The sequence below is a fragment of the Moschus berezovskii genome, chromosome 15 (assembly GCF_049115385.1).
Source record: "Moschus berezovskii isolate FMDL1 chromosome 15, NW_MosBer_1.0, whole genome shotgun sequence".
NCBI lineage: Eukaryota > Metazoa > Chordata > Mammalia > Artiodactyla > Moschidae > Moschus > Moschus berezovskii.
In genome coordinates, this window is record NC_142474.1 from 5,321,771 (window position 1) to 5,464,394 (window position 142,624).

Sequence of the window (142,624 nt, forward strand, 5' to 3'; positions counted from 1 at the left end):
TGTCCTGGGTGAAGCTTCCCTGGTGGCTCAGAGGGTAATGAATCTGTCTGCAGGGCAGGAGACCTGGGTTTGATCCCTGGGTCAGGGAGATCCCCTGGAGAAGGAAATGGCAACCCACTCCTGTATTCTTGCCTGGAGAATTCGGTGGACTCAAGGAGCCTGGCGGGTCACAGTCCATGGGGTCGGACATGACTGAGTGACCAACACACTTTCAGGGGTATTCGAAGGTGATAAGGATCTTGGAGAAAAACTCAGTGGAGAGGGACCCTGTGGTGGGGAGGGTCACCAGCGGCATCACACTTTAAAGGTGAGGACTGTCATGATCCTCATTTTGCGGATGAGAAAACGGACACAGAGAGGCTGCGTGACTTGCCCAAGGTCACACAGCTCCTAAGTGTCAGGGACAGGATTTGAACCCAAGCCCGGTGGCTCCAGAGTCCTGGTTCCTGAGACGATGAAGATGCCTAGTCCCCTGTCTCTAGCACAGGCACCCTCATAGCTGTGGGACAGGAAGGGACTCGGGGAGGAAAGGCCACCAAGGAAGGGGAGATGAGAATTAGCTCTGGCACTGGACCAGCTCCCAGATGTGCAGCTTCAGAAGGCATTTCTCCTGCATGGGCTTCAGTTTCCACTTCTGCAAAACGGGGAGCTGCAATTCTTTTTTTTTTTTTTTCCCCTTTACAAAAAAAAAAATTTGTTTTATTGAAGGATCATAGCTTTACAGAATTTTGCTGTTTTCTGTCAAACCTCAGCATGAATCAGCCATAGGTGTACATGTGTCCCCTCCCTTTTGAACCTCCCTCCCATCTCCCTCCCCATCCTGCCCCTGTAGGTTGGTCCAGAGCCCCTGTTAGAGTTTCCTGAGACCTACAGCAAATTCCCGTTGGCTATTTATTTCACATATGGCAACGTGAGTCTCCACGTTCCTCTTTGCGTACATCACGCCCTCCCTCCCCCCTCCACGTCTGTTTCCCCACTGCTGCCCTGTAAGTAAATTCTTCAGTTCCACTGGAGCTGCAACTCTTGCCTAGAATGGGGGAGCCCCAGGGTGACCCCCAGCAGCTTTCATACTTGCCCTACAATCTATCCTCACCCGGATGGCTCCACCGCACTGGGAACGAAGTTCCGGCTCCAATGCCTGCTGGGGTGCTCTCCGCTCGCTCCCCCTGCTGCGCTGCCCTGGCCGCCAGCTGCTTCCACCCATCCCCTGGCTCGGGCCTGCCTCCAGCTGTTCGCCTGCACCCGCTTTGCCTGGAACCCCTTTCCGCACAGACAGGCAACAAGCGGGACTCGGCCCTCACCCGAAAGCCAGAGCTCTGCTGTCCCCCTGGCGTCGAGATGCCAGAGACGCCCAGACGGAGACACTGACGGGGGAGGGCAGCCCCTCTCGACACCCTGGGACACACACCAGGGGCTCGGCACCAGAGACGCGTCTGGAGGAGATGTCCACCCCGAAGGCACGCGGGGACGCGGTAGACGCGGGAGCCACAGCCTGCGCAGACACAGCGCCCCAGCGTGCGAGGCGTGCGTGTGCACACTCAGCGACGCTGTCAGACACACGCGCCCCTCTGTGCACACACTCACACCCCCGCAGCGCGCACACACACAGGTGCGGGCACACACCGCCCTCAGGTGCCCGGAACAGCCCTGTGCCAAGTGTCCCGGCCGGGGCCGCCCGCAGCCAGCCCTGGCGGGAAGGTGTCCCGGAGAACATCGGCGCCCCTCCCTCGCCGCGCAGGCACAAGGAGCCATTGTCAGGCCGCCGCACGCGACGGGGCAGACTCTCCACAGCCTCCCGCGGCTGCGCTCGAGTGTGGGGGGAGTGTGGGGGCGGAAGGCTGGCGGCTCCCCAGGCCCACCCGCTCCCATCCGCCCACCCCGGACCCGCCCCCTCCAGGGCCTCCTGCCTGGTCCTCAGACCCCGAGGGGCCTAACCCTCCAGCCCACCTCCCCTGTGGGCCTCATTAACCCTCCTCAGGGGGTAGTCAGCATTACCAGGGGCAGAGCTTTGCGGTCCAAAGTGTCGAACATAGACCGAACACCCGTGCTGTGTGACCCTGGGCTAGTCACTCCACCTCTCTGAGCTCCGCTGCCTCATCCATAAGATGGGATAATGCCACCAGCTACCTCACAGGGTTGGGAGGATAGCAAATGGAGTCAGACCATACAAGATGCCAAGGCAAGGGGCTCAGCCTCAGATCTGGGAGACCTGAGCCCCAGGGCCAGCCCTGCAGCTTCCCGGCTACAAGGCCTTGGGCAATCGGTGTCCCCTCCAGACCTCAGCCTTCTCACGGTGGAGTGGGGATGATCATTGTCCCTTCTGCCAAGCTGGTGTCCACTCCACCTGGGGGTGGGTCTGGCACACAGTAGGCTCCCAATCAATGCTGCCCATGATCCATTATCTTACATGGACAGGGGCGCCTTTATTCATTGGTACCTTCCTTTCGTTTGTTTGACAATATTTCCTGTGGACCTACTATGTGCCGTGACTGGTGCTGAGCACAGCCTGAGGTTGCTCCTGAGCTTGCTGGGCCACAGTGGGCTTTGTAGATGTTTATTGACTACCTGAATGAAAACTGTGGTGTTGGAGAAGACTCTTGAGAGTCTCTTGGACTGCAAGGAGATCCAACCAGTCCATCCTAAAGGAAATCAGTCCTGAGTGTTCATTGTAAGGACTGATGCTGAAGCTGAAAGTCCAATACTTTGGCCACCTTATGCGACGAGTTGACTCACTGGAAAAGACTCTGATGCTGGGAGGGATTGGGGGCGGGAGGAGACGGAGACGACAGAGGATGAGATGGTTGGATGGCATCACCGACTCAATGGACAGGAGTTTGAGTGAGCTCCAGGAGTTGGTGATGGACAGGGAGGCCTGGCGTGCTGCAGTCCATGGAGTCGCAAAGAGTCGGACACGACTGAGTGACTGAACTGACTGACTGAATGAAGGCAATTCAGTGCCCATCATGCCCTCCAGGCACCCCAAGGACACCAGCTCAGAGTGATCGGGTGGCCTGGGTCAGCCTCGTAGAGGCTTGTGACATCCAGCTAGGGTCCTTTATTGGTAGAGTGGCAATTGAACCACTGATCCCAGCCCCAGAAATGAGGCTGAGGTGACAAGCAGTGTGGAAAGGGGAGGTGCTGCCACTCAGTGAGCAACTACCACCTGGGGTCATCCTGCCGGGGTCACCACAATCTTTTCAGGACCTGCTCCTTCTCATCCTTAGGTCTCTGTGCAAACAGAACCTCCCTTAGGCAGCCGTATACCCACCTCCTGATCCCCACTGCCACACTCTGATCAGTTTCATCAGAAAACTTTCAGCACCACCTGACTTCAGGAGATGTGTTCCTTGGCTTGTTTAGTTTACCATCTCCTGCTAAACCAGGGTTTCTCAGTCTTGGCACTCTGGACATTGGAGGTCAACTCATTCTTTGCTGTGAAGCAGTGTCCTGGGCACGCCACGATTGGTTTAGCAGCACCCCTGGCCTCTCCCCACTGATGCCAGTGGCATTCCCTCCCCACACCCACATTATGACACCACAGATGCCTCAAACATTGCCAAGTGTCCCTGGGCCACATAACAGTACCCAGCTGAGAGCTGCTGTCTACAATAATGAGCTCAAGGTGGGCAGGGATCCTTATCTATTTGGTTTCCTGCTCTATGCCCCAGGGTGTACAGTAAGCATTCAATGCATTCTTATTGGATGAATCTTAGAGAGATATATCACAAAGACATATGCTCTTCTTTTTCTCAGAATGCCTTTCCACGCCTTCATCTGGTGAACTCCTACTCATACTTCAAGACCCTAGTAGGCAATGTGTATGAGAAAAATGGGCTGCGCAGGGACTGGGAGGGAGAAGAGAATATCTGCTGTGCTGCTCTGAAAGGGGAAACATGACCCACTCTGGCTTCCCCACGCCCTGCAGGAAAGTGGACCCCACACAGCCTGAGATTTCTGTTTTTTACGAGAAGCCAGAGAAATGGATTTTATGTCAACTCTCCTGGTATCTTGAATGTTGCTAACTGATTCACATTTAAAAAAATTACATCAAGGGCCAAACTAAACATATTCCTGGGCTGGATAGGGCCTGTGGGTGGCAGCAAGGTTCGCCCTGAGGGGTCTGGGGGTATGGCAGAAGGCGGTTCTTGCTCGTGTCTCCCTCACATCTGCCTTGCTGCATTAGTGTGGAAGGGGGTCCTCATAGGGCAAGGCAGCTCTGATGGGAGAGCTGAAACCGCCAGCAGAAGACGGGTTCACAGGCAATTGCTCAGCCCACCCTAGGCCAGTTACAGGCCCAGTTCAACCCAGAGCCCGGGGTGGAGGTCCAGGTCGGGGCGGGGGGTGGGGGGGTGGGGTCACATCCTGGGGCCTGTGCAAGCCAGTCTGTGGCTCTGAAATCTCCACAGGGTGGGCCTAGTGTTGGGGCTGTTCACCCCAGATTCCTTGGCCTCTCTAAGAAATAAAAACAGGGAAACAAAGGCGGGGGCAGGGCCTCGCCAAGAGCTTGGCCTGTAGTCTCGTGGGCAGGCACAGGGGGAGCAGGAGGCGGACTTCTCTGGAAAGTCCCTCTGCTTTGGGAACTGGCTGGGTGCCAGGGAGAGAGGACACCCAGAGTCTCCGAGTCTCTGAGGCTCCAGCCGTATCCAACAGCTCCTCTGACATCTGCCCTTCCTGGGACAGAACTTTCCAGAAACAGAAAATTGAAAAAGCCCCTCTCTGAGCCCCCTTGATGGGAACTAGGGGGCTATAGGGCAAGGGCATGAATCCCAGGCCCAGAGCCTGATGTCCCTTGAAGCCACAGCCAGCTTCTCCTGTGCCCACAGCCCTTTCAAGGGTCTAAAGAGCCCCCCAGCCATTTCCCTCAGCCCCAAGCCCTAAACCAGCCAGGCCCAGGTCACAGCAGACCCTGTCACCATCGTCCGGGAGACTGTGGCCCCTGGACCGCACCTCAGAGTCCTCCCGAGGGAGTGGGCCTGGGTTCTGCAGTGTGGGTTCTGCATCTACAACAGGCATCCTTTTGTGATGGGAAGTCAAGCATGTGGCACGTGATTGATGCTGGGAAGGGAGAAAAGGAAGTAATGCTTTACTGAGCAAGGACTCTGCTGGTCGGAACCGTCTATACACTCAGCCTCACCACATAACCCTGCCTGGGTGCAGTCAACAAACATTTGGTGAGCAACTGCTGTGAGCCGGGCCCTGAGGGTTTAAAACAGAATAACACAGAACTGAGCTCTGCCCCCTTGGAGCATGTAGTCTGGAGGACAGTGATTAATAAAGCCCCCAAATCATGTCAAGCAGTGGAGGGATAGTAACACAGGGCAAAGGGGGACCCTGATGGCTCAGACGGTAAAGAATCTGCCTATAATCCAGGAGACCGGCTTCGATGCCTGGGTCGGGAAGATCCCCTGCAAATGGCACCCTACTCCAGTACTCCTGCTGGAGAATTCCACGGACAGAGGAGCCTGGTGGCCCACAGGGTCGCAAAGAGTTGAACACGACTAAGCAACTAAGACTTTCGCAGGGTTAGAGACTAATGGGGAGCAACTTAAAGGTCAGAGCTGCCTCCTGAGGGCATTTCAATAGAGACCCCAGTAGGGTAAGGAGGGGCATCTGGAGGAAGGATCTGGCAGGCGAGGAAACAGTGAGTACAAAGGCCCTGAGGCAGGAGTGTATTTAGCCGGTCGGCAGAACACAAGTTGCCCAGTGTGGTTGGAGGGGAGGGAAGGAGGGAAAATGGAAGAAGATGAGCTTGTTAGGGGGAGCAGAGGGGCAGTTATGCAAGCCCTGGGGGCCACAGGAAGACTTTGGCTTTTCTGCCAAGTGAGGTGGGAGCCGCGTGAGGATTCCGAGCAGAGGAGGGTCATGACCCGACTTCCTATTATTCTCCCCATGTTAGAGATGAGGGAGCTGAGTGAGGTTCAGAGTGGTGAAATCACTGGCCCAAGGTCACACAGCCGGTGAGCGTCCCTGGTGGAAGCTGAGCTCGCATCCGTGGGGCTCTCCGTCTTCCCATTTCCTGACGGTTCCTGGTTTGGGGGGACTGTCCGAGGTGGTGCAGTGGTAGAGAACCCGCCTGCAGTTCAGGAGACATGGGTTCAATCCCTGGGTCTGGAAGATCCTCTGGAGGTTGCATGGCAACCCACACCAGTCTTCTTGCCTGGAGAAGCCCATGGACACAGGAGCCTGGCGGGGTACAGTCGGTGGGGTCGCAAAGCATTGGACACAGCTGAGCATGCTTCTGTGCGTCCGGTTCTGGCGCGAGTCAGGAGGCCAGATCCGGGCGGAGAAGGGACTTAGAGCTGCTGCTCACAACTCCTGCCTCTGCCCAGGGCCACACCTCCTCACTCAGGCCCTCTCCCTCATCCCTGCCATCCTCCAACTGCCTGGGCCGTGGATGAGCTCCTAACCTTTCAGACCATCCCCTCCCAGGTACAGACCAGCTTTCCAGTAATAGACCAAAGGGCCGTTCAAAGGACCCAGCACGCGCGGCGGGGTGGCAGGTGAGGACCTGGGGCGCCTGGGGCCGCTGTAGCTCTGCCTCTACCACGCAGAGTGGCCAGGGCAAGTCCCCAGGCTCCAAAGTCAGGCTTGTTTCGAGGACAATCACTTTCTTTTTCTTGTAAAAAGAAGAGAAATGGTCAGCCCTTCAGTTTCACTCTGAGCTTGTCAAGGTCTTTCCAGTAACTGCAGGGCAGGGGGCTGGGCCACTGCCTGGAGGCGGCCTGCGGACGCCTGGGGCGCTGTGGTTGATGCCACCTGGCCCCCCTTGCATCACCCCGCTCTCCACACCCCTCCCACCTCCTCCAATAATTGCGGTCTTCGGTTTCCCTTTAACACCAAATACAAAACTCTGCTGGAGGTAAGGCAGAAGGGAATCTGTGTGAATCTCTGAACTGTGGTTGAATAGAGATATTCTTAGGCGCCTGCTTGCAAGGGTGGTGAACTTTTGGTGCTAAAAGCAGAATTGCTTTTCAGTAAATGTTATTACTCAAAAGGAAGTTGTCACCACCACCGCCACCCCAAGCCTATTCCAACTGCCACACTGTCTGTCAGGCCCAAGGCGGGGGGGGGGGTGGGGTGTGTCTCTGCATAGCTCCCCAGGACCCCACCAAGCCCCCACGGGAAGCTCTGGCCATCTCAACTGACCCTGACCAGCTAAAACTGACATTCAAACGCCCACAGGCTGCCCTGGCATCATACCTTAAGGTACCAACTCTTTGCTTATTCAGCATTTACATCCCTGAGCTTGAGTCTCAGAGGAACTGAACCAGAGCTGAAGGCAGGGTTGAAGGAGGAGCTGTCAGCTGACTGTTTCTTCAAGAACTGTAGTCCATCTTGGCAACTCACCCTTCTTAATCTTTGTTTCCTCTTCTCTAAAATGGGGAGGGGATGATGATGCCCCAAAACAAAGAGTTAAGCATCCCAACTGGTTATGGTAGATGTTTAATAAATAAGGTTATTATTAATAGTCAAAATGACACTAAATTGAAATCAGACTAGGGCTCAGCTCCACCACAACCTTGGACAAGTCCATTCCTCTCTCAGCCTCAGCTTTCTCCTGCATAAAGTAGAAATAGTAATAACACCTATTGTGCAAGATTGTTGGGAGACTTTGATGAGCTAGAGCGTCTAAGTCACGAGGCACACAGTAGGCAGGCAGTTAGCATTCCTTCCATCCCTTCTCTTTGCTGCCTCAGAGAGGCTAACCCCTGGGCTTATGGTCCCCTGGAGCTGCTCAGCCCACAGGAACCACCTGTGTTCTTCCTTCACTGAGAAAGGTCCTTGAGAGTGTGATCCAGAGCCCCGAGGGCAGACAAGAACCAATCAGACCAACCTCAGGGCAGCCGTTTAGCACACAGCCGTTAGTGAGAAAGGAGTCAAAACAAACCTCGGATGGCAGGTCACCATCCCAACCTAGGGAGCAAGCCGAGGATGCCCTAAGATCCGATTGTCTGCCTGTCACAGCCCTGAAGTGACGAGAAATTTACAGAGCAGCAGGTGCTCTGGAGCACTGGGCCCTGTGTGATTCTCGAGTCACCTCTTGGAGTCTCTGTACCAAGCCCTCGAGGCAGGGCCTCCCGCTGCTCAGCCACTTGCAGGGGTGGAAGCCAAGGCTCAGGTCGGTGAGAGGTCTGCTCGACTGAGATTTGAACCCAGTTGGTGCCGTTGGCAAGCCACACACTTAACCACTGTAAGACATCCGCTGTTTGAGATTCTGATAGTGTCTCCATGTTACCAAAGATACAATTATGTTCAGAAGTGGCTAGGTAGAAAAAAGTTGTATTTGTATTCTCTATCAAATTTCTTACTTTGAGATTGGTGTAGATTCAGGGGCAGTCATAGCAAACAGAGATTCCTACTTACCCTCTCCTCCATTTACCCCATGACAACATCTTTTAAACAACGGCACAACCAGTTTGCTGACACCAATCCAGCCAAGATGCAGAACGTCTCCATCCCCGTAAAGATCCTTCCCGCTCTTCTTCCATAGCCCCAGCCATCTCCCACCCCCAACTCTGTCCTTTCTCCTGGCCACCACTAGTCTCGTTTCCATTTCTACAACTGTATGAGTGTAAGAATACTATATAAACGGATTTCCCTAGTGGTACCATGGATAAGAATCTGCCTGCCAAGGCAGGAGACACCAGTTCAATCCCTGGTCCGGGAAGATTCCACATGGTGTGGAGTAACTAAGCCTGCACTACAGCTGCTGTGCCCACATTCTGCAGCTATTGAAGCCCCTGAGCCTAGAGCCTGCGCTCTGCAACAGGAGGGACTCCCGCAGTGAGACACCTGCCTCATGCAACTGGAGAGGAACCTCCACTCACCACAACTAGAGAAAGCCCAAGCACAAGGGAGACCCAGCATAACCAAAATAAATACATAATTTTAAAAAAGAATACGATATAAATATTCCTAAAGAAAATCAATCCTGAATACTCATTGGAAGGACTGATGCTGAAGCTGAAGCTCCAATACTTTGGCCACCTGATGTGACGAGCTGACTCGTTGGAAAAGACCCTGATGCTGGGAAAGGTTGAAGGCAGGAGGGGAGGGGGATGACTGAGGACAAGACGGTTGGATGGCATCACCGACTCGATTGACATGAGTTTGAGCAAGCTCCGGGAGTAAGCCTGGCGTGTTGTAGTCCATGGGGTCTCAAAGAGTTGGACATGACTAAGCAACTGAGCAATAACAATGTAAATGAAACCATATGGTTTGTAACCCTTTGGGACTGACTTCTAATTTTTTTTTTGCTCACATAATTCCCTAAAGATTCATCCAAACTGTTGCACATGTCAATAATTTGTTCCTTTTATGCTGAGTAGAATTCCAAGGTATGGTTGCACCAGTTTCTTTAACTATTCACTATTGCAGGGCATCTGGGTTGCTTCCATGCTTTGCCTGTTATAAATCAAACTGCTATGAACGTGTGTGTGCAGGTCTCTGTGTGAATCTAAGTTTTCATTTCTTTATTCAGGAGCACAATTGCTCGATCATCTGGTAGTTTTTAAGACATTGCCTAACTGTCTTCCTGAATACTGTGCCATTTTACATTCCCACTAGGAAAGCATGAATGATCCAGTTTCTCCAGTCCTCGCCAGCATTTAGTGTTCTCATCATTTTTCATTTTAGTCATTTGGATGGGTGTGTAGTAATACCTCACTGTGGTCTTAATTTGCATGTCCCTAATGGCCAGTGACGTTAAACATCTTTTCATGTGTTTATTTGCATCTGTGAATCCTATTCCATAAAATGCCTGTTCCTGTCTTTCATCATTTTCTAATTGGATTTCTTTTTCATTGCTGAGTTTTGAGAGTTCTTGATATATTCTCAATACTAGTCCTTTGCTAGATACATGGTTTTCAAATATTTCCTCCTGGTCTGTAGCTTGTCTTTTCATCCTTTTGACAGAGCAAAAAAAAATTTAATTTTGAGGACAATTTATCAAGTTTTTCATCTTGTGAATCGTGCTTTTGCTGTTCAGGAGTAACAGTTCTTTGCCTGGCCCTAGATCCTGAAAATCAGTTTTCTCCTACTTTAAAAGAAATAAACGTTTTATAGTTTCATGTTTTAGTTTAAGTCCATGATCCGTCTAAGCTTTGTTATAAGGTGTGAGATTCGGGTCAAAGTCAAGGGTCTTTTCTTTTTGCCTATGGATGTCCAGTTGCTCCCGCACTATTTACAGTAAGTCCCCTGCATACGAACCTTCAAGCTGTGACCTTTCAAAGACGCGAACGTGCGTTTCATCAGTATCAGCTGTGAGCGTCGCTGCAGCTTGCCCTCCATCTCCTGCTGCTGACGGCCCTTCATCTCGGCCATCCCCCTCCTCCCCTTCCTCCTCCACAGTAACTCCTCTTGCCCTTGAGACCAGCCCCTGTATGCCAGCTGTGGTACTCTGCTGCTGCTGCTAAGTTGCTTCAGTCGTGTCCGACTCTGTGCAGCCCCGTAGACGGCAGCCCACCAGGCTCCCCCGTCCCTGGGATTCTCCAGGCAAGAACACTGGAGTGGGTTGCCATGTCCTTCTCCAACGCATGAAAGTGAAATGTGAAAGTGAAGTCGCTCAGTCGTGTCCGACTCTTAGCAACCCCATGAACTGCAGCCTGCCAGGCTCCTCCGTCCATGGGATTTTCCAGGCAAGAGTACTGGAGTGCGCTGCCATTGCCTTCTCCGACTACTGTACTTTTTAAGGTACTACACTGTAAGATTAAAAATGTTCTCTGTATTTTTTGTGTTTTTAAAAATTTATTATTAAAAAATGGCGTGCTGTAGTCCATGGGGTTGCAAAAAGTTGGACTCGACTGAGCGACTGAACTGAATTGATGATCTGTGTAAAAAGAATGATAACCCTATTAAGTATAGTACTGCAGGAACAATTGTGTTAGTTGGGTACCTAGGCTAACTTTGTTGGACTTGACAAACTCGATTTACAAACACGTTCTCGGAACGGAACTCAGTCATAGGTAGGGGACTGACTGTATTAGAAGGGTTATCCTACTGAGTTGCTTTTACAGCTTGATCACAAATCAGCTGGAAATGTTTGTGTGGGTCTAGGTCCTTTCTTCTACCCCACTGACGGTATGTCTCTTCCTAATCTGTGTAGTAAACTTTAATATGGGGTGGAATGACTCCTCCCACTTTGTAGAAATTGCATCTGGTGTTTTAGCTCTTTGATAAATGGGGTAGCCAAGCTCTGTTCCTCAATTTACTTTTTTAAAAATAGACTATTGAAGCGGATATGGCTAAGGGTCCACAGAGACGTGTGCGCCTCCTCTGAAGTGTGCAGCTGTAGATAAGGAGCTGCCCAGCCAGGGGACTACATTTCCCATTTGCCTTCGTGTCTGGGTGGAACCGTGTGACTCTTTCTAGACAGAGGAGCGTGGCAGGGCAGGGCAGGGTTGGTGGGGAGGGTACACATGTACATCTCTCTGGGCTGACGGTTCCTTCTCCACCATCTCCTCTCTTGCTGGATCTTGATCCCCAGGGTGACTTTGAACATGGCAGAGCCTCCAGCAGTTGGGATACCTAAGTGACTGTGTGAATCAGGGGTCCTCCTCCCTGTGACCATTCCAACGAACAAAAACAGCAGCATTTATAAATGAAACACTGCAGCACTGTTAAATTTTTAAAGTTAAAGTGAAACAATACCACTTGTAAAATGTCCATCCATGTACAATTTACAACCGTTTCCCACACCTCCGGCATATTCACAGTTTGGGAGATATATATCCTAACCCTGTTTTAGAAGTCAGTCCACATTCCTTCTACAACTAGGAAAACAGAGGCCCAGAGAGGGAAGGAGTTTGCCTAAGGTCACAGAGCAAATCCAGGGCTGAGCCCAAGTAATCCCACTTGTTATACATAACTGATTTCCATGAACCTTTGATTCCTTCTCTTAAAGGGTGGACAAGTCTGAGCATGTGTCATCTGAGGCTCCAAGTGGACGATTATAAAAACAAATCATAATTAATAATTCCTTAGGAGGCAGGTCAGAGAGTTTCCGGGGCAGGGTGGCGCCTCTGAGGGCTGATTCGGAGGAGAAGTAATTTTAAGACTTCCCGCCTTTCATCGGGGGATGGGGAAGCAATTTAAAATAAGCCTAATAAACATGGCCCACGCAGTTTTGACCCGTGGAATGACGCTCTGGCCTCCAGAAGCCGCTTCGGCCTTTGTGATGTGGGATTTGTCTGTGTGCTGAGGTTAAAGAAGAAGGGAGGGTAAAAAGGCCACGAGGGATTTATTGGGAAAAACAACAGTGACAACAATAATTTCTTGCAGAACTGAGTGGGTCAATGCCTGTGGGTTACTGAACTGGTGGGTCAAAGGGCATCAGAAAGAGCAACTTTGGAGGACGCAGGAGGGGAGAGGGCAAGGGCTCTGGGGTCAGGTTCGCAGACCCCCGTTCAAGCCTGATCTGCCGCTGAACAGCCATGAATCCTCAGCCCCTGACTTCACCACCCTGTGCCTCAGTTTTCCCATCTACGAAATGGGGGATACAACAGTACCTACCACCAACGGCTATCCGGGACTAAAGTGAGGCAATGCGTGTGAAGCTGCCAGCACAGTGTCTCTCACACAGTAGGCCCTCAACTCGTGCACACCCACCTTCCATCATTGCTGGGTAAGTCAGTCCTGATGTCAGTTCAGGACATCGAACTGAGACACTTGTCCTCTGGTGTTCCACGGTTCTCCACCCGGGCTGTGCATTCCTGAAATATCGGTTCCTGGAACCCACTCCCGAGATCCTGCTGCAGTGGCTCCTAGGGGCAGGTTGGAGAACCCCACCGTGGGAAGCACGGTCTCCTGGGGATCTGAGCAGACGCACACCGTGCAGAGATCAACCGTCAGTCGGCTGTTTTTCCCTCTCCACCCGGCACTGTGCTCGTCCTTCAGCTCTAACCACACGGCTGTGTGTGGACCTAGTTCGCTGCTGCTCATTCCTGATTTCTGCATCCTCACTACTTCTTGGGTCCCTTCTTCTCGCACAGGCTCCAGGTTGCTCCTCCCTTACCCTCTCCACGTTCATGTCTGACATCGTGATGAACTTTCTCCATGAGCGCCCCTGAAGTGGGGGAAATGTCTCTGAGGCTCCCTATTATCATTGAGGTTTAACCTAGTAGCTTCAGTGACTGAATCTGAATCTCCAGGGTGGAGCCTCAGACCCTGAAGTTTTCTAAATGCTCTCCAGGAGTGATTCTGAGAAGGAATAACACAGATGGAGACTCATTTGCTTACCAAAATCTTCAAAATACCAAACATCCCGGAAAGAAGAAATGTCAGTGAGTTAAAATTGGAATTTCAATTCCTTTGTCAGTATGTTTACAGAGGGCCCATAACAGCCAGGTCCTGGGGACACAGAGTTGGTGACCAGAGTTAGCTTCAGAGTGGCCAAGAGACTGGAACTCAGGACCTCGCAACACCAAACAGCATGTTCTACATCCCAAGATGTGGTCCCTGCCCTCAAGTTGTTCACTCCCTAGTGGGACAAGCAGAGGTTTTAAAGGGTAATTACAACCCTCTGTGATAAAGGCTAATATTAGACGTACATACAAGGAATGGGGTGAAGTAATGATTGATTTAAGAGGGTTAGGGAAATCTCCCTTGGGAGAGTGAAGGATGGGTTTTAAAGGATGAATAGGAGTCTGCTAGAAAAAGATCAGGAACTAATAAACACTTGTAGCAAATGCTGTTGGTGCCCACTCAAATCTCCTATATGAACACTCCTGCTTGCTGCAAATACCTATGTTTACTCTCTCTACTTGAGAACTTTGGCCTGGCTGTGGGCATGTGCATAGCCAGAAGTTCCAGAAAGTCGATGCCCTGGAATGAGCCCTTAGCTGACCACTGACGGGGAGTTGGCAGATACACAGCTGGTTTCCTCTCCCCTTGGCTGGAAAAAGTCTGGGGTCCAAGTTTTACACTGGCTCCCGGAGTGGGTTTGAGATCCACCCGGACGTTGCTGGCCTGATAACCATGTGTTTTATTTGCTTCCTTCCCTGTCTTGCTCATCCACCCTACTATGGGGACTTCCCTGCATCACTTTCCAAATATATTCCTTGAACTTGAATCCTGTCTCAGGGTCTGTTTCTGGAAGAACTCAGACCAGGACAGCATCCTCGGTGGAGGAGACAGCACAGGCAAAGGCAGAGGCCGGAAAGCATGTGGTTCTTATGGACGATTCCCAACACCCACTGCACAGGGTGCCATATGGGGAGGAGGTCGAGCAGTCACGTGGATGGACCTCAACGGCCACGCCAGGATCCCGACTTCTTCCCACTTTTTCTGCTCAGGAAGTGGCCCCGCTCCAGAGCAGGCAGGGACGTGAGCTGTTTATTCAGATTCCTGAAGGGTGTGCTGGTGAGGCTGGCGGGCTAAGGGTGCCAGGTTCTCCAGTCACTGCGTCCCCGATCCCCTGGCTTTGGGGTTCATTTGAACAAGATTCAAGTCTGACCTGGACAAAGGCAGGAAGAAACTGGCCAAAGGCCACTGTCTTTGGTTGGCAGAGACAGCCCAGCTGGGTAATGACTGCCCATCCCGTTTGGCTTTCAGCAGGGCACTAGCTGTCTCTCTGGGCCCGAGTTTCCTCCTCCATGCAATGGGTACTCTGAGGGCACCACCCTCACGGGACCGCTACAGCACCACCTGAGGCTCCCTCCTCTTGCCCCTCTGCCCTGTGGGGGCAACTCTGAGGGACAAGAGGAAACACTGCCCTGAGTGGTCTGTAGCGAGCCCAGGGCCCGCTTCACCTTGTAACTCCCCCACCCACCTCCAAAAAATCAGTCTCCAGAAGCCTCTGGGGCCCACCCAAGCAGGAATCATCTCTGGGCTGTGGCCTCAGTGCCCCCATCACCCCCCCGTTATGCCCAGTGCCAGTATGGACCACAGGACCCCCTGGGCCCAGCTTGACAGGTTAAGCCTCAAAATTTAGTTGTGGCAAAGTTGAGTCGCTGACTTGCCAGCAACTTCCCACCCTGGGCTGTAGGGGGGCCAGGCCGGGGAGGGAGAACAAAGGCTTTTGTTTGCCCAGCCGCAGAGGAAGATGAGAAACAGCAACTCCTGCCTGATCCTGTGGAAGCCCCCACAGCTGCCGGCTCAGGCCTGGAGCCAAGGGAGACAAGTCAGAACAGCCAAGTGGGAGACCCGGAGCCCAGGGTTGGGAAATCGTGTTGGAGGAACTGTCCACCCATCCCCCCATCCATTCATCCATCCACCACCTATGTCTATCAATCTGTCTGTCTGTCCGTTATCTACCAAAGCCTCCGTCTGTTACCCATCCATCCATCCTTCTGTCATCCATCCATCTACCTGCCCATCCTTTCCACAAGCACATATTGAGTGCTATGGAGGCCCAGGCCCTGGGTTGGGTACTGGGAAAATAGCCGTGAATAAAGTCCCTACCCTTAAGGGACTGATATTCTAGGAAGGGAGATGAATCATAAGTAATATATTTAATAAAATGACTGAGGGTAAAACAAAAAAGCTAGGACGAAAGATAAATCAAAATAGGAAGAGTGAGTGCAGGGCTATTGTCAGTGGAGTAGAAAAGAAAGGCCAAAAAGAAATGATGGGCCAGATCTGGTAGGGGAAGCGCAAACGCAAAGGCCCTGAGGCAGGATTGAGATCAGAATACTAGAAGAACAGCCTAGAGGCCAGTCTGCATGCTAAGTCACTTCAGTCGAGTCCGACTCTTTGCAAACCCATGAACTGTAGCCCGCCAGGCTCCTCTGTCCGTGGGATTCTTCAGGCAAGAATACTGGAGTGGGTTGCCATGCCCTCCTCTAGGGGATCTTCCTAACCCAGGGATCAAACCTGGGTCTCCTGCAATGTAGGCAGATTCTTTACCATCTGAGCCACTAGGCAAGCCCTGGAGACCAGTCTAACCATCAGTGAAAGAAGGAAAGTAGAGGGAAATAAGGGGGTAAAACTGCAAGGGCTCTGCAGGCAGAGAGACCCAGCTCCCGCTCTGGCTCTGAATAGTCAGGGAATGGTTCCTTTTTCTCCCCAGACCTTGGAATTTCCATCTATATAAAGAGAGCCTAGATGGAATTGTCCTTCCCATCTAGGGCTCTGTCATTAAAAAAAAAAAAAAAAAAAAAGATGGCCTTGCTCTTGCCTGAGAGCCAGAAGAGCCAGGTTCTAGACTGCAAGAGTGAAGAATGCAGACCCTGGGGTCAGGGATTTTAATCTCTCTGTGCTTTGGTGTTCAGGGCCATAAAAGGGGAATAATAATAATAGCTTCCACCCCTTGGGGCTCTTACCAGGAGCCATAGGGATGGTGCAGGGAAAGCATCTTTTGGGTTACCTTCCTCGTCCCTGTTACACTATAATTCAGTGAGACAGTGATGGTGGATCTTGCCGACCCTCCCGTTCAGAGGCAGAGAGGGTGAAGCCCTGGGATGTCCCTATGAATACTGCCTACCTGGGCTGGCTTGGTGAGGCCTGGGGGCGGGATCTCCAGAGCTAGGGTCTAATCCTACAGGGATTGCCGGAGCGGCGTGGGGATAAGGCCCTGCGAGCAGCTCAGAGGCCTCCCCCTCACCCAAACAGGCAGTTCGGCATTGGCACAGAGCTCATCTTGGGACAGGCAGCAGAGCCTCCCGCAGGGCTCCACCATGTCCACCACTGGGCGCTCTCCCAGCCTCCCTTTCCAAATGCACTGCTCGGGTTCTCGTGCTTTGTCTGATCCATCCTTGCCTTAGAACCGTCACGCTTGCTGGGCTGGCCACCTGCACTGCTCCTTCCCCTCCTGCAGGACTCAAAGGTCACCTTAGAGAGGGCTTCTCTGACCATCAGGGCAACACAGCCCCACACCCCGCCCCCCATTCATTCTTCCTCTCTACGCTGCTTTCCTGTCTGCAGAGTCTTCCTAAACACTCTCTGAAGTTCCTCGCTAAGTTCTTTGTTTCTCTGCTGCCTGATTCCAACGCTCTGATGTCAGCACAAGAGGACAGAGGCTGCCCATCTCACCCTCTGTATCGCCAGCCATGGGCCCACAGCAGGCACTCGGTCCGTTTTTGCTGAATGAATAATGGGAACGTAATGATTCCTTTATTTTTTGAAAAATGTTTTCCCGCTTAAAAATTAACTTTAATTTCATAATGGACACTATTATACTCTTTAAATTTTTTCTTTACTGTTACTGTTTCTGGTTAAACTTCCCTTCGACCTTCAATCCGGACACTCCCTGAGGTGGTCATGTAACAGGTTTGGCCGTGTCCTCCCAGACTTACTCTTGTACACGTACACGCATAGAAATGCAGAACGTTGCCGTTGATATTGTGTGTGTGCAAGCATGCGTGCATGCGTGTGTGTGTTTATGTAAATGGCGGACTAGATTGGGCTCCCAAGTTGCAAACAGCGTAAACAACTCTGAGTAATTGGATGTTTAAATTTTATGTGTCGACTTAGCTAGGTTATCGTGCCAGTTCTTCGGTCAAACTGTAGTTTCACTGTTGCTGGGAAGGTATTCTGTAGGTGTGGTTAGCATTACACTCAGTTGATTTTAAGTAAAGGCAAGCATCCTCCATAATGTGGGTGGGCCAACCAGTTAAAGGCCTTGAGAGTGAAAACTGAGGTGTCCTGGAGAAGAAGGAATTCTGTCTCTGGATTATAATATAGAAATCCTCCCTGAGTTTGTGGCCTGCCAGCCTGCCTACAAATTTCAGACTTGCCATCCTCTATAACTGCATTCCTAAAGCTCAATGATAGACAGACAGACAGATCGATGATAGATGCATCATCTCCTATTGATTTTTCTTTTCCTGCAAAACCCTGCCTGTTACAGTAATTTAAAGAGACACAGGGGACTTTCCTGGTGGTCCAGTGGCTAAAACTCCACACTCCCAATGCAGGGGGCCTAGGTTCAATCTCTGGCCAGGGAACTAGATCCCACACACCTCAACTAAGAGTTAGCAGGCTGCAACTAAGAGTTCAGATGCCGCAACTAAAGATCATGCATGCCACAACTAACACTAGGCATAGCCATATAAATAAATAAATATCTTTAAAAAAACTAAACAGAGACACAGTCTCTTACAAGTACTTTAGGTGGAAAAAAAAAGAACAATCAATCAAACAGAAGCGAAAGACAAAGAGTCAAGCAGACATTTCACAAAGGAGATGCAAAACGACCAATAAACACACAAAGGGGCTTAACATCATTGATTGTCAGGGAAATTCAATTTAAAACCACAGTGGGATGCCACTCAAGATGGTTAAAATGAAAAATACAGAAAATACCAAGAGTTGATGAGGAGGTGGAACATCCAGAAGAAACTCACACATGACTGGTAGGAACCCAAAATGGTGCAGACACTTTGGAAAGCTGGTGATTTCTAATCAGATGAGACATGCCCTCACCACATGACCTAGCAAGAGGTCTATTACTCAACAGCAATGTAGACAGATGTTCGCCGAAAGATGTACACAAGACTGTTCATAGCAGCCTTATTCACAAACAGCCTCCCCCTAGAAAATACCCACATGCCCATCTGTAGGATAGGGAATGAATGAACTGAGCCACATCCAGACCGTGGCCTCTTGCCCAGCAATAAGGATGAATGACCTGCAACCGCATGCAACAACAGACATTGATCTCAAAGACATCAACGTTAAGAGACGGAGCCAGACATGAAAACATATCATTTAATTCTATTTAAGTAAAGGACTAGAAACAGACACACTAACCTTGGTTACCTTTGGGGAAGTCATCACTGGCAGAGGGAATAGGGGAGCTTCTGGGGAATAGGAACACTCTGTTTCTCAATGTGGGCTTGATGAGCTCACTCAGGAAGATTCATCACATTGTCACTTATGACCTGTGCATTTTTCTGTATGTATTCTACATTTGAGGAAAAAGTTCACATCAGGGAGGGGACATATGTATACCTATGGCTGATTCATGTTGATGTTTGGCAGAAACCAACACAATTCTGTCAAGCAATTATCCTTCAATTAAAAAATAAATTGTTAAAAAAGCTCAAATTAAAATTTGGGGTTGGGAGAGTCTAAGAGAGTTGAAGAACCAGATTTCAAAGTTAGCAGGGATAGTGCCCCAACCATAGGACTAGATCAGGTAAGACCTCTCTGCTGCCTCTGGACTACCCCTCATTCCGAGTTTGGGTAGGTGAGTCTGATTGGTTGAGCCCAGGTCATGTGACCACCCTATAGCTGCAAAGGAGACTGGGAAGTGTGCACATCTATCAGGTTCACCATCAATGGCGGAAGTGGGTAGGGTCTGCCTCAAAAGATGGGGAGTCCTTAGACCACTGCAAGGTGCTTAACTCTTCCCCCACCAACAGCTATTTAGGTTGTTTCCAGTAACCATTTTGGCATATATCCCTTGTGCCTGACGTTTCTCTAAAGGAGACGCCAAACAACGGAATTCCTGGGTTCTAAAAAAGATGAACTTACAGTTTTACTGTATACTGTAAAGTTATCTTTCTGAGAAACTGTTCCAATTCATACTTGGACCAGAATAATATGCATGGCCGTTTTCCACAGTCTCCTGAATACTTTACATCATCAGTCTTTTATTTTTGACAAATGGAGGACTCAAAAACCTTGTCTAATTTTTGTTAGTTTGTATTTGCCTGATTACCAGCAAGGCTGGATATCTTGCATGCCTATTTGCCATATGTGTTTCCATTTCTGTAAGTTGCCTGTTTCCATCTACTTATGCTGTTATTCTAGGGGATCAGGTTTTGGAGTTTTTCTCTTATTGCTCTGCAGGGATTCTTTAGCTACTATGGAAATAAACCATTTGTCTACATTTACGTTGCAAATATTTTCACCCAGGTTGTCATTGGTCTTTTAACTTGGAAGTGAACACACGCTGTTCCCCCAGGCTCACAACTTTTCTGAGGCTGGGAAATCAACACTGAAGCAAAGGGGGTGGGGATAGAGAGGAAAGGGGATCTTTCTGACCTTACCCGGTTTTGTTCCCACTAGCTCTGAGGACATTTTGTAATATCTCTGCCAGTCATCCTTTCATTTCCTTGTTCTTGTCACCAATAGGAAATAGTATTAGAGCCGCAGTCACAGGACTACTTTTCTACTCTACTTTTTTTTTTTTTCAAGCCAGAAGTTTACAAAACTTGGCGTGGAGAAGAGTAATTCCCATGTCCTTTAGTATTCTCAGAGTCCCTAGTGGGGAGTCAGCCAGGCTGACCACCTCTTAAGACTGTCATTCATTTGTTGACTACATGAATAAAGGAATTAGATTAATGCCAAGAATTTGCAAATTCCTTTAGAAGCTGCCACTAGCTGATAAAGGGGCAAATGTTGTATAGGGCATATGTGAGCAAATGGTCTGAGCAATGGTTTAAAGTATCCTTGAAAGTCTTTTGTTGTCCATAAAAAGGCAAGAGCACATGGTTTGGTGAATACAGATACATTTTAAATGCACTAAGTCAGCAGTTGGCAGACTACAGCCCTTGGGCCAAATCCGGCCCTCCGCCTGTTTTTGTAAATAAAGTTTTATTGGCACACAGCCACATCCATTAGTTTCGTATTGTCTGTGGCTGTTTTCCAGCTACCACAGCAGAGTTGAGTAGTTGCAACAGAGACCATATGGTCCACAAAGCCCCAAACATTTATTATCCACTGGCTTTATAGAAAGAGATTACCATCTCCTGAACTAAGCAATTAAAAAGACATAGCAAGTTATAATTTCACAGTATTTTTAGATATATAAAACAGAAAAAAATGAAAAAATGATTTTCAAAAAGTGTTTGGTCAATTGTGTATGGCTAGATCTTTCAAAGTTACATGCATAGAAGGTGTAACCCACTGCATAACAGGGTGAAGAGTAAGAGTTTAAATTCAGATTATTTCTTTTTCAATTCTAGCAGCTGAGTAATTTCTTTTAAATTACTTTAAGCCTCTCAACCTCAGCTTTCTCACCTGTAAAATGGCAGTGATGAGAGTAGCGACATCATAGGGTTGTGTATTTAGTGGGATTCTTAGAACAGTGCCTTAGAATCTAGTGAATGCTATATAATTATGAGCTATTACCGTCATTGCTGCACAGACAGACTGACATCCTGACTGTGCTTCTTCCCAGCTCTATGGCCTTGAGCACATGGATGTCCCTCCCCAAACCTCAGTCTCCCCATTCATAAATGGGATCATAGTTTCCATCACGTGGAGTTTCTGTAAGAACTATGCTTAACACAGCATCTGGCACGCTATAGGCATTCCACACTTGGTGGATGTTATTGCCACTATTCCCATTATTCTGACTTCCTTTCTGACCCCAGAGCCTCCACACTGTCTGGAGCTCAGCCCTCCTCGTGCCGTGCAAAGCAGGTCATGGCTCTGGACCCGCTGTGTACCAGCACAGGCTGTTTCCACCCAGCGGTTGTTTATTTAACTGTCCTCTTAAGTAACTCTCCAGCCATCAAAGGGCTGTTTACAAACCCCACAATTAGCTTTCCTGGAACAGCAAATAAACAGAAACCTAATTAGGTATGTTTCTCCTGGCTCAAGGCACAGTGATCTGAAGGCTTGGGCATAGTGGCCATCAGTTAAATAAACATCTGTGGGATGTATGGATGGACAGATGTAGAGATGGATGCATGTATAGAAGAACAGGTGGTGATGGATGGACAGATACTGCTGAAGATGATGGGAGGACAGACAGACAGAAGGTGAAAGGGATAGAAAGTGGACAGAAGGATAGGTGGGTGGAAGTGTGGATGGATGAATGGAGGCTGAATGGAAGGGACAGACAACAGTGGAAGGATGGCTGGATGGCTAGATGCTTGGAAGGTAGGTGAGTGGGTGGCTGAGCAGGTGGACGGTGGATGAGAGGGTGGGTGGATGGAAGATGGATGAATCAGTGGCTGGACACTGGAGAAATGCCAGAGTAAGAGGGTAAGGTGAACTGAAGTTCCAGGCTCTTTCTGACATCTGGGCCCTGCCCTGCTCCTCACTGAGATGCCATGTCGCCTCTCAGCAGAAGGGACTCTGGCCTTACGGTATCAGAACAATCCTGGGTTTAAACATAGCTTCTATACCCTGGCTCTGTGATCTTGAGCAAATCTTATTACTCTCCGGGCCTGAGTCTCCTCCTCCTTAAAACGGACGCTAGTAACTGCCCCCACTGCATGCAGCTGCTGAGTGGTCAATGGGTTAAGTGTCCAGGCCATAGTCCTCGCTCTGCTCATGTAAATGCCTTTCCACCACTGCCGGTGGGCTGCCCAGACCGTGTTCCAAGGATTCACCCTGATGGAGGGAGCAAAGACCACCTGTGCCCTGAAGAGCAGGGCCTGTGCCCACTGTGGGTGAGGGGTAACCGGGACTGAGCCCAGCACTCGGACCTCCCTCCTCCCCAGCTCCCTCAGGGGTCTCCGCTTGGTTTTCCAGGTCTGGGAGAAGACAACGATGGTGTGAGAGCCAGACTCCTAAGATTCGAATCACTCTCCTCCCACTTTCCAGCTGGTAACTTCGGGCAAATTCCTAACCACTCTGTGCCTTGGGGAAATGAAAGTCCCTACCCCAGAAGATTATTGTGAAGGTTGAATGAATTAATACAATGAAGTGTTTCCTACAGTGCCTGGCACAGCGTAAGCATGACTACTTACTCTTATTACTATATAATAGTTATTATTATTGTTACTACTATCATTACCACCTCTCCCACGACCCCTTCGCTTTCCTGGCCAGAGGAATCTCTGGTGTTCCCCACCAGAAGATGGCCTTCAGGCTGGGCTCGGGGGAACAGAAGGCTCCTGGTAGAAGGGCACTGCCAGCCAGGGCACTGCTAGGGCAAAGGCGTGGAGGGGAACGCTCCCTGGGAGCGAAGCCGGAGCGTCTTTGGCCAGAGGGGGGTGTGACTCCTGGTGGCAGAGGCTGGGTGGGGTGCCGTGAGTCAGGGTTTGGCCCAGCCAGGCCCTGGCAGCGTGGTTTCCCATCAAGGGCCCGGGCGGGGTGGCTGCGGCTCCCTCTGGCCAGGGGTGAGGGTCTGAGTCAGCCCTCATCAGGTAAGAGGAGGAGGATGCGGGACTTTCCCACCTGTGCCCTGGAAGCCTGTGTAAGCTGGGCAGGGTGCTTCCCACGGAGGGCGGGCAGGCAGGGACCTCTGTACCAGGTACAGTTGGTGCTGCCCACCTCCACGGCTGACCCCGGGGCCCCGGATCCAGAGAGAGGCCTGGGAACTTCTCCTCTCCCAACACGCGGGTTGGAACCCAGGACCCCAGCCAGGGGCTTTTCCTAGGGGAGGAAGAGAGCTTTGGTGTCCAGTGAGGTCTGGGAAGCCAGGGAAAATCTCCCTTTTCAGGAATAGTTATTTGAACCAAGACCTGAAGGAAGGGAGGAAGTGGGTGATATATCTGGGGAAGAGTGTCCTCAAGAAAGAGAACAGCAGGAGCAAAAGCCCAGCGGTGGAGGCCGGGGTTTTAGAGGAGCAGGGAAGAGACGGCCAGATCACGCAGGCCCTGGCGGGCCACGAGGAGCACTTCAGACTTTAGACGAGAGGAGAGCCCCAGGACGGCTCAAAGCAGGAGAGGGCCGGGCTGACTTAGGTCCTGGTGAGACCTCTGGCTGCACGCAGAGGGTGGATGGGGGTGAGTAGAGCAGAGAGCCAGGCGGCCCACATGGTCCAGGTGAGTGAGGAAGGGAGATCGACAGGGTGGGACCCTGAAAGTGCGCGGAAGAGGCAGGTTTCGAGGAATCCCTTGGGGCGTCAATGAACACGTCCCTCCTGAAGACTTACGCCTGAGCCCTGTGTGGGGACTGTGGACACAGGGGTGACAAAGACTGCACCCTTGCTTCCAGTTCAGGAAACCAGAGGCACATAAATCAGCATGATGTGACCGGAACTCAAAGCCACGGATGAGCCAAGGACATCCACCCTGCACCAGGTCCCGTCTGCTGGCTTTCTATGTAGGCTTAACTCAACCTGGTGAGATAAGAACAACCGTGAGCCCCCATTTTACAGATGAGGAAACTGAGGCCCTCTTGGGGAGGTTAAGTAAGCAGTGTGTCCAAAGTTAGGAGACTCCTCCCCACTAACAGGATTTGCACCAAGGTCTGCAGAGCTGCAGGACTGGGCCCACCTGACTGCTCTGATCTCCGGACGGGCCCGTGTAATCAGGGAGGGCTTCCTGCAGAGCTGAGACTACAGTTAGGTTCCCAGGGATGGGCAGCATTCCATCAGTGCACAGAGGGGGCATTCCACACCTGGGCACAGCAGGGGCCAAGGCCTGGGGGTGAGGTCAGCTCCCTCAGCCAATATCTCCTAACCCTCACTGAAAGGTCATCTTTAAAGTCATTCGCACTTTTTATGAATGATTTTTTTTTTCCTTTGCTTGGTTGGTTTTTTAAAAATCATTTACCGAGGTAAAATCCACGTAACATCAATTAGCCACTTTAAAGTGAACAATTCATGTGCTAGTCACAATGGTATTCGCAGTGTTACGCAACCACCACCTCTCACTAGCTGCAAAACATCTTCATCACCCCAGAAGGAGACCCGTGTCCATTAAGCAGCTGCTCCCCGCTCTCGAGCCCTGCTCCCTGGTCCTGAGCAACTCCCATTCTTCTTTCTGTCTCCACGGACTTGTCCATTTACGTATTTCACAGGGAACCGTGCCGTAGACGGCCTTCGGGATCTGAATCCCTTCTCTCGGTGTGATGTTATGGAGGTTCATCCTCTTACGGCACGTGTCACTAAAACTTTTTTCAAGGAAATAAATTTTCAAGGAAAATTTGTACAGTTACTGTTCCACAGACAAAACATAACCTTAAAAGCAATGATCGCAAAGAAATATTACTAAACGCTAGCTGGATCCTGTGGCCGGCTGAGGGCTCCAGGCTGAGATCTGCTCTGCCTCCTAAAAGGAGATGAGCAAGCTTTGGAGACCTGGGAAAGGCCTGCCAGCACCCACGTGCGGCTGTCTCTGTGGGTTAATCAGAAGAATCAAAGAGAACTCCAAAGGGAGCAATGCCCTGGAGGCTTCTGAGATTCCCAGGGCAGACACGGGGCACGTGTGGTCCATGAGGATGTCTCCCTAGGACCTCGGCATGTGGACCCCAGGGAAAGGCCGATGACAGGAGCCTGCTGGGGAGCCAGGGCCCCAGCCCAGACCCAATCCAGAGAACTCCACTCTGACGTCTTCCCTTTCCCAAACCCTTTCACGTCCCTTCAGCAGGACAAGTGACACCTGGGCTAGTTATTGGACTCTGTTTCATTCCCTTGATGTGTTTGCCCACTTCTATGCCAATACTGGGCTTCCCGGGAGGCGCTAGTGGTAAAGAACCCACCTGCCAATGCAGGAGACGTAAGAGATGTGCGTTTGATCCCAGAAGATCCCCTGGAGGAGGGCATGGCAACCCACTCCAGTGTTCTTGCCTGGAGAATCCCATGGACAGAGGAGCCTGGTGGGCTATGGTCCATGGGGTCTCAAAGAGTCGGACACAACTGAACTGACCTCGCAGGCTCGCTTCCCACCACCATAGAGTTTTACTTGTTAAACCTCTGCCATAGATCCCAAAGTCTGGACGGACAAGTCCTCCCTCTTAGTTCTTCCGTTTCAGACTTGTTTTGGCTGTTTTTGCACATTTCTTATTTCACGTGACTTTAGAACCTATCCTTTTCATGGACAGGCCTAGAGGTATTAAGTAGCAGACCCCAGGTTAAAGGGCTTCAAGCCTCATGGCTCATTTCCAAGATTCCCAGGAGTCTAGAGCAGTTTAGGGGTGGGTGTGCTAGGAGGAGAGGCTGGTCTCTGTATCCCCATCCGGGTGGGTCACCAAGGAGACACGTCTGCTTGTTAAAGGCTTTGAACATGTTAGTCGCTCAGTTGTGTCCGCGTCTGCAACTCCATGGACTGTAGCTCACCAGGCTTCTCTGTCCATGGGATTTTCAAGGCAAGAATACTGGAGTGGGTTACCATTCCCTTCTCTAGGGGATCTTCCTGGCCCAGGGATTGAACCCGGATGTTCTGCGTTGTACTGTCTGAGCCACCAGGGAAGTTACAGGCTTTAAACGCCCTCAGAAGCAGCAGTGTTTGCCACACTCACATTTCCCCTGGACGCTATTTGCTCTTTCTCTTTAAGCCGACTCATGTTTTCAACTTTTATTTAAACTTCATTTTAAAGGAAACATTTGATCTCTGCTTTATATGAGAAACCAGCATCAAGTGCTAGGCATTTGCTGTTGGTGCCTCGCCCAGCTCCCCTCCTGCTTACTTCCCATGAACATAAACCGGATTCCAGCTGCCAGCACCTACCCCCTTTTCCCTGTGGGCTCTGCCCACCTGCAGGAGGCCAGAAGTTCTGGGAATTAACACTCCAGGGAGCTGCCCCCAACCAAGGAGCGGTGGGAGCAGGTGTATCCATGCCTCAGCTCCCTGGCCGCGCCCACCACCCCCCACCCCCACTGGAAAATCCCAAGGTTGTCTGCACCTTCTGTACCATTTCTCAGAGTTCCACAGCAGGTGGAGCCCCAGGCGCCCACGGGGGTTCCTTGCTCGACAATATTCTCTGCACTGGAGGCCTTCCCACTCCCACCACCTCCTAGGCTCACTTTCCCACACCTCTACCAGAGTTTTCTGGGATCATCTCACAAATAAACTACTTGGCTTTGAATTATTTTCTTGGGGATCTGCTTCTAGGGGGACCCAACCTAAGGTGTTTGTATAAATTGAAGATATTCAGCATATTATACAAAGTGGTAAAGAACCCACCTGCCAACGCAGGTAGACACAAGAGACGCAGGTTTGATGCCTGGGTTGGGAAGATCCCTGGAGGAGGGCATGGCAACCCACTCCAGTGTTCTTGCCTGCAGAGTCCCATGGACAAAGGAGCCTGGCGAGCTACAGTCCGTGGGGTTGCAAAGAGTGGGCACAACTGAAGCATCTGAGCTCGTACACACACACTGTTTCTTAAAACGGAAGAAGCGTCAGGAAATGAGAAGGACACACAGGCCTCAAGTGGAGCCTTGCCTTCCTTGTGACAGCACCAGGCGGACAGAAAGGAGCTGGAACAACCCTCACTGGGAGCTGGTGTGATTCGGAGCCCATAGTGGCCCCGGCCCCTCCCACAGTCCGCAGTGGGTGAGACCCCGAGGACCACCTTCCAACGGGACGGCTCCAAGATGGTGGAATGCCCTGGCTGGCAGGACACAAGCCTGGTGGACCCAGGAGGCAGCGCTCAGCACTGGGCCGGCTGCAGAGGACCAGGAGGAAGAGGAAGGCGTGTGGTCCACCCTGAAGGTCCGCCAGGAAGGAGCACGGAGAGCCGTTAGCCTGTCACATGGGCTAAGGGACTCGGTTTCCCTTGAGTGGACCTCAAAGGAGACATAATTCATTCATTCATTCAACAAAAGCTTACTGAGCATCTACTGCACTCCGGGCGCTGTATCAGGCACTGGGAAGACAGGGAAGGACAGATCAGAATCCCCCACAGTACTGATGCTCTAGTGGAGGACTCAGGCAAGAGACAGTGAACACGCAAGTGAACTCTGAAATGAGAGCCCCTGGAGCCACAAAGAAAACAAACAGGATTATAGGGTAAGATTATAGCTTGTGAGACTTGGACTATAAAGAAAGCCGAGCGCCGAAGAACTGATGCTTTTGAACTGTGGTGCTGGAGAAGACTCTTGAGAGCCCGTTGGACTGGAAGGAGATTGAACAAGTCCATCCTAAAGGGAATCAGTCCTGAATATTCATTGGAAGCACTGATGCTGAAGCTGAAGCTCCAATACTCTGGCCACCTGATGCAAAGAACTGACTCATTGGAAAATACCCTGATGCTGGGAAAGATTGAAGGCAGGAGGAGAAGGGGACGACAGAGGTGGGATGGCATCACCAACTCAATGGACAAGAGTTTGAGCAAGCTCCCAGAGCTGGTGATGGACAGGGAAGCCTGGTGTGCTGCAGTCCAAGGGGTCACAAAGAGTCGGACACGACTGAGCGACTGAACTGATAGGATAAAAAGTAGAAGTGAGGGAGGCTTTTGATAGTGTGGCCTGGGAGGGCTTCTGGGGAGGGGGTAGTCTAAACCCAGAACCGAATGTGGAGAAGGAGCCAGTCATGCAAAGAGCTAGAAAAACAGGGTCTCAGAGGGACCAGCAAGTGCAAAGTCCCGGCGGTGGGAATGAGCTTGGTGTGTTGGAGGAGCAGAAGCAGGCTGCTGTGCTGGAGTGGAGAAGCAAGAGGAAGGGTGGTGGGAGCCAGGGTGAAGTGGTCCCTGGAGCCAAGTCAGACAAAGAAATGCCTGGTGAGTGTGTGTGGGATCGTGAGTACCGGGGAGACGTCCACGGGTACTGGGTGGGGAGCAGAGGGGGGAGCCGAAGGCGTCGGGTTTGGGAGGCGTTTCTCTTGATGTCTTTGTCAGTGGAAGGGAAGGCCAAGGAGAGTGACCCCAGTTTGCACAGCACCAGCTCAGACTGCAGCGGTGAGGGGGCTTCAGGCCACATCTGGGCGCATGTGGCTGGAACAGGCTAATTTCAATCATTAAAATCAGCAAACCCGTCTTTGGCATCTCATAACAGCATCACTGCATGAGATGCCGTTCACTGAGAACCTAAGCGTCAGACTCTATGCAGCCTGCTCAGAGCTGCCAGGTACATTCCCTGCCCAGAAAGAAGCTCACAGAAGCAGAAGATTGCAGAATGAAGTGGTGAGTGTTCCAAGGAATGTTAAACAGAGGAAGGGTCATTCAAGTCGGCTTTTGAAGGATAAAGAGGAGCTCGCTGGAGAGAAACCATCAACAAAAGGGCAGAAACTCTTCCTTTTGTCCATCTGTATGTCCCAGCACCTCAGACAGAGCTTGGAGCATAGTAGGTGCCCAATCCATGTTTGTTGATGGAATGACTCAGAGCAGCCCACACTTCAATCATTCGAGTGCCTGGCCTCTCGATTTTTATGCAGTCTGCTTTCCACTATTTCTACCAGTGAACCAGTGAAGTTCCTCAGCGGTGTCCAATTCTGTGATCCCATGGACTGCAGCCTACCAGGCTTCATCCACGGAATTCTCCAGGCAAGAGTACTGGAGTGGGTTGCCATTTCCTTCTCCAGGGATCTTCCCGACCCAGGGATCGAACCCAGGTCTCCTGCATTGCAGGCAGATGCCTTATTGTCTGAGCTACCAGAGAAGCCTATTGCTTAATATTTTTCTTCAAGTTGAATTACCTTTCTATCTAAATGAATTTAAGAGGAGACATTTGATATGATCACTAGATTTGAAAAGAACAAAGAATATTTGCCATAAATCAAAGATAGCCAGAAAAACCACCACAATGAAAACAAAATGATGTTATTGAAGTCTGCCTGTTGAGAGAACAGAAAGGCAGGCCACAGACTGGAAGGAAGCATTTGCCAATCACATATCTACAGAGGGCCGACCCGCATCCAGAACACATGATGGACTCTCCAAACCCATCAATAAGAAAGCAATTTGATTTTTTAAATGGACAAAAATTTGAACAGCCACTGCACCAAAAAAACAAACAAACAAAAAAAAACAGATGGCAAAAAGCACATAAAAAGATGCTTAACATCATTAGTCATTCAGTTCAGTTCAGTCGCTCACTCATGTCCGACTCTTTGCGACCCCATGAATCACAGCACGCCAGGCCTCCCTGTCCATCACCAACTCCCGGAGTTCACTCAAACTCACGTCCATCGAGTCGGTGATGCCATCCAGCCATCTCACTCTCTGTCGTCCCCTTCTCTTCCTGCCCCCAATCCTTCCCAGCATCAGAGTCTTTTCCAGTGAGTCAACTCTTCGCATGAGGTGGCCAAAGTATTGCAGTTTCAGCTTTAGCATCAGTCCTTCCAATGAGCACCCAGGATTGATCTCGTTTAGAATGGACTGGTTGGATCTCCTTGCAGTCCAAGGGGCTCTCAAGAGTCTTCTCCAGTACCACAGTTCAAAAACATCAATTCTTCGGCGATCAGCCTTCTTCACAGTCCAACTCTCACAGCCAAACATGACCACTGGAAAAACCATAGCCTTGACTAGACCAACCTTTGTTGGCAAAGTAATGTCTCTGCTTTTTAATATACTATCTAGGTTGGTCATAACTTTCCTTCCAAGGAGTAAGCGTCTTTTAATTTCACGGCTGCAATCAGCATCCACAGTGATTTTGGAGCCCCAAAAAATAAAGCCCGACACTGTTTCCACTGTTTCCCCATCTATTTCCCATGAAGCGATGGGACCAGATGCCATGATCTTTGTTTTCTGAATGTTGAGCTTCAAGCCAACCTTTTCTTTCAGGTTGAGCCAACTCTCCTCTTTCACTTTCATCAAGAGGTTTTTTAGGGAAAGGCAAATTAACCACACCATGACATTCCAGAGTACACCTATTAGAATGGCTAAATTTAAAAACAAAAAACTGACAATATCAAGTGCTGGTGAGGATGGGAAGCAACTGAAACTTTGATGCAATGCTGGTGGGAGTACAAAATGCACAGACACTTTGGAAAACAGTTCAGCAGTTTATGATTAAGTCAAACGCATAGTTACCATGTGACCCAGCAATTCTACTCCTAGAAATTTCCCCAGGATAAATAAAATGTTATGGTCACATAAAAACCTATTTGCAAAAGTTTATAAGTGACTTTACTTATAATCACTGAATCTGGAAACAGCCCACATATCCCTTACCTGGTGAGTGGGTAAACAATCAGTGGTATGTCCATATAATGGAATACTATCCAGCAATAACAAGGATCAATGTATGGATAACACACAATGAAATGAATGCATCTCAAATGCAAGGTGCTGAGTGTAAGAAAAACCAGTCTCAAAAATCAATGCATTATAGGATTCCACTTATATGATATTCTGGAAAGGGCAAATTTATAGAAAGAGAAGAAGATCAAAGTTCAAAAACAAGTGACACTGACCTATGGTGATAGAAGTCAGGATAGCAATGCCCAGGAAGGGAAGTAACAGAGGCGAGGGGAGGGCTCAGGGGGTGGGGAGGGCTCTGGGTCTGTTTGTTTGGGTGCTAATTACTCGGCTGTGAAAATTCAAGCCGAGCACTTCTTTGCATATATCATGCTCAGTCACTTTAGTCGTGTCCGACTCTTTGTGACCCCATAGACTGTAGCCTACCAGGCTCCTCCATCCATGGGATTTTCCAGGCAAGAATACTGGAGTGGGGTGCCAGTTCCTTCTCCCACATATGTCATAGCTGAGTACAAAGTTTTTAAAAGTTTAGCTAGAGAAAACTGTATGACGTCTGAGACTTGCTCATTTTCACCAAGGGAGGTAAGCAAGTATTGGGCGTTAGAGACAGGTTAGCATCTGCTCTTCATGATATAAAGGAAGAACTATAGAAAGATCTGCAAAGGGAATGACGCTCACTATGTGACCCAATGTGAACTGACGCTCTGCACCCTGTAAAATGAAGCTGAGTGCCCAACGCCAACAGAGACAACCTGTGAGTCTCTGAGACACCATGCTGGAGGGGAAGGATGGCTCAGCTCTGAAAGCAGAAGAGCACACGTTTGGCCAGAGCCGTTAAGAAGTCGCTGGATTCGATTTCGCGTTTCTCATCTCCATGTTCCTTGGCACCCAACACAAGCCCAGCACGTGGTTAGGCTTCACTAGCTGCTCACACCTCCAAGCTTTCTCATCGGTTGTTCCCTCTGCTTGGAGACGCTCCCTTTTCCCTCCTTGACCACCTGACAAATGCCTGACCTCACCTTGGGGATGACTCTCTGCCCTGTTACTTGAATATCCCCTAGCATTGCTGCTTCAGGGTCACGACACATGCTATTTCCTTGGCCTGGAATCACTTCCCTCTCCCTTCCCCTGGGTCAATCATTCCCTTTTGTGCACAAGTGATGAAAAACCAAACTGTTTTCAGCCAAAAACGGGAAATGTAGTGGCTCATGAAACTAAAACATCAAAGTGTGTCTAATTTCAGGTGAGACCGGATCCAGGGGTTCCAACCCTGTGTAGCGCTGTGTTGATCTCTCTCGGGCAGGTTTTTCTCTTATGAAGTCCCAGATGCTCCAGGCTTCCACTTGCTCACTCTCCATCCAATGGAAAAACTGCAAGTCTTTTCACCAATAATTCCCAGCAACCAAAGTCCCAGGATCAAGTTTCATTGGGCAGGCTTAGTTACACGCCCATCCCTGGACCATTCACATGGAGCCAGACTTGGTCACACGTCCACCCTTGGAGACAGGGTCCTAGGACACCCCACCCAAATCTCATGGAATGAGATGAGGGAAGAGGAGCTTCTCCAGTAGGAAATTGGGGTGCTATTACTCCAATACAGGAGAAACCAGGAGATGGATACTGATCCCACCTTCTCTCGGAAAACTCTAGCATTTCCCAGCATGCTGTGTGACCTCAGCCCAACCACTTTGCCTCTCTGGGCCTCATGTTCCTCTTCTGAAAAATGGTCAGGAGGCTGTTTGAATTCCAACATTCCAGAATTCTGGGACAGCTTCCAGGACTGGCGGCTGCTCCCGAAATCCCAGGAACGTTCTGGTACTTCTGGGGACGGAAGTGAAGCATCAGCCAGAGGCGTCCCTGGCCCCCTGGCCTGGGAACATGCTTAGGGAATGACAATTGGGCTCCCTTCAGCCGAAATTCCACTCCCGTGGGGGCCTTGCCAAGGAAAACAAGCCCAAGAACTGGGCATTGAAGGTGAGCATATTTGACAAGTTTTAAGACGACAAATTATTTACACAGGTGTGGGAACCGTCCCCTTGCACCCTGCTTTCTTTTCTTTCTCTTCCTCCCCTTTCCAAATTCTTTCCCCCAAGGGTGCTGACAGACATGCCAAGGGAGGGGGTGGCTGGCTTGGGGATCAGCCTGGAGTGAGTCCATGAGCCCGAGGCAGCAGGGGAGGGGTGGAGCAGCAGGGAAGAGGGTGTCTGCTCTGGGGGGGCTCTTCTCCCCTCACCTGCCTTCTTGCTGTCAGCTGCATTACCTGGAAAGCTACGAGACTGAGGTTCCTGGATTTCAAAGTGACCTGAGTCCTTCAAGAGAATGGAGCTCAGTCCATCCTCAGTTGACAAGGAGTAGCTGACCCTGAAGCGAACCAGGCAAGACGTGCAGAAAGCAGAAATCATTTCTTAAACACCTACTGTGTTCCTAACACTGAGCTGAGCCTTAAGAGTACATTGTAAATGAACCAGATGGAAATCTCTGCCCTGGTGGAGCTGACGAGGAAATAAACAAGGTAAATGATGAGTTACCTTCATAAGCATTTTAAGAAAATAAAATAGAGCAAGGGGTTGGGGCAGGGCAGTGGGGTGGGGAGACTCTGGGTTTAGGAAGTGACATTTGAGCTGAGAAAGCAGAGAAGGTGCCCGCTAGGCAGAGATCTGAAGGAAGGACATTTTGGGCAGATGGTTCTGCACATGCAAAGGCCCTGAGGTTGAAAATGACTTGGGTGTCCAAAGAGCACTGAGGAGGCCCGTGTGGCCAGAGTCAGGGGAGGGAATGGAGCTTGACCAGAGGTCTGCTCCGGGCTTTCTGCTCAGGAAAACAAAGACACAAAGTGGGGGTGGTTATCCCCACTTTACCAAGGAGGAAATTGAGGCTCAGAGAAGGGCAGTGACTTGCCCAGGGTCACACAGCAGAGTCAGACCCCAGCCCCTTCCACCTGGTCCCAAGTCCATGCCCCTTGCTTCTGAGAGGCAAGAGGGCAGGAATAAGGAGTGTCCAAGACCTGCCAAGGCTCTCGTCTGCAGCTCGGCCCCCAGGGGAAAGGGTGTCTGGAGGGTAAGCCCTCTTGCTTCCTGTGGGAAGAAAGTGGAGACTGATTTAGCTGCTGAGTCATGGGGGTACCACAGGCTCCCAGGCCTCAATGGGCCCTGCCTCAGTTTACCCACCCGTAAAAAAAAATGGGTATAATAACATGTCTGCCTCCAGTACCAACTTCAGAGGGGTGCTAAGAGGGTTAATTACTGCCTGGCAATTCCAGGAGCCGTGATGAAAGGTGGTGGGAAGTGGGCACTATTAACCCGGGCAAATAATTACTCCCAGCCCGGGGGAGGAGGAAGAGGGGTCGCACCTGGTCTGATTTGGCCTCCATCCGGTTTCCTTTCCAGATGTGTAGGAGCCCAGCAGGCACGAGCGTCTGGCTCTGACGGCTATCCTGGCCCAAGGTGCCCAGTACGAGGAGGACGTGGCGCTGTGCATGGGCACGAGCCACATAGGCCAGTCAGTCCTGAGACTGCCTCTCTGCCCCTCCCTGATGGGGAGACCAGGGCAGTACCCTCCCCTGTTGGGGCCTCGGTTTCTTCATCTGCTCAATGGGAGCAAGAAGCCGGCCTGCGCCACAGGCGCTATGGTTCTCACAAGTACACAGATATGTTCCATCTCCCCAGCTGCATGTCAGGCCCCAACCTCCCATGCCAACAGCCATCCTGACTGCCACGGCCTGATGGGAAATGGTAAAAAAAAAAAGAAAGTCTAGAAATTTTTTAAAAATTATTTTTAAAACACGCTTTAGGGGACTTCCCTAGCAGTCCAGTGGTTAAGACTCTGCGCTTCCAATGTAGGAGGCACAGGTTTGATCCCTGGTCGAGGAACCAAGATCCTACATGCTGCTTGGCATGGCCAAAACATAAAAAAAATAAAAATAAAACACTCTTCAGAATGCTGATCAGGCCTCATGTTGCCCACAACTCTCGGGCCCCGGAAGCAAGCTCCAACTGCCCTCTGCCCCTGGAATCCCAGCCTCTTGCCCAGCTTGGGGAGGGGAAACAGGGACAGATCCTGGAGCAAGCCCTCTCTCCTTCCTTTTAGTTATTTATTTTTATATTACCCCCTCAAACTGAGGTGACGCCGGCAGAGCATATATAAGTTTCGTGTGCACAACATCTTGTTTCTACTTTTGTATGCCTGACAGTGTGCGTGCGTGCCAAGTCGCTGCAGGCATGTCCGACTGTTTGAGACCCCACGAACGATAGCCCACCAGGCTCCTCCGTCCATGGGAATTCTCCAGGCCAGAACACTGGAGTGGGTTGCCATGCCCTCCTCCAGGGGGTCTTGCCAACCCCAGGAATCAAACCCAGGTCTCTTATGTCTCCTGCCTGGGCAGGTAGGTTCTTCACCACTAGTGCCATCTGGGAAGCCCACCTAAGAGTGTGTTCAGTGTTGCAAGTTCACTTCCCACCTGCCCCCGCTGGCGGAGCCCCTGCCTCCCCTCTGCCCACCCCGTCACCCCGCCTCTCCTTCCCTCTGGCAACCACAACTTTCTCCTCTGTATCTATCTACACATCGGGCTTTTGTTCGTTTATTTTTTGTTTGTCCACACATGAGTGAAATCATACGGCATCGATACTTGTCTTTCCCTGTCTGACTTATTTCACCGAGCACAACACCCTCGAGGCTCATCCATGCTATCACAAATGGCAAGGCCTTGTTTTCTTTCCTGGGTGAGCAGTGTCCCACCGCATACATCGCTCTATGTGGCAACATTGTGCCCATCTCACAGAAGGGGACACTGAGGCTCTGAGATGCAAATGTCAAAGCCCTAGGCTAGGAAGAGGCAGACTCGGCCCTCCGCTTTCCCCTGAGGCTGTCTGAGACCCAGCTGAAGCCTCAGCGTGGATGCCCGATCCTATATGGTGACCCTGGAGATGAGGCTTTTCCATGTGAGTGGGCTGCTGCTGGGCTTGGGGACCCCAGAGAGGAGGGAGCCAGGCCCTTGCCAAGCGGCCGCCCCTGCAGGCACAGGGCAGGCCCCAGGCAGCTCACTTTCAGGAGGAGCCCAGGGCTCAGAGCGCTGGTGCCGGGCGTCTGTGCCACCCCACGCCCCCAAGCGCACTTGGTCCCCTCTTACCCGCACTCCCCCGCTGCAGCCACACTGGCCCAGATGATCTCCAAACACACCTCGGCTCCCACCAGCGCATCTTTGCACCTGCAGTCCCCTCTGCCCAGAGCAATGTCCCCATACACACTCCTCCCCATGCTGGCTTCTTTTTATCTAATCTCTCTTCAAAGGTCACCTCCTCAGAGGATCCCTCTTGGGCTGTCTCCATCACAGCTCCTGCTTTATTTCCTGCAGAGCCCTCAACCCTCTCTGAAGTGACCTGAAATTTCTGATTCCCTCACTACAATATAGACTCCGTGAGAACAGAGGGGTTTGTATTTATTTTCTCTTTTTTATTCAATGCTGTATTTCCAGGACCCAGTAGAACACAGCGGTGCTCGACAGATATTTGTTGATGTTATAAAGACATTTTTAAAAATAAGAATCATCTGGGTCACAAGGAGAGGGGTGGGTGTTCTAGCCATTCCGCTAGAATGGCTCCCCCAAAGACTGAATGATTTCTCCGGAGTCTTTCAAAGTCCTGGGGAACGCTGACACTACTACAGCAACAGTCCTGCTTGTCGGGCACTGACTGTGCTCAACACTGGGCACGGATCATCTCACTGAATCCTTGCACTGGCCCCGTGAGGTCAGTCCTTTGATTACGCCCATCCTCCAGATAAGGAAACTGTAGCTTAGGTGAAAGGACGCATTGCCAGTCACCAGTCTCCCCCACGCCCTGCCTCCTGCCCTCCAGAGCCCCAGGGTCCCCTAGAGACAGCCCCACCCCTTGATTCCCAGCGCAGCCTGGAGAGGTCACGTGCCCTGCCCAACACCCCCCTCCCCAGCTGGTCGGCGGCCTGGAGGGACGATCCCCGGCTCCCCGCGGCCACTCGCCCATGGGAGGGAAGACTGGCTCGGCGGCCGTCCGGTCCTGGGGACGCGGGCAGCCAGGAGTTTCTCTCCCCGGACTTACTGTACATGACTCAGCGCCAGCCCCAGTTGTGAAATCTGGGAATCTTGTGGGCAAGGCCAGGCCCGGGGGACGGCTGTCTGGGAAAACGTGGCCGGGAAGGGGTTAAGGGGGGCAGCAGGCCACCCCCCCACCCCGGGGGGGAGGCACTGCGCCAGGCCAGCAGAGAGCTCACCGTTCACACTGGGCCGGCCACCGCCTGCGGCCTGTCGCTGACATCACAGCTGCGTCAGTCCAGCCTGCCCAGCCCCCCCACTTCCTTCCCTCCCGCAGCGGCATCTCCAGCCACGTCTCCAACTTCACTGTCCTCTCCTGGGGGGGCAGCCTGTGCCCAACCTCCCCTCCTGGGAGAGAGAGGGAGATGACAAACAGTCCTCTGCATACAGGAGGCACTTCATAAACCACAGCTGTGATGGGTTTGAGCCAAATCATAATCCCTCAGGTTAAAGGTTCTCATACCCATTGCAGAGAAGAAAAGACTGAGGGTCCGAGAAGAGTAGGGACTTGCCCAAGTTCATCCAACTGCACGGTCGTAATTACGTGAAATGTTAATATAATCCTGCTGCTCTTCCTCAGCTTTTTATTAGAAGCACGTGTATCTCTCATCGCCCATCAGGTTGCAATGACTATCCCGAGGCTGGGGATTTTCTTTCTTATCTCATTTGTTTGCTTAAATTCAATTAAACCAAATGGGCATTTGTTTGACTAGAGAGATAATAAAAGGGTTTCATAGGAACCATTCGCAGATTAGTGATGACTTCTTGTACTGTATTAAATGAATTCTACCCTTGAAATTTTCAAAAAACCCACTGAGTACCTACTCTGCTCCAGACACCATTTGTGCATATTAGACTCAATCCTTACAGAAACTCCGTGAGGGCAGCAGTGCAATTAATCTCACAGATGAAAAAACTGAGGCATAGGGAGCCCCCCATAGCTGGTAAACAGCAGTCATAATAAAAAATAATACCATAATAATAATAACCGGCATTGATTAAGGACTCACTCCATGCGCTGAGTGTAATATTTACATCAGCTCACCAGCTTCTCGCATGACTCTAGGAGATAAGTACTGCTGGTTTCCCCATTTCACAGATGAGAAACTGAGGGGTTAACTCACCTAGATAATAAAGCTGCTAAGTGGCAGGGTTGGGATTTGAACCCAGATCTTCTGTCCCTGCATGCATGCATGCTAAGTCACTTCCATTGTGTCCAACTCTGTGCGACCCTATGGACTATAGCCCACCAGGCTTCTCTGTCCATGAGATTCTCCAGGTAAGAATACTGGAGGGGGTTGCCATGCCCATGTCCAAGGGATCTTCCTGACCCAGGGATCGAACCCATGTCTCTTATGTCTCCAGCATTGGCAGACGGGTTCTTTACCACTGGTGCCGCCTGGGAAGCCCCTTACTCCCCACTCAGAACTGGAGCAGGACACACAGTGGCTGCTTAGGTAACTCAAGGACGACCAAGCTGGAGAACCCTGAGGCTGCCAAGGGATTCGTCCCCCAAAATAGCCGGGACATCAGCTCGGGGCCGCCCGGTGTGGGCCTGGCCCAGCTGGAAAAAGACATGCCCTCGCATCTTCTCCCAGATTGCCATCCCACCCATGGCGTTAACAGCCCCTGAGCTCACAGCCACCGTTGTCCAACCACCTATGAGGAAGTTCATTATTTTCCCCATTGTACCGGGCAGAGAAAGCAAAGCTCAGAGAGGGCGTGTGACTTGCTCAAGGTCACACAGCAGGCTCCAGCTCCACTTTTACCTCCTAAACCTGCTCTTAGCTGGCAGAGCCCTGGGGTGTATGTGAGGAGGAGGGAGATGAGGTCTGCCCCCCCAGCGCACCCCGGGATAAGGACTTCCTCTCCCCCGCTTGCCTTCCTAAACCCCAGCTGAGAGTTAGCTGGAGTTGGTGGGACTGCACCACCCCTGAGCTGCCTCACAAAGCAAGGACAGGAAGTGTTCCTGGCCGAGGCACCAGCGCAGGGGGAGGCACAGCTCATCGAACAGTGGGGGACGCGTGTCCAGCGAGGCTGAGGGGGGTTAGCGGGGCTGGAGGGAGGAGGCCAGCCCGCGTGCGGGAGCCTTGAACGCCGCGCTGCGGAGCTCGGGCTCTCTCCAGGGGCAATGGGGAGCCATGACAGCTGTAGAGCAGGGGGGAGCACGATCCGCAAACAGAGGACTGACCGCTGCCGGACCTCCCCGTTCCTGCTTTTGTCCCGGCCTCTGCAGTCCGCTTTCCACGCCGCCAGAGGGGCCCTGTGAAAACGCGAGTCAGACTGCGTCCCACCTCTGCTCGGAATCCTCCCCGGCGCCTGCCTCAAGGGGAGAAGCCCGACACGGAGGGTCCTGGGGGCCGCCCCACCCCTGCCCCCAGCCCTGCTCAGATGAGCCGGCCTCCTCCCTGCCGCACCGTCCCAGGGCCTTCGCACTGAGTGCTCCTCCTGCTGCGTGAACACGTCTTCCTCCTGCGGGTTCCCTCCCTCAGCTTACAGGTTCCCTGGTTAGTGAGGCTGTCTCTGACCCATCTCTGGAGATGGAACCCCCAGCTCAGCGTGCCTCCTTTCCCCGCTCCATTTCTCTCTGAGGCCCCTGTCCTTTCAAATGCAATGTGCGTGCGTGCGTGCGTGTGTGTGCGCGCGCGTGTGTGTGTCCGCGCGTGTATGCGCACTCAGTCATGTCCAGCTTTGTGACCTCGTGGACTGTAGCCTGCCGGGCTCCCCTGTCCATGGAATTTTCCAGACAAAAATACTGGAGTGGGTTGCTATTTCCTATGACTTGGGATCTTCTCGACTGGAGGATCAAACCCAAGTCTCTTGCGTCTCCTGCATTGGCAGGCAGCTTCTTGACCACTGCGCCACCTGGGAAACCCTTCAAATACAATATACAACTTATTTATCTTGTTTGTTGTCTGCTCACCCCACCAAAGTGTGAACTCCGTGGGGGCAGAGACCTCTGACTGTCTCGTGTCCTGCTGTGACCCCAGCGCCTGACACACAGGAAATGCTCAATAAATATTTGTTGAGTGAATGAATTCTCTTTTCCCTCAGATTAATTTTCTGAGGGTTTAGAGCTTACGACCTTTGCACGGAACTCCAGATACACAAGTGACTTGCCCAGGGTCACTCAGCTCACAAGTTGTCAGTGGATCTGACCCCCAAAATCTGTGATATTTTTTCCTTCTTTCCGGGCTGCCCCTCTGGGATTTAGGCTGATGCCACGTTACCACTTCTGAGGGCTCTCCTTAGCTCCACCTTACGCTGGAGGCTCAGAGAAGTGAAGCAACTTGGCCAAGGTCACACAGCAAACAAGGGTGTGAATTCAGGTCTTTCTGCCTGTGCGTTTGGGCGTTTTCCACTAAAGCGGTGGTCTGTCTCGCTCCCCTCCTCCGTCCCTCTTTTCAGCCAGTGGGTCTGCAGCTGAAATATCTGGCCTGCTGCGTGCAGCCTGGACATACACCACGTCCCCGGCTGGGCCCCGCCCGCCACCCCGGCCGGGCTGCAAGCACAGCGCTGGTCCCACATGCCTCTGGGATGAGCTGTGGAGAGTGTGACCAGGCCCAGCTGACACATCTCAGAGCAGATGTGGGCCCGCCTCCCACGGGTCCCACAGAGCCCAGCCAAGTCTCAGCCCAGCATCCACCCTCAGGGCGTGGTGCCGGGCCTTGGAGGGGGCGAGGCAGAGAAGACCAGCGACCCTGGAGCGTTCACGTGAGGCAGAGATTAAGGGGCTCCGGGCTCGAACCAGGACCTAGGCCTCGGTATTTACGGAGGGAAAAGAGACAATTTTTCAGGGCTGAAAATCCGGTGAGATTTTAAATGAGTGAAGTGGGCCAGAGTTAAGATGTTGAAGAGTTATTTTTCCTAGGCCTCAGCTTCAGAGAGACAAGAGGGAGTGGAGGGGACCAGGGCACGCACCCCATCTAAAGCCCAGTGTGGCCCCTTGGGGATGCGGACTCAGTGCGATCAGAATTTCGGGTCCTCTGATTTTCCAGAAACACAGGTTTTTATCCAACATCTACAGATTCTTTAATGTTATCTCCTTTCATTTAAAAAATTCTGTTTGGACTGAACACAGCCAACCCAAGGGCCAGATTTGGTCTCTTGGGCCTCCAGTTTGTAACCTCCACTTGGCCAAAGAGGACAGCCAGAGAAGGAGCGGATCAAGGCCTGATCCTGAGTCAGGATCAGAGGGTCAGGACGGTGGCCAGAGCCCGGTGCCAGCAGCTCCAAGGCGATGTGGAAAAGGTCCCTGACATCTGGTCCCCTCCTCCGTCTCCCGGGTGAGGCTCCCCGGCCCGCCCGCCCGCCACAGCTGGCCGTGGGGTGGAAGGGGGCCCACATGGGACACAGCTGTGGCCGTGTTTTCCAGACGGATCCTCATTTTTCTCTCCTGTCCCCCACGGCCCTGCCGACCAAGGAAGTAGGTGACCCTGTGCCCCACCAGGTCACCCCCCAAACCACGCCCTCATTAGCCTGCCCTTCACATGCTGGCCCCATGCCCCCTGTGCTCCAGGCCACATGGCTCCACCGCTATCACTCTGAATCTCGACCACATCCTTTCATGCTCAATGATCAGATGAGGAAACTGAGGCTCGGGGTGGCGGGGGAGACTGGCCCAGGGCCCTACCACAAGCATGCAGAGGAGCTGGACCCGAGCTCAGGCCTCACATGCTGGATCACGGGGGCCTCACCTCCTCTCCTCCTGCCGGAACCCAGCCCATCCTCTGAGGTCTGGCCCTAGAACTTCCTCCTGGTTTATTTAAGCAGCAGCCAGGGACTTCCCTGGTGGTCCAGTGGTTAGGACTCTGCGCTTCCAATGCAGGGGGACTAGTATCCCACGTGCCTCATGGTGTGGCCAAAACAACAAAACGACAAAAAAAAAAAAATTGGCCAGGTACTAGGCCAGGTGCTGGGTGTTCAGAAATGAAGAGAGAGGGTTTGTCTCAGGCTTCCCCCAGTGTTTGTTGAATGAATATTTCACTCGCTTCCTGGGAATCTCATTTTCCCTAAGTCACAGGCTTATATCCAGTCTGTCTCAGCCTCAGCATCCTTTTCCTCTAGCCACTTGTCTACACGCTTCCCAGATGTCTGCCCCTGCGTGTCCCCCGGGCAGCCTTCAAACCAATGCCCCCCAAGTGAACTCACCAGCCTCCCCAACACTGCCCCTCTGCCTCCAGTTTCCTGCTCTTAGAAGGTCCACCTTTGCCCAATGGACAAAGCCAGAGGCCCGAGAGCCGTCCATAATACCTCGCCACCCACACCCTCAGCCCAACTGGTCACCGAGGGCAGGGAGTCTTGCTCTCAGCGTCCCTCGAATCCGTCTGCCACTCACCTCCTCCTCGGCTGACCTCCCTCTCCTCCTTGCCATGCACCCCTCGTAGGAACACCCTCCTTTCTGAATCGAGCTTCCACAGCAGCTGGCTGACGTTTACCGTTTCCTACAGCCGCCAGCTGTATGTGGCCTTCTCCCCACCCCAGAAGGTAGTTCCATCACAGAAGGTAGTTCAAACATCTTGGCCAACGTTAAAACCCCGGTTCAGTCCAGTGACCTCGCCCCATCTGTACACATTCTGGCTTCAACCAACCCGAACCCCTCTCACTGTTCCCGCACGCTGTGCTTTCCCTCGTCTCTGAGGCTTTACCAGGCTGTTCCTTCTGCCTGGAGGGTTCTTCCCTCCCTAACCCCATCTCTTGTCCGACTACTCCACGAATGCCCCGCAGGACTCAACCAAGGTGTCATGAGCTTCATACAATGTCCGCGATCCCCTAAGCCTGGTTTAGGTACCCACTGAGGTCCTACCCCGCCCCCCATGTGAATCAGACTACAGCTGCAGGAACCAGAAACCCCTCTAGTTCTTTGGTTGTTGTTGGTTTTTTTTACACAGAGATGGTGGAATACAGGGATGCCGGCACTCACAAAATTGCTAGACAGCCTGGAGGGGCTCCAGAATGTCATAGCGGAGCTGGCCCACTGGGGAAGCTGCCACCACAGCCAGTCTGGATGGTAAGGAACCCGCAGGCCACCACAGGGACTGCTGGCTTTCAGAACACCTCACTGTAGCAGTGACCTGGATGTTAGGAGGTCACTACCGCTACCTCTGCGCAGCTTCCCAGGTGGTGCTAGAGGTAAAGAACCCACCTGGCCAGTGCAGAATATGTAAGAGATACGGGTTCAACCCCTGGGTCGGGAAGATCCCCTGGAGGAGGGCATGGTAATCCACTCCAGTATCCCTCCCGGGAGAATCCCATGGACAGAGGAGCCTGGCGGGCTATGGTCCATAGGGTCGCAAAGAGTCGGACACGACTAAAGCTATTTAGCACGCACCGCAACTTCTGAATCCCTGAAACTGGTGAGCAGGCAAAGTATGCTGCTCCCAAAGGAAAAACCCGGCCATGACCAAGTTTATCAGCAGAAAGAGAGCGAAGGCAAAAACCAGATGGGCTCTACTTTCTGAATCTAGTGGGAGAGCATCTGAGTGGCCGAACCTAAGGAGCATACGGAACCCCGTCTGCAGAGGAGACTGGAAAATGTGGCCTGTAGCTCTCCAGTCTCTGCATCCTCTAGACAGAAGGAGACAGTGGCGTAAATGGAGGCTGGGTGCCAGTGGACCCTAAAGGCGATGGCTCAGGGTTCCCCAGTCAGCCTGCGTTTACTTGTTTTCTTTCCTACCAGAGTACGAGCGCTGTAAGGGACTTGACGGTGCCTTAGATACTGCGGGTTCACCAGCATTTATTGAGCCCTTACTATGCCCTGAGCACCAGGCTATGTGCATTGCACACTTGTTTACATGTTCATACCCCATCGGGTAGGGATTATCGCTATCCCTATTTTATATCTGAAGAGGAGGCCCAGAGAGATGAAGTAATTTTCCTAAGATGACCCAACCAGTAAGCATTAGAGAGGAGATTAAAGATGAAAACTGCTCGACTTTACTCTTCAAACACTATGAGAGACAATTTTATGTTTTCACAGTGATCTCCCAAGCATCCAGAAAAGTCACAGTAACGCTGTGTGACGGACAAATGAATCCACAAGTGACCCCTCCACTGGGATGCACCCTGTTGCCATCTCGGCCACCTTCATCCCTCTGGGCCTGGGTTCCTCTCCGTGGACAGGCCTTGAGAAATCCCCACCCAGGCTCTGTAGATGGCCGCGAGGCTCGATGGCCACCGCTGTATTAAAGCTACTTACATGTCATATCTATGAGTAGTTTTCGGGAGATAGGGGTCATATCTTTCATTAAACTCTCAAGCTCCCCAAATTTGACAGACTGTTACCCCAGGGAGGGATGCAGGGATCTTCCCGCCATCCTGACCTCAGTTCAGACCTTTGGCATTGTACGTATTTACTTGTGCATCCATTCACTTACCTATCCATCCACTCCCCCATCCACCCATTCATATACTTATTCTACCACCCATCCATTTATCCATCCACCCATCCACCCATCAATCCCTCCATCCATCCATTCACTGACCCATCCGTCCATCCACCCATCCATCCCTTCATCCACCCATCCATCCCTTCATCCACCCACCCACCCACCCACCCATCCATCCCCCAGCCACCCACCCACCCACCCACCCACCCATCCACCCACCCACCCACCCATTCACCCATCCACCCACCCACCCACCCACCCATCCACCCACCCACCCACCCACCCACCCATCCACCCATCCATCCACCCACCCACCCATCCACCCATCCATCCATCCACCCATCCACCCACCCACCCACCCACCCATTCACCCATCCATCCACCCACCCACCCATTCACCCATCTATCCACCCACCCACCCATCCATCCATCCACCTACCCATCCATCCACCCACCCACCCATCCATCCATCCACCCACCCATCCACCTACCCACCCACCCATCCATCTACCCACCCACCCATCCACCCACCCATCCTCCTACCCACCCACCCACCCATTCACCCATCCATCCACCCACCCACCCATTCACCCATCCATCCACCCACCCACCCATCCATCCACCCACCCATCCATCCATCCCCCACCCACCCATCCACCCACCCATCCATCCCCCACCCACCCATCCACCCACCCATCCATCCACCCACCCATCCACCCATCCACCCACCCATCCATCCCCCACCCACCCACCCATCCACCATCCCCCCCTACCCACCCACCCATCCATCCCCCACCCACCCCCCACCCATCCATCCCCCACCCATCCCCCACCCACCCATCCACCCATCCACTGACCCATCGTCCATCCACTTTCTCATTGTCCATCTCATCTAACCATTCATTGCTTCCCCGGTAGCTCATTGGTAAAGAATCCGCCTGCCAGTGCCAGAGACACAGGAGATGTGGATTCAGTCCCTGGGTTGGGAAGATCCCTTGGAGAAGGAAACAGCAACCCACTCCAGTATTCTTGCCTGGAAAATTCCGTGGACAGAGGAGCCTGGTGGGCTACAGTCCATGGGGTCACAAAGAGTCAGACACAACTTAGTGACTGCTGCTGCTGCTGCTGCTAAGTCGTGTCAGTCGTGTCCGACTCTATGTGACCCCATAGACGGCAGCCCACCAGGCTCCCCCGTCCCTGGGATTCTCAAGGCAAGAACACTGGAATGGGTTGCCATTTCCTTCTCCAATCCATGAAAGTGAAAAGTGAAAGTGAAGTCACTCAGTCGTGTCCAACTCTTTGCGACCCCGTGGACTGCAGCCTGCCAGGCTCCTCCATCCACGGGATTTTCCAGGCAAGAGTACTGGAGTGGGGTGCCATCGCCTTGTCTGCAACTTAGTGACTAAACAACAGCAAAACCATTCATCAATCTGCCCAACCATTCATTCGTGAAGTCATTATTTATCGACTCATCTATCCATTTATTCCTTTATGTGCTTACTTATCTAGCCATCTATTAATGTGTCCATCATTTCATTTCTTATTTACTCATTAATTATATGTTTACTCATTCACCATTGATAATTCACATCTCCACCACCCATCTCGTAACTTATCCATTACCTGTTTATTCATTCAACCATCCACCCATCATCCGTCTACGCATTTATGTGCTAACTTCTTTACCGTCCGTCCTTCCGTCCATCCGTCCTTCCGTCTGTCCGTCTGTCCATTAAGTCAGCTCATCGTTTCAGCCATGGACTCATCTGCTCTCTCATCCGTCTATCTCTTCATCCATCCACCCTCGGCCGTCCACCCACGTTCCAGCCACAAGCCATCCACTCGGCCATCCGCCCATCCATCAAAACACCACTCATTCTTCCACCCATTGACTCCTCCATCCACTCATTCTATTCTGTTCCCTGTACCAAAACCAACAGAGGAATCAGAACGAGCCCCTCCCTTGAGAAGCTCACAGTCTGGTGGCAGGAACAGATAGTTACAACTCAAGATGGAAACTGCTAGGAGGCTAAAGAGGGCTCGAGGCAGGTGCCTCCACCGGAGGGGACTGGGTCTACCTGGGGATTCAGAGAAAGTTCCTTGGAAGAGGTGGCATGTAAACCATGATTCATAGACAGGAAAATAGTGAACAAGGTCCCTTAGATATATCAGAGGGTGACTTACAGAACACCCATCTACCTAGATGCTCACTGAGTTTGTGAAGACTTTAAAGACTCTGAGAAGTCCTGCAGCAAATGTTAACATTGTTTAACACAGTGATCCTCAAGTTCTTTGGATCATAAACCCTTTTGCCCACTTTACTCCTATTAATATCCCAGAGAATCTGTGTCCCTTAGAAGCTCATTTGGGAAATGTCCAGCTCTGGACAGGGAAACCTGGTGTGCTGCAGTTCATGGGGTTGCAGAGTTGGATGCGACTTGGCGACTGAAGAACAGCAGTCTGGTCTAAACTTCTTATTTCCACAATAAAGGAAAACAAGGTTTCTTTAAACACTCTCTGTCTCATAGTTTTTCCACCAAGAAACAAGATGCAGCCCATAATACACACCCAGGACTGTATTTTATTTTTTTATCCCTAGGCTGAGCACAGTAAGTGTTCAATGAGCATTTGTGAAAAAATGTTGTTACTGAAAGAGTCACTCCAAAACTGACCCCTGGTTCTTGAGTTCTCCCCATTTCCAGTGACCTCTATATGACCTCAGCCAGCTCCGTGGCTCCCAGACTCAGTGTTTTGGCCTGAGAAAGGGCCAATAAAGTCCCCTCGGGGTGGGGGGACTGGTACAGGAAGCTCGTGCTTACACGCAGCCCTTGCTGCAGGCCTGGCCTCGGGGCATAGCGCTGACCACCTGTACCACCTTCGCACATGGGCAAGTTGAGTTTCCAGCCAGCCATGAGAACTCTGGGCCTGGCTGAGCCTTCGCGGCCGAGCCTGGAACATACCTGGAAACCGCCTGAGTAATCCCACGGCGTCCCTGCCCAGGCTGGTGGGGCACGAACTGGAAATTCCCTATAATATTGCTAATTAAATGATTCCTCCACCCTCCTTCTCCTGCACCCTGGCCTCCCGCTCTCCCTTACTCAGCTCCCCGAAGCGCCTCCAGAAACCTCTGCAAAGAAGTCCGACTGGTTTGGGGAGGGCTGGGCAGCCACTTCCCTTTCCCACCGCCCACCGCCCCGAGCCCAGGCCGTGCGGGAGGTGTGGGCCGCGCGGCTCCAGCAGACGGAGCCGGACGCCCACCCCAGATACAGGGGCCTCTGAGTGACCCTCGGCCCAAGCCGGACCCTCGGCAATTCACGTCCTTGTTCCGCGGAGACCGTCCCAGGGAGGAGCCAAGTGCTGCCAGACCTCCTGACTGTTCCGGGGGCTGGTTGTTGTTTTTTTAAGTCAGTCTTTGGACTCCTCTCTGCCACGCAACTGGGCCTGCTCCTCCCCGACCTGGGCACATCCTCATCCTCCTGCCAGTTGTTCAACACTTATTAGGCACTTCCTGTGTGCCCAGCCCTGCGCTGGGTGCTGGGGACAGAGAGAGAAACAAAAGGCTTGCTCCCATGAGGCTGATGGTGGTGGGGAGAGAGACCTAGAAACAAATAATGGTTGCGATAACATAGTTGAATCTCAAAATCATTATGCTGAAGGAAGGAAGCCTAACAAAGAAGAATATGCTATATAATTCCATCTAGAGAAAATTCTAGAGAATACAGACTAATCTACAGCAGCAGAAAGCTGATTGGCAGCTACCTGGCAACTGGCAGAAGGGCACGCGGGGAGGCTGGACGACAAACATAAGGAAACCTTCGGAGGTGGTGGATGTGTTTACCATCTTGGCTGCGCTAGTGGCTCCGTGATGCACACATATATCAAAACTCACGTAAGTGTACTCTAGCAGGTGTGCCGTTCATTGCACGTCTGTTAAACCTCAGTGTGTGCCAAGTCACTTCAGTCATGTCTGACTCTTTGCGACCCTATGCACTGTATCCCACCAGGCTCCTCTGTCCATGGGATTCTCCAGGCAAGGATACTGGAGTGGGTTGCCATGCCCTCCTCCAGGGGATTTTCCCGACCCAGGGATGGAACCCAGGTTTCCTGCATTGACAGGTGGGTTCTTCACCACTAGCACCACCTGGGAAGCCCATTAAACCTCACTTAATAAAGCTGCTTTAAAAGAAAGTTGTGCAGCAGTGTGACCGGTGCAACAACAGGGAAACTCAGGAGGGGCATGGGAGAAGTGTTGGGCGGGTAGTCAGGGAAGGCTTCCTGGAGAAGGGGACAGTGGGTCAAAGTTTTGAAGATAAAAATGAGTCCCATCAGGAAAGAAGAAAAGAGAGTGGTGTCAAATTCCAGATGCCCTGAGTTCAAATTCTGACTCCTCTGCTTACGGGCTGTGTGGCTTTCAGCAGGAGACTCAACTCGGACTCAGTTTCCTCATCTGTAAAATTGATCCCATATAGTATTAATATCAGTGTTGATTTCATAGGGCTGGTGGGAGATACAAAATACAGAAAGCCCTTGGCCTGGCATCCATTAGTCACAGCTTATACAAAAGCCCTGAGGCAGGAAGGGAGAGTGACCCGAATGATGGTGAGAAAGTTCAAGTGGCTTCATTAGAGAGAGGCAGGGAGAGGTCTCAGGGGCCAGGGCTGCAGGACATGTGGGCCACAGTGTGGGGTGGAGCTGTCTCCTGAGGACTGGGGAACCAAGTAAGAGCTAGAAGCGGGAGTTTCATCAAGTCTGTCCTCTTATCAAAACCATTCTGATTATTTTAAAAAAAAGCAAACAAAAAATTACAGTTGGGAAACCAAGGCTTAAACAGAGAAAGATTGGGACAAGTTCCAGTGGAATTACAGAGCTTAAAAGGGAGTAGTCTCTCATTCATTCAAACCCTTGTAAGCAGATGAAGAACTGTTATCTGGGTCTTCTTACATGCTTCCAATGATGGGGAACTCACTGTCTAAACTGTTGGACCAGTCCATCCTGTAGGGCTCAACAAAGAGAGGCCTCCCAGATTGCCCCCAGTTTTTCCCTCCGACTCTGCTCAGATGCCAACTGCTCCTCTGGCCAGAGTCACGCTAAGAGGAGCCCAGCAGACAGAACAGGAAGTGGGAAGCGATGTGAGTTACGACAGAGACTTCCTGGGTGCCGCCAGCTCCCTGCCACGAGGCCCTGGGACATACCCTCTCCTCTGGGCTTCAGTGTCTGTAAATGGAAACGCTCACTGCTCCGCAATCTCCTTCCAGCCCTTAGAAATCGATTGGGCCTCGCACAGGTGCCCGGTGGGGGCTGGGGCAGTCACAAGGGGTTCATCAGTCCCGCCCACCCACTCCCATCTTGGAGGCCAGAGCTGACCTCGGGGCAGGCAGGGCAGGCAGGCCGTCTGGGGATAAAGGCAGGTGCCCCAGGGTACAGCCAGCTTAATAACAGGCTCCCAGATCCAGGGGGTTTGAACCCAGGGGAATAGGTTCAAACACAAATCAAGCAGCCCACATTCCTGCCTGCAGCTCTGAGAGCCAATGGTTCCCACACCCAGCGGGCTTGGCCCCCACTCTCTCCAACCCCATCCTTCCCGGGGGAGGGGGGTGCCCCCTTCTGGGTGCTCACCATGTACCAAGCTTCTCACTGTACTCAGAATAAGACCCACACCCCTGGCCCTGGCCTGGCCCACATTTGACCTCTCCTCCTACCTCCTCCCCTCAGTCACTTCTGTACGGGGGGCCTCCCCAGTGGTCAGCAAACAGGCCATGCTGGGGCTGCCTTAGGGCCTTTGCACTGCCTGTTCCTCCTGCCCAGAACACGCTTCCTCCAGATCTTGCCTTGGCAGCTCATCCTTCGGGCCACTGCTCCAAGGTCACCTCCCCAGAGAGGCCCTCCCTGACCCCATCCTGTAGCTCTGTCTCACCATCCTGCCTTATTTCGTCCACCGGAGGCTTCGTGGGGATGTCTTATCCCCCAGATTTGGCGTCTGCCTCTCCCAGGGTTTGGAGCCTTAGATGGAGGAGCCGACGACTAGCCCAGCGCTAGATCTGATGTCACCAGGCACAGCCTGGCACCCACCCATCAGTGTAGGTTAAGTGAACAAGTGAAGTGGATGTTGGAGATGCTGAGCCCGTTCTGGGAGCGGTCAGTTCTTCACCTGCATAGACCCTCTCACTGCCGCACGGATGGGCTGGAAGAATACCTGTGTTGATACACAGACTGACTGTGCCCCTAAATACACCTGCACTTGTGTGTGCGCACACACACACACCCCAGCACCCCCTGCCTTCATACCTTGGCACCCAAATGCCTCAGTGTTCCTTCCTTTCTCCAGGCTCCAGCTGGCCCCATGCCAGCTCTTCTTCCCAGCCTGCCTGCCTGCCCTGGGCACCAGACTCATAAAGGACGAGGAAGGACCTGGGGTGGGCTGGCCGGGTGCCATGCGAACGCAGCCCCTGGGGCCCTTGCCTCCCCCTGAGCTGCCAGACACCTGCGTAATGAGTGTCATTACTGGGGACCCGCCGGGCAGGCCCCGGCTCGCCCCAGCCACCCAGGCTGTGAACAAAGCTGGGGATGGGGTTCGGGGAACACGGGGGCGCAGGGGTGGTGGGAGTGCCTCTCTCCTGCCCGGTACCAAAGCTCAGTGCTAGATTTCTGGAGCCGCGGAGACAGCCTCTCATCTCCCACACAGACTCCCGAACCTCAGGCTCCTCTCCTAGTTCGGCTCAGGTGGAGACAAAGGAGGGGAAACACTCATTGAGTACCTACTGTGTGCCCATTTGGCGCCAAGAGCTGGCACCGCCACTTCCCACTTTAGACACCGCTGCGTCCGTCCACCGATCGCTTACTGTCTCTCTCCTCCTTTCGAGCACAAAACGTGGAGAACATTTATTGAGCATCTACTGTGTACCTTGTGCTAAACACACGTATTAACTCCCGTGTTCTTGAAACAGCCCCACGAGGTGGGTACTGTAATTTATTCCATTTGACAGAAAAGGCTCAGAGAGGTAAGGCAACTTGCCCAAAGTCACACAGTTGATAAGAGGTGGGCCAGGAGCGAAGTCAGGCCTTCTGGCTCAGAGGCCATGCTCTTCACTGCTTGCCACGCCATGCCACCTCTTCCATCACAGCAGGCGGTTTCGTTTGAGCTGTGCTGTCCCCAGCGCTCGGTCTGGTGCCTGGCACGTAGCAGGTGCCCAAGAAAAACAGTGAATGAAAGAATAATCTCGCTGAATTCTGACGATGTCTTTCCAAGTGACATTTACAAATGAGAAAACCAAGGCTCAGAGAGGTCGGGTGACTTGCCACAGGCCACACAGGGACGGCACCCCACAAACTGAGATTTGCCTTTCAGGTGTCCTTTGCTGAAGCCAGGATGGGAGTTCATGCCCCGTGCCCCTCCTGGCCCCCCATGGCCCTGACCCCTCTCTGGGCGGGCCCAGGAGGCCCAGGAGGGGGAACGTGTGTCTGTCTCGGTGTCCCTAGCGTCCAGCCAGGGCACACAGTCGACCTGCAGACAGAAACTGCAGCTTCTCCCGGCGGCTCCGAGGAAGGTCTCACAGGATCAGATCCTGACAAGTCCACCCGTCCTCTCTCCTAGCTCCTGAGCCGTGATGAGTTTCCCAGATCCACCCTGCTCTCCCTTGCCTCTGGGCTTCCCCCTACCAGCACTCTTCCAGAAACTGCCCCAGCCTCAGCTTAAAGGGTACCTCCTCTGCCAGGAAGCGCCCAGCGCTCAGGGCTCTGCGCTGGCACCCGCGCTGCTGACCCTGGGCCATCGACTCCTCAGCCCGCGTCTGACTTCCCTCTTCTCAGAGGGAGTCGGCCCGAACTATCTGTCCAGCCACCTCGGTTTCATCCCCACCCTGCCCCTGACCTTCTGGGTGAGCTTGGCCGTCGTTAGCTCCTCTGTCAGAGGCGTAGGAAATTTAAGTCAAAATAGCAAGTGAAGGCCCCTACTCACATCCCACAAGGGGCACTCAACCCAGAGCCCCCTGCGTGATCTGACTCCTGCCAACTTCTCTGACATCACCTCTCCCCTCCCTCACTCCCCCCAGCCACCTGGCCTCCCCGCCTTTCCCAGGACACTCCAAGACCCACCCCACCCCAGGGCCTTTGCCCTGGCTGTTACCCCTACTGCAATCCCTTCTCCCAGGGCCTATTCCTTCTCCTCCTTCGGATGTCTCTCCAGGTCACCTCTTGAGAGAAACCCTCTCTGACCCATGAAGCTCGCGAACACCCCTGTGTGTCTGGGTCGTGGGGCTTCTCCCCTGCTAAAATGATCTTCTCTGTTCCTGGGCTTGCTCAGCTGATCCTGTCTCCTCCACCAGAATGCAGACGGAGAGCTTGCTGGGCCTCCTAGAGCCTGGTATACAGTAGGTGCTCAAGCAGCAGGCACGGCATGAAGAGATGACATCGGAGGGCTGCCCGTCCCTGCCTCACTCCTGCACCACCCACCCCCGACCCGAGCGGCCCCCAGCCCAGGGTTCAGGGGCTGGGAACCAGGCAGCCCCACTCCTGCCGCCGGCAGGCCCCTCTGAGCCCCAGAGCCTGTCTGGTTCCCAGCCTCATAAAAACCTCCGCCCTCACCTTGCCCTTGGGCGGCACAGGGAGAGAGAGGCGGCCGTGGGGCCCCGAGGCCGACCCTAACCTGGCTCTGGAGAAGATACAGACGCCAAAGTCAGCGGCCACGGAGCTGGGTAGCCAGGTGCCGCTTCGACTCCACGGCACAGCCCAAAGAGCTGCCCTGCCAGGTCAGGACCACCAATCGCCCTCCACCAGGGAGGGCACCAAGTGCAGCGGGTGCAGCCACGTGCCAGGCCCAGGCCTTGGTGCCGTCAGAGAAAGGCACAGTCAGCATTCGAACACAGCCCCAAGGGATGCCCGCGTGAGCCCCAAGGGATGCCCGCGTGAGCCCCAAGGATGCCCACGTGAGCTCCAAGGATGCCCGCGTGAGCCCCAATGATGCCCATGTGAGCCCAAATGATGCCCACGTGAGCTCCAAAGGATGCCCATGTGAGCCCCAAAGGATGCCCATGTGAGCCCCAAGAGAGAGGCCCACATGAGCCCCAAGGGACGCCCGTGTGAGCCCCAAGGATGCCCACGTGAGCCCCAAAGGATGCCCATGTGAGCCCCAAAGGATGCCCATGTGAGCCCCAAGAGAGAGGCCCGCATGAGCCCCAAGGGATGCCCGCATGAGCCCCAAGGATGCCCACGTGAGCCCCAAAGATGCCCACATGAGCTCCAAGGGATGCCCACGTGAGCCCCAAAGATGCCCGCATGAGCTCCAAGGATGCCCATGTGAGCTCCAAGGGATGCCCACATGAGCCCCAATGATGCCCGCGTGAGCCCCAATGATGCCCGTGTGAGCCCCAAGGGATGCCCGCGTGAGCCCCAATGATGCCCGCATGAGCCCCAAGGGACACCCGCGTGAGCCCCGATGATGCCCATATGAGCCCCAATGATGCCCGCGTGAGCCCCAATGATGCCCACGTGAGCTCCAAGGGATGCCCACGTGAGCCCCAGAGATGCCCGTGTGAGCTCCAAGGATGCCCACGTGAGCTCCAAGGGATGCCCACGTGAGCCCCAAGGGATGCCCATGTGAGCCCCAAGAGAGAGGCCCGCATGAGCCCCAAGGGATGCCTGCGTGAGCCCCAAGGATGCCCACATGAGCCCCAAGGATGCCCGCATGAGCTCCAATGGATGTTCATGTGAGCTCCAAGGATGCCCGTGTGAGCTCCAAAGGATGCCCGCATGAGCCCCAAGGATGCCCGCATGAGGGCCCACCTGGGCTGGTCAGCGCACAGACGTGAAGTGCACCCTAGCAATGTGCCCGACGCATCAGGCTCCGAGCAGGGATCCCAGAGGCAGAGCACTGAGCCCTCAGGCAGGGGACCCAGCCCCTCGGGCCCTCGGTTTCCCCTACTGGGAACCAGACGCTGCCATCTCTCCCTTGCCAGGGTGTTGAGGGAATGAAAGGAGATCCTGTGGGGTCCAACAGAGCTGCTCGGATTCCTTGCTGCCCCCCCCGCTGCACGCGCTCTGGGCCTCAGTTTCCCCATCTGGCACGTCGGGTTGTGGCGAGGGTAGAATAAGATATTTGCCCAATGCCTGGCACACACTGAGAGCCTCACAAGTGCTTGCTGTTATTTACTCCAGGCCTCTGGGGCTCACTTTCCCCATCTGTAACTCCAGAGGGCAGTCCTGATCACCCAAGACCTCTTCTAGGTCACTGGGGCAAAGGTCCAGGGGTCCTAAGGTGGCCCCGGCAGGGGGAGGCGGACCTGGGGCTGGAGGAGGGCGTCAGGGTGGCGGGATTGGGAAGCCGCCAGAGGCTGCAGTGACTCACCGGCCAGCCGGCCTCCAGGGGGCTGGGCTGCGGCCCCCCACGCACCCCTCTGGGCCCTGCCTTGTGCCCAAAAGTGCTGTGTCATGCTCTGTCATGTGGCTCTGGGTCATTAATACCCGAGTTCTGGGAAGCTTGGGCCGAGTTCCCGGAAGGGGTCAGCCAGTTCAGTAAACAGATTGGCTGGTTGGTCGTCACAGCTGAGCCGGGCGGGCCTGCAGCTCAGGAGGCAGGAGGTGGGGTCTGGTGGCCAAAGGGGGCCCAGGAGCCGCCCTGATCCCTGTGCAAGGTTGGCACCTCCCAGGGCAGCTTGGCCCAGGCTCTGCCGACGCAAGGCCAACTTGAGGCTCAGAAAAGGCAAGGCACTTGCCAGAGGTCACACAGCAGGGCCAGGGTTCAGTTTCAGAATTCTGGACTCACTATCTAGGGCTCTCAGCATCTCTCTGACTAACGGGCAGGAAACTCTGCATCCTCTTCGCCTCCAGAGCCTGCCCCAGCCTCTAAAGCCTGTTGGTCGGATGAAGAGACAGTCTAGTGGAAGAAGGCAGGTTGGGGAGGAAGCGGGTTTGGCAGGCTGTGAGGCTGTCCCCACGGTGGGCCCTCTAAAAATAATAATACATTCTAGCAGTTCGTGAGCACCCAACGTGCCCTTAGACGTGAAGCGGTACTTGGGCGCCACTCTAAGTGCCTGACGTGAATTCACTCATTTAATGTGCAGCCACCTTTGCACAATAAGCACAGCCATCATCTTTAAAGCACCTACTATCCACTAGGCACTGAGCTGATCCTCATGTGGAGCCCGTGAGGTGGACATTATCCTCACCTCCTCTTCCCCAGATGCAGAAATAGAAGCCAAGAAAGACAAGCCCCTATATTACTCGGCAGAGGGCAAGTGGGCTCCAGGGTCAACTGGACCCAAGAATTCAAACCTTGACTTTGCCCCTTCTGACTGTACAACCTCATGCAGGTGGCTCCGTCTCTCAGAGCCTCAGTTTACCCCTCTGACAAACGTGACGATTGTACTCAAATCCCACGGAGCCAGACCTGGCGGGAGCTCGTTAGCAGACAGGGAGGGCCAGGACTGCGGCTTGGGCAACTCTGGCCCCAGTTCCGCTCTGCTGCTTCCTAGCCGCGTGAGTGACCTCCGGCGTGAGGTGTGCCGTCTCCGGGCCTCCATGTCCTCTGTGCGACGGGGGTCGTAGTAACACCTCCTTCGTACTGCTGACAGCAGCCATGAGTGAGCCGACACCCCCGGAGCCCCCCGCGCAGCGCTGGGCGTTCCTCAGGCACCGACACAAGCGACCGGTTCTTGCATCTCACCTAAGACGGCTCTGCTGGGATGAGGCACCAGGTCGTGGACAGAAGGACAGGACACTCACAAGCACCCTTCCGAGCCCACGAGCGATTTGCACGGAGGAGGTCAGCCCCCGCTGCTCTTCACGCGCTGCTTCCCCAGCCCTGGCTGTGCCGCGGCCCCTGTTCTTCAGTTCTCATGCTGCTGTCCGCCATCACTAGCCCAGCCCCGGCCCTTTCGTCCGAAGTCTCCTCTCATTATTCCCGCCTCACTTGTTTTCACGATCGGGGCCTCCACCAGGCAGGCTCTCGCTACCTCCACCCAAGCGCCTGGTCTACATTTCCTCCATCCTCTGGCCCTCAGATTCAAAACCGCCTCCTCCAGGGAGCCCGCTCTGATGCACCCCTTGAAAGCGAACTCTCCCGGACTCTCTCTAAACCTTACTTACCCCTTTCTGTCATTACACATCAGCTATTTTTGCACACGGCACCTCAAATTTTGGCTGCTCCGAGGTGGAAAATTTGCAAGGGAGATTGGGGGAAAAAAAACTGTCTTGCCTCTGAAACACTTGAAGAAACCTGCCTAATAGAAATTAAGAAGTCCTTTCATGAATCTACTCTAACTTCACAATTCATTATTAAATTTCTAATTTCGTACTTAACGAAAATTTTCATGGCGTTTGAAAATAATCTGTGAACGAGAATGTTCCTTGTTGGGCAAACACTCCCTGGTGTACATGGGGATTGCCAAGAAGCCAGAGCCCGTGGTGAAAAAATGATCTACTCGTTGCCAAACAATTTCGGAAGTGAAATTATTAATGTCATTAAGATCCTTCAGTGATTTCCCAGCCAGGCTTTCGGCCTGGCCCCTTCGCTTACTTCCCAGCACCACCCCCGGCCCCACGATCACACCCCCTCCCTGATTGCCTGGTTCCATCTCTCCTTCCCTCCCTCACCCTGAAAAACAGTCTGCATGCCCCCCCCCCCACTCCATGCCCTTGCTCACACTCCTCCACCTCCTGGAATGCCCTCTCTTTTTTTTTGCCAGAATCTGACCCTTTTTCAGAGCTGAGTCCAAGCTCCTCCTCCCTCCCGCCCAGTGCCCTGTCTCGCCCTAACCCCCTCACTGGAGCGCCTACACTTGAGTCCCCATCTGCAAAAGGAGAGGGGATGGCTCAGCAGGTAAAGAATCTGTCCCCCATGCAGGAGATACAGGAGAGGCGGGTTCGATCCCTGGGTGGGGACGATCCCCTGGAGAAAGAAATGGCAACCCACTCTAGTATTCTTGCCTGAAAAATCCCATGGACGGAGGAGCCTGGCGGGCTGCAGCCCAACCGGTCTCCAAGAGTCGCACACAACTGAGCACACAAGCGCGGAGAGGGGAACAGAGACACCAACCCCGTGGCCCTCAGGCCAGATCTGGCCTGTGTGTCTACAGACTGGCTCCAATATTGAACAGTCAATCCAGACTTACAGTTTCAATCCAGACTTACGTAGCCCCTCCAAATCAGCCCCCTACTCAGGAAGACAGTAGCTTTACTGACCCTTGCTTGGGCCAACAAATCCTGCTGAGTTCACCTTCAAAGTAGATCCAGAGGGACTTCTCCGGTGGCCCAGTGGTTAAGACTCCACGCTCCCAATGTGGGGGGCGGTGGAGTGGGGTGGGGCTGGGTTTGGTTCCTGGTCAGGAACTGGCACCCAAGAAAACTGGAAGCCCTCACCTCAGAGACCCTGGGCTGGAACTGAGTGGTGCCCATTCTTTAGACAAGCCCGTCCCCTCACCATCCGGTTCACCTCATGTGCCGCTTTCCCGGCCCTGGAGGTTCCTGAGTTTGTGACCCTCACCCTGCAGCGGAAGTCCTGGGGCTTTCTTCCATCCCAGTGTCCCTTCCTGAAGCATCTGAGGTAGAATCTCCAGATCTGGTTCAAATGAGGGACCCCCTGCCCACTTGACCGCGTCCTCACCCCTGGAAGAGACACCCCCACGCCTGCCATCCAGGTGCATCCTCTGGACACTTCAGCTCTTTAAGCAGAGTTTGAAAACCTCAGCATCACTTCAGGCCAGGTTGGGACCCATCTCAGACCTACTGAACTGGCATCCGAGGAAAGGAACCTCCTGATGTAGCCCGCACCCCCTAATCAGCCCCCAACTCAGCAAGACAGCACCTTTACTGACACTTGCGTGGGCCAACAAATCCTGCTGAGTTTGCCTTCAAAATAGATCCAGAGGGACTTCTCCGGTGGCCCAGTGGTTAAGACTCCACGCTCCCAATGTGGGGAGGGGTGGAGTGGGGTAGGGCTGGGTTTGGTCCCTGGTCAGGAACTGGGTCCTGAATGCTGCAACTAAAGATCCCGCATACAGCACAACTAAGCCCAGTGCGGTCAAATAAACAAATAAAAATAAATAAATATTTTTAAAAAGTAGATCCAGAATCCAGCCTCTCCTCCAGCCCTGCTCCCTCCCCCATCCCGGAATCCCTGCAGTCACCTTCCCCATGCCCAGCCAGGGGGATCCCGTTAGACCAGTAGTTCTCAATTCAGGACTGATCTTGGGGGCCCCAGGGTGCATTTGACAATGTCTGGAGATAATTTTAGCTCTCAGGACTGGGTGGGAGAGGGGGTGCTCCTGACATCCAGGAGGGAGAGGCCAGAGGCGCTGCTCCGAGCCCTGCAATGCACAGGACAGCTCCACAACAGAGGGTCGTTGGCCCAAGTGTCGACAGGCCCAGGGTCGGAAACCTGTGATCCAACCTGAGTCAGGCCCTGCGCTCCTGCGCTTAGAACCCTCCGGGGGCTCCCACTTCACTTGCAGTCAGCCTCTGCTTCCTCCTGTGGCCCACAGGGCCCTGGGTGATCCCGACCCTGATGGCCTCTCAGATCTCATCTCCCCCCCAACCCTCCCAGGGCTCACTCAGCCAGATCGCTCTCCTTATCTTTCCCCAACAATGTGAGATTTTTCTCCCTTGGGTCACTTGCCTCTGCCATTCCCAGCGTCTGAACCCTCTGCCCCAGACATCTGCAGAGCCAGCCCCTCACTTCCCTCCAGCTTCCTGGCCGTCAGTGATGGACTAAGAGACACCGCAGCCCCCCTACTCCTGCCCCCACCGCCGGAACTGCCAACTGCTTCACTATCTGACACACTCCCTCTTGTTTGTTTCTTGACTGTCTCCCCGGCTCAAATATAAGCGAGCAGAGAGTTCATCCATCGTTTGTCCGTTTTGTTCACTGTCGTCCTCCCAGTGCTTAACCCAGAATGTTGTTGCTGTTTAGTCTTTAAGTCACATCCAACTCTTTTGCAACCCTGTGGACTGTAGCCTGCCAGTCTTCTCTGTCCAAGGGATTCTCCAGGCAAGAATCCTGGAGCAGGTTGCCATTTCCCTACTCCAGGGGATCTTTCTGACCCAGGGATCAAACCTGCATCTCCTGCCTGGCAGGCAGATTCTTTACCCCCGAGCCATTTGCAAAGCCCTTCGCACATAATAGACGTTCAATAAATGCTTACTAAGCGAACATATAACTCGGTATACCAGGCCCCCAGTGTGGTAGAATTCTAGAATTGCGGGGGCTTAGTCAACTGAGAGTTGGACTGTGAAGAAAGCTGATGGCCGAAGAATTGATGCTTTTGAACTGTGGTGCTGGAGAAGACTCTTGGGAGTCCCTTGGACTGCAAGGAGATCCAACCAGTCCATTCCAAAGGAGATCAATCCTGGGTGTTCATTGGAAGGACTGATGCTAAAGCTGAAACTGCAATACTTTGGCCATCTCATGCGACGAGTTGACTCACTGGAAAAGAGTCTGATTCTGGGAGGGACTGGGGGTGGGAGGAGAAGGGGATGACAGAGAGTGAGATGGCTGGATGGCATCACCCACTCGATGGACATGAGTTTGATTGAGCTCCAGGAGTTGGTGATGAACAGGGAGGCCTGGCTGCTGTGATTCATGGGGTCGCAAAGAGTCGGACACGACTGAGTGACTGAACTGAACTGAACTGAGTCAACTGAGGGGCTTCCCTGGTGGCTCAGATGGTAAAGAATCCAGCTGCAATGCAGGAGACCTGAGTTCGATCCATGGGTTGGGAAGATCCCCTGGAGAAGGGAATGGGTCACCCACTCCAGTATGCTTGCCTGGAGAATTCCATGGGCAGAGGAGCTTGGTAGGCTACGGTCCATGGGGTCGCAAAGAATGGAACACAACTGATCAACTAACACTTTCTTACTTTCAGTCCATTGAGAGCCGGTGAGCTGGTGACACCTTTGTCCTGACAGGAATGAGGCTACAGACTGGGACTCCATGGTCTTAAGCATCCACAAACTTCCATTCCAGCCCAGAGCACCACCAAAGAGACACCTAGGTCCTAACCTAGAGAAAGACAGAAAGGCCAGAGAGAAGGGGAGGCAAAGGCTGGGCCAGGCGAGGAGGCTGAAGCCGCAGGTGGTGGTAATACGAGATAGGCCCCAGCCTAGGAGGGGTTCCCGGGCTGCCCGGCCACTGGAGACCCTGGTCTCCCTCACAGAACAAGAGCTCCACCTGGGAGTGTGGAGGAGGGCACTCCTGGAGACCCCGGGTAGGAGCTCAGAAGAGAAAGGTGGACAATTTGTTCTAAGGCAAAGCCATGTAATGTGAATTCACTGAGAACCAGGCCAAATTCTCAAGAAAAAAGATAGAGAAATAGGGAAGTTTGCCTAGAACCTGTCTTGCAAGGAAAAAAAAAAGAAAAGTGAAAATAAATTGGTTTTCTCCTTGACATAACATGATAACATACAAATTCTTAGGATGATCAAACTGAAGGGAATGTTGATATATTTAAATAGACGTAAATAAAATGGCATGACAGCACATATCCTTTCCGTTGCATGTGACCAACCCAACATAATCATGGAGAGAGTTATTCAGTTTGTACTGTGGCCATCCCTGGGGCCCCTGGTCCCTGCTCCCATAACTGGCCAGCCCATTGCAGACTCTGGAAACCTGGAGGATGCTGCGGCCCCGCCCACCCCAGGATGGACTCCCACCACCTCAGTTTTTGATTCAGAAGACAGGCCCAGATGCCCCTGATTGGTGGGCGCTGGTCACGTGGCTGTAGCCACGCCTCTGGGGAGCAGCCCCCAGCACCTCCTCAGCCCCGCTGGGGTCCTGCCTTCCTTCCCTCTAAAGTCCCTATCCCTCAGACCCTCACTGGCTCCTGCAGCCTGTTCCATGTCCCAGGAGGGACGAGTCCAGCACCTCCAGGTTTTGAATAACTAAAGGATTATCGTGCCCCACTTCAGGAACAAATAAGAAACCAGAAAAACATATTTTTACGATTTTTAACAATGAAGGAGCTAATTTTCCCATTACAAAGATGGTCTCAAATAAACAAGACAAACGCTCCATGGAGAAAATGGTAACACCATAAAAATGAAAGCAGCTTGGGTAGCCACTAGACACCAGATGCCGGGGATACAAAAGTGGACGAAGGCTGCTTCCTCCTGAGTTCACTGTCCGTGGGAAAAATGACTAAGGCTGGTCCGAACCCCGCGGGGACCAGGGGTGCCCAGGGAGCCGGGGGACGGCAGGGACACGCCCACGTGAAGGGGTGGTGAGGTGAGATGGGGACAGAGTGCCCCAGGAAGAAGGCGCTGCTCAGGCAAAGGCGTGGGGGGGGGGAAGAACGCCAGCCACAGCTTCTAGAACCTTCCAAACCAGAGGTGTTCACCAACCTGCGTCCTGTCTGTTGTTTTTAATGTGATTTTTCGGTCCAGCATTTAAAAATTCAGACTTTTCACACACGACCTCAGATTTCCGGCTTCTCTTGATAAATGGAAAGACCTGGGCCATGTGCCAGCTAAGAAACAGCTAAGAAGGGCTTGTTCTCTCCAGTCCACGGCAGTCACCACCCAGCCCACCCCTCACTCTTCACATCGCCAAGCTATCTGAGTTTTTTGACTCCCTGTTTTAAATGTTGCAAGGGAGGACGCTGGGGAATCAGCCCCAGAGAGCTTAAGCAACTCTCCCAAAGTCACACAACACACAAAACAGGGCTACAGCCTGAGGACTCGGGACACGAACTACCTCCTCCCCGGGGCCCCACAGACCCCCAGCTCAGGCCTCCGGGAGCCGCTGACCCTGGCCCTGCGCCCCCGGAGAACCAGGAGGCCGGGCCGGGGAAGGCCCCGTCCTGTTTAGGTTTTGTGGTCTTGTGAGTAACCGAGTGGAAAAAAACAAGCTTGAAAAGATAACAATTACAACGAAAATTAAATCAAATCGGGCCCGTGACTCATTTATGGAGCCGTAAAAACAGAAAACAAAAACAAGCTGGTTCTGGAGGAGGGAGGCCGGGATGTGGAGGGGAGAAGCTGGAGAAGGGAAAAAATGAAGCAGTAACAGCCTCCGGGGCTGTCAGTTACCCCAACAAAGAGGCAACGATGCCAGGCCCCTGAATGGGGCGAGGGTCCCTGGGGCTCAGGAGCCGGGGGGTGCCCACGGAAGGGGTCAGATCCTAGATGCCGGTGGGGTGGCTGGTCTTATCTTCCCAAACGCCCCTGTGAGCTGGGTACCACTCATGTGCCTCCTTCCACAGACGAGGAAGCCGAGGCTCAGAGGGGCCGAGTAACCAGCCTCAGGTCACACAGCCAGGAGGCGGAGGCTGAGAGCCAAGCCTGGCCCCAAAGCCTGTCTGAGGTTCAGTCTTGCCATCTGGAAAACAGGCTCTTGAGCCCCAGCTGTGTTCCGGGGTTCTGGAAGCTGCCCTGGATGTTTCGGGAGCCCTGAAGGCTAGCCCCCTGACGTGGTGGGCCCCTCTCCAGCCTCCCCGTCTCCGTTTACGCAATCACGGGGTCACCCCGGGCGATGACAGAGGCAGGCCCAGGAGCTCGGTGGGTCTGACCTGAGGGAGCTTCAAAGTGCTGCCCTGCCTGCTTCCCAGAAGCCTCTGCCCCCAGGGGGATGAGAGCGGAGCCAGAGGCAGAGCCCGAGGGCGCCCGCCCCGCAGGCCTGCGATTCCCCGAGGTCGCCCTGACCCAGGAGCCAGACCGTGCGGGTGGCCGAGAGCCGGGGCCAGGCAGCCATGCTGGGCAGAGAGCGCAGGAGTGCCAGGAGGCGAGCACGGGGCCTGAGGGGTCTGGGGGAAGGGGCCCTGGAAAGCTAAAAATAACACCGCTCACCACGTTAGGACATGGGGTGTGGAGTGCTTACTGTGGGCGGGGCATGGTGCCAAGCACCTTACATTCGTTCATCCATTCTGCAAGTCTCTCTTGAGCATCTTCTGTCCCCAGGTGCCATGCTGAGGGCTGGGAACCTCACAGTGATCAAGGGAGTCACACGTGGAGCTGCCATCCTGACCACTGCAGACAGACAAGGAAACACCAGGCTGTATCGGGACGTGGTGGGAGCTCCAGTGACAACGAAGCTGGGGAGAGGGCGTCAGCTGTTCGCGGCGGCCTGGCTGAGCTGTGACCATTAAGCAGGGACCTGAAGGAGCGAGAGCAGGCCGCCCTGCGGAATGGTGTTCCAGGCAGAGGGAACAGCCGGTGCGAAGGCCCCGGGGTGCGCACACGCCTGGTGTGTGTGAGGAACAGCCAGAGGACCCGTGGGACCGGGGCAGAGAAAATCCTCCCAACAGGCAGGAGGGCGGGTACTGCTGTCATCTCCTCTTACGGAAGAGGAAATTGAGGCTCAGAGGCGGGAAGTGACTTGCCCAGAGGCAGAGTCAGGAAATGGCAGAGGGAGCACAAGTCGGGCTGGGTGGGGAGGCGGGAGCGTGGGCCCCAGGCTGCAGGGCCCAAGGGCGGCCCCCAAAGTGCATGTATCACCTGCCTTGGTCACAGCCACGGATGCTATGATGGTGCGACCAGAGCCCTGCAGGGAGCCCCAGCCTGCCTTCACCTGGCCTCCCAGGCCCCCTGGGTCTGAGGGGTGCCAGGTGGCCGAGAATCCTGAGACTTCATTCGGGCGAAGCTATGAGTGACTGCGAGCAGCTCCCAGCTTATCCCTGTCCCTGAAGATTGAACCAGCTCCGAGAAGCAGCTTTGCAGCCTCAGTTTCCCCGTGTGTCAAATAACGGGTCCACTTCGGTGGTCTCCAGTAGCAGCTGTGTAGAGCTTCCGTGGTGGCTCAGCAGTAGAGAATCCATCTGCAATGGAGGAGATGTGGGTTTGCTCCCTGGGTCGGGAAGATCCCCCTGGAGAAGGAAATGGCAAGCCACTCCAGTGTTCTTGCCTGGGAAATCCCATGGACAGAGGATGCTGGCAGGTTCATGGGGTCACAAGTGAGTTGGACACGATTGAGCGACTAAGCAACGACGATGGCAGTTGTGCATTCTCGGGTCCAGAGAGAGGCATGGCGTCCTGAGGTCCCAGAGTCAGGGAGTGACAGAGCCGGGGTGACCCCGGGTGCCTGGCTCCTGGCCCAGAGCGCGTCTCCCTCCTCCCTTGATGAGGCTTTGCCCTGGATCTCAGTCGCCTGAGCCGCTCACCCTGGCCTGATGTCTTCACCCATCTCCCCTTGAGCCAGCACCCTGCACCCCTCACCCTGTTCACGCTTCCGGGCCTTGGCACGTGATGGGGGCTGGAAACATAACGACGATCAGGAGAGACCCGAGTGGGGCTGCCCTCCCGAACACTCCTCTTCTTGGGAGTTTCTCTCTCTTCCTGCCCCTCTGCCTTCTCCTTCTCCTCTTGTAAAGGGAAAATAAAGCAGGATCAGAGCACAGAGAGAGAGGTTCGGAGGTAGAGGGTGTTTCAGCTGGTGAGGGCGGACACTTGGAGAAGGCTGCTCGGAGGGCTGACATCTGAGCTGTGACCTGAAGGGACTGAGGGAGGGAGTCACGGGAATACGGGGTCCACGAGGGTCCCAGACAGAAGGAACAGCACGTGCAAAGGCCCGGAGGAGAATAATTCATGGTTTGTTAGAGGAACAGCAAGGAAGCCATCTGTCCAGAAGGGAGTAAGCCAGGAGGAAAGTGGAGGAGACAAGGTCATCAGAGAGGGATAGGGTTTGCTGGGGTCGGGAGGTCACACAGGGCCTGGTGGGCCCTGGGGAGGACTTTGACTTTGACTCTGAGTGAGGTGGGAGCCTTGAGAGGTCTCTGAGGACGGGGGTCCAGCTCTGCCTTAAGTCCTAAGGGCTTCCCTCTGGCTGTGTGCGGAGGTCAGCCGGTAGAGGGGGAGGTCCCCAGCGGGGTGATGCCGGCGGCATGGACCACAGTGGGAGCAGTGGACCTGGGCAGAGGCAGGCTGGTTCCGGATGCAATGGTGGAGCTGACAAGATGTGGCAAAAGCCATCAGATGCCAGGGTGACAACTCCTGGGTTTGGGGAGCACCTGGAGGACAGAGGAGCAGCTTGCTGCAATGGGGTGGTTGGAGGTAGCTCAGGAGACCGGCCCACTCACGGAGCTTGGCTGAATCTGGGTCTCCTGTCAGTCACCCCAGAGACAACTGTGAGCGGTGAGTGGACGCTTGTGTCAGGGCGAGTGTCTGGGCTGGAGAGATGCATTTGGAAATCACCAGAGTTTAGGTGAGGACAAGAGCTGTGACTCTGGCACCTCTGTCCCCCTCTTCCCCTCGCCCCAGCGCCTTAGCTGGCCTTTACGAAGCATCTAAGGGGCCCAAGAATAAATCCCAGAGCACGTGCCCTGCGTGTCCACCACAGTCAGGGCCATGCCAAGAGCGTCTTCCCACTGACCCAGTCCATCCTCACAACTTCCGACGGGGTGGGCGCCACCACAGCCCGCCCGCAGAGCCAAGGGTGAAGGAACTGTGCCCAAGGTGTCACCTAGCGCTGAGAAAATAAATTACTGGATCAATTCATCCTAGGAGGCTGCTCTAGTCAAGGGTACAGCAAGCAGCAGTCGAGGTCATCAGGGGAGTTGCTGCCGTTCTCAGCAGCATCTGACCGTGAGGCCCAGCTCTGGGCCTGGGGAAGCCGGAGGTTCCTGAGTAACCTCCTCCAAGCAGTGGGAAGGATGGCCTCTTGGTGACTCTAGGTCTCCTGGAAAAAGGTGGAGGGCAAACCTAGAGCTCCCCAAGGCTAGCAGGAGGGAGACTGGGAAAGCAGCTCGGAGGAGATGAGGGAGCTATAGTCACGGACCAGACCGAAGCCTCAAGCCAGGTGGGAGACTCTGAGACTTTAGGGCAGACTTCGGCGTCAGTGAGATCCCCACCACGTCTATGGAGCCCGGACGTGCTCGTCATCAGACGCCTGATGCTCACCATTCACTGCAGCCATAACAACCCACTGGATGGAGCCAGGAGAAAGGCTGAGGCAGGGGTGTTTTTCTGCGTGTCGTTTTGGTGTGGGCCACTCCGGTTTGTCTTTTTGTGTGTGGGACCATGTTTGTTATTTGTATTTCGTATGTGTGTGAATCAATATTTGCACTATGGGGTTCGATTTGTCCACTCAACATCCCTTAAAGGCCAGGAGAAGAAGGGTAAGACCCAGATAGGATTTGTTGAGATCCAACCTTGTGAGAGCCACTGGACAAAGTTTATAATATGTACAATCAGAGTTGCGATCATTTTCTCCTCCCAGGGCTGTGATGGGTTAATCTAAGGCTTGGAAAACTTATTCTGTAAAGAACCAGATAGTAAACACTTTCATCTTTCGGGCTCATATGGTCTCTCTCACAGCTCCTCAACATGTGGTTGTAAAGTTCAGGCTTTATGCTGCTGCTGCTAAGTCACTACATTCGTGTCCGACTCTGTGTGACCCCATAGATGGAAGCCCACGAGGCTCCCCCATCCCTGGGATTCTCCAGGCAAGAACACCGGAGTGGGTTGCCATTTCCTAGATGATAGTAAATGAATGGGCATGCTGTGTGCCAATAAAACTTTATTTACAAAAACAAAGCTATAGGCCAGATTTAGCCCATGGGCCGTGGCTTGCCAACCCTTGGGATAATGAATGCAAGCCAGAACCCCTGGCACAGAGTAGGCTCAGTAGTGTTTGATGAATGAGTGAAATGAGTCTGGGTTTCACTTTCTTCACTTCTTAAGAAGAAATAATTACAGGGACTTCCCTGGTGCTCGGACAGTAAAGAATCCACCTAAAATGCAGAAGACCCAGGTTTGGTCCCTGGGTTGGGAAGACCCCCTGGAGAAGGGCATGGCTACCCTCTCCAGTGTTCTTGCCTTCCAACTTTGCCTTCCAACACAGAGGGTGTGAGTTCAGTCCCTTGTTGGGGAGCGAAGATCCCACATGGGTCATGGCCAAAAATCCTTGTTAGTTGAGGCTTCAGAAAGGTAGGAATGGTGACAATAATAATCACCAAAAACCTGATGAGATAGGGGTTCAACAGTCCCGTTTTACAGAAAGCGAGGCTAAGCGAACAAGGCCGTAGAACAAACGGGGACAGGAGGGAGTTGGCATTCCAACCCGGATCTTCTGAAACTGAGCCTGGGGCTCTCTCTGCTCTGAAACCTGGAGGCTGAGACCAAGACCCTGGGGCCCACGCTGGGTCTGCAGCGGGGTCTGGCTCTAGATCCTCGGTTCCGTCCTCCCCACAGCCAGGAGTCTGCTGTCCATTCTCCCTCCGGAGCAGTGGGCCTCACGCACAGGGAGGGAGACACAGAGCCAGAGAGACACAGAGTCGGGGGTCCAGGGAGATGGGAAGAGAAACGGGCGCACAGAGAGGTGGAGCTCAGAGGGGTGGCCTCTCCCATTGCTCCTTCCCGCCCGGGGCCCCTCAGCGGCCCCGCCATGCTCTCTGTCACCGACTCGTTCCACGGGAAATTCAATCCACGCCCCACACAGTCCTGGGTTGGAATCCTGGCTCAGACGGTGACCACTGTGTGACGTCAGACAAGGGACTCCGGCTCTCTGACCCTCATTCTCTCCATCTGTGAAGTGAAGATGATGCTGACTGGGACCGCTTCGCCGGCTGCTGGACCAGGTGGAGCATATGCCCATGGCTGACTGGTACCAACACGCACCCAAGGACGCTAGGTACCCCACCCCCTCCCTGGGCTCGGGAAGGAGGCTAAGGATGCTCTCAGAGCTCAGGGCTTCTATTCCCCAAGGGGTCACTATTTACTTATTCATTCTTTCAACATTTATTGAGCGCCTGTTGTTTGCCAGATCCTGTGCTGGACTACAAGGGATGCAGCGGTGAAGAAGGCCAATAAAATTCCCTGCCCTGGAGGGGCTGATGTCCTAGGTGGGAAGGCAGCTGAGAAACCAACAAGCACATGAACACAAAAATACCAGGTGGTGCGGAGGGCAAGGGGAGAAGTAACTCAAGGATATGGGGGTGGGAAATGCCTCCAGGAGTGGGTGGCTAATTATTGAGTAGTTTCCTGAGTGCAAGGCACTTCCATTGACTTTAATCCCACTGAATCTCCTCAGCAAGCCCAAGAGATAGGCATTCTTATAGTCCGCAATTCTCAGATAAGGAAATGGGCTCAGAGAGGAGGAGTAGCCTGTCCAAGGTCCCACAGCTATAAAGGGGCAGAACCATTCAAACGGGCCCTGAAGTCCTGGGGCCAGTCGGAGGGGTTCAATCCAAGGTGGGGTGGGTTGGTAGCAGTCAGTACTTGCTCTGCAAGTTAGCAGAGCAGGAGCTTGAATGGGGGACAGTGAGGCGGACAACAAGACTTGTGTCAGAGGCCTCAGCAGCCAATAGGTTAAGCCCCTAGGAATCCAGGTCTCGGGGCTCCCTGGAAGTGCTCCAGATCCAGCTCCAGCTCTCACCACCACCAGGCCCCAGATAGGGTGACGGCCACACCCAGGCTCAGCCTCTGGCCCGCGCCGCCTGCTGGGAACACGCAGTCCTCGGGACTAGGAGGCTCAAAATAGAAAGCTCAGAACCTGGGATGGAGCCTGGAATGCCTGGGTAGGCAGGCCAGCCGGGGCTCCTGGACCGGCCTGAGCACTGCCCAGCTTGCTGGGGCGGCAGAATCAACAGCATCTCCCGCCACGGCCTCCATCCCAGCTGCTATCCTCCCGAAGCAGTTTCCAGGAGGCTGACTCCAGGATCTGATGAACCTGGGCTCCTGTCTTGGCTTCAGTTCGGACCAGCTGTGTGGCCTTGGGCTGGTCACCTACCCAGAGGGACCTTAGTGTCCCTGTGGTTATTGTTTAGTCACTTAGTCCTGTCTGACTCTCTGTGGCCCCAGGGACTGTAGCCCACCAGGCTGCTACATATGTGGAATTTTCCAGGCAAGAATGCTGGAGTGGGTTGCCATTTCCTTCTCCAGGGGATCTTCCCGACCCAGAGAGCAGAACCCTGGTTTCCGGTGTGTCCTGCACTGGCAGGCGAGTTCTTCACACTGCGCGGTTTGGGTGACTTAGCGTCTTCATTTGCCAGCAGCTCACAGAGACGTTCACTCAGTCATTCTTCAACTGGCAAGCACCTGTCACGTGCCAGGCCCTGTACTGAGCACTGGAGACCCAACAGAGAACGAAAGAAATAACACTCATTGCCTCTGTGGATAACTAATGTCTACAGTGTGTCGGAAGGGCTTCCCCACTGGCTCAGAGGTAGCAAATCTGCCTGCAATGCAGGAGACAAGGCAGGAGACCTGGGTTCAATCCCTGGGTTGGGAAGATCCCCTGGAGAAGAAAATGGCAACCCCGTCCGGTATGCTTGCCTGGAAAATCCAATCCATGGGGTCACAAAAGAGTCAGACTCAACTGGGTGACTAAACAACAGCAACAGTGGTGCATTGGGCCCTGTGGGACTCGGTGCGACCCCATGGACTGCAGCCCACCAGGTGCCTCTGTCCATAGGGTTCTCCGGGAAGAATAGGTGGCCCTAGTGGTAAAGAACTTGCCTGACAACGCAGGAGACATAAGAGACGTGGGTTTGATCCGTGGGTCGGGAAGATCCCCTGGAGGAGGCCATGGCAACCTTCTCCAGTATTCTCGCCTGGGGAATCCCATGGACAGAGGAGCCTGGTGGACTACAGTCCATGGGGTTGCAAAGACTCAGAAGGTGACGCACACTCTCAGGGGAACAGGAAGCAGGGACAGGGACATGGAATACTAGGGGAGGTGAGGGGGCCTGTGGACACTTGGGGAGAAAGTGTTTCAGACCCGGGGAGCAGCCAGTGCAAAGGCCCTGGGGCAGCATGAGCTTGGGTCATTTCAGAGACACAGGGCAGCATCTGGAAGGGTGAGTGGGGAGGGGGCAGGAGGGAGGGGAGGTCCCTCTGATACGGGGCCTTGTGAGCCAAAGGACGAGCTCAAGCTCGATCCTTGGAGCGCTGGAGATGTGACTCTGTGGGGGAGCAAGGTGGGCTGATGCACAGTTTTAAAGGACCCGTCTGGCTGCGGGTGGAGAAGGACGTTCTGGAGGAACGGAATGCAGACTTCTGTACCAGCATGGGTGAGAGGTAACAGCAGCAGTGGAGGCAGCAGGAAGGACGTAGAGACCCCTCTGGGCCTCAGGAAGCCCAGCAGGAAGTTGGCAGGCTGGAGGCCCAGTCTGGGAGGCTGACTGGTTTGTCCAGCCTGGAGCCTGCGACCCCCACCCCTGGCCCGCGCTGACCTGCGGCAGCCCTAGAGCTGGGAAATGCGCCTGGAATGTCAGCCACGAGGCCTGGGCCAGACAGTGCCCATGGGACCTGCTGGGAGGCTAGGCAGGCACCCTGGCCACAGGCCTGCCCACACGTGGAACCTCTCAAGCCCACTGAGTGGGGTGAGTGGTAATTACAGGGTCTGGAGCGGAGTGGGTGGGGACTGTAGACCGGAGCCTCCCCCACGGCCAGCCCCACTCCTGTTTGCTGAGCACCTATCATGTGCTGAACCCTCACCACGCGCCATCCCAGCCCACCGGCACCTCAACCCTGTGCCACCGGGACCTTCACATGACCCGACTTTCAGACGAGGAAGTTAAGTGGCCCACAGTCCCACGGGATGACACAAGACCAGCAGGAGCTGAGCTGCACACCGAGGACCCCAAATTTGGCCTTCCCTCTTTGCGGCTCCACTGGCAACAAAGTGCTGCAGAGATCAAGGTAAGTCCAGAGAAGGAGCGTGGGACTTTGCGCCCCATGGGGCTTCCTCTGGGCCTTAGCCCCCTGCTGTGTCAAGGAACTAGTCGTCCATTTGTTCATGAGGGTTTACTGGGCACCGGCTCTGCACAGGCACTGTGCTGGGGGCTGGAGATACAGCAAGCAGCAGTAGACAACACTTCCCTCTTGACAATGGTGACGTTCCAGTGGGAGAAGACAGACACGCGTTACAAACAAGTAAGGTAATCTTCTAGGATAAGCTCTAAGTCCTAGGAAGAAAATAAAAGAGCCTGAGGTGATGGAAATGAGGGGCTGGCCAAGGAGGGCCCCTCTGAGCTGAGGCCTGGGGAGAGCTGAGGGAAGAGAGTTCTCTCTGCCAGAGGGAACAGCAAGTGCAAAGGCCCTGAGGCAGCAGCATGATTGATGTGTTTGTGGCACAAGGAGGGGTCAGCGTGGCTACAGTTGAGCAGAAAGTGGGGGAGAGTCGCTGGGCTGGAGGGACGTTAGAGGGAGCTAGGAGGTGACGGGGTGGGGTGACACCTCCCCCGCCCCGAGCCTTGTGGGTGGCTGTAAGGACTTTGGCATCTGCTCTGAGAGCAGTGGGAGCCATGGAGTGTTCTGAGCAGAGGAGGGCCGGGATCTGTCTTGGGTTCTAAGGGGATCCCTCTGGCTTAGGAGGCAAGAGTGGAGGCAGGAAAACCCCTGAGGAGGCAGCTGCAAAAGTCCCAGTGGGAGAAGGCGGTGCTGGACCAGGTGGGCAGTGGAGATGGACCCTCGGACATTTGGACAAGCTCGCTGGTGGACTAGCCAGGGTGAAACTCAGGTCTGGAGCCTGGGCAGCCAGGTGCTGGGGTGCCGTCACCACAGTGGGGAAGATCCCAGGTCTTTGCTAGAGGTTGGGGGCCCTTCTGGGCATGAGGACCCACCCAGAGTAAAAGGGGGTACCTAGGGCTTCCCAGGAGGCTCATGGTAAAGAATCCGCCTGCCAATGTAGGAGACACAGTTTGATCCCTGTGTCAGGAAGATCCCCTGGAGGAGGAAATGAGAACCCACTCCAGTATTCGTGCCTGGGAAATTCCATGGACAGAGGAGCCTGGTGGGCTACAGTCCATGGGGCTGCAGAGGTGGACACGACTTAGCCACTGAGCACAGTCCACCACAACCCTGCCTCAAGCACAGAATCAGTGAAGAGACCCCATGGACAGGGAGCCCTGGGATCTGAGACCCCAGAGAGGAGAGGCTCTCCCTGGTGAGAGCCCTGCAGATTCAGGGCACCCTTGACCCGCCCGACCTCTCACTCCACAATAAGTGAATTCGCTACTCTTTGCTGTGCCCAAGCATCCCACTGGGCTCCCCGGAATCCCAGGAGGCAGCAGAGATGGGATGAAGCTGTCTCCGTACTCCGCGGTCCCCTCCACCAGCCTCCCCTGCCGACCAAACAGGGCTGAGCACTCACAGCCAGCTCTTCCCTGCACCTCTGCCCAGCCTGGTCCCCTTCCTCTCTTTCCCTGCCCACACCACCGCCGGCGCCCACTCATCCCAACCCCGAAGGCTTCAGAGATGATGCCAGCATCACCTGCGGGCCCTGCGGCTGGGGCCATGGCTCCAGCCCCCATCACCTCACGCTGCATCTCATCATCATTCATCTCCGGTACTAAGTTCCCATTTCGCTGATGGAGGAACTGAGGTTCTGAGAGAGCAGGCCGGTTCCCAAGGTCACAGGCAAGGTCAGCAGTGACAGGATTCAAACTCAGGTCTTGACTCCTGATCTCTTAACCTCAGAGTGGTGCAGCTGCTCGCTTAGCTGGGCAAAATCAACTCAGGACAAAGATTAGGGTGCAAGCTGTGTATTTGGGGGGATGACCCCAGAAACATCAGTAGGGAGTGCAGGAGTGGGACAGGAAGGGGTGAGCGGGTTGCCTCTGTGCGCTCAGCCCCCGGGGAGCTGGGGGAGAAAGCGCATTTATGCACTCGGTACTCATGCACCCCTTCCCACCTCTGTGGGTGAGGGTTTCACCCTTCTGCCCGGAGCTCCACACCCCAGGAAGCCCTCAGGCAGAAAGAGTGAGGACAGGGGCCGCAGCCTGAGCTCCCTGGTAGGCACCGTGAGGACCCGGGCTGTGCACCCCCAGAGGCGTCTTCAGGTCCTCCCTCTTCCCCATGCCGCCCACTCTGGCCCAGCCCTTCTGACCCACAGATGTAAGCCCGAGAGACCAGAGCTGGTACTGGTGGGAAAACAGAGGCCGACAGAGACCACCTGCATGCCCGGGACTGCTCAGGGGGAGAGTGGCTGATGCCCCTCCCTTGTGAGTCTCCCGACTTCTAGAGCGCGGCTGGCCCCAGGATGCAGTGGGCAGCTGAGTTACATGACCACCGGCAAGTCCCTCCACCTCTCAGAGCCTCAGTTTCCTCATCTGAAGAAGGAGATTGTTCAAAATCAAAAAGCCGACTCGCAGGATTTTCTGCAGGGATTTAAGGGGACACAAGATATGAAGGACTTAATACATCACCTGCAAGTAGCAGGAGGTGCTTCTATAAATATTTGCATTTCAGTGAGAGGGGGCCTGTGTCTCTGGCGTTCAGTAGATGGAAGCCACTATTATTGTGGTTGTCGTCGTGGTTGGGGACCCTCTCCCTGAGGACCCAAGCCCAGGCCTGTTCTGTTGAGATGAAATATGTCTGGGTCAGACCTCCCAGGTCCCCCAGCCTCTTGCTCAAGGCTGCCTGAACTTTGGGGAAACAGAGGAGGAGGAAAGGGTGGGAGCTCGGCCAGGCCGGCTGGCGGTAACCGCGGACACTGACCCTGCCCGAGAGGCCTGACCGCCCCTCCACCAGAGCCGCCTGCCCCTTCCACGCCGGGGACGCCTCGTCTTACACAAGACAGGAAGTGGGAGGCCCGGGGGGTGGGCAGCCGGTGACGCCAGGACCCCGTGTCCACCCGGCTGCAGACGGGATGGGCAAGGGAGGCCCCCGCCGGGCTTCCTGTGTGCTGAGCACACTGGGCAGAAAGGAGAAGTGAGGCCCAGGGTCACAGGGAATCCAGGCAGCATCTTCCCCCTCCCCAGCCCAACTGTTCCGCCTGCCCTCCCTGACTCAGGGGCCCTGAGTTCAAATCTCAGCCCGGCCAGCTCCCAGCTGCGTGACTTTGGACAAGGCAGCACTCAGCACCTCTGTTTCCCGTCATTGCTGGGGAGCAGAGACTCTTCTCCTCTAAGCCTCCCACCTTTTTAGGGTATTGTCGTCATCCCCATTTCACAGATGAGGAAAGCAAGTCCATGGGGTTTTCTCAAGCAGCATCAATATACTTGGATATTTAGGGGCGTGACGGGAGAGGGTAAGCCTGAAGACCTACTGCACGCTGGCAACACAGACGAGGCCAACAAGACCTGTAGACTCCATCCTTAATCCACTCAGCACCGTCGTCAATATTCAGTGGCTCAGCCGTGTCTATTTGCGATCCCATGGACTGCAGCACGCCAGGCCTCCCTGTCCATCACCATCTCCTGGAGTTTACCCAGACTCATGCCCATCGAGTCGGTGATGCCATCCAGCCATCTCATCCTCTGTCGTCCCCTTCTCCTGCCCTCAGTCTTTTCCAGCATCAGGCTCTTTTCTAATGAGTTGGCTGTTTGCATCAGGTGGCCAAAGTATTGGAGCATCAGAATCAGTCCTTCCAATGAATATCCAGGATAGATCTCCTTTGGGACTGACTGGTTTGATCTGCATGCTGTCCAGGGGACTCTCAAGAGTTTTTTCCAGCACTGACAGGCATTGCTAATCAATTATGAGTCTCCCTCCCAGGAGCCCAGATGCAGCCTCAGTACGGCTCTTCAGCCACTGCCAGTCCAAGCCCCTAAGGCCCGAGTAAATAGGGAGAGAAAGTCTGCTCCCCCACTCAGCAACAGTCTGGATCAGAGGCAAACTTTCTCAAGAAAGAGGCTGCCCTCTGGCAAGCTGTCTTCGGGTATTTCTCTGCAATCAGGGACCCTGGAATATATCTATAGCTATCAGCCCAGACTCTTAGAACTCTTCCTGGAGCAGCATATTGAGGGGACCACCGGCAAAGTCTGGGCTTTGAGGGAGACGTTAACATAGTAACTGGGGCTGGGCTTGCCCTTGGAGAGGAGGGTTTAGGGTCCAAGGCTGGGCAAGCAGCAGACTAGGAGGAAGGGAAGGCCAGATCGCCAGCATGCTATGGACTCTCAGCCACGCTTGGGAAAGTCCAGTGACCCACAGCCCTAGGGCGGATCGTGTAAGAAGGAAAAATGAAACCGAATACAGAGCCCTGGGCCTCCGGCCAGCCCTGGCCATCTAGCCCTGTGTTCACTGCCATCATGCTGGTCCAAGCCGCCATCAACACTCGCCTGGACATCTGCAGTTGTCTCCCTGCTTCATCTTTGTCCCCTGCACAGCCTTTCCACATGGCAGCTGGAGGGATCAGAAATATAACCTAGAGCAAGCCACGCCCCTGCTTCAACCCCCCAGTGACTGCTCTTCACATTTAGGATAAATTCCAGATGCCAGACCCTGGCCTCCACGTCCCGGGTACCTGGCCCCTTCCCCTTTCCAACACCATCTCCTGCTTCTTTCCCCATCACTGACCCCACCTAGGAACCCCCGGGAAAGCTTGCTACCCCTTAAGGAAGCCAAGCTGATTCCACTTCAGGCCTTAGTTCCCTCGGGTCCCTCCACCCGTAACACGGTTCCTCCACATTTCCTCTTGGTGGTTGCATCTCATGAATCAGGTCTCCAGAAACGCTCCCTCCTCCGGAGCCCCCGCCCCCCACCTCCCCAGGCCACCCTTGCCATCTCCCCGACACCCTGCACTGTGCTCTTCCGGTCCTGGCGTGGTAGCACCCCCCAGGCCTGGAGGGTTGTGTGCTCAATCATGTCCGACTCTTGGCGAGCCTCTGGAGCACAGCCCACCAGGCTCCTCCATCCATGGAATTCTCCAGGCAAGAACACTGGAGTGGGCTGCCGTTTCCTCCTCCGGGGGGTTCTCCTGACCCAGGGACTAAACCCACAGCCCCTGCATCTTCTGCATTGGCAGGCAGATTTTTACCACTGAGCCACCCGGGAGGCCCCGAGACTGTCTGCTTATTGGTTTACTTGGTTACTTATTGGTTTGTCTGTCTCCCTCTCCAGAATGCCAGCAGATAAGCGCTGTGCCCACCCTGGTCACTGTGTTCCAGCACCCAGCACACAGTAGGTGTTTCATAGATATTTATTGAAATTGAGAGGAAACAGCATAAATCGCCTAGGGGAATTCTCACTGGGATCTTCCGAGCCCCCATTCACTGTCCCTCCCGGGGAATGACAAGGTGGTCCCTTAAGTGCCATCCACCAGAGGGTGTACAGGGCTGGGTAAAATTCTGATTTCAGTGGGAAGGCGATGCGTTAGTGATGTCTGCCACAGAGCAGGCACTCGGGGCGTCTGCATGCATTCGTGTCTCGTCTGCTCGATGCTGTCCCCACAACACCCAGGAGAATGACTGGAACCCAGTGCTCAGGAAATATCGTGGAAGGTCAAATACATCGGTACTTTGTCTAACTGGCTACTTGTTTCAGATAGAAAAACATTGCTAGCTCGTCTAACTGACAACTGTTGGCCAGCCATTTAGTGAATCCCCAAGGTGTGCTAAACCTGAGAACAGTCTGGGGAGAGACTCCGATCCTCTGTTTACAGAGGAGGAAGCCAAGATGACAAGGTTTGACTGAGATCACCCAGCTGGGTTTAGTTGACCCCAAAGTTCTCCCAGAACTCAGTCTTGCAGCCCAGCGGTAGGGAGACGGAGGTCTCTCCCAGGCTCCTGCCCTCCCCCAGGGCATCCCTAGCCCCCTCCCTCAGGCACAGGGGCTGCAGAGAGGCAGCCTCTGCTTCCCTTTTGAGGCATGTCACACGGCTGTGGTTAAACGGAAGCAGGGCCCCTGCCCATCCCGGGTGCGGACCTCCAAGGGCCCCACCCTCTCCATTCCCAGCTCAGACTCTTTCCAGCTGACCACAGGGGTGTCTGTTCCCTGTTCCTCTTTTCTCTGGGCAGGAGGAAGTGGGTGGGGCCATGAGACAATGCAGAGACTCAGTTTCCTCATCTGGCAAGTGGGCTCAACCCCAAACACCTCCAGGAGTTGGTCTGTAGCAGAGATTCAAGAAAATTCGTGAAAGATGCCTGGCCAGGCTGTGACAGGCAGTCAAGCGGGAAGGCAGAGGTGGGCAGAGGGGCCTCTGGCCCCAGCCCACTCTTACCCTAAGGGCAGCCTCTCCACCACCTTCAGCGTAAGAGCAGGCTGCTGTCCCCGTGGAACCTGCCCCGTCCCGCTCTCAGCCTTCCCGACTCCTCACTCCCCCTTTGCCTCACAGCTCCAACTTCCTGGGCTTTTATTTTGTGCTTGCTTTTCACATTTATCTGTTCAGCTCCTTCCAGTCTTGTGGCTCATGTGCTCCAGGCTGCGGCAGGTGAGCCTCTCGCCAGCTGTGGCTCGAGGGTTTCTCTCTGGTTGCGGCGGCAGGATTCTCTACTTGTGGTGCAGAGGCTCAGCAGCTGGAGGCATAGACCCAGCGACAGGCGGGATCCTAGTTCCCGACCAGGAATCAAACCCGTGTCCCCCGCATTGGAAGGCAGATTCTTAACCACTGGACCACCAGGCAAGCCCCTGCATGGACTTCTCAGACCCACTTGTTCACCCTGCTCTGCCCCACCACAGGGCCTTTGCGCGTGCTGGGCCCACTGCTGAAACGTGTGCTCCTCCCTTCCTCAGGTCCTTGGCCCCTGCTCATGCTCCAGTTCTTAGGTCAGTTTTCTTCTAGGTTCCTGACCTCCCCAGTCACGTTTCAACCCTCCTGTCCCATTGTGTGCTTAGCTGCTCAGTTGGGTCCGACTCTTGGCAACCCCATGGACTGTAGTCCACCAGGCTCCTCTGTCCATGGGGATTTTCCAGGCAAGAATCCTGGGGTGGGTTGCCATGCCCTCCTCCAGGGGATCTTCCCAACCCAGGAATCAAACTCAGGTCTCCTGCATTACAGGTGGATTCTTTACCAGCTGAGCTACTGGGGAAGCTCCATTATAGGCCCTCATATCACCTCAGGCTTGTCAGTCATAAACGGACATTTCCGAGGGTGATTTGATTAATGTCCAGCTCCCATACTGGGCTGTGAGCTCCCTGTGGGCAGTGGTCATTTTCTCCCCGATGCCTGGCGCAGAGTAGGTGTTTATATTTGTTGAACGAATGAACAAATAAATGGCAAATGCAGCGTGAATGGAGCAAGAGACACGCGTGCCCTCCAAATGCCCTCTCCCGCCTCCCGCTCTGGCCGTGGGCCCAGCCCCACCGCTGCCCTGCCCAGAGCCCCCTCCCAGGAAGGCTGCTTCAGGGAGCCTGTCCTCTCCCTCAGCTCTCAGCAGAGAGAGACTTCCTTTCCTGGACAGAAACCAAAGGGAAGGACCTCAGTATTGGGCTTTCAGACTGGCTTCCCCTGAGCCTGATATTCTTGGGCTGAGCCTTGGAGCCACCCTCCAACAGAGGTCAAGGCCGGGAGGTCTCCCATCCCTGACTTCAAGCAGAACAGACCTCCCCCATTTACTCATGTTCTATTCAGGGCAGTCCCAACTTAGGCACTTTAACAGGAATTCAACCATATATGCTCAGCAAAAAAATCAAGTCTCAGAGCAAGAAGAGCTGATCACCCGGTAGGCATGCTGGGAGGGGGAGACGTGGGCTAGCAGTGCCCCAGGGTCTGAGTCTGCTCAGAAGCGGCCCTGCTCCCCAACTGCAGCCCCCAAACACCAGCCCAGCCTCTCCCCGGGTGGGACCCAGTGCTGGGAAGATGGCACGGCCGAGTTTACAGAGTGTACATCCGCTTCGGTCGGGGAGGGTTATGTCCTTCCTGTGGAATCCCCGAGGGGAACTTGGCTGTGGCCGATTTTCACCTTACGGGCCAGAGTTTGAGCCTGCCCCTGGGCGATGCGGGCCACCGCCATGGGATCTTCTTTTGAACAGCGGGTACCATGGCTCAGAACAAAAGGAGAAGAAAAGGAGACCACTGGACAAGATGTTCCCAAAGGGAGCACTGAGGGTGGACTGAGCATTCCTGAACCCCATTCCTGCCCAGGGTCATGGCCCAGGCTGCGATGAAGGTCTGGGCTCTGTTGCCCCTTGCTTCGGGCAGAAGGGAGGCTCAGGGGTGCTCACCCCACCCCCTGGACCCGTCCGTCACTGCCCCCCAACCCTGACCGGTCCAGGCAGTGCCCCTGGGTTGAGAGGGACCCACCAGCTCTCAGCCAGGAGTCACCTCGGCACCCAGGAACCCTACAAGCTGCATCAGTAAGAGGAGCTGCCAAGACTATTGCCAGACACAGTGTTTTGGGACTTCCCTGGTGGCCCAGTGGTTAAGACTGCACTGCCAGTGCAGGGGCCGCGGCTTCGATCCCTGGTCAGGGAACTAAGAGCTCACTTGCCGTATGGTATGGTTACATTTTTTCAATAATAATGAAATTAAAACAAAATTAAAAAAAAAAACCCACAGTGTTTTGTGCACCTACTATGTGCCAGACCCCATGTGAATATGACACCATTCCCACTTGCTGCTGCCGCTGCTGCTAAGTCGCTTCAGTCGTGTCCGACTCTGTGAGACCCCATAGACGGCAGCCCACCAGGCTCTGCGGTCCTTGGGATTCTCCAGGCAAGAACACTGGAGTGGGTTGCCACTTCCTTCTCCAATGCATGAAAGTGAAAAGTGAAAGTGAAGTCTCTAGAGCTTACCTTCAGAGTGAGTTCAGGGTGCGCAGAAAACACTGAGCAAATGACCAGGTAAGTTGAGAGAGAGAAAGAGGATGGCGAGCTCACCAGAAAAATGAATCAGAGCAGGGACAGAGGCGGGTAGGGGGGCTGCTGCGGCGGGTGAACCCAGAGGACCCTCGCAGGAGCACAGGCCTGAGTGGGGAGGGGAGAAGGTCACAGAAAGGTCCAGAAGGACAGTGTTCCAGAGTGAGCCGCAGCAAGGGCAAAGGTGGGGACAGGCTGGGGAAAGCTTGGTGTGTTTAAGGAGGTGCATGCGAAAGTCTTTGTGGCCAGAGGGGAGGCGGTGGGAGGCAGGATTTGTGGGGCGGGGGCCCGGGAGGGCTGTGACACAGCCGGGCAGCAGTGAGCTGACTGAAGTTCCAACAGGGTCCTTCTGGAAGGTGGCAGCGGGGAGGAGGGGGTGAGGAGGGACCCGGTGCCGGCGGAGGAGGGGAGAGACGGCCCGAGTCTGGATCCAGTCGGGAGGCAGAGCGGCGGCATTTCTGATGGACTGGATGTGGGGTGAGAGCAGAGCTGAGAGTGACTCCGGGGTCTGAGAGCTGATCCCCTCCTGGGTTGGGGGCAGTGCCGTTTTCTGAGCCGAGGAAGATGCAGGGAGTTAAATGACGTCCATGTCTCTGATTTGGGAAACTGAGCAAGACAGAGACCCGGGAGGAGGGAGAAGCTGGCCTCAGGCAGACCGAGTGGCCTGAGCCACCGATGGACACGCGGACAGGGGCTGGGGAGACCTGGTCAGGGACGAGGGTCCCTGTGTGGCCGAGCTCGCCAGGCATGGGGTCAGGTGAAGGCCGAGAGAGTTCTGCTCCACCTCAAGGGCCATTTGTGAGGCCTGAGAGAGAACAGATGGGGAGGACAGAGGAGAGCCAGAGAGACCAGCCTCTGCAGCCCTGGGAAGACGGTGCCAAGGGGCGGGGAGTGACTCAGGGGACAAGTAAGAGACATCCCGGCAAACCCAGCCCACCTATGCAGCCTGGATGTGGGATGTCAGTGAGACTAGAAATGGCGGCCAGCCCAGGTGAGCCCCCATCACCTTTAGAGGCCAGATTTCTCTGGGGCAGATGGAGAGACTGTCCTGATTGGTCTAAAGTCAGCCACAGGAATTCTTTCCTGGCTTAAAGGTAAACATGTGACTCCACTGTCACATGGGACACTAGAGGAAGTCTACTGAGACATTTAGACAATATTTTCCTGTTTGATAAAAGACTGAAATTCTAGATGAGAAAGATCTCTTTCCTGCCCAGCCCCCTCCCCTTCCTGGTTAGGATGTGGTCATGTGGGATGTCATGTCTGGTGCCACAGCAGCCACAAGGGCCCATGAGGAAAAAAAGAAGGGAAGAGAAATTAACCTAGAGCCCAGTCTCTTGTTATAAGGTTTAGTTAAATGTCTTTACTCTTTCAGGCATGGAAGGTCTCATCGGGATAAGAGGAAAATGAGAAAGAACCCTGAGATGGGAGAAAAATAGAGAGGAGATGTGAGAAGGCCTTAAAAAGAGTCTTTTAGAGGATTTCATTTAGGGCAGCATTTTTCTTTGGTCCCTGGGAGGAAAAAAAAGCCAGCCTAACAGATACCTAAACCCTCACCTAGAATGACACTTAAAATTTCATTCTAGAAGTCCAGGATGACATGGGTAGATATATCTAATGGTACAGATGGGGGAAACTGAGGCCCAGGGAACTTAGCAGCTGCCCATGGTCTGAAGCCCATGAGCCATAACTAGAGAGCCTCCATGGATTGGATGTGGAGTTAGAGTGGAGAACGAAGGATCCCACGTGTGCAACAAAGATCCTGAGTACCACAACTAAGGCTGGACCCAGCCACACTATTAAACATAAAAATAAACAAGGACAGCAGGTGTCCATCTGACGTGTCATGACTCTCAAGAATCCATGAGCACTCAGCACCGTGGCTGAGATAGAGGGAGCACTCAGCAACGTCAAGGCACAGGGCCTGGTCCGCGGCAGGCTCCGCAAGCGTGAGCAGCTGTTTCTGCAGACAGCAGGTGGTCTGTGAAGGACGCGCCCATCCACCGAGCACCTCCTCCTGACCAGGCACATTTCTAATCCAGAGCACCCAGTAATTTGCTTCATCCCCCACAACAAACAGCTCAAGAGGCTTCATTCGCTCCCTAACTTAGAGCTTCCCTGGCCCCACATTCAACGAAACACCCTAACTCCCCTCCACGTCCTCACTGACCCCCACTGAGTTCCCTTCACTCCTGCTTGCATGCCTCCTGGGGCAGGCAGCTCACTCCTGAGGGCCCCACTTTCCAAAGTTCTTAGTCCCTGTGTGGCCCTAGGCAAGCATCGAGGGCCACTCTGGGCCTCAGTTTCCATACCCATGAAAGGGTGTGAATCACAGTCGCAGCCCCTGGCTGGTGGGGAGCCCCAGGACGGCCCTCGGCACAGTGCCTGGCCTGTAGCTAGTGCTCAGTCAACACGAGCGTGTGGGCCTCAGCCATCCCCGCTGCACAGGGCCCGCCCGGCCTCTCTTATCCTGCCTCCTGCTGGATCCCTGGGTCTGTATGGGTGTGGGCACCAAGGGGCCCGGAGTGACCCCCGTCCTGACCCAGGACCTGGAGGAAGGGAGGTGCTGAGTCTCCCGGGCCCACCCACCACCGTGCCCCGCGGCCCCAGGTCCAGCTCCTGCCCAACCCAGGGCCACCCCCACCCATGAGGACCCATTGTTCCCATCTGACTCAGCTCCGGGGCCCTGGACCTACCCAGGTTCCCACTTCCCTCCAGGATCCTCCACCATCCCCAGGGCCAGGGCCTCCATCAAGAGCCCCAGATGAGGTGCCAGGTGCAGCAGCAACTCAGCCATGGGAGCACGAGTTCAAATCCCAGCTCCACTACTCCCCAGCTGCGGGACCTCAGGCCCTCTGCCTCTCGCAGCCTCGGTTTTCTCCTCCATTCAGAGAGGGGTGACAAGACCTCACTGCACTGCAGTGAGCAGCCTGTGATCTGCGGGTGGCAGGGTGCCCGGCACATCGTGAGCCTCAGGGAGCATCAGCCCCACTTCCTCTGCTCCGCGCAGGCCTGGAAGACAGAGTCAGGAAGAAGCAGATGCAGGGGCCAGGAGTGGGTGACCGGCCCTGAAGCTGGAGGGCAGGGACCGTGAGCAGAGCACTGGATGAGGAGCCCATGATCAGGTCCTGGCTCCAACCCTGCTGTGTGATCTTGGACAGACGATGGACATCTCTGGGCCCCAGAATGCGGGAGAGAAAAGGCTGAGATCCTCTCTCCCTGGGAAGCAAAGCAGGGGGGAGGAGCCAAGTTTTCTTTTCATTTTTTTATTTTCGGCACAAAGGGCTTGAATGGAAACCAGCTGCACAGAGAACCCTATTGTGAAGGCACCCGAGACGCCGGGGCGGGCGCAAGAGGCAGCTCCTGGGTGCTGGACTGGGTAAACAGAGGCTGGGGTATCGGCCAGACACACGAACAGGCAGGGGACAGCTCCCCGCTCCTTTAGAGTACTAACCCAGGAGGCTGGGGCGCTCCCTTGGGCGTCTCCAGCTGAGCCACCATCTCTGCTTCCAGACACGGGCCAGCCCTTTCGCCTCTCAGAACCTCTGTTTCCTCGTCTGCAGAATGGGTACAGCAATCAGCACTTCTCTTTTTAGTCGTGGAAGGTGTGTTGTAATAGGCTCGGGACAGGCTCCTCAGTCAAACAGCATTGGTCTAATCCCAGCTCTGCCACTCACGGACTGTGTGACTTGGGGTTTCCACTTCTACCTCTCTGCGCCTCAGTTCCCCCATCTGTGAGATGGGCACAAGAGCAGTACTAACCCCCTGGGAAGATGAACTATTTATGATGATCCGGGATCATAATAAATAATGATCCCGGATCACAATAAATAGTGCCAATTATTATTTTCTTCTTATTTTTATTGTCTCAGAGCTCAGTCTGCTAAGGCCCCGTCCTCAGGAAATCTTCTTTCCTCTGAGTGACCATTCACCTCAGCACTTCCATCACGTAATCCGGGAGTGCTTACTATGCACTGTCGTGGCAAAGCCAGCATTCCAGAAGAAAGATGTTAAATGGCGGCCTTGTGTGTGAAGGGTTCGGCAGGTAACAGGCACGCAGTGATGTCATTCACCCTATGCCTGGCCCCCATGGCTGCCCTGTGCTGGGTTCTTGCCGGCCTCTGGAGATACAGCCTTCTTTTGGGTCCCAGTCAGGTGGTCCAGATTGGGATAGGAGATTAGCACGCGAAAGAGGCAACATTCTTCGACAGAGGAAGTCCAGGTCACCTCAAGAGCCAGAGGAGGTCAGGGTGGGCTTCCTGGAGGAAGTGAAAAAAATAGCATCTATTAAGGATTATCTTATGTGGCACATAATGCTAAAGAGCTGGACTCTGCTCTCTTTCGCCCTCTGGGCAAGGTTTTGTCCTCACACACCTATTCGACTGGTAAGAGACTGAAATCAGAGAGGGCCAGTGACCTGCCAGAAGCCACACAGCGAAGATGTGAAGGAGCTGAGACTCAAGCTCCACGGTCCAGCTCAGTTCCTGCAGTGCTGTCTAGACTGTCTCTCCAGCATCAGACCTTGGATCTGGCTGCTGCTTCTGCCCAGACCAGACTCTCACCATCTCCTCCCTGGCAGAAATCGCCCCAATGCAGCCTCCTCTGAGGCCTCCCCTCACTCTCTGCACGCCGCCTGTAGGCCTTGACACACAGGAAGAGGTGGTGGGTGAGAGACAGGGCGCTCCTGGGACGAACTCCTGGAAGTCTGGCCCTCCTCCATTCTGGTAAAAAGGAAGGAAGGGAAGGGGCATCTTCTGCGTCCGCCCTGCGTGCCCACTCCATTTCACAACAACTCGATGAGGTCAGGTGATTCGCATTTTCTAGAGGAGGACACAGAGGCAACTCTGCACCCCTCACTCCAAGGTTGCTGAAGGGGTGAGGGGAGTGACCCCCAGGTGAGCTGGGGGCTCGAAGTGTCTCCGAGCCCCTGTTTGCCTATTTGGGCCCTGGGACCTGCCTCTCAGGGCTGCAAGAGAAACGAGGCACACACGGCCTTGTTCACCTGGGGCCTGGCTGGCAGGAAACACTCCACAGGCTGGCGTGATCACTACTGCTCGTGTTATTACTGTCACAGGGACACGCCCCCCCTAGGCCTGGAAGTCCTGGACCTGCAGTCCTTCCTGTAATGAAACCCTCCTGCCAAGGCCTCAGCCAGGGGCCCCGATCACTCGTTTCATTATAATCTTTGGGGAAAAGCACACACCCCCACAAGCTACTGGGGGAGCCGACTGTGTGGCAGGGGAAACCTGACGCCCCCAGTCAACCAGCCCCCAGGCCTTTGTCTGAGTCCTGGCCAGATCACGCTTCTATTTTTCTAACCCCAAACCTGGGCTGGCATGAACTCAATGCTCTGCATTGTCCTGGGACCAGGCCCCCCAGGCTCGCAGGGCCTGGCCTCATCCTTCCTCCACCTGGAGATCCGGCCCCCAGGAGGCGTCTCCGGGGAAATCAGAAACCCAGCAGGGCCCACTGGGCAGCCTCATATATGTGCCCAGCCCTAGGCTTCCTGCACGTCACTTCACCAAACCTTCACAACTTCCCTGTACAGAGGGACTCACACTGTGCCCATTTACCAGATGGAGAAACTGAGTCCTGGAGCATCAGATCGTCCCACAAGTTGACTCAGGGGAAAATGGCAGAGACTTTCCCAGGAGGCGGGCAAGGTACCCTGGACCCTCAGCTGGAGTCAGGCATCACATCCTGTGAGCAGGAGGTCCTCCTGGAAACCTCACAGAGTAGAGAAGGAAGAAGCCTCAACCATGGGACAGAGGATGTGATGCCTAAGGGCTAGGATTTCCCCAACAACTGCTCCAAGTTCAAGTCCAGCTCCGGCCTGACCTTACACAAAACCCTGCTGCTCTCCATACCTTGGTGAGGAGACGGTTCAGGTGATCAGCTTTGTGAAACACTCCTCACCAGGTTAAGTGCTAGATTACCAGGTGCTTAAAAAACCAGAGTTTGAAAATGACAAAGGTTACCAGCAGGCACGTAGCAGCTGCAAAAAAGGGAATTAAGTGTAAGAACTGCCCCTCAACCTCATCACCCGTCACATCTCAGGGGCCAGAGCTGAAATCAGAGCAACAGGTGGGGGTAGGGGTGTAGTGGTGCACAATCTCTCTTTTATTCATTTTTTTTTTGGTCATGCTGTGTGGTGTGTAGGATCCTAGTTCCCCGATCAGGGATCGAACCCGTGCCCCCTGAAGTGGAAGCATGGAGCCCTAACCACTGGGTCATCAGGGAATTCAACACATGTCCTCTTTCGTTTCTGTAGATCGGCACCTTTCCCATCTTAATACGTGCCTGGGAAGCAGACCCACGTGAATGCCACCAGCCCCACTCTTGGCTTCCTGGAGGGTTCCCTGAATGCAGGAACCATCAGAGACCCAGCGGGGAGGGCAAGGGGTGTGGGGGGACAGCTCCCTCCTTGCAGGCTGGCCTTCTAGAAGGTCTCAGCTCCTGCCAGGACCCTTGCAGTGCAACAAGCATCAGCTCCCTGCTGCAGCCAGTCCCACACTGCACCTTTCCTCGCAAGTTCCCTTAATCCTGCTTGAAAAGTCCCTTTAGTAAACCCTCCCTAGGGCTCTCCATTGGAGAAGGGTCTGTTTCCTGCCAGCCCCTGAGTGTTACAGACATGAAATAAACATGGCCCAGTGCTGAGATGTAAGGAAGTCAGGTGACGGGCCCCTGGGGCTCATTAGACTATCTCTTACGATGTACTGGGCGGTTGATATATATTTTCTAAAGAAAGAAGGAGACGACTAGAGAGAAAGCAAACTCAGCAGGCAGGAAGCCCAGCCCATCCGGGGTCCTGAGGGCACGCCCTGAGGTTAGCGGAGGTCAGAGGGTCCCCACTAACTCTCTACTCACTCCTTCCGGGCTCCTTCCCACTTTCTCTTTGACTTGAACCTCCCTGCAGAAGTGGGAACGGCATGGGGGATCACTGCAGAGGGGCCCCCAAGCAGGACCGCTGTGTGCCTCTGGGACCCCTCTGGGACCATGGGTCCCAGTCAGAGAACGGGCAGCACTGGGGGAATCTGGCTCCAGTGGGGCCTCCTCACAATCCATGGAGGGGCAGGGGAGACGGGGGACGCCCTCCGGAGAGCAGCCTCCTGGAGGTGTCCTCACAATCCATGGGGGCGCAGGGGAGACGGGGGACGCCCTCCGGAGAGCAGCCTCCTGGAGGTGTGCTCTGTCTTTAGTTCCCCATCTTCCCAGGCCCCTGTCCACCCCTTTCTGCAGAGAATACTTGGAGGGGTGGGGGGGTTGCTGTTTTATTTTTCTGTGTGTTTTTAATACCAACACACACAATGACTCAATGTGTAACTTGTCACACATGCCTAAATGGAATTATTTTGTGTGCACTGTTTCGGTTTGGCATCTAGCCGCGTGTTTCTGTTTTTTTGCTTTTCCGTTTCTGCAGAAGTCCTCTCTCTCACCATGCTGACAGTCGAGAATGGGATCCTGCATGTTCTTCTGTAAGCATCAAAATCCTATGCAGACTCCAGCCGGACAAAGGATTTCTTTATCTGTCCTTTTTTTTTTTTTTTAAACAAATCAGGATCACGTTGTTTGTCAGCATCTTGCTTGTCTCATTCAGGAATACACAAAACAAGAACTCGTGCTCGGGTGGTCTTAGCAGTGTTACTCATAATCGCCAAAAGGTGAAAGCACCTAAGTGCCCATCAGCAGATGGATGGGTAAACACAACATGATGCATCCACACAACGGAGCATTATTCGGCCACGAAAAGGAGTGAAGAGCTGATAGTCGACTCAGGAGCCTCAGAAACATTATGCTGATTGAAAAGCCAGACGCGGAGTCATGTATCACATGACTTCGTTTGTATGAAATATCCAGAATAGATTAACCCATGGAGACAGAAAGCAGGGCGGAGGTTGCCAGCGGCTGGGAGCAGGCCGGGATGGGCAGTGGCTTGCTGAATGGGTAGGGGTCTCTTTTCTGGGGGTGATGAAAGTGTCTTGGAACCACATAGAGATGATGGTTGCTCAACAGAGTGCATGTACTAAATGTCAGGGCATGTACACTCTAAAATCGTTAACTAATTAATGATTAATTAAAATGACTTGGAGAAGGAAATGGCAACCCACTCCAATATTCTTGCCTGGAAAATCTCATGGACAGAGGAGCCTGGCAGGCTACAATTCATGGGGTCACAAGAGCCAGACATGACTTAGCGACTAAACCACCAAATGACTTATGTTTTGTGAATTTTATCATAATTTTTTTAACTATAAAAAATATGAATGTATATATTCCTCCTCTCGAGAACGAAGGTAGGGGTAAAGACCCGCCTGCCAATGCAGGAGTTGTGGGTTCCATCCCTGGGCCTAGAAGACCCCCTGGAGAAGGAACTGTCAACTCACTCCAGTATTCTCACCTGAAGAATCCCATGGACAGAGGACCCTAGCAGGCTACAGTCCTTGGATATGACTGAGCGATTAAGCAATAACAAGAATACTGTATACACTGTATTTTTCCTTGAAATTTTTCAGTTAAAAAATAAACCCTAGGGGGAAAAATGCCTGTGTAACTAAGAATGTTTAAAAACAAGCAGAAAAGATTAACCACACAGGCACCTGGGAAAACCAAGAGTCATACTTTTTAACGGCTGCATAATAGTCCGTGGCGTGGCCAGACCAGAACGGACTCACCCATTTCTCCAAAATGATGAATGATGAGCCTCGTTTTCATTTTTTCCCCCTTTTTTTCCCTCACACGCAGGATTTTATTTCGCCCTCACTCCAATTCTGAGTTTCTGCTCCCATTCCCCAGGTGAGAAAACCGAGACCAGGAAAGAAGAAAGGCAAGAAGTGACTGAGCCAGAACGCGAGGCCAGGGCCGTCTGGCCCCACAGCCACACAGCCCTGGGCCCACCGCTTGCTGGCGATACAACAGACAACAATACTGACCAAGGGCCCGCCCCCGGGGAGCTGGCAGCTTCCTCATTCTGATGAGGGAGAGAGACGAGAAATAAGAGGAATTGCTGACCTATGTGCCCGTCCCTGGGGTCAAGGTTATAGGATGAAAAACAGGAGGGACAGGGAGAAGGGCATAGCGCAGTCAGGAAAGGCCCCGCTGGGAAGATACATCTGGGCAAAGCCAGAGAGAGCGCGAGCCTTGCAGCTCCCATCCATGGGGAACAGTGTTCAAACTGGAGGGAACAGCAAGTGCAAAGCTCCGGAGACAGGGAGCGACAAGGAGCTGGGTATTGCCGGAGTGCGAAGGGAAAGAGGCCAGGTCAGGCCACAGAGGGCTTGTAGACCCACTGAGGAGGCTGGACTTCATTCTGGGAGCCGTGGAAGACTTCGCAGCAAGACAGACTGGAGGTTAAACCTGGCTTGTGAAAAGCTCCCTCTGGCCTCTCTGGGTAGGGCAGGAAGACCAGGAGATCACATCAACGGTGGCTCAGGTTAGGGAGGGGTTGTCATGGAGATGGAGATGGAGAAAAGCTGTCTGGGGCTGAGTGACTGGTCCAGCGGCCGGGGAGAGGCCCTGCCCACCTCCCCTCTACCTATGCATCCTTGAACTTGATCCCCCCCGGGAGGAAGCCAGCTCCCAACCTCCCCAGAGAAAGTGCCAAAAGTGGAAGGAGGAGTTTGCTGACTCAAGGGCAGGGACCTCCCAACTTCCCGTGGGGAAGGATGGACAGGGGAATCTAAGTGCAGATGGTGGCATGGGGAGCCTTGTGGGGGCTGAAAGCAAATAAATAATTACAACTGTGGTAAGTGATGGAAAATAGTTAATGGTGACCTGGCTTGTGGGGGGGTGTCATCAGGGAGGACCTCCTCAACTGGAGGAGGCAGTTGTCTGGGCAAGAATCAGAAGAAGAAGTAGTAGTTTAACTAGGCCAAGGATAGAAGGAAGAGCATCCTGAACAGACGAAACTGCCGAGACTGGAGGCAGCCTAGTGAGTTCATGCTCCTGAAACGAGGCCTGGCAGGGCAGAAAGAGCCCTGCGTGCTGAGCCCAGGACAGACAGTGTCATAAGCCAGAGAACATTCCCAACCTGGTGCCACATGTGGTCAGCTCCCAGCAAGGACTTCTTCTGCTGCCATGGAAACCATGCGGGTAAAGATCCGCCCGCCATAAACTTCTCTGAGCATCACCACAAGCCAATAAAATGAGAAGATTGGAAGACCTATAAAAGAAGTCCCTGAAATTGTTTGTCTCTTTGGAGAAACAAGGAGAACAGGGCCCAGGAAACAGACAGGTTGTCGACTTCGACGAGTCACTTTGTGAGAAGGTTTCTGCGAGCTTCCCCACCTGGCACCAGCCTTCCTGGCTCCCTCTATGCGCCTCGCAGGACCACAGGACAGACCAACTTTGTCACCCTTGGAGATGGCCCCTTGGTGGGGCAGATGGCAGCTGGAAAAGTGGGAAAGCAACCTGCAACAGGAGCTGGCTTGCTGCCCGGGGAGGGGGAGCTTCAGAGAAGAGAGACAGACAGAGACAGAACAGAGAGAAGACAGGAGAGACGAGGGAGCGGAGGGGAGGAGAGGGAGGAAAAGGCAGAGAGAGACAGAGGCAGCGGCGAGGCCCAGAGAGAAGGGGCGAGGCGGCGGGAGGAGAGGCAGACAGACGCCGAGACAGGGCGACAAACAGGAAGACCAGGAGACGGAGGGAGACTCGGGCCGCTGAGCCGGGCTTGGGGAGCGGGGCAGATGGGCCCCAGAGCCCCTGAGTCTCCGTGCCTCCGAGTCTCCAACTCTCCAAGGCTGGAGAGATTTTAAGAACCTTGCAAAGACTACACGGTCTGATTTTACAGTACTAACGTGCACTCATTCGCCAAGAGCCCTCTGAATGCCTACTGTACGCTACGTGCCAAAAACCATTCCAGGCACTGGGGTACACCCCGCTGGCCCAGCTCCCCTCCTGGTGCAGACACCCTGGGGGGACACAGGCATCTTCACATGAGCAGATCCATGGCTGTGTTTCTCCAAAACTGCGATAAAGGGCTTGGAGGGTGGACACAGGGAGCCGTGGGCAGGGCAGGCTGCTAGGGGCCAACTGACACCCAGAGAGAGGGGAAGAAACAGCCGTGTGTTTGGGGAGGGTGCAGAGGTCAGAGAGCTGGAGCAAGAGCTCCTCCCGGAGCCCCAAGGAGGTGAGGTGGGGACGGCACTGGGGGAGGCCTACTCAGAGTGATGAAGCAACCCCATCACACCAGGCCTCACAGGATCTGGCGGAGCCTCCTAGTGAGGTGGGATCCTGGGAGAGCATTGAGCAGGGCAGGGACACAGACTGCCTCGGTTCCAAGGGGCACCCCTGGCTGTGGGTAGAGAACCAGCCGAGGGGCCCAGAAGGAAGCAGGGCACCCAGGGACGGGGCGACCCCCACGATCAGGGCAGGAGAGGAGCGGGTGTGAACCAGGCGGAGTCTGCAGAGGTGGGGAGATGGGAAGGAGCCTGGAAGTCCTGCCCTGGTGACGGAGGAGGGACTGCAGGGGGCACCGGGAGCTTTTAGGGCTCAGCCTCAAGCACCCTGCGAACCCCCCTTTTATGATACAATGAACTGCTCCTCCCCACAGCCCCCACCATATTACATACGCCAGAGGACTCACACGTTCTCAGTGTCCCTGAAACAAGACCTTCGGAATCTGGGTGCTTCCTTCTGCTGAAGAGTCTGCAGATGGAAAGAAGCGGGGTGGGTGGGGGGCGGGATGAGAAAGAAGCGGCACCTGCCCTCATCACGGACCCATGGACACCCACCCCACACACTCACCTTCCAGAATCTCTAAGAATGATGGGGAAGGGACTTGCCTGGCGGGCCAGTGGCTAAGATTCCGCACTTCCACTGCAGAAGGTGTGGATTTGATCCCTGGGGAACTAAGATCCAGCATGCCACTCCAAGCGACCAAAGAGGGGAAAACAACAACCAGAAAGAAGACAGGACAGAAGAAAGGCCTCCACCGGAGGTGTGAGCTGAGCCTCTGGTGGCAACCATTCTGAGATCTGTAAGTATATCCAATCAACACATGAGAGTCACTCAGTCGTGTCCGACTCTTGGTGACCCCATGGACTGTGGCCCTCCAGGCTCCTCTGCTGAATTAACACGTGAATCAACATGTGGTTCACCTTAAATTTACCCAGTGTTATGGGTCAGTGATACGACAATGAAGCTGGAAAGAGGAAAGAAGAAGAAAGGCATGCCGGAGCAGGACCAGGGCTCCAGGGCTCATTGCCTCTTTAGGACACTTCAGGAGTAAGTGATTCATTCCTACCAGAAATGAGAAGAAGACCTGATAATAATAGCAGTCACTGTTCCTGCATACCAACATGCCAAGGGCTTCCCAGATACTACTTCTATTTTTATAAATTATTGTGTATTTGGATTACAAAACTAAGAGACTCACTATTTAAAAAAAACCAATGAGAGAGGAGGAAGGGAAGGAAAGGAGGAACAGAGGGGAGGAATTCGCGATCACGGAGATGTGTGCCTCGCCGTCCTCCAGTCACGCGGCCTCCTCACCACCGTGCACACACCCCAGGCCTGCGCCTGCCCCGGGGCCTTTGCACTTGCTGCTCTCTCTGTCTGGAATGCTCTTGAGTCAGAGAGCCAGGCACACGGCTCCCTCCCTCCCTGCTCACCGCAGCACCTCCATCATGCCTACCATCCTTCACAGAGCTCGGTGTGCCTGACCCTGTATTGTTTCGTGGTCCCTGAGCGACCATAGAATGCCAGCTCCACGACGGCAGGGACTTTTGTCTGTTTCGTTCACGGCCGTGTCCTCTGTCTTCTGCATAACTCCTGGCACAATGCAAGTGTTCGATAAACAACATTTGCCGTACAGGAGAATGAGTAGGTAAACGAATGTGCGCATGAGTGAAATGGCTCTCTCTTCAGCTAGGCCAGGACGAGGGGCTCTGTGAGGGCAGCAACTAGAGCTCATGTGTCCAGCACCCAATAGGCATTTGTGGATCGAACGGGTGGTGAATGGGGTCGTTGGGAAATGGGAAGAAGGAAGAAAAGGAACTATTTATCCAGGCTCCCTGAGAGCCTACCCCGTCCTAAGCCCACTCCATGTGTTAATTCACTTCAACACCACAACTGCCCTATGAGGTTTATTTTAAGCCATTTCTCCAGATGAGGGAAAACCAAGGCTGGGTGAGAAGAAACCTTTTTTCCCCGGGTTCCATAGCTGGGAAGCACGGACTGAAAGTCAATCCCGTCCGCCTCTAAAGCCAGGCTTCCAAGCTGACTGCATTTGGCCCATTCATGCTTTCAGCGGTGGCCACGCACCTACTCTGTGCCAGGCAGCGGGCTGAACCACCTGGGGGATGTGAGCTCGGGGCTGCCAGGCTTTTAACCTTTGTAAGAGAGCCTGGGCGTCCACGTTTTCCTGTGAAACCTTTTGCCCTTCAATGCTAGCTACCAAATCAAAATATTAGAAAGCATTGGGCAGGTAAAAGCAAGCGTGTCTGAGGGCCCCTCGCTGGAGACCCTGAGTCTGGGCTTGGAATCTCCGGGAACAGGGACATCACTGATGGTGAAGCAGACAGGGAAGCCTTCCTGGGGAAGGTGCACCAGCCTGGCCCCGGGCTAGAGGAGGGTGGGGCCCCTGAGAGAAGGGCGCCTGCGAGCGGACAGGCAGGAGGGACTTGGGCTGCCCTCAGGCCACGCTGGGGGTCAGGGCAGTCTCCTGTCCAAGACTCCCCACTGAAGATGCCCAGCAGGTCAGACCAGACTGACACCAGGAACACCATGGTCGCCCATCCCCTCCCCGCACCCACGCTCCCTCTCCACCTTCCTTGGGCCCTCCGGGATCTGAGCCGCCTAGCATATGCTTCCCTGAAGACTCTGTGTCCTCGCAAATTTCCCATGAGGCTGGCTGGAGGGAGACTCTGAGGATGGCCCGGCAGGGCGACTGGGTGGATGTGCCTGAGCTCTTTCACCTGTCCGTCATCAGAGACAGCAGAGCTTCATGCAGGAGAAGTCTGAGATCCAAAATACTGTATTGGCTTCAAAGGAAGTCATGACATTGACATGAAATGTCTTGGAAATATAATACTATATCAACCAGTCAAAAGGGTAAGACAATGTCTCTTCCTCTCTTTTCGGCTGTATATAAACTCCCTTTAACGGAGGATGTAAATGCTCTTTATGTTTGACATGGTTGAACCAGGGCTTGACACCAACTCCATCACTTACTACGTGGGAGACTTTGAGCAGGATCCTGACTTGTCTGTGCCTCTGACACCTCATTGGTAAGATGAGGTTGAGCGCAATAACTAGGGCCTGGGGCTGACAAGTAGCTTGAAGGAGATCATGCTCGCTAAACCCTTAGAAAGTAGGTATCACACAGTAAGCACAAAGGAAATGGCACGGATGATTATCGTTATCAATACAGTGACTCATCGCTATTTCAAATCACATTGGAAAACACACTGGATTCTGGAGATATCAGTATGAACTCATGTCTAGTGAAATATAGATACAGCTGGTCACATGTAGAAATATTCGTAGGTAGAATCATATACCTGAGTTAGTAGATAGACACATATTCACACATATATTGGTTTAGTCAAAAAGTTCATTTGTATTTTCCTATAAGCTGGTATGAAAAACCCAAACGAACTTTTTAGCCAACTCAATACTTATTTTTTCCTGTCACTTTTGAGAAGGCCTAAAAGAAATGCCACCCACTAGCAGTGGACACGCATGGCACCCAGATGGGACTTCCCTGGTGGCATCTTAGTTTCTAACACCACACTCCAGAGAGGAACAAGGGCTCCACAGAGAAACGACCGAGTCTAAGTTTGGGGCAAGAAATACACAAGACGAGCCTAGCGCATTTGTGGTACCGGAAGTCAGCAAAAGCTCAAAGAAAGAAAGAAAAGGAAAAAACCTACACAGATGGGCAAGGGAGCCAACCCGAAGAACTCCCACTGGCCAAAGCTGCAACAATGTGAATAATAAAATTAATTAGTATTGACGTCTAACCCAAAGTATAAATGAGATAAATAGCCAGGAGTCCATGCCGATATGACTGAATAAACCGATATGTAAAAGAGAACAGACAGATGTGGGCAGAAGAACTCTGAATCATTTGTACAGCAGAGAGTAACTGCCTACTCCTTGGGTGGAGGCTACCAGACTGACTTCCTTCTGGCCTTTCTTCCCAGGTGGCTCAGTGGTTAAAGAATCCACCTGCCAATGCAGGAGACACTGAAACACGGGTTCAGTCCCTGGGTCGGGGAGATCCCCTGCAGGAGGAAACGGCAACCCACTCCAGCATTCTTGCCTGGGAAAATCCCATGGACAGAGGAGCCTGGCGGGCTACAGTCCGTGGGGTCACAAAGAGCTGGACACGACTGAACACAAGCAGGGCCACTTCCTTCCCAAGAGGGCGATGCAGAGGAGGGTGGGGGCGGGGAGAAGCGTGACGTCACATGGAGAAACCTGACAAGCACTGCCTGAGCCCAGCGATCAAGGTCAACATCAACAGCGACAAATCTTGTTGACAGTATGCACTCGTGATGTGACATGATAAAAATGGCACTTTACTGCTGAGAGCTTCCTCCTCAAAACCCATACCCCCCACCTAGCCGTGACAAAAACAGCCAACCAGTTCTGCCAATAGAGGAGCAGCCGACAGAAAACGTCACAGGTATTCCTCAAAACTGTCACTTCACCGAAAAGAAGGCACATCCGAGAAACCATCACAGCCAAGAGGAGCCTAAAGGACTTGATAACAAAATGTGATGTGGAATCCTAAATGGGATTCTCAAACAGAGGGGAAAAAGACACTGGGTAAAAAATTTTACAAACCTGAATAAATTGCGGACTTTCGTTAATAAAAATGTATCAACACTGGTGCGTTCGCTGCAACAATGCACTAGACGAACACTGAGTGCTCACTGTTGGAGAAGCTCGGGGTAGGGCGCTACCTTTTTCATTTTTCTATAAATCTAAAACGGTTGCAAAAAATAAAGTCATCCTTAAAAACTAGTGTCTTTTTCCAATATGCTCTCTTATACCTTCTTTTTTAAAATATTTATTTATTTATTTGGCTGGGCCAGATCTTAGTTGGGGCAGGCAGGATCTTTAGCTGCAGTGTGTGAAACCATAGTTCCCTGACTAGGGATCACACCCAGGCCCCTGCATTGAGATCATAGAGTCTTAGCCACTGGACCACCAGGGAAGTCCCTTATACCCTCTTCTAGGTCATGGGATGACTTTGTCCAAACCCAACTGACGCGTCTTCTATACCAGAAGCTTTATTCTTCTATTTTACTCTCCAACCTGTGAGCTTCAGACCTCACGGTTCCAGAACACGGCCTGTTCATCTCCACGTGACACCCTTTCTGTCTGGAAATTGCTCCTGAAACCAAAGGACCGGTCCTCCTGACCCTGGAGAAGTTCCTTGGTTAATTCATCCTGTTGATGTCTGTTGTTTAACCTTAATATCCCACAAATGCCGCTGTGGGTTGAACCCTCAAGAGTCATCATTAACTCCAAGTTAAACTGCTTTCTCTCCTCCCTCTTTCCAGTTCTATGACCTTGAGAGGCCCTCCCAGGACCCTGTGTCCAACTGAGAAGTGGTCTGAAGGCTCCACCCGGGACATTCCCCACGACAGATAATGATCTGCTTCAAACGTCAGTGGTGCTGCAGATGAGAAGCTCTGTGATCAAGTAAGGGTGGTCCCCAACCCCGACACCTGACCCACGACCCCCGACACCTCTGGACCCCTGCTCCCAGCGTCCCCCTCCCCTGCTCCCAGCATCCCCCCTGGCCCCGAGGGCAGCTGACACTGTCTGGGAGGAAAGAGCAAAGGGGAAGCCCCTAGCAAGACACCCATTTCTCAGAAGCTCTGGGTTGGAAGTCAGGGGGCCTGGGTTCAAGTCCAGTGTCTGCCTCTGACTCATAGCGTCACCTTTGGCCACTCACTTCCCCTCGTCTGGACCTCAGGTTCCTCATCGGGGAGTCAGGGGGTGGACCAGCTGGTCTGCTGAGCCTTCCCCATTTGACAGGCACTGTTGAAATTGGGGCAGGTGATATCATTCCCCTCCCAGCACCCCCTCCCAACCCTCCCGATAAACTCCGAAGTCCAGAGACATTCCCAGCTGACAAACTCACGATCCCATCTAACAGACTGCGATGACCTGTCCCCTTTGTATTTCTTGAAAACAGAAAAGCTGCAGGGACGGGTGGGCAGGTGCTTTTCTTTAAGGTGCCAGTTCCAGAGGGCCCAGGCTCTGGGCTGGACGTGAATCACCATGAGTTTGCACTTTGTATATTGTAGTCACTCATAACTTTAGCCTTTGTTTCTAATAATCACCGTTGGAATGAAATTCAGATTCCTTCTGCCTCCGAGGCCCTGAGGACCCACCCGTTCCCTCCTTCTCTGACCCTCTCCCTCTCCCTCGCTCTGACACGCCTGCCTGTACTTGGAGCCCCTCACTTGTTCCCACCGCAGGGCCCTGGCCTCTGGGGTTTGCTTCACCATCAATAGCCCTCTTTCAGGTCACAGCTGCTTCTCGGGGAGACACTCTCCAACCACCCTCCTGGCCACTCTCCGTCACACCGCCCTGCTGTGTTTCTCCTAAACGGGCACCACGGTCTGAAATGATGCTGTTCGCTCACGTGCGCACTGTCTGTCCAAAGGCGGGGATTGTTTTGTCTGATCTGCGGTCGGAACGCGACCTTCTGCCCAGGACCTGACACACAGTAGGGTCTCAGTACATCCTGGTGGAGTGAATGAGCGAATGAAACCCGAGTCATAGAATTCGTCGGCAGCAGAGTCTGCAGTCCAAAGAGCTGGCATTTGGTGAGCGTCTACTGAAGCTCCAAAACTTTGACCACCTGATGTGAAGAACTGATTCCCTGGAAAAGACCCTAATGTTGGGAAAGATTGAGGGCGGAAGGAGAAGGGGACGACAGAGGATGAGATGGCTGGGTGGCGTCACCAACTTGATGGACATGGGTTTGAGCAAGCTCCCGGAGATGGTGATGGACAGGGAGGCCTGGAGTGCTGCCGTCCATGGGGTCGCAAAGAGCCAGACACGACTGAGCGAGTGAACTGAACTGAATTGTGTGTCAGTCACCACACTGTTGTCTCATCCTCCCAGACGGTGGTTTTATGGTGCCTATTTTGCAGTTAAGATCAGGAGTCCCAGGCTTCAGGGCCTTCAGAAGGACAGAGCTGGTTTTGAGCTCAGCCTGGGGCCTCCAGTGCCGGGGCTCCATCCTCCCTACTCGGCTCCCCACTGGTGAGAAAGTTGGGGGAGAGGAGCCAAACCCCGCCCTGCACACGCACCCCTTGTCTCAGACAGAGCCTCCTGAGGACCTCGCTGTCCCTACCACCTGGTGGAGCCCCGGGGACCAAGCTGGGAGCCGGGTGTGTGGGCAGCCTGGCCTTACGCCAGTCGGTGCCAGGAACCAGCTTGAGGAGCAAAGAGTCTGGACCCGTCCCGGGGCCGCTGACAGGGGCCACTGGCCCCAGGTGAGCTCCCGGGGGTCCCTGGGGCTCGGACGGCGGCAGTGGGCACAGGGTGCTTCTGGGGGCCCAGAGGCTCAGGTCCCACCTGCCTTCCCCTGAGGGCAGAGCTAATCTCTGGGGTTCTGAGTGGAGGAGGGCAGGTGAACAGTGGCCCACAGGCAGCCTGTGAAGCCCCAGTGCAGACCCCTCCTTCAGCGCTGCTAGCTGTGTGTCCTTGGGCAGGCCTCTTCACCTCTCTAGACCTCCATCTCTGGCTGATTCTAATGGAGTCGCTATATTTAAGGTCTGCTCGGGCAACAGAGAGGAGAGAAGACAGCTGAGGGGTTGGAGGACAGGCTCCCACTCAGGTCAAGGAAGCCCCCCAGTCCACCTCCCACCCCCGGAGGAGGTGTCTGCTCAGCCAGACGTGGAACAGGGAGTGGGAGTTTGGAGCAGAGAAGTGGAGAGAAGGGCGCTCCGGGCAGAAGGCACAGCCTGGGCAGACAGCGGGCATTCTGCCCGGGGAGCCTCCTTCCCTGCTCAGGTCTCAGCTCAAACGCCACCTCCTCAGAGGGGCCTCCTGCTGCCTCCAAGGGACGGAGCCTCACCGCCTGCCTGCCATCAAAGCAGCTTCCTTTCCTCCTCGCACTTAGGGCCATCTCACGCACTAGTTTATTACTTGTCTGCCTTGCCAACTTCCCCAGGGCAGGGGCGCGTCTGCCTGCTTGCGGCTCTGCCCGGGGGTCCAGCACAGCGGCCGGCACTCAGCAGACCCGGCCCCCGCTCCATGCCTCGCTCTCCCCACCCGAGAAATGCGCGCCATCACAGCACACCCCTTACCGCGCTGCTGTAAGAACTCAATAGGCCACTTTTGTGGAGCCCTTAGAAAGCCCAGGTCCCCGGTAGGTGGTCTGCGTAAGTGCGTAAATAAAAAATACCATCACTGCCTCAAGACAGTCACGGACGTGTGGATGATAAAGTCATAATACTGCAGATCCCCAAAGCTGTGTAACCTAACACGCTACAGTTTATCCCTACATTTCAGTCTCTATTTTACCTTTCACCCAGCTTTTTATTTTGACAAATTTTAAACGCATAGAAAATAAATAAGTAAATAAAAAGAAAACACGGGGCCATGAAAGCCTACAATCTCACTAGTCAATTGACGTGGCTCAGACGTGGCTCTGCCAATCCACCCACAATGTGGCAGACACGGGTTCGATCCCTGGGTCGGGAAGATCCCCTGGTGGAGGGCATGGCAACCCACCCCAGTATCCTTGCCTGGAGAATCCCATGGACAGAGGAGCCTGGTGGGCTACAGTCCATGGGGTCGCAAAGAGTCTGGCACGACTGAGTGGCTAGTGCTTTCAACACTGACTTTTAGCCTCTTGTGCTTCCCTCTCCCTAGATGGAACAAGAAAGATGGATATTTATGCTTTTATTTTCTTGTCTTATTCTTCCTTTCTGACCCATATGGGAGCCAGTTGAAGACTCCAAGATAATTTATCCCTAAATTCTTCAGCTGATGTAATTTTTCTTTTTAATCTCTTGCTCAAAGAATGTATGAATCCTCTGGAACCAATTGTAACCAATTCCCTTACATATCTGTAATTCTGCAAACCTGCTAACACGTAAATCCTTGAACCTGGGAACATTTGGTTCTAGAAACCGTCATCTGCTGCTTCTTGGAGTCCACACATTCTTGAGGCTCTACCTCTTGCTCCCCTGGGATTCCCAGAGCCCTGCCGCTGTGGTTCAGGAAATCTGCAAGGCATCTGATGCCTCTGAAGCCAGATTCCCACTTCCCAGAAGCCAATGCCCGGGACTGAGCAAGGGGAAAACCCAGCCAGCCCCGACACGATGCCAAGCCCCAGGGATGTCAAGTGGCACAAAGGCCTGGGTCACAAGCCCAGGGGTGAGACCCCAACCTGGCCACACCCACTAGCCCTGCAGGGCCTCCCTGGGGTGCTCAGGCCTCCTCGGGCCAGCCTGGTGAGGGGTAGATGGGCGGCCCCCACCCCCGCCCTGCTCATGGAGCAATCTTCTGAGTCACCCCCACCTCATGACTGGCCTGCCCGCCACCACGGAGGCCTGTAATTAGCCTCCTCCGAGGCTGGGTCTTATCGGCCCATCGGGGCAGACCAGGGAGGGGACGCCCCAGAGGTCCCCGCAAACGCAGCCTGTCCTGGGGCGCGGTGGCACGCAATCCGGGTGTCAGCCAGTCCCACGTCCAGAGGCTCATTTCAGGTTCCCAGCATATCCCTCGTCTGTTCCCCAAAATTCAGCCTCAAGTTCCACCATTCAAGCCATGTTCCTGCAAAATGTAAATGGATCACTCACGTGTCAGAGTGATTTTGCCAAAGCCCACCTAGAGAACTGGCGCTGCTAAGCCCCTGAGGGGTCAAGGAAGACCCAGTGGAGAGCCGCCTGCAGTCATGACTGTCAGGCAGCCCTTGCAGGGGCTGCTGGAGAAGAGAGCAAAGAAAGGATGCCTCCTTCCCTCCTTCCCTGGTTGGAGGCCCTAACCCTGGTGCCCATTCTACAGATGAGGAGACTGAGGTCTAGAGATGCTCCAGACCAACTCCCATCCGCTGGGGTGTGCTAATGTTGAGGGAGTGGATAGGGGCCTCTTCCAGGGAAGGGGGAGCCCTCTACTCCCAGCAGAGAGGACAGTGAGGGGAGTCAGGCTGCGACCCCACACTCTGAGTCCAAATCCACTTAAACCTTTGTGCCTCAGTTTCCTCAACAGCGTCAACTGCAGATAAAAACACCACCCTCCTCATGTGACGCTGTGAGAATTAAATCTGGCCCAGACTGAGGCTCCTCCTGAAGGGGCAGAGGGCTTTTTCCTGCCGCCTCTTGATACTGGCAGACTCCTCCTAACGTGGGTTGAAGGGAGGCAGGGAGGCCACAGTGTGCCTCAACCCGGGGAGGCTAACTCTGTGGCCCCCATCACCTCGCCTCCCACACACAGGTCCCGGGAAGCTGCAGCTGATCCCCAGACTGTCCCCCACTCCAGGATGGGGCTCCCTAGAATTGGCACCCCAGCCCCTCAGCTGCACAGACACACACAGACTCATCTCCTGGCCTGCAGCAGGGCAGGTTGCTTTGCGATTATTAATAATTTCCTCCCTCCATCCCTCCCCCAGACCTGCTCAACCAGTCTCCCCACAGGCAGCAGAGCTGGCCTGACATTTGAACCGACTATTATTCTCTCACTTGTGGGAGAAGCCAGAGGGAACATGGGTGCTGTGTCCTGAATCCTGGGGTGGGGGAGCACCCAGGCCATCCACAGGTCCCCCTGCACCCTGAGGTCCTGGGCACAGCAATCAAGCTCCCCAGGGCAAGGGGTTCACTGACCCTGAAGACCAGGCAAGATAGAGAGATTAAGACCCTGGCAAGGGGCAAACCAGTTAAGAGTGGTTAAGAGTCAAACTCAGCATCTGGATTCACATCCTGGCCCTGCCTTTGACTTGCTGTGTGGCCTGAGACAAGTCACTTGCACTCTCTGATCCTCTGTTTTCTCCTTTGTAAAACAGGGGTGGTGAATCCCCACATTGCAGGGTCAGGGAAATTTACAAAGCCCCAGGCCCAGTGCCCACCTGGTTCCCTGGGGCCAGGGTCTGCTCACTGTCTTTCTTCCTGGGAGCCCAGGGAGGTTGCGCTCAAGTGTGGCCCCTGAGACAGAGCCCTGGGGCCTGGGGCCACTAAGGCCTTGAGGTCTAGGCCCAGCTCCAGCCATCTCTGAGCTCCAGCCGCGGGAACAGGCCAGGGTACACGTCCCCCTGACAACCCCCTTGCTCCATAATTAGCGTTCGTGGCTTCTTCCTGATAGTTAGGCAGCGCCTGCAGAGCCCAGCACACAAACCCAGACCCAGCAAGGCCCCGTGCTGCCCACAGCACCCACACTGGCCGGAAGAATAGAGGGTGGCTCGGCACAGCGAGTCCTGGGGCTGTGGGAAACCAATGAAGGCCTCTGAGGAGGGGTGAGACCTGAGCTGGGAGGGTCAGGCGGCCGAAGCTGAAAATTCAGGGCCTCCCAACTGTTCCTCTTACCCTATGGAATAGCAGAATAGCCAAGGGTGCAAGCTGCCTGGATTCAAATCCAGACTCAATACCTGGAGCTTCGTGGCCATGAGCTAGTCACGCTGCTCTGCATCTCTGTCTCCATCAGTCGAAGAGCGGTGCTAACAGCCCTGGAGGTGGGGGTTTTATGCGCAGCAGTGACTCGTGAGCACACGTAGTGGGTGATCAATAAATAGAAGCTGGGAGCTGCGTCTAGCCAGGGTCACTGCGTATCGTTCCCTCTGCCTGGGAGGCCCTTCTCCGTTTGTCTCATATGAACTCCCATGCATCCCTATGGCTCCATCTAAATATCCCCTCCTCAGAGGAGTCATCCCTGACCCCCTACACACACACGCACGCACGCGCACGCACAGGAAGTCCTCTCTTCTGGGCTCTCTGGTACCACCCTTGGTGCCACCTTCAGCAGCTTGGCCACACTCTGGGTAGACGAGCTGACGCTCTGGGGTTCACCATGGATCACCATCGCCTGGCATGCAGGGCTTGTGGGTGGAAGGAGTCCTCTTTCTCTCTCTCTCATTCACTCTCTCTCCCTCTCTTCTTATTTCTTTTATAATTTCAAGCAAAACAGACTCAAAAAATCCCTGCAGAAAAGCTTATAGTTTCCAGGTAAACTGAAAAACTTTTCTCTGACCACCTCCAGAGAAAAGGAGAGCAAAGATTCCAAAAAAGTAAATTCGAGATTGAAAAGCCCTTTAATGAAATGTGTGACAGATTAGAAAGAAATAAGAAATACTACCATGTGGAAAGACAAGTAGAGTCGATTTGTGTGTGCCGATCTGGAACAGTGTTCAAGATAAGCTGTCGAATAAAACAAGGGGAGACTGAGGTATGAAAGACACTGGTTACCATTTGCGGGTCTGAGGGGGACGGGAAAGGACAATTAAATCTGTTTGTAATACATAAATTAGCTCTGGGGGAAAACAACTGGTAAACAGTGGCTGCTTCTTGGGGGACATAGTTGGAGACTGGGGGTCAAGAAGAACAGAGACTTATTTTTCACTCCATATTCTTTTGTACTTTCTGGAGTTTGTACCTTTCACTCACAGGAGCTGTTCAAAAGTAAGCATGTGAATAAAGTTTCAGGCTTTGGAAACACACACGCCAGCACCAGGCCCCATCTGATGCAGGAACACTCTTCAGCACCCCAGACAGGCTCTCCTGCCTTGAATGCTCCCAGTGATGGGGAGCTCAGTAACTCACTAGCCAGCTAATCCATCCTGGGGTGGCTTGGAAGGGTAGGGTTCGGCTCAAGGAGAGAAGGCAGAAATGTGTGTCTGGGGCTGCAAATAGATGCCTCTCTCGTGGCCCCAAAAGTGGATGAAATGTGGCTTTCTGACATAAGGACCTGCTCCGAGGGCCCATCTGTCCTGAGGCCCAGGCGGGAGGTGGGCAGGGTGGCAGGGCGTGCTGTACCGTGACTCAGGCCCCATGGGTGCCCGGGGCACAGACAGCTTCCCAGGGCACAGGGCTGTGACTCAGGGCCACACAGCAGGGCCAGCCCAGGTGGCAGCTGGCGGGCCACCAGCACACCTGCGCCCTTCTCAGTCTCAAACCCCAGCAGGGCCTCTGTCCCTGGGCACTCGGCACCTGGCTCGGCGCAGGCCCCCTGGCAGAGGGTGGGATGGAGAGATGAAGGCTCTGGCACCAGACGGCCTGGGTTTAAACCCTGCCTCAGTTTCTCCCTCTCTACAGGAGAGAGCCCCATCGCCCTGCCTTCTCATAAGGCTAACACAGAGATGCTGTGAATTCATCACGTCCATGCCGGGAGGAGCCCCAGCACGGAGCCGGCACTCAGTAAACGTCTGCCATTACTGCTGTGGGTGCCCAGACTGTCGTGAGGGTCACTGACCCTGGAGCCTCCCAGGAAAGCCTGGGCACCCCAAGGTCACCCTGCATGGCCCGGTGAGCAGGCCCTGAAGGAGCAGGCATCCAGGGGCACCCAGAAACCCTGAGGGACTCCTGGGTCCTCCCCCACAGATTGGCAGTCCGAGGAGGGCAGAAGTTTCCTCTTTCATCAGCTGTGTCCCATGCTTGGAGTGGTATCTGGCACACAGTCGGGGTGGGCTTCGTGGGCGTGTGTCCAGGCCCCTCACATGGGGCCCCATGTGCAGACCCTCCCTTGCTGTGACCATCTTGAAATTCTTCCTTTTGAATAAGAGGCACTGCCTTTAATTTTGCATAGCAACCCCCCTAAATTCTATAACTAGTCACATACATAGTTGACACCCAGTGTGGACTTCTGGACTTCCCTGGTGGCTCAAGGGGTAAAGAGTCTGCCTGCAATGCAGAAGACCTGGGTTCTATCCCTGGGTTCAGAAGAACCCCTGGAGGAGGAAATGGCAGCCCACTCCAGCATTCTTGCCTAGAAAATTCCATGGAGAGAGGAGCCTGGCGGGCTACAGTCCATGGAGTCGCAAAGAGTCAGACAGGACTGGGCAACTAACACAGCAGCATGGACTTCTGTATAAACGAACAGCCAGATGAATGTTGCCTGTGGCATCACTTTGTACCTTTCACCCTGAGAGTTGTGAATTCCAAGGCTCCTTTTACCGACAGGGAAACAGGCTCATGGAGGTGAAAAGAAGCACCCCAAATCACCCAGAACTAGAACCTTAAAACCCTGGTGCCCACGGCCACCTCAAGCGTAGCAGGCTGGCTTCTCTGTGACAGGGGAGGACAGAGCCCCAAGGATCTTGGGGGAAACTGAGGCCTGGCTCAAGGTGGGAGCTGGCCCCACTTGGCGCGAGTGCCTGCCTGGGAGGCGGCCTGGCCAGGTGCCCGGTCAGGAGGCGGGAACCTCTGTGAATCGCTCCTCAGTCCCCGCGACCACAAGCGGGTTGGGTGAAAGGCGGCGGCTCCCCGCCCGCTTCCCCGCCGATGTGGGCTCAGACAATGGGCCTTTGTGCCCGGCGTGGGCGGGTTGTCAAGGTGCGCAGCCCTGGCCCAGAGCCCTGGCCTCAGCCTCCATGTGGGCCAGGGGGCCGGAAAATCCAGGAGACAAGGAAGCAAGGCCTCTCCCCGAGACAATCACAGCCAAGGAGATCGGGGCACAGAGCAGGTGTGCCAGGCCCCAGGGCCACACAGCGCACGAGCATCAGAGGCCAGGCGCAGCCTGCGATGCCAGCCTCCCGGTCACGTGGCCAGAGGGTGCCCACCCTGCAGCCAGGGGCTTGCACAGCCCTGCTGCTCAAACCCACCCTCGGAGGGTCAGCAGAGCCGCGACCCCCTCCCTCTCTCCTCTCACTGCCCCCTCACATCCCCATCCCAAAGGAGCTCAACTGGAAGTGACAAGCCCCCCCACCTCTGGGAGTTACCCCCCAGACTGCCACAGCCACAGCCCTGCTAGGAAATCGTGACCCCTGGGGGCTCCATCAGACCTGCTCTAGAGCTCTTTCTCCTTTTGAAACCACCTGCCTGGGGGGAAACCACCTGGTCCAGCCCGCACTGCCAGGAGCTCCACTTTACAGGAGAAAATAGAGGCTCTGAGACAGGGCTGAGCTCTCCCAAGGGCCCCCAGGAAGCAGCAGTAACGTGTAGCTGGGCTCCAAATATTTCTACTGACCTCCAGAGAAAGATGGGGCAAAAGATGGGAACCTGGCCTTCCCAGGACCTACCAGCTGGTGGGAAGGACAGAAGTCAATAAGAGGGACAGTGATAATAAAGAGCAGCTACCAGTTATTGAGCATTCAATAAGTGCTTTATGCACAGAATCACATTTCACTGTTGCAAAATCATGGGGAGGCAGGTATTATTCTTGTCCCCATTTTACAGATGACGAAACTGAGAGGCTCAGAAGAGGCAATTTACCCAAACCCTGACCCCTGAATGTCTCTGCTCTCTCAGCCCCTGCCAGGCAGAGAGAATGGTGCCAAATTACCGATGAGGACGCTGAGTCTCTGAGCAGCAATGTGACATGCCCAAGGTCACACAGCCAGAGAGTAGGAGGAGGGCTTCACCCCCGGGCTTCTGGCCCCCAGAATCCAGGTCTGGTTTCCTTCCTCCTCTGCCTCAGCCGGGTCTGTGAAACGTCCCTCGGAACCATCTGCACCAGCGGCTCCTCCTCCTCATCTCCCACCTGATTGGATACCGCCGCCCCTCCGCCCCCATCCCCACTGGCCTCTCCCAACACAGAACAGATGCTTATGAAAATCCGGAAAGAGAATCCCAGTCAGGAGCAAGCTAAACGTCCATGCGGAGAGCTTGCAGGAGAGCGCTGTGGTCTGTTCACAGGACAGATCCTACACCAAAAATAAACAGATGCACCCGAGCTGCTGTACCAACGGGGACAGATCTTGAGAAGAGAACACTGAGTGGGGGAAAAAGCAAGTTGCAGAAGCAAAAGTACAAGTGACACCATCTGTTGAATCACACCCACAACCAAAACAGCACCCCGGATCTCTAAGGGGTGTGTGTGTGTGTGTGTGCGCATAAAAGCATAAAGATGTTGTACAACCACTTTGGGAAATTGGCCATAGCTACAAGGACTAAATATGTTCATCTATAACCTCACTCTTGAACATACACTAAAAGAACTGTGTTCCTGCGTCTGCCAAAAGATATGCATAAGAATGTTCATAACAGTGCTATTTGAAATACTGGAAACCGGGAAAAATGTACACCTCCATGGACAGTACAGCGATTATATGAACTGTGGTCTATTTAACCAGTGGACTACTACACAGCCGTGAAAAGGAATGGACCATGGAGACAAACACGGCTAGATCTCACAAGGCTGAGAGAAAGCGCCAGATGCAGAGGAGCACACACAGAAGGGTTCCTTTTGTTTGAAGTTCGAGAACAGCAAGGCCAAAGGCTCAGAATGGCCTGTGACTGATCCGGGCAGTGATCCCATGGTCCATCAAATTATACAGTTAAGATGGGTGTATTGTACCGTGTATGTTACACCTTCATCAACAAACAACAGAAGGACAGAGATGTCAGTGGAATCACGAACACCAAACCAGGTCCGCAGTCGCGTCTGGGAGAAACGTAACCCTGAAGGGGCAGGGGCCAGAGGTAACCATCTCTGCTGCTGCTGCTCCTGAGTCACTTCAGTCATGTCCGACTCTGTGTGACCCCATAGACGGAAGCCCACCAGGCTCCCCCTTCCCTGGGATTCTCCAGGCAAGAACACTGGAGTGGGTTGCCATTTCCTTCTCCAATGTGTGAAAGTGAAAAGTGAAAGTGAAGTCGCTCAGTCATGTCCGACCCTTAGCGACCCCACGGACTACAGCCTACCAGGCTCCTCCATCCATGGGATTTTCTAGGCAAGAGTACTGGAGTGGCTTGCCATTGCCTTCTCCGAACCATCTCTACTGGGCTGTTTTCTTCTTAAGCCGAGTGATGGCTACATGAAAGCTGATTATATTATCTTTTAAATGTTTTTCTGAATGTCTGAAATATAGCACTGAAAAAGCAAACAAAACCGAAAACCATTTCCAAGGCTTCTCCTGCTCCGGAAGGCACGCTCGTTCCCCACTGCCTACAGGTTGAGGCCCACCCTCCTTTTGCATGCCATTCAAGGTCTCATCCTGGGCCTCAACCTGTCTTTCCAGCCTCCTCTCTCACTCCTCCCCACCAGCCGAGCTGGTCTCTGCACTCTTTCCCTAACACACCTTAAACATTCCCAGCTCCACGCCTTTCCTCCCACCTGGAATGCCCTCCCCATTCGTGACTACTTGCTCTGTGCCAGGCTTTATGCCGAGCGCTTTAAGCTGTTAACTCCTGAAATCAGAGGCTGAGCCCTGGGGAGATTGGAGCACTGCTTTCAGCCCAAAACAATCTCCATTGTCACCCCCTAAAAGCTATCCAGAGAATCAAACACAAAGAGTGGTCCTGCTGAGCCGTAGTTTCCAGACAAATCCTCCCACACCCCATTTCCGGAGTCACCACCCCCCAGTAGAGGAATCCTGGCCCACTACCGGATTTCATCTTCACTCATCCCTAAGGGTTGGATATCTTCATCATTCTCATTTTACACTGGGGGAAACAAAGGCTCAGAGTGGGCAAGTGACTCGCTCAAAACTCTCAGCAAAGACTGTCTGGCTCCTTAGACCTTTGCATCCCCTGAGAGCTTGCAATCGTGACTGGCCCCAAGCGCGTTCCTGTCTCATGACCTCTGCATGTGCTGTTCCCGCTCCTAGAATGCCCTTTTCCTAGCTCTTCCTGTGCCCAGCTCCTTCTCATCATTCTGGTTTCTGAATTCAGAGCAGCCTTTCCAGATCCCACTCCCCCACCCCCCGCCACTAGGGCAAAATACAAGCATGCCGAGTCGCTTCAGTCGTGTCTGACTCTTTGTGACCCTGTAGACTGTAGCCCGCCAGGCTCCTCTGTCCATGGAATTCTCCAGGCGAGAATACTGGAGTGGGTAGACATTCCCTTCTCTGGGGGATCTTCCCGACCCAAGGATAGAACCCGTGTCTCTTTCTCCTGCACTGGCAGACAGGTTCTTTACCTCTAGCGCCACCTGGGAAGCCTGAGGCAAAGTTTTATTCTTGTCCCGTCACTTAGCATTATCTGAAATTGCTCTGGGTATTCTCTTTTATCTGCCACACGCACAGCCCCTAGGATATAAGCGCCACAGGGCAGGGTTTCTGTCGCTCCATGCGTGTACCGGGGCCTGACACAGTAGGCGCTCACACAGTAGGGCTCAGTAGGCCCGTCCCTGACTGATGGTGCCTGCCAGCATCATGCAGTGGGGATGCGACAGAGAAGGGACTCCGTGACCGCGTAGGACCAGACTCTCTGCTCCCCATCACTCAGCTCTACCCAGGGCCAAGGCCGCACATGGGCCAAAGAGGCGGGAAAGAAAGGTGACGATGCTCTGGGCCGGGCATCCTGGCAGACCCCATCCCAACCACCAAGCAGGCTGCAGGGCCGCACATCCCACTGAAAACAGGCGCTTTTTGCTCTTGATATTTCTGTGTAATGCTAAGATTTTGCCCTTATTTTTAGTTTGGGGTTTCTTCTTTGTCTGGTAGCCCCATTTCCCCAGGTTTTTAGCATTTTCATAGATGCTTATAAAGCCTGGATGGCCCCCATAGGGTAAAGATAGAAACACTAAGAAATGGGGAGAGAGAGACAGAAATGAAAGAAGGGATGCAGAGGCAGAATGAAGAGAAAGAGGTGGACGTGGAGAGACAGGTGCAGAGAAAGGAGAAGGGTGATGGAGACAGAGGGAGGAGAGGCCGAAAGGCAGGCGGGGCGAGGGCCTGGCGCCCGCACCCCCTCTGTGTAACGCGCGCCCGGCTGACAGCGACAGCGTTTACCGAACACTCCCATGTGCAAGCGCGCGCCACACACGGTTACGCGAGTGATCGTGTTGAGTCTCACCATGAGGTGAGTGTCACTCTCATTCCTGTTGTAAGGATGGGGCACAGGGGGGTCCCCGGCTCCCACCCGGTCACACAGCCAGCTGACAGTGAAGCCAGCTTTAAGCGTCAGGTCTGCCCCAGACCCAAGGCCGAGCCTCTTCCTCCAGTAACAGGTCTTGGGGTTTCTAGATTTGTTTTAGAGCAGCTCTTCTCAAACTCTGCTGCGCCAGCCAAAGATGGCACAAGTCCTGATTCGACAGGGCTAGGGCGGGGCCCGAGACGGCATTTCTTTCAGCCTCTCCGGTGGGCCCGTCTGATGCTGTGGACCCCAGATCACATTCGAGCAGCACAGTGTAGAGGCCTCTGTCAACCTGCTGATCTGACCGACAGCCCTTGGATCCCCATCCAGGTCGCAGGCCCTGGGGCGCCCTCAGCCCCTTGGGTCAGTCTTCTGTTCTCAGCGCTTCCTGTTGCTCTGCCTTCAGATGCCTGGGAATTCCCCATAAGCCAACTGCTGCGGCCCACAAAGACAGCTGCACAAAGATGTCCATTGTGGCGCTGTTTATGGGAAAGACAAACTGGAACCACCTAAATGTCCACCAGTTGGGGACTGTTAAATTACACCGGGATTCATCCAGACGTTGAAAATGGGGGCAGAGCAAAGCTGAAAACATGTATGACACCTGACCCACAGTTCCACTTCTAGGAATACATCCTCCAGACTTGCACATGGGTACACAGAGGTTTGCACAAGGCTATCTGTTGCAATTTGTAGTGGTGAAAGCCTACAAGAAACTTGATATCCCTGAATAAGGAACTGGTTCACTAAACAGTTCATTTCTATAAGGGTCTACCACATGGGCTTTAAAAAAAAAAAAGCAAAAAGGACAGTCCTTTAAGGGCCTATGTGGACCTTCTCCAAGGTCGACTGTTTGGGGAAAATAACAAGGCCTAGAAACAGTGTGTAGGGTCTTCCAATATCTATAAGGAAAACAAGAAGAAAGAAATTATATGTTTTTGTTTATCTATGCATAGGACTCTTCTGAAAAGCAAAACAAGAAAACATCTCAGCGAGGAATTGAGGGAACAGGGACAGGCGGGAGACAGGCTTTACTGTACACTACTTGCACCTCTGGAATTGGCACCATGTAAATGCATCATCAATCAACAAAAATTAATAAATGTTTAAAGAAGTCTAAATGAAAGAAGAGTGCTACCTTTGGGGATGTGAGGAAATGCTTCTGATGAACTGTTGAGGGGAGAGAAAGGAGACGACCCAGTGTTTACAATACAGTGTTCACGTATACCCATGCACGTGGGTGCAGAGAGCAATGTCTGTCAGGAAACTGTTAACAGCAGAGTCGCTGCTGTTGACGCGCTCTGTTAATTCATTAATCCTCACAAAGGTGGGGGGAGGAGGATGGGCTGATGTTGACCCCATTTCACAGGTGGGGAGACTGAGGCCCAAGAGGGGTGGTCTCCTGGCCAAGGTCTCACGGTCAGGGCAGGCAGAGCGAGATGAGAACCATGGTCACTGGGCCACAGGGCTCCTTCAATTCCACTTGGGTGATTTTTAATTTTTGCTTTGACTTTTTCAGCACTGCTGGAATCTAAAACAATGAACCTGCTTATGTGTCTATCTCTCTCTTTCTCTCCCTCCCTCCCTTCCTCTCCTTTTAAACAAAGTTTTTAAGAAAAGGCCTTCGGAACACCCATGTTCCCACATCAGCCATCCCCCTCGCCTGGCATTCATATCTCCCTGGGACTTGCCTTTGAGCCCCAGGTATGAAGAATCCTGGGGACAGATTTTAAGAAGAGTACATTTTAGGACTTCCCTGGTAGTCTTATTAGGGCTTCCCTGATAGCTCAGTTGGTAAAGAATCCACCTGCAGTGTGGGAGACCTGGGTTCACTCCCTGGGTTGGGAAGATCCCCTGGAGAAGGGCAAGGCTACCCACTTCAGTATTCTGGTCTGGAGAATTCCATGGACAGTCCATGGGGTTGCACAGTTGGACACAACTGAACAACTTTCACTTTCACTCACTGGTGGTCCAGAGGATGGGAGTCTGCCTGCCAATGCAGGAGACACGGATTCAATCCCTGGTCCAGGAAGATTCCACATGCTGCGGAGCCACTAAAGCCCATGGGCCACAACCACTGAGCCCACAGGCTGCACCTCCTGAGGCCCGAGCGCCGAGCACCTGCACTGCACACGAGGGAGGCCACCACAATGAGAAGTCCACGCACTGCGACATGGAGCGGACCCGCTGAGACTAGAGGAGGCCCGCGTGCAGCGAGGAAGACCCCCTGTGACCAAAAGAGAAATTTAAGCATATTCTGTATCAAGCCAGGGCAGAGAGAATGTTCTGGATAAAAGGAGACCAAAGAGATCCTATCAAATGCAGGGCCTGATCCTTGACTAAAGTCAGACAAGAAAAATAAACACACACATGCAGAGCTATCGAGGATACTTTGGAGCAACCTCAGTAATTTGGACACAGACTGGATATTAGGTAACGTGCCCAGATCAATGCTAACTTTCTTGGACGTAATCATGGCATTGGGGCTGAGCCTGGGAATGCCCGCGCTCTTCAGAGGTGCTTGCTGAAGTATTTAGGGTGAAGGGTCAGGATGTGTACAACCTACAAACTTGTCAGCAAAAAATGATGCAGAGAGAGTCCAAGAATGCCCATGGGGCCAAGTGTTGAGTGTTGACAGTTGGGGCATCTGGATTGAAGGCACTATAGCAGTTCTGTGTAAGGTCTTTGCACGTTTCTAGAAAGACTGAAAATCTTCAAAATAAAAATTTGGGGGAGATCACTGGTTGTCCGCACGCAGTGGTATCGAAAGAGCCTGACCACAAAGGAGCACCGAGGAACCTTCTGGAGTGATAGAAATCTATGTCTTGACCACGGCGGTGGTTATACAATGAAATTCATAGAACTGTGCACCAAAAAAGGGTGACCTCAATTGTAAGTTAATAAAGTGACCTTTATTGAATTATACTTCCCAAAAGTTGACTTTAAAAAAGAAAAGTTGGAGAATACAAACAGCCAGCCAGGCCCTGGGAACACAGTGGGTCCTGCCTTGAGCCAGCCATCCCTGAGCGTGTTCCACTGTGAACCCTAGGGGTTCAGCCATGCACAGAGGCTGGCTCTCCAGATACTGGGACCTGCAGCCTGGCCTCCAGGAACACCCAGGCACTAGTTAGACGCTTCCTGCCTCATCGCCTCGGCCTGACTGCACGGCCTCAGTCTCCCCAGGACCAGTAGGGACATACTGAATAACTAACTCCCTGTGTGTCCCAGAAAGCGGGTCTGGGTGCCCCTCATAGGAGTGAGTGACCACTCATCTTCATCACTTGGTCCATCACCGGGTACAGCCCAGAGGGGTCCATTGTCTCAGAGGAGGGAAGTAACTTGTCCAAAGTCACACAGCAAGTCAGGTCGCTCTGTCTGGGATGGATCATCCCTAACGCTTTGAGCCTGAGGTCGTCACATCCAAGCACCCACATTTCTCAGAATGGAGGCCCGAGCCCCAAGACAGAGTCAGCGTGCAGGTGAGCCATGTCTTGGGAATCCCAGACCCTGTTGCCCTGGCCCTATTTGGTGTGGTTCCCACAGGCAGGCTCCTCGAAGGGTTGCTGGGGAGGTGGGGTGTGAGTCTCCGGTCCTGACCACCGTCCTCTGTCATTCCTGCTGCCCCCTCCCGGGCGTCCTCTGCCCCCACCCCACAGGGGCAGAGGGAGGAGGCAAGGGTCCCATGCCCGCCCCCCACCGCCCCAGGGAGCGCCCACATGGCAGAGAGCCATGGATTCTGCCCAGCCCACGAAACTCACCTCACCCAGAACCTGTTTCAACTCCTCCAGCCTCTCCTTGGCAGCTGTGGAGGCCTCATTAAGCGATGCCAGTGCCTCCCACACACACCTGAAGATGGGGAGGGACACACACCACGGCAGAGCCCTAGGGCACCTTCCCCAGAGACCCCCGGGCCCCCGGGGGGCCGTGACAGCCCAGTGCCCTGCCAGCCGGGGCCTGGGTACCAGCGGCCTCGCCGCGAAACGGCCAGGCCACCTTCTCCCCAGGCAGGCCTGCGTGGGTCCTCCGAGCTGTTTAACCTCCTTAATTAACCGGCAGTGATTAAGAGGCCACCTTGGAAGGCCCCCGGGGCTTCGGGGAAGGCTGGGGGCAGGGCCCCCCAGCTATGGCAGACTGGGAGGCTCCCCACTCAGCAAAACAGAGAAGAAGCCCCCATCTCAGACCGGAGAGCTGGGGGCAAAATAACCCATCCACACCCCCATACCCCCATCAGCTGTGTGACGCTGAGAAAGTGGCCTCGCTTCTCTGGGCCTCGGCTTCCACTGAGAGCAAGGCAGGGTGGCGGTGAGACCTGATTAATGACTGTTTGTGAAAAGGTCCCAGAGATGCTGCTGATAACAGGCCCAGCTATTATTCTGGGAAAGGCATCGAGGAGTGTCTGAGCCCATAATTACCAAGAGGATGAAAACAGTAAGGAACAAGGAGGCCTCGCCCAGTCCTGCCCACTGCCCCCCATGCCTGCCCTCCTGCCCTGCAGGGCTCCTGCCAGTACACGGGGACCTTGGGAAAGGAGGCATCAGACCCCAGTCTGGGCCCTGAGACTTCTGCTCCTCTTCTCAGCCCCGAGATTACTCTACTGTGTCCATCCATTCCTTCACTCATCCATTCGTTCACAAAGGTTCATCAAGGAGGCCGTGGCAACCCACTCCAGTGTCCTTGCCTGGAGAATCCCATGGGCTGAGAAGCCTGGCAGGCTAGAGTCCCCGGGTGGCAGAGTCAGACACGACTGAAGCGACTGAGCACACAAGCCCGCAGATGTCAGTCAGGACAGCAGCAAACGAGATAGACATGGTGGTGCCCACAAGAGCGCACTCTACTAGAGGAAGTAAATGACAAACAAATAAGAACCCATCAGAGGAGCAGGGCATTTTTTAAGCTGATGTGATAGGGAACAACTGATCTCAAGGGCTTAAGGAGGACTTCTCTGGAGAGGTGACATTAGGGCTGAAAACCAAAGGATGAGATGGAGCTGCCACGGGAAGAGGGTTCCAAGCAGAAGGCAGTGCATGTGCAAAGGCCCTGGGGTGAGGAACTGGCGTGTTGGAGAAGCTGGAGCAGGGAGGAAGAAGGGGAGAGTTGTGGGAGGCGAGGTCAGAGAGGCGGGCAGGGTGGGGAGCGGACCAGGCAGGCCCTGATGCAAGCGTGAGCCTGGATTGCATCCTCAGGTCAGCGGGCAGCTGTGGGAGAAGTTTAAGTAGGGGAGGGGCCAGAGTGGGATCAGCTTGCTGTACAACATGCAGGGCCTGCTCAGTTCTCATGAGAGGTGAAGTTAGCATCCAGACGGCTGAAGACCCCGATGATGATGACCTTGCCCGTCTGTAGAACCCTTTCCCACTGGGGAGTCAGAGCTTGGCTCTACCACTCCCTGGCTCTGTGACCTCAGGCCTCAGTTTCCTCTCCCGTGAAACAAAAATAACAGGTAGGTTCTTCCTTTGAAATGGGGACGGGGCTCCCCCCAACTCACATGGAGAGGATGGTCTAAATCCCCATACACTGACACAGCACACGTTTCCTGAGCACCCATTATATGGAGTGAGAATCTGCAGGATGGACCTGCCAGCAGAACTTTGAAGGGGACGCTCAGTCCTCCTGAGGGCTCTGGAGCATCAGTGCCTGAGTTCAGATCCCAGCTGTGCCCCTGAGAAGCTGTGTGCCGGACTTCCCTGGAGGCTCAGTGGATAGGAATCTGCCTACCAATGAAGGGGACATGGGTTCGATCCCTGGTCCAGGAAGATCCAACATGCCACAGAGCAATAAAGCCCGTGCCACAAATACTGAGCCTGTGTGCCTAGAACCTGTGCTCCATGACAAGAGAAGCCGCTGCAATGAGAAGCCTGTGCCCTGCAACAAAGAGTAGCCCCCACTAACCCCAACCAGAGAAAGCCAGTGCACAGCAGTGAAGACCCAGCACAACCAAAAATAAATATTATAAATAAGAGGGTTCCTTAAAAAATGAAGAAGCTGTGTGCCTTGGGCAAATGTCTTGACCTTTCTGAGCCTCGGTTTCCTCATCTATAAAATAAAGTTAATAATAGTAATAGATACCTCGTGAGGTTGTTGGAAGGATTAAATTGGTTAACATCTATTATACATTGGGCTCAGCAGGTAAAGAGCCCACCTGCAATGCAGGAGACACAGGAGATGTGGGTTCAATCCCTGGGTCAGGAAGATCCCCTAGAAGAGGAAATGGCAACCCACTCCAGTATTCTCGCCTGAGAAACTCCTGTGAACAGAGGAGCCTGGGGGCTACAACCCACAGCGTCGCAAAGAGTCGGACATGACTAAGCGACTAAGCAAGCAGTTGTATGTCATCCATTTCTTAAATTCTTCTTTAAGCAAGCTCCTCACCCGCTTTGCCCCCCACCAACTTCCCAACGCTGGATTTCTCAGCTCAGTCACCGCCCAACACATCCAGTCTCACCTCTAGACTGTTTCCTCCCAGCAGCAGGAGGGATCCTTTCAGTCACGTTCCTCAGAGAAGCCCCTCAGTGCCACTGTGGCTCCCAACTGCCCCCAGGCCAGGGCACCTCAAGCAGACAGTGCGTGATCCCGGCCACCTCTCATCCCACCCTCATCTTCCCATCATGCCCCTAGCCTGAGCAACTTCCAGTCCTCTGAGTGTCCTGCCTCCGGCCCTTTGCACACGCTGTGCCTTTTGCTGGGATGTCCTTCCTTCCAGTATTCTGCAGGAACTAACTCTTCCTCCTATGGGAAGGCACCTGGGGCTCCCAAGGGCTGCACCTCCTGCTCTCCCATCACAGCACCTGTTGAGGGACATGTCAGCTAGACTGGAGGACGCTGTCAGCCGGAACCCAGTCTGGGGCCTCTCTCTTCTGCGAGGCCGGAAGGCTCTCTGTGAAGGGGGTCATGGCAAATGCAGTGAGTGTTTGAGGTGACTGAGGTGGCTGACCTGAGCCAAGTTGAGCTGAGGGGAGTTAAATCAAGTTTCGACAAGGTGAGTTGAGGAAATGAGGTGAAGTTGAGCTGAGTTGAGCATTAAATTGAGTTGAATTGACTTGAGTGAATTGAAGTGGGTGAAACTGAAGTAAATTAAACTGAGTTGAGCTGCGAGAAACTGAACTGAGTTGAGGTAAGCAGAGTTAAGTTAGGATGCATTGAGTTAAATTCAAGTGGGTTTTAAACGGAATTGAAGAGCATAGAGCTGATGTTCAGTTCAGTTCAGTTCAGTCGCTCAGTCGTGTCCGACTCTCCGTGACCCCATATGCTGAGTCAAAATGAATTGAGATGAGAGGCATTAAACTGTGTGAGTTTAGACTGCAGTGAGTGTTGTTGAATTGAGTTGAGGAGTTCAGTCAAATCAAGTGCAGATGAGTTTTAAACTGAATTGAGTTAAACCAAAGTTAATCAACTCTTTTTAATTGCTGCCCCTAACAGCATTTGTATGGACTTCCCCGATGGCTCAGAGGGTAAAGAATCTATCTGTAATGCAGGAGACACAGGAGACTCACGTTCGAAATCTGGGTCGTGAAGATTCCCTGGAGGAGGAAATGTCAAGCCATTTCAATATTCTCGCCTGAAAAATCCTATGGACAGAAGAGTCTGGCAGGCTACAGTCCATGGGGTCTCAAAGAGTTGGACATGACTGAGTGCCTAAGCATGCTTTCATGCATGCAAGGAGCATATTTAGACAGTTTTTTTTCCTTAATTACCTTCCTGTGAAGTTTTGATGCCTGTCTTCTAATCTACTATTGTATATCTGTTTATTTTTTTTGTATGCATATCTGTGCTTTAGACATAAAAACAGTAAGAGATTTTCACCCCACAAGAATCAATTTCCACCCTCTTGAGGGCAGTATCGTCCCCACCACTGACACCCCATTGCCCTTGAGAATGTTAAGTTAGGCTGAGCTGAAGTGAACACAATTGCAGTTCTTGGAAGGGCTCTATCTTGTCTTCCTGAAGGTAGAAGATTCTGGGACAAGGGTTGAGACTCCTGCAAGACTGAGGCAGAGGCCAGGCCAACCTCAGTCCCAACTCCCCTTCTGCCCTGCCTAGTTCCCTTCAGCCCATTCCCTCACCTGTGTAAAAGAAGGAAAAGGAAGCACTCGGCCCTGAAGCAGGGATGAACTCGAAGTGTTGAGCTTAGCTAAGGGAGGCCCATGTGACTGGAGAAGTGAGGAGGAGCTGGCTCAGGGGTGGTGAGGTTCTTGTGGGACATGGGGATAATTGTGGCTTTTATCCTAAGGCAATGGGGAGCCATGGAAGATTCTGAGCAGGAGAGGGACATGACCTGCCTGGAACTAGAGTCTCTGGATAGAGGCAGAATGGACTCCCTCCGGGTCCAGGATGATGCATCTGATTGGCCAAGACCAGTCACATGTCCATGCTCTAGCTGCAAGGGAAGCTGGAAACCTAGCTTCATATTCCTAGCATCCTTTGTGGAAAGTAGAATCTGCTCATAGAGTTGGGAATTCTCCAAACATCAGAAAGAGATTCAGATTCTGGACAGTTGAAAAAAGTGGCCCAAAGTGACTAATAGTAACAAAATAAATAAATAGAGTTCTATGAGGCTGGTTGGGTGGGAGGTGAAAGGTCAGGCTAAACCTGGTAGGAGCTGCCCCGGTCCCAAGACCCTGAGCCTGCCCTCATATACGCAAAGCTGCTTCCTGGTCCCCAACCTGGGACAAGGACCCTGGGAACACACTGCTGGATCTCAGAATCTTGGGCCAAGAGTTGCTACTTTCACTGTTTTATTTAACTTTTAAAGGCTGTTCCATCTGTAGCAATGGTGGCCCTACGGGGCCCAGAGGGACATGTACCAGTAATGTGTGCTCCCAGGGACATCCCCGCTTACAAAAAGACAGGCTCCAGAGCTGAGCAGACTGAGGGTCCAATCTCTGGCTAACAACTTTACCTACCTGAGTCTCAGTTTCCTCACTGAGAGAGCGGGAGGAACATCCCACCTCACAAGGGAAGTCACCTCCCACCCGGGATGTCACAATGGTCTCACACTGGTCATCGGGCACACAAAGATCCCAATTTCATTCCCCCGACCACGCACCTACTAAGTGCCAAGTGCCACACTGGACATCTCACACCTCTAGTCCTAAGCCCCACAGCAAGGCACAGAGGCAGGGCGGGGACTCAGACCCAGGGCTGCGGGACACCGCATCTGCACTACCAAGTCTGTGCTTCAGCTGTGTGCCTGGCCCTGCTCTAGACACTTAATCTGTGTCGGCTCACTTAGTCCTCGCCACCCTCTATGAGTGGAATGCTATGATTATTATCTCACTTTCTAAATGAGGCTCAGAGAGAGATGTGAACTTGACCACGTTCACCCACTGGGAAAGGAGGCAGAGAGGAGATTAAAGCCCAGCTGAGCTGACCCCAACAACCAGCCCTTCATCTCCCCTCTGCACACCTGGCTCAACACACATCTCCACGAAGCATCTCCAAACCCAGTCTCCCCCCGCCACCACCACCCGGCTTGCCCCCATCACTGCACACCCACTGGCACTCAGTTTGGCTTCTCCCTGTAGTTGTTTGCCATGACTGTGAGCGCCATCGTTCCTAGAATTTTTCCCTTGACATCCCTCCTCCACCCCAGGTCCCCACCACCCTTCCCCCCCACCCCGCACTGGGGGCCATGGACCAGCCAGAGCCCCACCTGCTCCATAATGATTAATGAAACCCCAAACTGTGACCTGCACTCTTGGTCCAAGCCTCGTGCCTAGTGATCTCAGCTGGCGTGGTGAGGGTGGGAGGGATGAGGAAGCAGTGGGAACATTCATGGGATGAAGGGGTCTCCCCGCCCCACCCGCCACTCCCTGAGAGGACCTTTGGCAATCAGACAAGGCATGGGTTTACCAAGAAAAGGAGGAAGAAGAAAATGCAGGCAGAAGGCAAGAAGCGCATGGCATGGGTGAATCAACACCCAGTGGGCGGTGGGTGCCTGGATACCAGACTCTGTGGAGCGGCTGACCAAAGACGGGGTCCACAGCCCAGGAGGAGGGCCAAAGTCAAAAGATCCAAGCAGAGAGAGGAGGGGCCCACGAGCTCTGAGCACCGCGTGCGGCTGTTATCCACTCAGACCTCCGTAACTCCACCCAGCAGCCCTGCAAGGCAGGTATCCACACCCCCATAGCAAGACACGGAAGATCAGAAAGGTAAAGCGACTTGCCCCAGGTCACACAGCATCTAAGTGGTGGAGCTGAGACGCAACCAATGTTGATGGCTCAGAAAAGGAGTGAAAACAAAAGCCTTCGTCGTCATACCTAGATTCCAGTGTGGGCTCCCCTGCTTGTGACTGTGTGGCTTTGGGCATGTCACACCTCCTCTCTAGGTCTCGCCTTCTCAGCACAATGGACAGGGCAACACCCCAATCTCATTCATGGTCGGGTGACATCTGTGAGCCAGCACAGAGTCTGTCTCAAATCAGAGACAGGTACCATGGGGCTGGTGGTGTGCACCCTATTTGAATGCCCCCATTACCAAGGAGCCCAGTCCCTTACAGAAGTGATTTTCCCCTTAAAACTTCTTATTTTGAACTAAATAAAACCTGCCTTTCCAGGACCATCCCAGGCTGGCTGTGGAGCCCTCACTACCCTCCGCTCCTCCTTTGACAAAATGGAACGAGACTGCTGACCTTGCAGAGAGGGCTCAGTCACTTGATAAGCATTTACTGGGCTCCTACTGTGTGCCAAGCCTTGCTCTTGGCACGAGGGGCGCAGAAGTAAACAAGACCAAGAAAGTCTCTGATGTCACGGGGCTGGTGTTCTATGGAGAAGAGACAGACGCTAACCCTAGGAGCCCTCAGGAAATACAACCACTGGATCAGTATTCATTGGGGAAATCTAAAGACAAGAAGCGTCCAAACAACAGAGAACATTTCGAATTTATTATTCTGATCACCCAATTTTTAAATGACGTCACTGTATGAATGAGATGATATTCCTTCTTGGCTCAGAACCTTTCCATGGCTCCCACTGACTTCAGGATCAAGTCTAGACGCTGTACATACAGCCGATAGGGTTCCAAATGATCCGGCCCCTGTGGACCTCTCTGATTTTACCCCCTTGCTCACTCCACTCAAGCCACACCAGGCTTCTCACTGCTCCTGGAATGTGCCAAGCTCTTTCAGTTCTCAGGGCTGCCGAGAGCAGCAAGCTGTCCCCTCCACCTGAGGCTCTGCCTCTCCTTCTCCAACTGGCCGACTCTTCCTCCAACAGTTGCCATCCTGCACCCCAGGGAGACGCATCTGAGTCCAGTCTTGCTTCTGTGTTTGGCTCACTTGGCCTCCCTCCCGCTGCCTCTACGAAAATCCACGCAAAACGGAAAGAAAAATAGCCGGGAAAGAGCCTGAGTCATTTGTTTACAGGCTAATTAATTACTAAGCTCAAAAACTTGATTTCCATTCTTCCTTCTTTCCCCCTCTCTGCCCTTTGAGAATGTTTGGAATCCACATTGTTTCCCAACGCAAAAGTATGTCAAGTTTATTTTTAGCAAACGCACATGATGGCTGGGACTGTTATTCATCCCCCCGCGTCAGTAGGGAGCCACTCCACAGAGCATGCGGGCAGCTGAATGCTCTTCACTTATGGCTCCTGGGAGGCCAGCAGGTCTGCCATAGGCTTGATGGCCCTGAGCTCAGTGAGACCCGAGTGGGGTCCAGGACTCAGGGGCTGGGGATAGACATTCCCGGCTGCAGTTTCTCCTCCTGACCAGGGCTGGTGCTGTGGTGCCAGGGTGGGAGGAGCGATGTCTCCCAAGCTGGCTGAGCAAATGCCTTTTTCCTGGACTAGCAGTGGGGTAAATTGTGTATTCCGGTGACCTATCCCTCCACTTTTTGTCTTTTGGAAGGGAGTGGGAGAAGTGTGATTGATTGAGCTTTGGCTCCGTCAGGATGGACAAGCCCTCCGATTCTGTCTAGCTGATACTCCTGTACCTTCTTTGCCCACCACACACCCTCACTCACACCCTCCACGCCCACCAGCCGACCCTGTCACCCTCTCCTGCTCTCTGAGACCCCAGACTGGAAGGTAGGGGTGGCCTTGTCGTGGGAACTCTTCCAAGGGTTTCCTTCCAAGATGGCTGCTTCCACTTCCTGCCCCAAGATGGAGTCCAGCAACTATGAAAAATCTATTTCCAGCTACTTCAAAGGAATAAGAAAGGACCTGTCTCCAACAGATACCATTACCCAGCAATAAAGATGACATTATGGCCATGGAGAGCAGAAGACTGCTACCTCTAGAAGGCAGGATGATATCTATTACACTCTCGCTGTATGTGTCCCTGGGCCTGGCATACAGTAGGCATTCAGTAAAGACTTAGTAAAGGATTGTGACCTGAGTTCTGGGCTCACAGTGCAATATTAGTTAAGTCACATGCTCTTTCTGAGCCTCAGTGTCCCATCTCACAAATGGGTGACTGACCTCTAACCCTACAGGTGGGGTCGCAAACTCAGCTGCCCACAAGAATCAAGCAGGGACACAAAAGTGAAACAGGTTGGGGGAGGCTGTGGCCAGGTCAGGCCCTTGGCACCATTCGTTCCTCGGCTCCAACACACAGCACTTAGGAACCCAGGGTTCTTGGATCCTGTCGTTTCTCAAGGGAAGCCAGAAGTCTGGATGTTTCTGTGCAATATCCTTAATTTTCAGGGTTGGCAACTCATTTTAACTTTCAGCAAAAGCACTGCATGGGCCAAACCCAATGTGCCTCGAGGCCAAGCAGGCCCACGGGCCACCAGCTTGAGCCCTTGGTGGTTAGCGCTCGTGGTTCAGGAGGCCTTGAACAGGCCTGTCCCGCCCAAGCCTGGGACAGGGGTTTGGGATGGAGGAGGCGGTGGAAGCCTCGCCCCGTGTGGGAGTAGCTATTATCCCAGCTTATGGGAGGGCTGGGCTGGACTCGTTGGTGCTGGGGCTGTGGGCATTGCCTGCAGAGCTCTGCCTTCCACTTAATTAAGGAAGCCGATAATAATCTAGGTGGAGCGTGGAGATAGGTCGAGAATGAGTTAGCAAACTACAGTCAGTTGATTGTATCTATTGTAAAAAGCCCAGATATAATATCAGATTAGTACACTTTGTGTGCCGTTTATAACACCGTGTCATTATGGGATGTGTTATAATTAAGGCCCCAGCGGGCCCCCTTCTCTCCCTGACTTTGCAGGTCCAGGCACCGTGTCTCCGCTTAACTCCTTCCTGGCCAGTGGGCTCTGCCCGCGGGGTTTGTAACGCAAATCTGGATCAGCCAGGCCCTGACACATCCCACAGGGTGCCAGACTCCTTGCTGGGCACTGGGGGGCAGCGGGAGAAACAAGGCAGCTGTGGGTCTGCCCAAGGCTGGGGGAGGAGGGCTGAGAGTAGATATGGACAAGAACAAAACAAGTCAAGTTCACAGTGAGAGCTGTCAGGGAGCTGGGGAGGGGGCCTGGGGGAGTCGGGCAGTCAAGGGACCATCTGACAGTCAGGCCAGGGAAGCATCTCCAAATACATGCTGAAGAGGGCAAAGCCTGTTCACTGGCCCTGGTGAGGTTCACTGAGGCGTAATCTAGGCAGACATAGCCCTTCCTGTCCACCCATGCCCTGATTCAGCAAAACTTTGTGGCGCACCTACTGTGTGCCAGGAGCTTCCCAGGTGGCTCAGTGGTCAACAGTCTGCCCGCCAACGCAGGAGATGCAGGAGACGCAGTTTCGATTCCTGAATCGGGAAGATGCCCTGGGGGAGAAAAGGGCAACCCACCCTGGTATTCTTGCCTGGAGAAGGAGGACAACAAGAGACCTGGACAGAGGAGCCTGGTGGGCTCCAGTCCATGGGGTCACAAAGAGTCAGACACGACTGAGCATGCGCACACACCCGCTATGGGCCAGGCCTGGGCTGAGCACCAGGGAAGGACTGGGAACAGAACAGACAACAGTCCCTGCCCTGAGGAAGGAGACACATATTAAACAAATAAACATATAATATGATGGCGAGTCAGGAAGAAAGAAGGGCTGAGGGTGACACTGGAGGTGACACTTCAGCAGGGTAGCCAGGGAAGGCGTCCTGGAGGCAGTGACACTGAGATGAGATCTGAACGATGTGCAGGATCCAGCTATGCGACAGAGCTGGGGGAAGAGCATTCCAGACACATGGAACAGCAAGTGCAAAGCCCTGGGGTTAGACCACACCTGGTGTGTTGGAGAGATCTCAAGGAGGCAATTGGACTGGAGAAAAGTGAGCTAGGAAGAGAGAGTGGTGATGAGGAGGCCAGAAAGGCAATGGGGCCAGACGAGGCAGGGCCCTGTAGGCCTTGGGAAGACTTTGGCTTGTGTTCTGGACGTGAGCCACAGAGGGTTCTAAGCAGAAGGACAAGATCTGATTTATGATCCACCTAGATTTAGCAGGATCCTTTGGGCTGTGTGGAGAATGGCGAGATCAGCAGGGAGGTGCTTGAATCCAGGTGTGGAAGTGAAAGGGGGCAACCTGGTTGGGTCTGGATGTATTTCAAGGGTAGGGCTGACAGAATCTCCTACCAACTATTGGATGTGGGACAAGAGATGAATTGAGTGACCCCAAGGTTTGAGCCTGAGCACCTGGAAGGGTGGAGCCATCATTTCCTGAGAGTGGAGAGCAGTGGCCCAGTGCCCAGGTCTGCCCTCTGCCCACTCCCTGAAAGCCCCCTGCTGACTCCCAGCCCACCCCAGCCTCTGCTGGGTCAGGGCACGGAGGGAGAGAGTGAGAACTCGGCTCCACCCAGGCCTCCAGGCAGGAAAGGGGCACCCAGGGCCTGGCCGCAGGGTGACACAACACTTAATAATTTTGCCGCTGAGAGTTTTGCAATGGGCACTCTTTATCGACTGCTAAAGCGAGTGGGATTTTGCAACCATCCCAACGGGTGATACGGCTAATCCCAGGCCAAAGGGACACGGGACCAAGCCACGGGCATCTCCTTGACCCACAGGGACTGACGCTCCAACAGGCCATCAGGGCTGAGCCATCATGGCGCCATGAAGGGCTGGCAGCGAGCTCTGGCCTCTGGATCATGAGATTCCAATCTCAGCTCATCCACTTGGCCAGGGACCTTGGGCAAGTCACTGCCCCTCTCTGGACCTCAGTTCTTCCTCTGTAAAAAGGAGAGCAATTAAAGGGATTGTTTTCAAATTACTTTAAAACTATTACCCAACCCACCATTTAACCTTTATTGAACATTGACTGTGTACCGGGACCGTGCTTAGGCGCTTTCTCTACGTCTACATTTAACCCACCTGTCTTTTAAATCTTTTAAACCGCCGCTTTACTATTTTACAAATGGGGAAACTGAGGCTGGGAGAGAGGGGGTGCCTGCCCCCAGGTCAGCCGGCCTGTGAGGAGCAGGGGCTCAGACCCAGGCCTGTCTGAGTCCAAACCCCAGTTCTGTCTTAGGAACTGCGGGTCTCTGAGGCTGTTTTCTCATCTGCACACTGCTGCTGCTGCTGCTAAGTCGTGTCAGTCGTGTCCGACTCTGTGCGACACCATAGACAGCAGCCCACCAGGCTCCCCCGTCCCTGGGATTTTCCAGGCAAGAACACTGGAGTGGGTTGCCATTTCCTTCTCCAATGCATGAAAGTGAAAAGTGAAAGTGAAGTCGCTCAGTCGTGTCTGACTCATAGCGACCACATGGAGTGCAGCCTACCAGGCTCCTCCATCCATGGGATTTTCCAGGCAAGAGTACTGGAGTGGGGTGCCATTGGCTTCTCCCATCTGCACACTAGGAAGTACAAAATGAATAGAATCAAGCAGTGTCACCCTCAGAAGGTTGGTGTCCAGTACTTGGGCCGCCCTGAGAACACAGGGGCCATTGGCATTATCACCACGATTGCTGCTGCCGGCCAGCATCACCCCTCAGGGTGCCCAGCAGTGGGATGCCCCTCCTCCCTGCTCCATTCAGCCCTGCAGGGCACAGACAGGGCACAGGCTTTAAAATCTCGGCCAAGATCCCTCCTGCCCTCTTGCTGTGACCCTGGCACATCCGCCTTGTCCCCTGGGGCAACAATTCCCAACCATTCCAGGCCATCTACAGGCCAAAGGAGGCCACTGAGGCAATGATAATCCTGGTATGCTGGGCCTGCCAAGCAGTCTATGGAAAGGGGTCGTTTATCCCATCCAGCAGAGCAGGACACCAAGGCTCAGGCTGGCACATGACTGGCCCAGGACACAGTCCAAGGAGAAGGGGGCAGAGATGCAGAAGCCTTCCTGCGAAGGTTCTGTCCATCTCTCTACCCTTCTGTGTCTCCCTGCCCTTCTCTTTCCTCTGTCTCTGCCTCTCCCCATGTCTCTGTCTCTCTGTCTCTCCCCATGTCTCTGTCTCTCTGTCTCTCTGTCTCTCCCAAATGTCTCTGTCTCTCTGTCTCTCCCCATGTCTCTCTGTCTCTCCCCCATGTCTCTCTGTCTCTGTCTCTCCCCCATGTCTCTGTGTCTCTCCCCATGTCTCTCTGTCTCTCCCCCATGTCTCTCTGTCTCTCCCCCATGTCTCTGTCTCTCTGTCTCTCCCCATGTCTCTCTGTCTCTCCCCCATGTCTCTGTGTCTCTGTCTTTCCCCCATGTCTCTCTGTCTCTCCCCCATGTCTCTCTGTCTCTGTCTCTCCCCCATGTCTCTCTGTCTCTGTGTCTCTGTCTTTCCCCCATGTCTCCCCCTCGCCATCATTTCTCTCGGGCCCTCCCTCAGTATCTCTGGCCCAGGCTCCCTCTTGCCTACATTCCCTCTGGGCCCGCCCACCTCCGCTCCATTCTTGGCTCTATCAATATTTACCAAGGGGAAGGCATCTGGCCACCTAATTTGCCTGATACCCTCACCCAGCCATGCCTTCCCTCTCACAGCCACCACCCAAGGGTTCCCTAAAGAGGGAAGGCAGGGTGGGGGCCCACAGCCCCAGTGATGCTCAAAATGACCCCAGTTCAGGGTCCGCAGCTCTGGCCCCAGACCTGGCCCCAGCTGGATCCTCTCTTACAAGACAAGGGCAGACTCTACCCACAGTGCCCTGGGGGGTGAATGCTGATTGGCCCAAGCCACACGTGGCCCTCTCTCTCCCCTTGCATTGATTGGTTGAGGTTAGACATGGAGTGTATCTGTGGCCAGTGAGATGGGGAATTCTGCCAAGGGACTTCTGGGAACAGTTTCTTCATTCTTAAGAGGACGTATGAAGGCCTTTGCCTACCTTGACCATAGCCACGTGAGGAAGAGATGGCTGGAGCTTTGGCAGCCATCATGGAGCTATAAGGAACTGGGCTGAGAAGAGAGGACAGAACCACCGTGATGCCCAGCCCACCCCAACCTCCAGCTCACCAAACCATTTTTCATTCACTCATTTGACAAATGTTTATGGTACACCTAGTGTGTGTCAAGCCCCGTGATGGGCACTGGGAATACAGCAGGAAACTGAACTGACACGGTTCCTGCCTTGCATTCCGGAGTAGGGAAACGACCTCCATTGACTCATCGGCTGAGCAAGTGTAACCATATGGCCATGATGATGGCTGCAAGGAGAGATCCACGGAGATGAGACCAGCGGCGGGTGGGAGTGGGGGGGCGCTCGAGCAGACAGCGTGAGAGGGACAGTGGCAGAGGCCTGCCGGAAATGCCAGGCAGCACCTTCGGGTCGTGATTAGGAGGTTAGCCCTGATTCTGAGGGCAGTGGGAACCACGGAGACTGGTGAGCAAAGCTGCTGCCCGGGGATCCTGCTTACGTGTCCTGAGGCTCCTTCGGGCAGCACGTGGCGAGGAGGTGTAGGGGTGAGACAGGAGCAGGAGGGCAATCGTCCAGGCCTGAATGTGCTGGGGTGGGAAACCCTGAGCAGTGGCGACCGGAAAAGGCAGGACTTCAGGAGGTGGTAGGAACGGTCCTTATTGATTGCTTCCCACCATCAGGCACGGTTCCAAGCGCCTCACAGACAGTATCCCATGTAAGCACATCCCTGTGAAGTGAAACTCTTACGGTCCCTGCTTCACAAGGAGGAAACTGAGGCCATCGTGGGATCAGTGCCCAAGAAATAGCTCAGGCCCTCACTTGCCAGCACTTTCAGCCCCCAAGTCAGTGGGCCCAGGACACTGTAAACCTCGGTCATCCAGGGTTCCTTTGGGCCGTCAGTCACCCTGGACTCTCCCCACCCCCACAGGGGACACATGGGAATCTCGTCATGTGTCACCCCTTTCCTATTTCAGTCTCCTTGAGAAGTCACTTCTATCACATCCAAGGTCTCCCAGCCACAGGCCCCGTTTCCACCGCGCCCCTCACTCTCTTCTACGGGGCAGGACCCCACCCCCTGTGACTCGGCAACCCAGGGGTGGGCAGGCACTTGCCCGAGGCCACCCAGCACCTCCTTGGTGCAGGTGCCTACAGCTGAGGTGAGGCCACCAGGGCCTGCGCTGTTATCTGCGGCCAGAGGCCAGAGGCCCAGTGGGATACCTGGGGCCCCTGATACAGTGGCCTGTGGTCCCAGCCCTCTCAATGTCAGGCAGGCCAGGCACAGCCCAGAGATAACCAGGACCGGATTCTGGCCAGTGATTCATTACAACATCACAGCCAGGGCCGCCCCACAGCTGTGAAGACTCAGAGGCAGGGTCTTCTGAGGCTGGGACTGCAGGAGGGGCGGGGGTGGTGCAGGGAAACCCAGGGGTTTCTCCCAGATCCCTTCCTAGGAGGAATACAGACAGCAGAAAATGTCCAGGCCGCTTCTTGATGGTCACTGGCTGGCTCACGGCGGGACACAGTGGTGACCAAGCAGAGCTGGTGCCTGTCCTCAGAAAGCTGACCCTTGCCTGGAGGAAGCAGGCATCAAAGCTGGAGTCCCATTAAAAGGAAGGAATAAGAGGGACTCCCCTGGTGTTCCCATAGTTAACACTCCATGTTTCCAATGCAGAGGGTGTGGGTTCAATCCCTGGTCAGGGAAATAAGATCCCATACACCGTGTGGCTCTGCCAAAAAAGTTAAAAAAAAAAAAAAGAAGAAGAAAAGGAAGGAGAGGCCTTCTAGTGAGGTGACTTTGAGCTGAGGGCTGAAGCATACTTAGGACAGAGCTCTGGGAAGAGGAAGAGAATCCTGGGAGCATATGCAAAGGTCCTGCGGTGGGCCCAGAGTGAAAGGTAAAAGCACAGAAAGGGAGGGTCAGGGTGATGAGGCAGGACCAGAAACAGATCAACAGTCTCCTCTAGGCCAAGGTGAGGGGCTGAGATTTTAGTTTATGGGCCACTGGGAGCCATGGAAGGCTGCAATCAGGGCTTAGGATAGATGTGCTCAGATTGGGAGCCCAGGGCATCAGACCTCAGGACGGCCTACGGGGGGGCGGGCGGGGGCCTGAGCAACTTCAGGTTCTCAGACCTGGGGCTCCAGACGTCTGGAGCCCTCCTCGGTCCAATATTCAGGGCTCTGGCAGCCTGCAGGCAGAGGCCCAATGGAGCCATCCCAGGGACCCATGGCCCCCTGCCTGCCTGACCCCACCTGGATCTCCCAGAGAACATTCCATGCAGCGATTATCTCAGTTTTGAACACTAATTAGCCCAGTTTCACCTCAGGCCTCCCCAGCTCTGCTCTGAGAGGGCCCCGTGGAGAGGCAGCCTCCAGGTACAAGGTCCCAAGGGGAGGCTGGAGGGGCAAGAGAAGGGGCCCCCAGAGCCAGTTCCTAGGAACACGCAGAACTGCAACTGCAACCCCAAGGTGTGGAAACAGCCCAGCTGGCTATGCCTGCAGCAGGCTCCGCCCCGTGCCCACACCGTCCCGCCCCCAAGCTCCCTGTACCTCCGGCGGCCCCAGGCTCCTGGCCGCCCCCACTCCTGCCCCGAGGTCTCCACTGTGTCTCTCCTGCCATCTCTGGTTCGTCCCCTCTCTGAGCTGCACTTGGCTGTGTGTGTGTGTGTGTGCACGTGTGCGCGTGTGTGCGTGCGCGCGTGTGTGTGTGCGCGCGCATGTCTGTGTGCACGCCCGTGTGTGTGTCTCTCCTGCTCTCTGTCCTCTCTCTGTGTCTCTCCCCGTCTCCTTGCCCTCGAGCCCCAGCTTAAAGCCCAGGCACTCTCCCCTTCCCCGCTGGTCAAGCCCCGGGTTGAGGGGAGCCCTTCGGGTCCCAGCCCTTCAGGGGCGCAGGGTGGGAGTGGGTGACTCTGCGAGGCCCCAGGCAGAGCAGTGAAGGCCGTGTCTGCACGGACTGCTCCAACCCTGCCGGTTTTTCCAGCTCAGCTCCGCCCTGCACCGGGGCCACCCCCTCCCCAGGGACCCACCCTCCGCGCCAAGTGGGGCCTGACCCGGAGCGTCCTGGAAAACAGAAGGGGAGGCAGGATCAGCTCGCCTGGGCCCTCCGGCCAGCCCAGGCTAGGGCTGGAAACTCACAACCCTATAAGCGCGTGGGGGAAACTGAGACTCAGAGAGGGCTTAGGGCCGCACAGCTGAATACGGTCAGACTTTGAACCTGGGACCCAGGAAGGGATGCAGATATAAACAAAGGTTCCCCTCTGGCTCCTGGACCCCGGGTCTCCTTCCCCAGAGGTCACCCCGGTCCCAGTTTCTTAGGTATCCTTCCAGAATCATCCAGGCATATCCACATGTCTCTTCTTTTATGAATGTTTTAACACAAGTGGTGGAACAACAGACGCTGCTCTGCACCTGCTTTTTCACTTAACCGTATCTTGGAGGTCTTGTCTTATCAAAGCCTTCTTCGTTATTTCTAACGCCTGTTGTGTCCTCCAGGGAGTAGACCAGCCCCAACTAACTTGCCCAGCCCCACTAATGGACATCCTGGTTGTTTCCAGTCCTTTCACATCCTCCCAACACACACGTGCATCCATACAGGTTCACACACTCGCTGGACTGCTGACCTGTAGGATCCAACTGTCTAGGAAGGTGGCAGTCACTGCAACTCAGGGATAAGCTCAGAAACCATCACAGTTGCAGACTTCTGGATGTTCCAAAGCACCCGAAGTGGGAGCTTGGGTGAAGGACCCTAGAATCTGCGTATTTAGCAAACACCTCCCAGAGAAGAGGGACTCATCGAGCTGAGAGGCTGTGGCAAAATAGTGGACTGTCCAGCTATGTTTCCAGCTCACAGGGCCCGGGGAGACACCCAGGCCTCCATCTCAGAGTCTCCCTTTTGTTCTATTCATGTGAGGCTCTGGAAACATTGGTGGGGGTGGTAAAAAGGACTCTGCACAGTGAAACATAAGCAATAATGAAGCTGAAAAAAATCAGTAAAAGGGGAAACCGAGGCAAAGAGAGGCAATTGGACAAGGCTGAGATTCCACAGTCCCTGGTGTTGATATGCAGCCAGGCTGAACTTGAACCGTGGTCTCCAAACTCTTAGGCCACGAGTTTTCTGTTGCATGCCACACACCCTGGTCCAATCTCCTGTCCGTTAGCCAGCACTGGTCCACCCACCCACCCAGTGATCTGCCTACCAGCCCACCCCTCCTCCTCCTGTTCACTGTTCACATCATTACACAGCCCACCCTACCCATCCAAATCCATCCATCCATCTAGCTAGCTAGCTCCCTGTCCACAGACCCTCATCCAACTACCCACTCCCAACCTCCATGCAGGATTCGGAGCACCTACCAAGCGCCAGGTGCCATCCTAAGTGCTGGGAGCCCAGGATCCACAAGACAGACCGATTCCTGCCCCAGGATCTCAGCGCCTTCAGAAGAGAGTGACCACAGATAGAGAATCACACACATCCAGACCCTGAACGGGGTCCTGGCTGTGAAGACCATGCAGAGGGGTGGAAGGGAGCATGTGGAGGGTCAGGGAAGTCCTCTTTGGGTGAGGACCCTCTCCAGTGAGGGTTAAGTCAGGAGTAGGCATGAACCTGGGGGAGAGGGGAGGGAAAGGCATTTGTCAACGAGGCAGCAGCTTGGGCCGGGAGCAAGAGACAGAGGAGCAGCAAGCTGGGGGCTGGAGGAGCGGCTCTTTGAAGAGGAGGGAGGGTGGGAGTTGAGGAGGGCTGAGGCGTAGGTGTGAGCAAGGACATGCTAGCCAGGGAGGACACAGCTGATGGGAGACCCAGCTACGGGGCGTGCGAAGAGGGATGCTGAGAGGACTGGGAGGCCTCGGGTAGGAGCCACAGAGCAGAGACCACCAGCCAGGAATCAGACTCCCAGGAAGCCATACAGAAGAGGCCCCAGGGAGCCACGAGGTGCCTCGGGGGACACGGTCTGCTTCCTGCCTCTCCCCGCAGGAGAACCAGTCCCCACGCGCACACCCAGTCACAGCACCGCCAGCACCCCCATCAGCTCCCAGCTCCCTGCCAGCCCCGGCCTGGTCCCTCCTCCCACTCACCAGCCACTCCTGCCCCACTGGGGGGGTCTTCCCCTGCCTCCCCCCCAGCCAGTTCATCAGGGGGCACCAAGCCTTCCGTAAGGGGCCCCCTCGGGTCTCACCCAACCTGCAAGGACTCCATTAAAGCTTAGCAGGTCACTCCATTCAAAGCCTCCACAGTACTGTGACGCTACTTATTGAGTGCCTACTGTGTACAGGCCTGGACTCAGCACTCCCCACCGTTCTTTCCTTCAGTCTCTCCTCTCCCTGGCTGCCACCGCCCATAACCGCGGGGGCAGAAATCGAACCAGCCCCTCGGCTCAGAATGCCGCCTCTCCACGACTGCATCCACACCCCGCCTTCCAGCGCCTCTCCTGCTTCTCCCCCAACTCCCAGCAGCCCCCACAGGGGAGGCCTGACCCCACCGCAGGGCCTCTGCACATGCCCGTCCCTGTCCCACTCTCCCTCCTCCTTCAGGTCTTTGCTTAAATACAGCCTCTCTCACTGAGGCCCTTCCTGACCTCTGTAGTTAAATGCAACATCACACGCGCGCACACACACACACACACACACACCAGCATTCCTTCTCTCCTTTTTTAATCAAAGTTTTTTTTTAATTATTATTATTATTTTTTTAATTATTTTGGCCACACTGCAAGGCTTTCAGGATCTTAGTGCCATGTGGACTCAACCAGGGATCAAACCCAGGCCCTTGGCAATGGAAGTGTGGAGTCTCAGACCCTGGACCACCTGAGAATTCCCTCTCCTTCCTCTTCTTCAGACTTCCCTGATGGCTCAGGAAATGTGGGAGACCTGGGTTCGACCCCTGGGTCGGGAAGTTCCCCTGGAGGAGGGCATGGCAAACCACTCCAGTGTTCTTGCCTGGAGAGTCCACATGGACAGAGGAGCCTGGAGGGCTGCAGGCTCTTCTTTATTTTTCTTCACAGCCCTTGCCATCTGATGGGCTGTATCTCCCACCATGAGGATGCAAACGCCGTGAAGACATGGTTTGGGGCTGTCTTGTTTCCTGCTGTACTCGGGGGCTTAGCCCAGGAATGTGCTCATTCCTGGGACACATCCTTGAGAGTCTTCTGTGTGCCAGACGCGGGGTCACAGACCCAGCAGAGAACAATCAGGAAATGTGGAAAGTGGCATCAGAGGCTCTGGGTCCAAGACTTCCCAGTTGTGGGACCGCTGAAGAATACTGGAGGCTCAGCTGATCTCAGAGACTGGTGCCCCCAGCACCCAGCGCCACCCCATCAGCTCCTCCAAGGACCGCATGACACCACAGTGTTATTCTTCGCCGGAAAATGCTATGCTCAGTTACCAGATGGTCTGTGCTTTCACAGCTCTCACAACAGATGCCAGTTAACCAAAAGCCGCCTCGACGGGGCCCTCAGTGACCCAGAACTAGGTTTTGCTGTTGTTTGTTTTTTCCCTTTGTTTCCGTGAGTTCATCTACCAGCCATTTACTTACTGGGCACCAAGTATGTGGCTATCGTGGAGGATCGTGGATGCTCCACTGACAGATGAAACTAATACACGGGGACTTGGCAACAGACAGATGGGCTAGAAACTGCGGAGGAGGTGGGAAGCCACCAGAAGACACGCCCACAGAGTGGGCTCTGGGTGGACGAGGTTGGTGAAGATGTGCCATCTCTCTTGAACCCAGGTTATACTTCCATAAAAGGTTTACCTTTTAAAACGTATAACAGGAGAAAAGGAAGGAAGGAAAAATCACTTTGTGAAAGTGTAAGTCGCTAAATGTGTCTGACTCTTTGTGACCCCATGGACTATAGCCTGCCAGGCTCCTCTGTCCATGGAATCCTCCAGACAAGAATCTCGGAGTGGGTAGCCATTCCCATTTTACGGGGATCTTCCCAACCCAGGGACTGAACCTGGGTCTCCTGCATTAAAGGCAGATTCTTTACCGTCTGAGCCACCACGGAAGCCCAAAAAGTGACAGTGTTAGTCTCTCAGCTGTGTCTAACTCTGCGACCCCATGGACTGCAGCCTGCCAGGCTCCTCTGTCCGTGGAATAAAAGGCACATTGTTGCACACCTTTTTTTTTTGGCCACACCACACAGCATGCAGGATCTTAGTTCCCCAACCAGGGATAGAACTCACACCTCCTGCAGTGGAAGCAGAGATTATTAACCAGTGGACTGCCAGGGAAGTCCACATTGGCACACAGATTGAAGTAACGCATAGATCAAGGTCTGGAAGTTTGCACCCTCAAATCATAAAACCCTCCAAGGAGGGTGAGGAAGGGATTGGCCCTGGGGCAGGTGAACCTCATCAGAAATGTTTTCATGTCTTAAGAGAATGAATGTGTGTCTTACTAGCATCATTTGAAATAAAAGGCAAAGAGGTCACTCAGGGCATCAATGAGCAACTTGTATCTATTAAGCACCTACTGTGTGCTCCAGGAGCACATGGCTAGCCCCATCAAGCCCTAATCTTCCTGAGTTTCACCTTAGCTCAGCCACTGATTGCAGCTTGGAACCGGAACACGGAGTTCCCCTCCTGTCTCCCTGTAGCCCTGCACAAAGTACTTCTTCCTACTTCCCAGGTGAGGAAAACTGAGGTCAGCAAGGTTAGTGATGGTGACGCCTACACTCAAAGAATGTTCCTGAACGTCTAAGGAGAAGCTCAGGTGAAAGTGCTCAGTGACCTTGCTGGACACCACAAGCCCGGCTCCATGAAAATGAGGAGACCCGGGTTCTGAAACCACTAAGACTCTCAGGACGAAACAGCAGAGTGTTAAACCAAGTACAGGGCCCTCCCGAGCACAGGGCCCTGAGCGCCTGCCCGGGAGGCAGGCTGGTGAAGCCCCTGCTGGTCTCGCCTCAGCTTCCCAAGAACTTTCTCAAAACTCAGAGTGATTCATCCACTTGCACAGAGTGAAGTAAGTCAGAAAGCGCAAAACAAATACTGCGTATTAACGCTTATATAAGGAATCTAGAAAAACGGTACTGATGAACCTATCTGCAGGGCGGGAATAGAGACGCTGACATAGAGAACAGGCTTGTGGACACATCAGGGGAAGCAGAGGGTGGGACAAATTGAGAGGGTGGCATTGAAATATATATATATTACCATACAGAAAATAGAGCTGCTGGGAAGTTACTATATAACAGTGCTCCCTGGTAGCTCAGCTGGTAAAGACTCCGCCTGCAATGCAGGAGACCCCAGTTTGATTCCTGGGTCGGGAAGATCTGCTGGAGAAGGGATAGGTTGCCCACTCCGGTATTCTTCAGCTTCCCTGGTGGCTCCGACGGTAAAGAATCCACTTGCAATGTGAGAGACGTGGGCTCGATTCCTGGGTGGGGAAGATCCCCTGGAGGAGGGCATGGCAACCCACTCCAGTGTTCTTGCCTGGAGAATCCCCTGACAGGCTGCAGTCCATGGGGTCTCAGAGAGTCAGACACGACTGAGCCACTAAGCACAGTGACAACCTCATGGGCGGGATGGAGGCAGGATGCGGTGGGTGGCAGGGAAGGGGTGCATGTACATTTTTGGCTGATGGACGTTGTTGTAAGGCAGAAACCAACACAGCACAGTAAAGCAACTATCCTCCAATTAAGAATAAATTTTTTTAAAAACCTGAGTGGGAAATAAGTGAGTTTTCTGAGTAATCTTCAGGCAGGCTGAATCAGGCTGCTTTCTCTAGAACTTTCCATCCCATGCCAGCTGCCTTACCACGCTGGTGTTCCTAGGCCTAAGGGCAACACGGACTCCCTCCTTCTTGCAAGTAGCAATAACACCACCACCAACTGCGGCTTAGGATTGGGTGCTTGGGACGAGACCTGCACCCATGGAACTCCTCGAGTCTGCTCGTCGGTGCTACATTAGCTGGATGCTCTCATGGGCAGGCTCTGGGAGTGGAAACTGAGACACAAAGTGGGCGGCCGCTCGGCCCAGGATGCACCAGCAGATGGGGGCAGAGCTGGGATTGGCACCGGAGCCCACACGCTGGCTCGGGAAGGAAGGCAAAGGCTGGCGGGACACGGGAGGAGGTTGGCAGGGCCGCCCCGGGCCAGAGAACCAGGCTCCTGGGATGGGAGTTGCAGGCGGGGCCGCCCTCTGCCCCACTGCCTCCCCTCCACACTTGGAACCCTGAGCCTGAGCTCTGGGCTGGAACAGCCTTTGCCAGGCAGAGGTTTCATCATCCCCCGCCAGGCCCCCAGGGAGCCTGTGGGAGCCCAGCAGGGCTGTCCAGCCCGCTGAGTCCAGGCCAGAGCACTGGGTAAGGAGCACACTCCAGGGTCCTCCAGACCCGGGTTCAAACCCTGCCTCTGCCACACCCAACAGGCAAGGTCGTCTCCACCTCTGAGCTCTTGGGGATTTTTTTGGTTGTTGTTTTTCCTTTTGAACCTCAAGGACCACAAAGGCCAGCTTATCTGAGAGGATTCCTCAGTTCAAAGTGTTGTCCTCATTGTCCATGCAAGGCTCCTCTCTGGTTTCTTTTTTATTCCCTTTAACCCCACTCTCCACTCCCTGCCCACCTCACTCTCCTATGTCTGATATATGTCTTTAATTATTTATTCTTTTAGTTTTATTTTGAGTTTAACTTACGTAGGATAACGTGCATTTTTTCTCATGTGCAGAAAAGGAACTTCTCTCAACAAACTTTTGTCAGTGAATTTTTATCTCAGCGCCTATTTATTTATGTATAAATGCATGTGACCACCAGCCAGATCAAGACATAGACCTTTTGCAGTACCCGGGAAGGCTGATCCGTGCCCCTTTTCAGACGATACCTCTGCCCACAAAAGGAACCAATATTTTGACTTCTAGATGTGTCTGACCAACCCTCGAACTTCGTATCGGAGGAATCCCACACAGTACGTGGGCTTCTGTGTCTGCTTTGTTTCCCTTCATAAGATTCTTTTAAGATTCATCCATAACATGCATGAATCGACAGCTCACTCCATACCATTGCTAAATAACATTCCGTTTAGAGGTGGATTACAATTTGTTGCTCTTCTCACTTGCTAAAAAACATCTGAGTTGTCTTCAGTCTGGGGCTCCTATAAACAAAACTGCTGGGAATATGCTTACAGGTCTTTTCTGGACATGTATTTTCATTTCTCCTGGGTATACTGAAGGTCAGCTGTTTATATTTGTTTTTAAACTTATTTTGGTGTAACCTTTCAACTCATAAAAAATGACAAGAGTTACAGGGACTTTTCAGTCAAGCTATAACATCCTTCACCAGATTGTTTATATTTTGTCCCACTTACTTTATCACTTCCCCTCTATTTATATTTCTCTCTTATCCTGAGTTATTTGAGAGCCAGATGTAGACATTGTTGTTTAGTCACTAAGTCGTGTCCGACTCTTTCGTGACCCCCTGGATTGTAGCCCACCAGGCCCCTCTGTCCATGGGATTCTCCAGGCAAGAACACTGGAGTGGGTTGCCATTTCCTCCTCCAGGGGATCTTCCCGACCCAGGGATGGAACCCGCATCTCCTACGTCTTCTGCATTGGCAGGAGGATCCTTTACCACTGCGCTGCCGGAGAAACCCAGTTGTAGACATGAAGTCCTTTCACTCCTAAACCCTCAGCCATATCTCCTAAGCCTCTCCCCTCTGCCCAGCCCTCCGTTGCACACGCAGAACTACTACCAGACTCAGGACACACATCAGTGCAGCATTACTATCAAATCCACACACCAGCTCAATACGCTATAATCACCCTCAGAGAAGTCTTTATGGTTCTTTTTCTGGTGCAGAATGATTCCTAGCTTCCCTCAGTTGTATGCTGGCTCTCTCATAGTTCCTCAGCTTCTCTGGGACGCTCTCGTCCTGCTTTTGAGGATGACAGGCTAGCTGTTTTGTAATACGCCCTTCACTCTGGATTTGCTCGATGCGCCCTCCTTGTTAGATTCGGGTTACGCATCTTTGCAGGGAGATAATAGAAGTGATGCTGTATTCTTCCTGTGTGTCCTGTTAAGCAGCACACAGCCGTGATTTGTCCTATTGCTGGAACATAAAGATAATAAAAGTTCCCACCTCCTAGAGGTATTAAAAGGATTAAATGAGACACAACCTAAGGCCTGATTTTGTAATTATTATCTCTCCTGCCATTGGAGGGAGGACCAGACATGGCCTAGAAGAACAAACACAGGGCTATCCCCACCCAGACCTGTCTCCTGGGCTCTAATCCTCACCTTACCTCCTAGAACTTGCAACCAAGATACACAGAGAGATGGGAGTACCCAGGAGCCCGGAATTCTAGTCAGACCAGACTGGAGGCCCCTTTGTGCTGGTTCAGCCTGATCCCCTGAGGGATGGGACCCAAGGCCCTGAGCGTGCAGAGGACTTCTCCAATGTCATACGGCAAGCCAGTGGGGACTCAGCCCAGCCTCTGCACCCTCCACACCAGGGGCTTTAACCCTGGGTGGTTTTGCCACCACCCCCAAGGGACACTGGGCAATCTCTGGAGAGATTTTTGGTTGTCACAGTTGGGGGCAGGGATGCTACTAGGCATCTAGTGGGTGGAGGCCAGGGATGCTGCAATACCCAAGACAGTGCCCCACAATAAAGAATGATCCCGCCTCACACGCCAATAGTGCCAAGGTTGAGAAACCCTGGTCCACACTCAACTCATGGCAGCAGGCATCGAGTGAGCCCTGGCCAACTTAGCTGCCTACTTTCTCCCAGGGCCCAACTGACCGCAAAGAAAGGGCAGTTTGGACCTTCAGCAATGTCTAGGGCTTAAAAAGAGGAGTCCCCATTGCACAAATGAAGGTTTGCTGCCTGAGTCTGATTTTCCCTGAGTTCACAGAGGTTCGAGCTTCCCAGGTGGCACTAGTGATAAAGAATCTGCCTGTCAATGCAGGAGATGCTAGAGACATGGGTTTGATCCCTGGGTCCAGAAAACCCCTGGAGAAGGAAATGGCAACCCACTCCAGTATTCTTGCCTGGAGAATGCCATGGACAGAGGAGCCTGGAGGGCTACAGTCATAGACTCACAAAAGAGTCGGACACAACTCAGCATCTGAGCAGCACGAGACTGCAGATGGGTGCTGTTGGAGAAGGTTTGAGGCTGTCACAGCCTCTGAGCAGCTGGTGGTGGGGGCTTACAGGACATCAGCCAGATTGTTAGGTGGGGCTGGTTACCCTGAGGTCATGTCATCATTCTGGGCTCTGAGTTTATAGACTCTGAGGCTCCAGGTGGCTCCAGTTGTTGGCAGAAAGAGACAACTAACCCTGGCATGTAGCAGGTTCTCAGGAAATGATTCGCTGGCAAAATCAGTTGTGATAATAACCGATCTTTATTGAACAGGTGCGATGTGCATTTTGCCCGTGTCATCTCATTTAATGTCATGCCTAGGTACTATTATTGCCACTCCCATTTTGCAGAAGAAAAGTCTGGGCACAGAGAAGTTAAGCCACTTGTCCAAAGTCACAAGCTGTTAAAAGAAACATAAATGGACGAACGGACGAAGGGAATACCCACCCATCTGGATGAGCACTTCTGCTTCAAAATGTTACCACATTGAAAGTCTGGTTACAACAGTTCTTGGCATCATAACAACCCCAGTTCAACACCCCTGATGCCCTGGTCCTCCCCCTCTCACTGCCTTGAGGGACTGTGTCCTCAGAACTGAGCCCGAGGTAGAGATTTATCCCACAAAGATCTGGCGACCCTAATTTAAGGGGACCCTTTTGTTTATCAGGGGCTTACTTTCCACCAAGCCTCATGCTACACAACAGTCAGGAGTGTGACAGACCCATCACACAGATGAGGAAACTGAGGCTTAGAAGGGGGAGGCCATTTATTCCAGGTCAAACATCTAAGTGGCAAACACCTAGTGACCCACTCCCACCTGACTCGTGAGCCCCACGGGGAGCCAGAAGAAGAAAGGGCAATAAGGAAAAACTGACAGCAGCAAGGGGGCCATGGGGCGGCAAACTCGGTTCAAACTCGCTTCCAGAGAGCCCCACCCTTCCTCCCTAGGCCCCCTGAGACTTGCCCTTCTCCAGATTATTTGAGAAATAACCCAGTTGTATTGAGTTCATTTTTTCCCTCTCCCCCCTGAATAATGTCAACAGTAACAGGTAACACACACACACACACACACACACAAAACTCCCTTGATCGGTCTCCCCAAACTCCATCTCAGCATTCAGAGAGTCCAGCCTGCACAGAGGCACAGGCAATGACATCACTGCAGTGTTTGTGGCTGTGGGGACTCGGAGGCCGCACCAGTGTCCATGGGGAGGGCACATTAAAATGCAGCAGACACACCACAAGAAGGGTATGCATCTGAGTGAAAGGCAATGATGGGACCAGAGCTGCACGGGGACATCTCTAAAACATCGTCTGCCGGGAACGGATTGGATGTGGTTGTCCGCTGAAGTGTCACCTGAGCTACAGAAAGGTGGAAACAACTTAACTCTCCATCAACAGAGGACAGGTTAAATGATTATGGTACATCCATGCAACGGAATACTGTGTGATCATTAAAAAGACTGAGGCGGCTCTACAGTACTGAGATGATAGAGTGTTGAACGAAAAAAGCAAAGTACAGACCACAATGGCAAGCGATATGATGTATGGTGTAAATGCCGTGTGCATGCTCCAGTTCACACAGACCATCTGAAGCAAGAAACACTGGTGGGAACTGCAGTGGCCTCTGGGGAAGGGAACTGAGAGAGCAAGGGCCGAAGTGGAAGGGAGACCAGCTCCTCACTGCAAACCCTTTCATATCTTTTGGAATTTTGAATAATGAGCATATGTTACATATTCAGATTAGATAAAAATTTAAAAGAAAAATGCATAAAGACCATGAGGGAATGGAACTCAAATCATCCACAAGAGAGGTGGCACAGTGTAGGGGCCAGAGCAGGGTAAGGAGGCACCCAGCTGGGGTGAAGGGAGCGGGGAGGGCAGCGTGCAGAGATAGGAAATTGGTGACATGCAGGGGACCATCAAATAAGGAGACATACTGAGGGTAATGGGAGCCAATTTTCTCCCTGTTGAAAAGAGAGTTCCCAATTTGGAAAGAGAGACAAACAGAATCAGTGTTGTGGTGCTGGAGTGGAACTAGAGTTATCAGTTGGAAACTCACAGTCTTCTAATAGATGATGGCTGATGATGTTGATAGACAGGTGCAGAAATAGTGATAATACGTATGTAAATGTATGTCTATGTACATACATAAGTATGTAAATATACATAGGTGTGTGCATGTATTTATAGACACACAGCCCTAAGACAGCTGGGAGTAGACACACTCCAGCAGCGATAAGCACACTTTCTGCCAAGATATTGGCTTCTACTGTTCCCTATAAAAAGGAGCCCAGGATCCTTGGAGAAATGGCTGATTCCAGGGCTGGAGCAGGGAAAGCACTAGCTGAACCCAGACACCTCCTGCTATAAGGCTGCTGCTGCTGCTGCTGCTGCTGCTAAGTCACTTCAGTCATGTCCGACTCTGTGCGACCCCATAGACGGCAGCCCACCAGGCTCCCCAGTCCCTGGGATTCTCCAGGCAAGAACACTGGAGTGGGTTGCCATTTCCTTCTCCAGTGCTTAAAGAATGGTGGCAACATGTCAAAAGGGCAAGAAACTAACAAAAATAAATTAGTAATTGAAAGCTTGATGAGCAACGGGATAGTTACATGGTTTCAAAGTTCAGTTCAGTTCAGTTCAGTTCAGTCGCTCAGTCGTGTCCGACTCTCCGCGACCCCATGAATCACAGCACGCCAGGCCTCCCTGTCCATCACCAACTCCCGGAGTTCACTCAAACTCATGTCCACAGAGTCCGTGATGCCATCCAGCCATCTCATTCTCCGTCGTCCCCTTCTCCTCCCGCCCCCAACCTTTCCCAGCATCAGAGTGTTTTCCAGTGAGTCAACTCGTCGCATGAGGTGGCCAAAGTATTGCAGTTTCAGCTTTAGCATCAGTCCCTCCAATGAACATCCAGGATTGATCTCCTCCAGAATGGACTGGTTGGATCTCCTTGCAGTATAAGGGACTCTCAAGAGTCTTCTCCAACACCACAGTTCAAAAGCATCGATTCTTCGGCGGTCAGCCTTCTTCACAGTCCAACTCTCACATCCATACATGACCACGGGAAAAACCATTGCCTTGACTAGACGGACCTTGGTTGGCAAACTCCCCTCAAACAATTATCAATTGCAAAGGGGAAAAAAAGTAACTTCACAGATGTTCATTGTGACAGATAATCTCTTCAAGTGATGGAAGTAAGCACCACATCCTCACCACAAGGAAAAAAATGTTATAACCACATGAGGGGAGGGGTGTTAACTAAACTTACTGTGGTGATCATTTTATAATATATGCTTATATCAAATCATTCTGTTGTACACATTTAACTTCAGTTCAGTCGCTCAGTTGTGTCTGACTCTTTGCAACCCCAGGGACTGCAGCACGCCAGGCTTTCCTATCCATCACCAACTTCCAGAGGTTACTCAAACTCATGTCCATCGAGTTGGTGATGCCATCCAACCATCTCATCCTCTGTCGTCCCCTTCTCCTCCCACCTTTAATCTTTCCCAGCATCGGGGTCTTTTCCATTAAGTCAGCTCTTCGCATCAGGTGGCCAAAGTATTGGAGCTTCAGCTTCAGCATCAGTCCTTGCAAAGAATATTCAGGGTTGATATCCTTTAGGATTGACTGGTTGGATCTCCTTGCAGTTCAAGGGACTCTTAAGAGTCTTCTACAACACCACAGTTCAAAAGCATCAAACCTTTAACGTATATGATGCTATACATCAATTATTTCTCAGTAAAACTGATGGCAAGGGGAGGGAGTAAACACCATCAACCACAGGACAAAGAAAAGAACACAGCATCACCACTGTGATTTATCTGCACAGTATGAACATGCACGACCTGAATCTAACCACAAGGAAACAAGAGACGAACCCAAGGTGAGGGATATGCTACAAAACAGCTGGCCTGTCAACCTCAAGAGAGTCAAGGTCATGAGAATCGAGAAAGGACTGAGGGACTATTCTAGATTAAAGGAAAC

The 142,624-nt window shown here is 53.7% G+C and overlaps 2 long non-coding RNA genes and 1 pseudogene across 17 annotated transcripts; 2 read left to right on the top strand and 1 right to left on the bottom strand.

Annotated features, from left to right (window-relative positions):
• The first annotated feature begins 40,292 nt into the window (after positions 1–40,292).
• Positions 40,293–44,950, top strand: LOC148775321 (uncharacterized; annotated as a pseudogene).
• Positions 44,951–65,335: 20,385 nt separating this feature from the next.
• LOC148775322 (uncharacterized) lies at positions 65,336–91,184 on the top strand. Of its 16 annotated transcripts, none has more exons than XR_016039079.1 (5): positions 65,351–67,642; positions 67,775–70,892; positions 71,326–71,473; positions 75,796–75,855; positions 77,158–79,188. It is a non-coding gene; the product is annotated as an uncharacterized LOC148775322 (long non-coding RNA). The 16 variants fall into 16 exon arrangements; XR_016039081.1 differs by having other exon boundaries at positions 65,482–70,653; positions 70,783–70,892; positions 77,158–79,184; XR_016039077.1 differs by lacking the exons at positions 71,326–71,473; positions 77,158–79,188 and adding exons at positions 86,891–86,945; positions 88,264–91,184 and having other exon boundaries at positions 65,336–70,653.
• A 28,718-nt stretch (positions 91,185–119,902) lies between these two features.
• On the bottom strand, positions 119,903–129,894 carry LOC129556077 (uncharacterized). The gene is made up of 3 exons (XR_008685916.2): positions 129,116–129,894; positions 127,068–127,295; positions 119,903–124,467 (listed from the first exon to the last, which is right to left on the bottom strand). It is a non-coding gene; the product is annotated as an uncharacterized LOC129556077 (long non-coding RNA).
• Positions 129,895–142,624: the final 12,730 nt, after the last annotated feature.